General features: G+C 36.4%; 5 protein-coding genes and 2 long non-coding RNA genes across 7 annotated transcripts; 5 read left to right on the forward strand and 2 right to left on the reverse strand.

Annotated features, from left to right (window-relative positions):
- Positions 1 to 12816: 12816 nt before the first annotated feature.
- LOC105388841 (V-type proton ATPase subunit D) lies at positions 12817 to 18303 on the reverse strand. Its single transcript, XM_038113992.2, has 6 exons — positions 18143 to 18303; positions 17926 to 18043; positions 17417 to 17564; positions 15506 to 15721; positions 14795 to 14925; positions 12817 to 13746 (listed from the first exon to the last, which is right to left on the reverse strand). The coding sequence occupies exons 1-6, from the start codon at positions 18181 to 18183 to the stop codon at positions 13660 to 13662; spliced, it is 741 nt and encodes a 246-aa protein (XP_037969920.1). The 5' UTR covers positions 18184 to 18303; the 3' UTR covers positions 12817 to 13659.
- Positions 18304 to 18609: 306 nt separating this feature from the next.
- LOC105388842 (zinc finger protein 28) lies at positions 18610 to 20764 on the forward strand. Its single transcript, XM_011559851.3, has 4 exons — positions 18610 to 18820; positions 18956 to 19386; positions 19483 to 19946; positions 20244 to 20764. Exons 1-4 carry the CDS (start codon positions 18704 to 18706, stop codon positions 20477 to 20479), a joined length of 1248 nt encoding a protein of 415 aa, XP_011558153.3. The 5' UTR covers positions 18610 to 18703; the 3' UTR covers positions 20480 to 20764.
- A 338-nt stretch (positions 20765 to 21102) lies between these two features.
- On the forward strand, positions 21103 to 22745 carry LOC105388844 (heme transporter hrg1-A). Its single transcript, XM_011559852.3, has 3 exons — positions 21103 to 21344; positions 21639 to 21812; positions 22117 to 22745. The coding sequence occupies exons 1-3, from the start codon at positions 21221 to 21223 to the stop codon at positions 22272 to 22274; spliced, it is 456 nt and encodes a 151-aa protein (XP_011558154.2). The 5' UTR covers positions 21103 to 21220; the 3' UTR covers positions 22275 to 22745.
- Positions 22746 to 26165: 3420 nt separating this feature from the next.
- Positions 26166 to 86914, forward strand: LOC105388845. The gene is made up of 7 exons (XM_038114331.2): positions 26166 to 26463; positions 81978 to 82181; positions 82614 to 82794; positions 83651 to 83755; positions 84359 to 84507; positions 84973 to 85500; positions 85759 to 86914. The coding sequence occupies exons 2-7, from the start codon at positions 81989 to 81991 to the stop codon at positions 86109 to 86111; spliced, it is 1509 nt and encodes a 502-aa protein (XP_037970259.2). The 5' UTR covers positions 26166 to 26463; positions 81978 to 81988; the 3' UTR covers positions 86112 to 86914.
- On the forward strand, positions 50065 to 52457 carry LOC119694882. The gene is made up of 5 exons (XM_048627488.1): positions 50065 to 50078; positions 50627 to 50719; positions 50881 to 50958; positions 51159 to 51233; positions 51406 to 52457. Exons 1-5 carry the CDS (start codon positions 50065 to 50067, stop codon positions 51806 to 51808), a joined length of 663 nt encoding a protein of 220 aa, XP_048483445.1. The 3' UTR covers positions 51809 to 52457.
- Positions 86915 to 88574: 1660 nt separating the features above from the next.
- On the forward strand, positions 88575 to 90175 carry LOC125489897. Its single transcript, XR_007267333.1, has 2 exons — positions 88575 to 88614; positions 90039 to 90175. It is a non-coding gene; the product is annotated as an uncharacterized LOC125489897 (long non-coding RNA).
- A 544-nt stretch (positions 90176 to 90719) lies between these two features.
- Positions 90720 to 91401, reverse strand: LOC125489896. Its single transcript, XR_007267332.1, has 2 exons — positions 91185 to 91401; positions 90720 to 90958 (listed from the first exon to the last, which is right to left on the reverse strand). It is a non-coding gene; the product is annotated as an uncharacterized LOC125489896 (long non-coding RNA).
- Positions 91402 to 107391: the final 15990 nt, after the last annotated feature.

Consider the following 107391-nt stretch of genomic DNA (forward strand, 5'->3'; position numbering starts at 1 on the left):
AGAAGCAAAACCCTGGCATGAAATTCGCAATACAACCGAAGCCCAGAACCTTGGAAGGCGTAAAAAGCCGTAAAATTCAAACAAATGAAAGAATAACACACTCTGTTTATGAACACAACCCGACCTAATCCCTGTCTTATATTACTTAAAATATTTCCTGATGGAATGTCACTCATTATTAAAAAAACAAACATCTGTGTTAAAATTTAATTAACAAGAATCACTGTTGGACTGTTAAAGGAAACCCATAATAAAATTTAATGATGGAATCCATTAAGTACTTATTAGAAATAACAGTACTTAATAACAATATTTAATTAGGCAAGTACCTACTTGCCAAAAAAATATGCAATAATTTTTCCCGCCAAAATACTTAACAACAAAAAATAAGGCAAAGGACTTAACGCTATAATGCCAACGAAAATTTAAATAGAGAGAGGGCCTAATTCATATCGTATGTCCGCCCTACGGCGAGCTATCGATCCCGCCCCCGCCCCCCCGCGCCCCGCGGAGGTGCCGTGACGCCGCTTGATGGGGATACCAGCTTTAACTTTTCCCCGTTTTCCGGGAATAATTCTCCCCGTTTTCCGGGAAAAAACTAGCAAATAATTATTTGTGTTACTTACTATAAAAAATCAATCAAACCTTGTTGAATGGGTGTTTAAATGAAAAAATACGCTTTTATTAGGCGTTTGACAGCCAATTGACTGCGTTTAGCATATGTTTTGTATATGTCTGAAAATGCCCATTCCGATGAAACACAGTAAGTAAGCTTACCAAAGCAATACTTATCAAAGCAAGGCTTTGTCTGCCATTTGACCTTAAAAAAAATGTAAACAAAGTAAACATGTCTCGTGAGGCTGGCTACATTAAGCGTCAGTCACCTCAATAGAGAGAGGATTTCGATTGAAAACGGAGTTACACACTTTTGCCCTCATGCTACAACTTTTGTTTACTTGAGTGCTTTGCTTACGACAAGTCGACAGGGCGAGAATGTGTCTACTTTGTTAAGAAGATAATTATTCATTGTTTTGTGGAATTTAGACCACATTTTAATTGATACTACCTATAAAGACTAGATTTTCTTATCCTTTAGTCAGTGATTATCTACGCTATGAAAAATGAATGAATGATAGAGTAGAATAAAAAAGCTTTTAATATAAAAGTTCTTTGAGCTTTGCACATTCCTACGGCAGTCGTACAAAAATAAATAGATAGATAGAATATTCTTTATTTGTACACACACATAAAATAAACTTACATAACTTAAATACTAACACATATGTACAAAATGGCGGTCTTATCGCTTAAAGCAATTTTTTCAAGACAACCTTAGGGTGAAGGATATTTATGATAAAAATACTGGTATTCTTACTTTAACAAATAAACTAAAGAAGGATGATTAAAATAGCCAACAATTATCGGAGAGCAGTTTGAAAAAAAAAATGTTTTTCATATTTTTATGTTTTACACGATGAATAAAATCTTTTGACTTTTATTTTATTTAAGTAATGATTTTATCAAAAGCTGAAAAGTTGCGCAAAATTAGTTCTATTTAAATAAATAATAAAAAGTCATAATAAAAAATATATATTAGCTTATATTATAACACAGTTACAACCAAACCGACACTTCAAAAGCCATATTCCATACTATATTAGGGAGTTAGGAGAAAAAGTTGTTCACTTGAAGAGGGAGTTTAAACGGTCGAGAACGATTCGCGAACGAAACTTGTTTGAGTGAGGAGTTCCCTCGTTTTTCAACAAAAAGTCTGGACGTTTGGCTCATCCTCTTTTTTACGTTTCTAAAAACTGACTGGCAGTTTATGAAAAACTCATAGCTTTGTCTGCGCAGTCATTTGCACTCCTACGCTTGTAATTTTACCCATTTTACCCCATTCTCCTGCTCTGCTGGACTTTTTATGTACTCAGTAAACTCAGTAACTGAGCAATTTTTATATGACTTACCTTTTATTATTTTTTAAACACAAAGCAGATACAAACGTACTTACCTGCATTGTTTCATGTTATGGTCACTGCTAGAACTCTTTTCAATTCATTCAAGTAGCTACAGAAAAAATGTCAATGTTCTACATATTACGTTGGTAATGTTGGTAACTTGGTCTGCCTCTGTGGTCTAGTGGTAGAAGCTTCGCTTCATGGCCCAGAGGTCCCGGGTTCGATTCCCGGGTGGGACCATCAATTTGTGTTTCTAAATTGTGGTTCTAAGTTTGGTTAGGACATAGAAGGCTGATCACCTGATGTCCGAAACAGTGAAACGATCCATGCTGTCGGATGGGCATGTAAAGCAGTCGGTCCTGCGCCTAGCTCTCTCCAGTCGTGTCGGTCAATCCGTCCCATTGGGCTATGAGAGTGATGGAACAGAGAGTGCTCCTGTGTACTGCGCACACACTTGGGCACTATAATCTACTCCTGCGTAGATGGCTGATCTCAAATGAGATTGGCCGCCGTAGTCGAAATTCGGCTAGGAGGACATTATTATTATTAACTTGGTCTTCTATACGTTGGTAATGTTGGTATGCGTTTTCCTTGCGACACAGAGGTCAAATATGGTGATGACTTGATGACTCACTAAACTGATACAGTTCCCCCGAATTACATGCAACAGAAAAAACTCATATTTCCAACCTTCCGTCTATCGACATACAGTCTTTTTAGGATTGACATAGTTAAACACAAGAAAGATGCCAGAGGTACCTAACTATTCACAAATGAAATGAGTCTCTAGTGGTGATGGATTACGGTGTATTTTGGTGTGTAAAAGGCGAAGAGTCAGTCACTACGGTCACATTCCAAGTTGCATTCATAATCTAGAGACGGTTTTTTTTCTTAGTTAGTTTATTTTTCTTTATGTTATGTGCCTTTGGCTTCTATTTGCTGCTTTTTGAATTCAGTGTGTTTTAATTGGTATTTTTTTAATTAGCTGTAATAAGGAAAAAAAGTAGGTAGTACTATTGAATGTTTCTATCGGATATTATTAGAACATAATCAATATGAACATTAATAAGTTATAAATAAATACCTTAGTGCCAATTTCTCAATAATGGGTTAGAGTTAGATTAGAGCATAACACATCTGTCAAGAATTTCATATGGAGATGACGTAGAATTGATCAACCTTTTCCTGGTTACGATCTAACCGACTATGGAAAAATTTGAGCTTATTGTATAATAAATAAACCATTGCAATACTACTTACACTCAAAAGTCAGAAATGAAAAATTTCCACTCACGAACAAAACTCAAAGCGACCTCAATTTTTTAAACAATTTTAAAATATGAACAAAATATTTGCGTTTCTTGTTGGTAGATTGGTAGTATTCTGATGGGCTGTTAAATCGTACTTCAATATTTCAATAAAATAGTCGCTGGTACTTTTTCATTGCTCGTGAGTGTATTTTGCAATCTGTTGTTTTACTATAATATGCTGTAAGGAGTAGGTACGGACGTCTTGGTATTCCATGTAGCTTCCCAACAAACATTTTACCCTCAGTTACAGCTATTTTTATAACTTTAACCTGTATAACTGTGTTATAATTATCTCAGTTCTAACATAAAGCGATAAAGATGAGTTAACAAATGAAATTAGTGTTAACAGCAGGTTTAGGTGTTAAAATGGTATTAGTCAAAGCAATTATAATTAAGATGTTATAGGTTTAAACTGTTTCTAGAACCTAAAGCTATACAAGAGTGCTCACTGACACCTGGTAACACTTATGATTGTTCAGTGGTTTCCTTTAATACTCATATAAATCTTTAGGTGTCATATTAAATTTAGGCTGCAGGAATTGGTTATTAAAGAGATTTTGTCAAGAGTGCAGTAAGACAAGATTCATACAGTGTTGGAAAACTCAACAATGCAGTTTTAATCTTTAAGGTTAACTTAACTTACGCTTATTGCGTTAGGCAAGTAGACTGTAAAAGTAACGGTGTTAAGCAAGACTGTGCGGATCGACTAAGACTGCATAATACCCTTGGCTAAGGGTGTTCTATTTCAAAAAGTGTAATAGATGACTTAGGTGAGTATATTTGTCTTAAATGTAAGTTCGCCATTTGCATTGGCGACCTAACCTATAAATTGCTGGGATTAACAATATTTTGCTTTAAAATACTTACTTATTTATGTGAATTTTGTCATTCCAGTCATGCCAATCGATTTATGAAACTAATGAACATACAGCAAGGATACAAAAAAATACAAAATTGAGTCGTCTATTTTATATTTACTTATGTTTCATTTGAAATCCTTAATTAATTCGGAGCGCATTAAAATTGAGGTGGGAAATATGGTATACATTACAGTAAAATTACAATGGCATATTATTTTCAATTCACAAAACATATTAAGTCAAGGTAATATATTATATTTACTGTTATTTAGTAATGATCAATACTGTCACTCTAATACTGTCGCGTATGATTGCTGTTGACACTATTATTTTCAAAGACATACAACTTGTATGGTAAAAGTGTATTCGAAAAACGGTAACATACTCACTTAACCCTTTTTTACCAAACAAATAAGAGTCAGGGAGTCAAATAACCATTCTACAACTACAACTATACCGGTAAAAGTTCTAGCTGAGAGTGATTAAACGCTCTTCTATAGTAACTTTAGCACTTCAATGACACCGTACTACAGGCTTTCTATAACTTAAACACTTCAATGACACCGTTTTACAGGCTTTCTAAAGCCTTTACTCTCAAAATCGTGGGCCTCTTTCGTGGTTATAAGTGAGTTAGAGCACTCTCCTACACTCTTATACAGCTATGTCTTAACACTTTAATTTTTGAATGGAACCATTATACAAGTTATATGAGAGTTTTTTTAACGCTACGGTGTTAGTTGGGTTGGCTTCTGAGTTCTGAGTCCAAAATAGCCATATTTATTAAAGCTAAGTGCCAATTTCTCCATTGTCGGTTATCTAACCGACAGGGCTTGATTTATCAATTAAACGTCATCTCCATATAAAATTCATGACAGATGTGTCAAAAGTTAACCACTACTCCCTGGTTTGCTCTAACCGATAATGGAGAAATTGGCACTTAGCTTTAATAAATATGGCTATTTTGGACTCAGAACTCAGTGCACTAAGTGCCAATTTCTCCATTGTCGGTTATCTAACCGACAGGGATTGATTTATAAATTAAACGTCATCTCCATATTAATTGGCACTAAATGTGATAAATTTACGTACAATTCCAGCTCACAAAATATTCTCATTTATAATTATTATTACATACCTACCTAGTATTACCTACTGTTCTTTCTTACATTATAGTTTTTATACCTAACACTTTTTTTTTTGTTAAATAGGTATATGTAGAGACTTTTTCCCTTTTTATGTACTTAAGTATTTACCTACTTACTTACCAGCAGCAGCCTACCACTGAGTGATCGATGAAAGCCATCCGTCTCTAGAAACTCTATTTACCTATGGAAATACTGATTCCTGATTATAGTTCACATACTACTAACATAAATAAGACATATAAATATACGTAGTATCCTAACTAATATTATAAATGCGAAAGTAACTGTGTCTGTCTGTCTGTCTGTCTGTCTGTCTGTCTGTCTGTCTGTCTGTTACTCTTTCACGCCAAAACTACTGAACGGATTTGAATGAAATTTGGTATACATACGGTCTAGACCCTGGGAAAGAACATAGGCTACTTTTTATCACGGAATTCCCACGGGAAAACTTTTTAGGGCGAAGCGAAGCGCGCGGGAACAGCTATGTTAAATAATGTAAGCTTATAGATACCTATATGTATAGAGAGTACTTACTTATCTACTTACTTTAGGGTGTTTTAAAAATGTTATAACAACTACATAAGTAGATAATCACAAAGTAAGATATTTTCATAATAATTATCTAATTCTGAAGGTAAAGAAATACTGAAAACATTAACTTACTATACTTCACAATCTGAACTCAATCCGGCGTGAAGCCAAATGATTTCCTTACGTAACTTGTTTTCTTCTGCAATAACTTATTATTATTACATTACCTACACCAGCTTAACTTTAAATATTATGGACTTACGACTTTCTCACTATTTATATTCAGAAACTATTTATGCTAAAGCTCTATATAAATACATGTTTATCAGGTTCAGGTAAGACTTTAGGCAAGATAATATAATAAATAATTTACTCTACCTATCACATTAACAAGTAGAGTGGTAGACGTAAGAAACCTATAATATAATGTATTCCTAAACGAATGAACCGATTTTTATAACTACTACGTCTAGAGTCTAGATCGAGTCGTGGGTAGCGCCATAGACTAATACAACGCTGTTAGAATTTTGTTTTTCGGAAGCTTCGGAACGATCGTTTTTTGTTCGTTCGTTCTTCGATGTAGAGAGCATAGAATAACATAAGCACAATGGTAGAGAATGACCCCCCAATACTCACGGAAGTAGATATAGAGGTAGGGACTAGGGCTAGGGCCTCTCCCATTTCACTCAACAGTCAATAACAACCATTTAGGGCGCCTTCAAATTAGTCGCTAATTGTCGCGCGGAAGCAGCGCTGCTGCAGCGCTGCAGCCGCGCTGCTGTCAAAATCCATATAAATTTTGTAATTTAAAAGATGCGCGGTCGCAGCGCCGCAGCAGCGCTGCAGTCGCGCGTCAATAATTTATATGGAATTTAGACAGCAGCGCGGCTGCAGCGCTGCAGCAGCGCTGCTTCCGCGCGACAATTAGCGACTAATTTGAAGGCGCCCTTAGACATTATATGATCTAATCGTGTCGGTGACAATAAACAACAAAAATGAACTAGGATTTGTCACAATTGTCACCGTACCACATCATTCATGTTTAATTAAATAATTTTAAGATGCGTCAACGTGTGTCTCGTGTTGGGTTCTATAGGTAAGTACGTTTTTAAGTTCCTACGCACATTTTTCGATAGACATTTCAATTGTATCGTTAATCGTAATTTATCTATCGTTCAGACGCCCCTCCCCTCTATTGAGACCCCTGTTTCATTACAGCTCTGAGATATATTCCTGTAGGGTGGTTTGACAACGTCGCTTTCTCTTTCACACTTTGTACACAGAAAGAGATGCATTTTATTGCAATCCATACGATAATTAGAACGGCACATGTCACCATTTTCGGAAATAACAATGGGTAAATAACTTTAGTACTTATACCTACCTACGTACTAACCTCTTACTTACTTAAAAACCCCCTTTTTAATTATTCGTTTGAAAATTATCTAAGTATATTCCTATTTATTTATGTTCCGTACCTATGAGAAAGTCTGAAACTTAAAGATAATAGTTACCTACCAAGATCTAGTAGGAACATTAACTGTTTTTGATAGGATGCGTAAACTGTGAAAGTTCACTCTGAAGCCGGTAACCACCATGAAACTTTTGACAAGAAATGTATGCAGGTGGCAGATAAATTTTTCACATAAGTAATTAGTAATTACTTTAAAATTTTGATTTTTTCCGCTTATACTGTTCTCGGAAACTTGTTAACGCGTCGGTCAGTCACAGTTTGTCACCGTGGGGGGTGATAGGATTAGCCACCCAGAACTTTTCTCATACATAGAGAAACGCACCAGTGCAGTTTTTATTTTCTTTTTCATAAAATATTCCATGAAACAAAAACATACTCTTTGTTCCAATTTCGTATTGCTCTCCTCATTCGCCCGCCCTAAGAGCGTTCACAGAGTAGCCGGAAGTCGGTAATTCCCAAACTCATTTAGTTTTCACAGACTGAGATAAATTAGCAACCGCTTCCGGTCTGTCTAATATGTTTTTCTTGCCTTTGTTTCTCGTTAACTTTATTAATACAAGGCTTGTTGAATTAAATTGAGAAGGGCGGCTGATAACGTAAAATTTTATTTTAACTAAAATTATTTAGGAAAAAAGCTATAAGTAGCCTATTGCGTCTATCCGTGGCTCTGCCATCTAAGTATCCCATCCCTGTCAATGGCCTCCTCGTACAAAAGGCATGCAGGTCATACCGCCATCTTCTTCTGAGTCTGCCCCTACACCCGCCGGCGCGGCGGCCGTTATCGGGTATCCATTCGGTGGCATTTTAGCCCACCCGGCTGAAATATAATACTTCAATAATATAAATATAATAATACGTGACCCCCCCCCCCTGAATTAAATTAATAATACTTAAACTAAAATGGGAAAATTAATCATGTAGTGACTGCAAATTTATATAGATGAAATTTGGTATGGAGTTAGCTGACACCCTGGATTAACACATAGGCTTAAAGGCGACGCGAAGCTCGCGGGAACAGCAAGTATTATAATATGTTAGCCTAGGCCTAGTCGACAGGTAGAGTCCGACAGCGATATCTTTGCAAAAGAAACCAATACCGAAAAAGTTTATAAGGGCAACAATTATAAAATAAATCTCGGTGTTGTATCGATACAATATTCTTTGATTCATCTAATATCTTTATCTACCACCTATATGAGTCTCTGAGTTTACCAGTTTTCAGGGGGAGCATAATTATTATTTGTTGTTGACTCTGGCGAAAAGTGGGTGCAGCAATGCACCTCTGCCTACCCCGTAAGGGAGTACATTAGTACAAGGCGTGAGTGCGTGTTTTTTTTTTTTTTTTTGTTGACTGTACGGTGGCCTGCGCCTATAAGTATATAGGCGGAGTTTTTAAAATAGCGATTTCAAGCTCACATGCTGCTCAAGCACATCCACAGAAACACCACTGCTACACACATCACACACAACACGTCCCCCGAATTATAACAGATGTAGCTGGTCCCTTCATCATCAGGGAACGCTATTTTTAAAACTCCGCCTGTATACTTTTAGGCGCAGGCCACCGTACTTAACCCTTTGACAGAATCTAGTCCCCGTCGGATTTAAAAGTGTTAAGTCAGCCAATCACAGTGCTGCATGTCATACTTAAGTCATCCTTAACTCAACGTTCTAAGTTGTGAAACCCTCAGTAATTGCACCACATTTCCCTACACGTTTGAGCTCAGAGCAAAACAATAACTCATAACAATTAGGTACAATTTCAGACCAACGCGGACTCCATTCAATACTGAACCTAATGCTATTGAGTTTTAAATTGGATTTCGTGAGGTGTTCATCTCTCATCATATAAGCTTGGGAGAAGCTCGCACAAAGATGTAATCTCTTATTTTATTACTACCTGCGTAGAAAGGGACAGGGTTTGTGTCACAAAGGAAAACATACTGTATACTAAAAGCAGCAGAGTTGGTTTTGTGTTAATGAAGAAACGGATTCGGACGCGGCGTTTTTAAAGGCGCTAAAACTGTTAGCCGGGTCATGTTGTAATGACAGACTGTGGTTGTTTAATTTTAATAGAATGTGTCAATGATTTTTATAGATTAATTTAATCTTAGTAGTTAACTAATTTCTACTAAAGGCAGTTAATTAAATAATCATAATATACAAAATTAAATAGATAGTATACAGATGCATTTTATAGTTCAAGTAATTAGTAAATCCACCCACACTGCAGAATATTTATTTTTATAGCATTTTACAGATACATAGTTACTGACTGAAAAATATCCTAAAGTTATATTAATAAGTAGAGGCAATGGGAATTAAGCAAGTATAATAGTTTCTTTTCTCATCTGATGTTGGGTTTGATGTTGTACAACTAAAAGTATACCTATGCGTGTATAATAGTTAGTGTACTTATTACTACTTATAGTAGATAAGTAAATTGCTGTGAATACATTGTTAAACAATTAAATTATTAACATAGCATATTTACTTACTAGCAAACAAAAACTCGATCAGAAATAGCAACTATGCATATACTCGAATGATGAAGTCTAGTCTAGACTTCTAGAGTAATCTAGAGTCTCTAGACAAAAGTAATTCAGTTATGTTGAATAGGTACGCGGAGTATGCGGTTTTACTTGTTAGACCAGCAACGCCATCTAGTTTGAGACTTGTGAAACTGTGCAGTATGCGGTTTTACTTGTTAGACCAGCAACGCCATCTAGTTTGAGACTTGTGAAACTGTGCAGTATGCGGTTTTACTTGTTAGACCAGCAACGCCATCTAGTTTGAGACTTGTGAAACAGAGAGGTGTGAAGTTAGCCACAAGTTATTTAGGTTTCAAATTTTCAATGACGCTCGGGGATGTTACTTATATCCACTTATATCTATTTTGCGAACTCAACCCCAAAACAGAAATGAGGTTACTCCTTTAAAGTTTCAGTTACAATAGTATTTTGTACTGGTATTTATAAATATGTACTTAATAATATAGGACTACCCTGTAGACATAAGTATAGTTCTTAGTAAGGGCCAGGCCCATGGGCGTACCCAGGTAGGGGCAGGGGGGGGCAGCTGCCCCCCCCTAGCCCTTTCGATCCTGAGTTTTTTTTCTACCATATTTTTAAAACAATTTCATATTATCGCCTTATATGCCTAAAAGTGCTAGGGAATAACAAAAAAAACGTACATTTTCCGTATTCCCGGAAAAGTCATAGCACATTCGTGATATCTGGGTTTCAACACCACTAACCCACATTTGTGCATTACTATATTTTACTTAGGATACTTACTTCATTGACTGACATAAATAACAGAAAATATGAATTACTTAATCACTTTCTTAAATCAATTTATTGCAACTATATCATTAAAACAAAAATATAATTCAGAAAACTTCTATTCTATTCTCTGTGGGGGTTTAAGTACCTGCACCTGGCTCTCTCGAGTGGAACTTTAGTGCATATCCCCAAGGTCTAAACTACCTTCCTAAGCTTGGACCATTTCCCACCACGCTGGTCCAGGTGCGGGTTGGTGGGATCATATATCTAGATGTGCTAAATCTAGATATATATGCATTTTTTCTCACGATGTTTTCCTTCACCGTAGGAGCGATGGTATACCTACATTGGACTTAAATTCAAAGAACTCATTGGTACGTCAGCGCCGGGATTCGAACCCGCATCTCTGGCGTGAGAAGCGGGCGCTTACCCGACTGAGCTACCACCGCTCCTCCGGTATATACCTATTGAAAATAATAATAATGATAATGATAAAGGGGCAGGGCAGCTTCTGGCCAGCTGTTGAGCATTAGGGACATCAGATTCCAGAGGGAGGACCCCTGTTCCACATCTTTGGATTGCCTTTACTTTGCTGTCCTGAACACTGAAGAGGAACAGGATCTCCAACCTTTTGCTTGGCTAGCTTGAGTTAAGCTAACATGAATTATTTTGTCAAACGGGTCCCTACATAATAATTCGGCACACCCTCCACGTGCCTGGGACCCTACTACTGCAATTTTGTGCATTTGAACCTGAACTGCATATTTGTGCGTAGCTGTTTTGTCGAACAAATATTATCATACAGTCATTGTGTTTTGCAAACATTACTATGCTTACAACAAAGATAAGAATGTAATATAACAATGTAGCATAAAATATGTAAAGAAAATTCGCTAAAACTGCAAAATAACATTTCAGGATCAATGTACGGCATTTTCGTCGCCTGTCACAGGCAAACTGACTTCAAATATCAACCACTTTTTTTTAGGCATTAACAACAATATGCACAAACGATGCGTTTCGGTTCGAAGCCTCAAAATATTCGCGCACATTCGTATCACTCAGGTTCGAAAGAGCTAGATATTAAAAATACATGTATAATAGATAACTAATTATTTCTTGTCAACTAAATTACATTCGGGGATTTGTATTTTCGGAATATTAAAACTTCGGGGTTCGTAATTTTAACAATTCGATATAATACAAAATCGTACATTTGAAATATTGAAATTATAATATTCGGAAATTTGACTTTCGTCATTTTAATAAATCTGTTGTTTGAAATTTCGTTTTATCAACTATTCGTGATTTTCATTATTCGGAAACTTGAAATTCGGGATTGTGAATTATTCGAACTTTGAAATTCGTAATTATAAAAATCGTTATTTCCATATTCGTAAAAAAGTAATTCGGAATTATGTAGTGTACCCACATACATATTATGATATCGAAAGGGTCAAGGGGGTCGCGAAATATTTTTTATACCAGGGGGGTCGCATCGTGAAAAATGTTGAAAAACACTGAGCTAGAGCATAAAATAAACGTAAATTTTCCTGCCAAGTGGGAATTAAAAACGTGTTACCTACTCTGCGCAAAATTAAACAGGTATGAGCTGCCCCTCCCTAGCTGAAATCCTGGGTACGCCCTTGGCCAGGCCACAACACTGCGTTGCGACTTGCGACGTCGAATCGCAAAAATCTGCGACAATAAATCAAGCATTTGTACGGGAAAACTTCCAAAACAGCCCGGCCCATAGGGCCCAGCCACAACACTGCGTAAAACTTTACTAAAACTACCCTAAGAATATTAGTATTAAAAAAAAATTGGTAAGAATTTCTTACCTAATTTTTTTAAGACTAATATTTTAGTTTAGTTTTAGTAAAGTTTTTTTTTTATTGATTGAATTTGACAGAAACTTTTTACCTATCTATGTTTTGTGATCGATAAAGCGTTACTTGTCTTTTTTAAACCCATCTCAGTGTTGGCTTCTCTGAAGCAGCAAAGGTAGAGAGGGAAAGAATCGAAAGAACTTGGCTTCGAAGATTTTTTTCAATGAAATTTTAATATAAGTATACTTACATCCACATACTAGATCATACTGCTTGAGATGTGAGTTTCCCATATACCTAGTATGAATATGTTCTCAATAATCATCCTATTTTCTTTTGCACCGACACTCCATAATGTGAGTATTGTTTCTCTAATTTCTATTTAGAAGAAAAAAACCGTTGTCCTATGAAAAAAAAACCGCATGTTCAATAATAATTAGATTTAATATTTCTTTCACAAACTTGTATTTACATGATTGCTTACTTAAATTATTTAATATATCATTGAACAACATTTCAAAAAAAACAATTAAATACTTCATTGGATGTACTTATACTGTGCCGGCATAAAAGCTTACTCTAGAACCTTTAAATTATCTATTGAAAACCTGGTGGAATGCTTACAAAATACGTAGCCAGTAGCCAGACCAATATATACGCATTTACTCTTAAACAAACCGTATGCCTGCTATTTAAACTACAGGGGAACAAACCTAAGAATATTTTACACTTGTGCATGCAATTTCCGATATTAGTATAGTATGATAACATAGATTTCTCTTAGTGATATCAAATATGTAGTTTCTTAGATTTGTTACTCTGCACAATTCTTACTTTGGGTAAATGTTGAGAGATCGTTTAAAACCCTACAATTTTTAAACGGAACTCCCAATAATTGCAAGAATTGCGAGCAATATACTGCAGGACTTAACAATTTATGTACATTGAACACCGTTAGTAACTACTACGAATTACGAACATTTAAATTTGCATACGCTTATAATTTGTATTACATATAGGGCTTAGAGACCATAATATCATGAATTTTATAGGTATAACAATATTCTTTCCGTCTATAAAGAAACCCAAGACTTCGATCTTGTCGGTAAATTAGTATTCTCGTTTAGATTTTTTCAGATATTGTAGTCAGAACAGAAGTTAAGTAGGTATATATTATTCGGAGCTTCTACAACCACCCTTGTTATACTATAACAGTGTATCTACTCGCAGCTAGGTAGGCAAAAGTAACGGTTTACTGCACACACAGTCTAGAACAGCAGGTCTTCGTCCCCCTCGTCGAGTAGATTGGCGGAGTCGCGCAGGTCCGTGCCTTGGGCGCGCTTCTCTTTCTTTATCTGTAAAGTGATAGTGATAATGTTTAGAAACCATCTCGTTGTGCTTAGCAAAAACCCAAATTAACCCCGTTATTCATAAAAAAGTTATAAGACGTTTTATCTATTGAACTGTGACAAACTGTGTTTTACGGCTTGTTTTTGTGTAAGTTGGAACCTGATCTCTCACGATACAGGTGTTACCTAGTGTGAGGATCACAGTGTGTTGTAATTTAAGTTAAACTTTTAAATTTTAATAGAGATTTTTTCATTTTTTTTTTTCATTTTTTTTCAACTGCTTTGTCCCTCTCTGTCTAACAAATTGTTCTTTGACAGAGAGGGATAAAACAGTTCAATTGCTAAAACCTCCTATAACTTTTCTATGAATAAGGGGGAAAGTGTTTATACATAAATAAATGTTTATGACCCCAGAAGTCGTTTACGTTACCCAATGAAATAATATTAATATGGGGGACATCTCACTCACGGCCATCCGACCCCAAGCTAGCCAGAGCCTGTATTATGGTTATCGGACCACAGCTGATATATGTACACAAATAAATAGATACATATTGATTATAAATATCAACACCCAAGACCCGATTGCAAATATCTGTCTTTAAACAAATTTTTGCCCCAGCCGGGAACTGGGAATCGAACCCGGGACTTTCGGCTTTGCAGTCAGCAATACTTTTCAATATTTTTTAATTAGCACTTGTTTTTGTTGCTAAGTTAGCTTTGTCGGACTCTTATTATGAAACTCATTTATACAATAAAAATAAGGTAGGCTACAAAAGGCACGGTCGACGGTCGAATGGCGTAGTTGTTAGTGACCCTGACTGCTATGCCGAAGGTCCCGGGTTCGATTCCCGGCTGGGGCAGATATTTGTACTCGGGTCTATGTCTCTGTGTATCTATGTATTTGTGTAGATATATCAGCTGTCCGATACCCATAACTCAGGCTCTGCCTAGCTTGGGGTCGGACGGGAGATGTCCCCACACATTAAACATATTATTAAACATCTTGACACGCGAGTCACCCATGCTAGGCCAGCCTAATCTCAACACATACCGCCTCGGCCTTGTCCTTGATGATCTTCTTCTTGTCCTGGATCTTCTTGAGGCGGTAGAACTCCTCGCGCTCCACCTCGTCCAGCTCCGAGATGATGTACTGCAGCGTGCGCTCCAGGCGGGGGATTATCACTGGAAGATTAAAGTGAAAGTGAAAGTCAAAACAAAATTTGGTGTAAGGCTAAGCGCGCACTACGGTTTTTAATAACGTGCTATTATTGTGGCAGATTTATCGATCTGTACCGGTACTTATAAGCGATAAAAAATTACTGAGTTTTATAATATAGATTTTTTTGTTTTGCCTAATTAATGCCGGATGCAAGGCATGTGGCAGTGAACGCTTATATGAATAACTACTCCTTCTCCTAAAATATCTCATAAGATAGGTAGCGGGTAGAAATTGAATGAAGAAGACCCAGAGGCCCATGTCCAGCTGTGAATGATTAGATGATTACATCACAGGCTGATGATGGTCTAAGGGCTTGGATTACCTACCTCTTTCGATTTCACGGTAGAGCTCAATAACTGCCTATGAAATAATTCTACCAAATTCTACTTAAGAAATAGTTTAAGGGTGAGGCCAGATTTTGGTGCAAGTAACATCCCCGCCCCCTCGTCCCCGCGGAGCAGAATACGCGACTCACAACTCACAAAATTACGCTCGTCTGGCCTCACCCTAAAAGTACTGTGAAAATAATCACATAACACATACCATGCTCAATAGCGTTCACACGCCTGTTAGTGATCTTAATCACTTCGTCCAGCGTCACAAACGAGGTCTGCAGCGAAGCCAGCTCCACGAGCAGCTTGACCGCACTCTGGAAGTTCTTCTTGAGCTTAGCGAGCTGTTGTCCACCTCGGGCCAGACCGGCCAGCTCGTACGTGTCTGTGCCGTCCGTGTACGACTCGAATATTGGCAGGGTCACACCTGGAAGGAGGTTGGAGGTGGGTGTTTCGAGAGGTGGTAGAAGAGGTAGAATACTACCAGATTCATGTTCTAAATTCCTATTAACTGACCTTTAGTAATTTAGGGCTGATTTGTCAGTGGTCAGATAAATGTTATCTGAAGAATAAAATTGTTGCTGCCAATGACAAACATTCAGATGTGACAGCAACAATTTTATTCCTCAGATAGCTCTTAGCTGACTATTGAAAAATCAGCCCTAAAGTCATTAGATTATAATTATGATTGCTTATTGATTTTTTTATTTTAATGTTGTCATTTATTACAAACGTCCTGTACACTGTACACCTACAATAGGCTTTTACAACGAAATATAGTTTTACTAGCAGTTGAAAAGTTTTCCCATGGGAATAACGCAATAAAAAGTTGCCTATGTTCTTTCTCAGGGTCTAGACCATAGGTATACCAATTTCATTCAAATCCGTCCAGTAGTTTTGGCGTGAAAGAGTAACAGACAGACACAGTTACTTTCGCATTTATAATATTAGTTAGGATTAGGATATTGGTCGTCATTCAGAAGACAGCCTGGTGTATCGGTTAGTGACCCGGACTCTTAAGCCAAAGATCTCGGATTTGATTCCCGTCTGTGGCAAACATTTGTTTAAGACAGATATTTTTACTTGGGTCTTGGGTGTTGATATTTATAATCAATATGTATCTATCTATGTATTTGTGTAGATATATCAGCTGTCCGATAACCATAATACAGGCTCTGACTAGCTTGGCTTATTATTATTGATGTTAGTGGTTTAAACTGTAATAGTGTTGTTCCAGTTTTTATGAATCCTAAATTATGTTCTGCAAAATTTTAGAGGTTGAATAAGTACAAGTGTATAAGTGTAAGAATGACATGGCAACAATCTTAATTTTTCTTAGTTTATACTTAATCTGTATTGTTATACCAGTATCATGGTGTAGAAGTTTGTTTTTAAGGATTCATAATTCTTCAGAACTGCTTTGGGAAAGTTGATGTCAGGCTTTGAATAATTATGATGATTTCCTTTTATTATCCTGTTAAACAGATTATAAAATGATAAGGCTCATGAATGTGTATCTAAATAAAAGTATTTATGTCCTAATTCGTGGAGAGTGACTAAGGGATTGATGAACAAACTACAAGTGTTCGTCAACAAATCCCTGAGGTCGATCCTCCGCATCTTCTGGCCGAACACAATCCGGAACGTTGACCTGTGGAACGTGTGTAAGCAGACCTCCATCGAACAAGAAATCGCATTGCGAAAATGGAGATGGATTGGCCACACAATCAGAAAAGGAGCCGAGAGCAAAGCGAGCATTGCCTTCGAATGGAAACCGCCTGGCGGCCACCGCAGACGCGGTCGCCCCGTGCACACATGGCGGCGCACAGTGGACGGCGAGCTGCGAGCGCAAGGCCTGAGCTGGACGGAAGCCAGAGCGGTTGCTGAGGACAGAACGGCGTGGCGCACGCTTGTAAAGGCCCTCTGTACCACCGGGGTACCATAGGACAGCAACATGTCCTAATTATCACAGTACATGCTGAGCTGGTTTCTTTTTGATGTTCTGGACCTCACCTGTTTTTTTTATTCTACATTCTGTATTGTACCTACTGTTTGCTGTACATAATGATGTCAGAGCATCAAATATTAATGTTTACAAAAGCATGTTTTGAATGTAAATTACCAGCAACATTGTCTTTCTTGGAGCGGATCTTGATCTGTGCTTTAGTGACGTTCTGCAGGACCACTTGGTTGAAGTCTCCAGTGGTGAACTTGGCTTCGGCGAGGGAGAACGCAGCCTCCTTCATCACTTCTCCCATCAGAGTCTTAGTCTGAAATTGTAGGAGAAAAGGCCTTGTTTATATATTGGTGTTTTGTTTATGTTAAAGTTAAAATATTAAATTATATTTGTTGTAATTATCGTAACTTTCTATAATTTATAGTAAGTATATACTATAATAAGTAAGTATATACTATAATTTTGTTCATAACAAGTTGTGATAAAATTATTATTAAGTATGTTTGCAATATCTTTCTACATCATTTTATTGAAATAAATAATGCTCTAAATTTTATTGTTGTTTATTTTTCCCTTAAACGCGACAAGGATCAATAAAAAACAGCTGGAGAGTTATCTAATGATAATCTTCTAAAAGTAGGAGTGGTTCACACTGAAAATCAAAGTAGACTCACCTCGATAATTTTGCCGAGAATCATACGGAACCTCACTTGCAAGGCATCAGCCTTCTTCTTGAGGAGACCATGGCCCTTCTGCGCACCAGCCAGACGGGCTTTTATCAACATCTGAGCACTGAAACCGAAGAAAAACGTATTAGGACCTCGAATGATAATATCCACTAAGAATAGCAGATTTCACAAACCAGACCCAACTGTTTGAACTGAAACTCACCCCCGAGACGGGAAAATCGCTAATCTATCTTTCCCCGACATGGTGAACTATAAAATTTTAGGCGATTTTACTATTTTTCGAGGATTTTGCTCACGATCACCTGATGACAGAAGACAAATGGATGATACAGAAAATTGTCTATGGTTGGTCTTGTGATTTCTGTCAAATCAATGTTGTAATCTTCCAATAAAAATATTTTTTAAATACAACCAAGGGAAGGAAAATTATTACAACTTTTATTTTATTCGCTTTATTTATAGTAGCTTGGCCTCCTATTTTGTTATTAATTTATACAACAAAATATTCTACATTTGACCAACATTGCTCATCGTTTGACCAACATTGTGGATATTTTATAAGTAAAAATTGATTCTAATTTCAGAAAGATCACTAAACTATTATAGTTAGATTTGTTTTTTCTGTGAGTTTAAAAATGTCGTGACAGAAAATCTGTCAGTCAATGTCAAATGAAATACCTGTGGTGTGGTGTAAAATGTAAATAAATATTTTCTCAAGATTTAATCATACATTTAAGTGCAAAACTAAAATACCTCTGAAAATATGGGACCCTTCTCTCTATGTAGAATTTGTCTTGAAGAAGGTGCCAACCACCCAATATTTAAAGAAGGCACAAGTACTGAAATTTATGAAAAACTTACAAAATGTTTATTGGATAAGGTATTTTTAACTTTACTGACATCAAATTCGTGTTAGATTCTTGATGGAATATATTTTAAACTACTTTTATAATAAGTTAATTTATAATAACCTACATTCTTACTAATTAAATTGGTCAAATTTCTTACATTTCAGATTGAAGATATTGAAGGATATCCTCGTAACATTTGTGCCACTTGTAACAAAACTATCTCAGTAGTATATGATTTCGTAAACAAATTCCGGGAAACCTGCAAAATTCTTGAAAGTGGTTTACTTTATGTTAAACAGGAGAAAAATGAATGCAACAATAGTCATAGTTACACTGAAATGTATGCTGATGAATTTTTGGAGACAGACAGTGAAGCTGAAGATTCTAAACAGGAGTGTAAAGCTGAACCTTTTAGTGAATCTCTTATTGAATTCATTCAACCACTGAAATTGAAAATCAGACCAATTTTCAAACCCAAAGCCTGTGCGGATAAAAAGAAACGAAAAACGGTAACAAGAAGAGTTTGCAAAAAAACAAAGCCAATTGCTTCTTCCATACTTGAAGGAATTTTTACATGGACTGGAGAAATATGGTGGTATGTATTGAAAAAAGTTATAACTTGACTTTCTTTTGTAAAGAAAAAAATACTTATTAAGTAATTACTTATTGAAATCAATGGATTTTATTTCAGCAAATCATCAGAGAGTGATAACAATGGAAAAGCAATTAAAGAAGTAATAAAAACAAGAAGACAGCCAATAATTAAAATAGAGAAACCTCCTAAAGAAAAGAAGCTACAGGCAAAGGAAGGTAAACTTTGTGACCTCTGCGGGAGCATATTCAAGACCCAAGATAAATTGCAGCGCCATAGAAAAAAAGTACACTTTCCAAAAAAGCTAAAATGTCCAAACTGCCCTAAAATATGCCAATCCACATTTTACCTTAACAAACATATCAGACGGCAACATGGAGAGAAAAATTTCATGTGTAGTGCATGTGGTAAAAATTACGCTTTCCAAAATGAACTCAACAATCACATTAAAAATGTACACAATAAAGCTAAATATCCTAAAAAGGTGTTTGCGTGCACAATGTGTGATAAAACTTATGCCTGCCAGAAGTCTGTGATTATTCATGAAAGATCTGTACACACAGGTATGCTTTTTAATTAGTTTATACCTTTATACCAATAAACCTACAGTAAAATTAGTTATCAATATTATTTCATCTGTATGGCTGTACCTTACATTAAAGAACCATACTAAATCTGCATATCGGATTCAAACAAGCTTCCATCATGCATGTCACACTCTCTCCTATGGAATACCAAGAGAGAGTCAGCTATTATGTGTTGTGACATGGCATTATAGTGATGATGATGATGATGATGATGATCATTGATCACAGTTCTATGTTCAACCCCTTAGTCACATGTTATTGTATTACTTCCAGGTCTGCGACCATCCATATGTAGTATATGTGACAGTGCGTTCTACCACGAAGATTACTTAAAGGAGCACATGAGACTGCACACTGGTGAGACTCCGTTCAAGTGTCCAGTCTGTGGTCGCGGATACGCACAACGGTGCAACATGAAAAGCCATATTCGAATACACAGGGTTTCTGAACTTGATGAGGAGACTAGGAGTAAAATCAAGCCAAATTATCTCAGGTTAATGAAGGCATAGTGCAATATTATAGTGTAAAGTTTACAGTGTAAGGTGCAAATCTTTTTTTATAGTTAATGTTAATAAAGTTAAAGGTTTATTTAAATGTTACTCTTGTAATGTAGATAAGTATACTATGCTGGGTATAAACCGTATAAAAGAGTTGTTTTTATACTTATTCAAAATTTTAATTAAAATATATGTTTGGTTTACTTATGTTACTGTAATATTAAATTTGTGCTATACAGTACATTTGATTGTTTCTGTATGTTTTATTAAAAAATAATAATATTTATGTGATTGTGAGTGACTGTGTTCTGTTATTTCTTTCAAGTAGGTATGAACAGCGCGAAAGCTTAAAACACCCACAGTTTGGTTGAGTTTTTGGACCCTAACCCTGAATCGGCCCTTGTTGGTTTGACCCGCCCGACCGATACCACCACCACTATTCAGTCCAACTATTCGCAGTACCAAACGCGGGTATTCGTCGGTAGAGCAAGGGTAGAGCTGGCTCTGCGCCAGCCCTTACGTCGTATCGCAAAATATCTACCAGTATCAACATCCTTATTCTGAGTGCGATTTTCTTTTAATCTGCGTATCATGGAAATGGAGTGCCTGTCAATGTCACCACATGACCCAATGACATGACCACAGAAAATCTGTCAACAAGATACAAATAAAAAGTCGTCATCATAATATCCTTTCTTTGTTTTGAAACGAAGAAAACTACAAATAATCTTATATTCTTTGCATTAAACAACCATGCTACGCACTAAAATACACATAGCATTAAGTGCTCTGGGCATCTTCCTAGGGTTTTCCGCGTTCATTTGTATCGGCATTATTTACGCCAATGTGGAAGCCGGAATGTGGGCGTTATTATCTGGTAAGTTCTTTAACAGCCCAACATCGGGGATAGAACCACAACACTCAGCCATCGGTCGGCTTTCCTCAATCGGCAGTTCGGCTAGTTGACTTTCGCGCTGCATGTCCTTAAGATGTCGGTTGTAAAATGAAAACAATACCTGTGTTTGAACCGGTTATCGTACGATATCTTTTCATTAAGTCCTATTCGAAGGAAGCACATCAACTTACTGCCCACATGAACTGTTATGCAACAATATGCACCTATAATAATAAACAAGATTATAGGTTCTTTATAGAAAATCTTATTTTCCAGGCATCAAAGCGGGCCTAGCACTGATGCTGCATTGCCACTACCTGAAGGAGTCTCTCCATGCCAATTTCTCCAGGAAGGCTCTCCAGTACATCGGAGACTTTGGCATGTTTGGCTTTGTGTCCGGAACAGCTCTCACCATCTTCTATGCATTCATGCAGATCTATTATCAGGCTGGTGAGTTGAATGTTAAACAATGTTAACCAATCAAACAACCAAATGCTTATGGTTATATTATATTTTATATCAGACTAATCACATGTTAGTTAGCTACATATTTATAATAAATAAAGAAAATGTTTTGTTTACAATGTGGTACTTAGTAAAACAACAAAAATGATAAAACTTTTGTAAAATTCAAAGAGACAGATTTCAATTACACAGTTGAAAAGATGATGATCTCCTAAAAAACAAATTAACACCTGGTCCACTAGCTTGATTCTGATTCATTCACACTGTATCCAAAGCACTATTTCCGCAGATCTGATGCCAGTACAAACAAGCATAGTGATCCGGCTGGTGTGGTCGTTCATGATGACCAAGTGGGGCCTCCTGCTCTACCTCACCACCAAGAGGTATCTCCGCACCTACAATGACCATCAGCTGTTCTCCGAGAACCCCAACATTGAGGAGACGTAAACTAAAACAAATGTGAATAGTTTATTTACGTAATCATAGTCATCATTTTCATTTGGTATGTATGTATTTTGCATTTATTTATTAGGAATTGTGTTGCATGTTTACCAAAGATGTGCACTTGCAGTGGCAAATTATTGTAGGTTTAAGTACTTGCCTATATTGCAATAGTTTTATCTTTTACTCACTGCTTAAAGCTGCAGATTTTCACAACACAGTTGAATCAATCCTCTAGATGGCAATTCTGCTAGGATGCAGTTACCAAGTAGCCTTGTGGCTTGATGAAGCAATTTGTGAAGCCAGAATCGCTTGTAATTGGAAATAAAAGTCATAAGATTCCAAATTAATTGATTGGTGCACTGTCACGATTGAATCAGCCACTGGACATACAAGAGTATCAAAAGAAATATTTGTTGTCCTTTCATACTCTTTGCTCCAATTTCCTTTGCTTATCTTTGGTGGAAATGTGATCTTCATCTGCCCCCGTATTATGTAACTCCGAGTGGGGTTGGTTGGTATAAAATGGCTGACAACTTAGAGCATTATTAATTAATAACTTTTTACTGACTTATCTGATTTCACAAACGTTTATGTTGAATGTAAGGATATATTGGCAGGCTTCTTGCATATTTCTTTCACTAAGATTTTTGGTGTTTTCGGTTAATAAGTCTCTAAGTTTATACCAATTATCACCGGTTGCTAACTCTCAAAAAGTTACAAAATACGGGGGCTGGTGGCACGAGACCAGTTATAATGGCAGCCATTGCTGGGGATTATTTTGCTTGACGAATTATAAATACGAAGTTTTGCGGGTTTTATTTATATAATGTATAGAGTGTTATTTATTATATTGAAAATTATCTAATATCTATTAGATACCTAATTGGAAATTGAAAGAATCAGTCTCATATTTAAAATTTCGTATTTCGTGAAGCAAACCTACCCCCCTGGCTGAGTCGCTTATGTTCACGTTATGTATGCTGTCACACTAGGAGTTTTTTTAGTGTTATTTTTCTGGGAAATGCATAATATTTATTTGCTAACATACCTCCACTCTTTAGTCTTTTAATAGTGGAAGCATTGGGAACATTGTAAATAATATTTAAAAAACTGGGTAATTCTTTGGAGCTCATGTTAAATGATGGGTGTTCCCAGTGGCGGATTTACAAATTTGCCGCCCGTAGGCCATTAAAATTTTGCCGCCCCTACTGACTTCTGAAATTCAATACGTTAGTTTAATTCCGTTATTAGTACGATAGTGAACTTAATGATATTTCTGTCTTAAATGACAGACTACTAGATAATTTTTGCAACCCGCTATGTACATACTAAAGAGTTTAATGTTGACATAACAAGTTTAATTTATCAGGCAAATAAAAAACCCCCCACTTTAAAGCGTAAAACATCTGTAACTTTTAAACGGCTCAATCGATTATCAGCAAACATATTGTCTAAGAACACTCTCCCGTAGAACACATGTGATGATGTGACACAAAAGAATATTGAAATCGGTTCTTTCGTTCAGGTGCTATGATGCCAGAGACAGACACGTCAAACTTATAACACTATCTTTTTGCGTAGAAGGTTTAAAACAGCAGCATGTACTAATCATACGATGGGGAAAGGCATAACTTAAAAATAATGAGTGGTCAATAAAAATGGCTTTTGTTAAAAAAAAATATTGCACTTCACAGTTTAAAAACAATACAAAAAAGACAATGAGATCAAATAAGTTTTACATTATTTTCTTTCGAGATTTTAAATTTGCATAGCTAATCATCAATTAACTAGGTATATTTTCGTATGAAATATCTTTCATAAGTTCTGACTCTATGCACAAAAGAAGAAGAAGCATTAAGCTTTTCTTAACTTGAAGTAGATCGTAGGTAGTTTTAACCCGTTTTAAGCAATAAAAGCTTGTCTCACCTGAACAATTTGTCACCAGTGCAGCGGTGTGCTATGCGAAGTGCTATCCAAGTTTGGATAAATAATAATATGCTCCAAATTCTGTTTTCGCAGAAGCAAAGATAGATATGTTATGATCCAGAATCTTTTTTAATCGAAATATTACAAAGCGTTTATTAATCGTTTTCGTATTTTATAATCGTAATTTATACATGGATTGTGTACACGTATAATTATTTATAAAAAAAAAACTAAAAAAAGCTATCCCACCAAAACATTAAATGTAAAAAAAGCCAAGTCTCTCGATGCAGTCTTTCCATCGTAAAAAGTTATGAGATCTCATAGAAGCCAAGTCCTATTCAAATTATTTTGTAGTTATAAATCAACATTTAGTAATTTTATCGAATTGTTTTCTTTATATTATAATTACAGTGCCTTGGCAATGAAACAAATAAAACGGCATTTTAGGTTACGCAAACCGCATACGTAAACATTAGTAGGTATTCTTAAGTACTGTATTAGAGCATGTGTAGTCGGTAAGTCGGTAGCTCGGTAGTGACCATCATGATAAACACTATAATTGTAATATAAAGAAAACTAATAATAAAATTACTAAATTTTGATTTATAACTACAAAATAATTTGAATAGGACTTGGCTTCTATGAGGTCCCATAACTTTTTGTCAGTTGGTCAGTGAGTCAGTGAGTGACAAAATGGAGTAACTTTGATCGACCGTAACTCCTAAACTATAAAACTATCAATTCAATTGGCATGTAATTTCGAAATTAAGCTTCTTATAATGCCTACTATTTTTCACCGAAAACCTAAACTAGCTTTGTCCACATCGAAGATATAGGTGCGAAACTGCCGCGAATCGCTTCTAGAAAAGATGGTACGGCCCTGCCCGTTTTGCTCGAGACTTGGCTGGGGCACTGCCGTGCCCCAGATTTGCCAAATTTGCCGCCCCTCTCAATCTGCCGCCCTAGGCACTGGCCTTTTTGGCCTATAGGTAAATCCGCCACTGGGTGTTCCTGTCATATTTTGATAAAATACTAAATAATTATTGTTTTTGCTGGACACTAGATCACACTAAATCTAAACATAATACATAATGGCTGAACTCTGGACCTGAAAAAAGGCTGCAAGGCACTTAGTGTGACAGAATCATAATATTTTTATAGTTTTATTTCATGAATACAGGAATATATTTTAGTTGATCAAATTAGAATAATTATTTTGTAAAAGAATGAACTGTAAAAATAAGGCCAGATAAACGCGATGTCTTGTTAATAATAATGTTGTTTATTGTATGATTTAAAAAATGAAAAGTATGCTCTAGCTTCGTTTGGAGTCTATTTAAAGAATTACGGAATAGATTCGTTAGTTTCTTTCAAAGTAAAGTTTTCCACTTTTTTTCTTTAGCTTCCATTCCATCATTTTTTTATAAAAATATTTTTTTTCCTTTCGGCGATTTAATATATATGATTGACATATATAGACCAAAATATTTTTAACAGGTTTTGAATCTTCATGATTATAATTCTTATATCGGTCTTTATATTTCCACTTTACTGTATATCTACGTATACAACTCTACTTTAACCATGTTACTAGTATTTAGTTATAGTATATAAATCTCCATAAACCTAAAGCATGAAAATGTATAAGGCCACACTGGTCTCTTACAATAAAATAAGAAAGATTATCTTGCATTCCTACAATGATTTTAAATATCGAATAGCATGATCTGAGTTAAAGAATCGGATAAAAGATTTATGCATGGACTGATCGATAAGAAAATGTTTGTAATTTATTAAGATAGTTTATTACTTTTATTAGTCATAGTTCATAGTCATTTATCTAGCGTTAATGATACTAAGACTAACTATAGACTGTAGATATACATAGAAAAGTTGATAATATAAATATATGATTGCGACAATAAAGTTATTTATTTTTACAACAATAAAGTTAGTTTTTTTTTTTTCTTAATCCCAAGTCTAATCGTAGGTTTGAATCTCTAGCACGTCGCCCGTCCCGTTAGCACTGGCAGGTGGGCTTTACCGCCAAGAGTGGGGTTAGAAAAAGAACACAATCTTGCAGTCAGACCATAGAGCAGCGGGCCTACCCACGCGCGCACGCCGCGCCGCGATCCAAACTTAAAAACACGCGCGAAAATCATTCCAAAAAAAGTGCGAAAGTTTGTTTTTCTAAAACAGTGCTGTCTGTGACAAAATAAAAGTCGATGCAAAGACGGGATTTTTTCGGCAACTAAATCGAGCGGTGGTAAGTAAAAATATAAGAATGTTATGTTAGCGACTTTGCCGCGGAAAAACGTGTTTGCTATTTGAACCCTTCATTCCTAGGTTAATATGTAGTTAATATGTATGCAACTATGCGAGTAAGAGCGTTCCGATAAAAAGAAGAAAAGCAAATCCGGTCCGCATTTTGCCGAGAGTAAATTGGCTAAGCTATAAATAGTGAAGCTGACTTTGAACTTGATGGAAATGATAGCTAAAAGACACTTTTCTTCTCGTTACTTTTGTTTTTTGTTAGCGAACATTATTTAGGTTCAGGGCAATAATTTTATTTGAACTTATTTCTTAGGGAATGTGGTTTACAAGGCAACAACTTCGTTAGAACTTTTTTCTTTTGCGCGCGCGTTGATGTCTTTTGTATGCAGAAAATTTGTTTGTAATAGAATGGAGTTTTAAAATTAGATTGTACTGTCGTATTTTCCTATGTACTCGTACCATTTATAATCATGATAAAACTTTCCAAAATATGCAGTTGAAGAACTGTTTAGTAAAAGAAAAATATAGTTTTCTATATTTTTTGTGTTTTTACATAAGTAAACTTGACTGCTACGCAACACTCGTGACTCGTGGTGTTGATCGTTGAAATTCCAAAATAAAAGAAACGAAAAGAATCGAACTGAAAAAAGTTCAAGATCAATTTCATTCACACTGGGTTAGTTTTTGCAGGTTATCGAAAGTATTGCGTTATTGTGTGCGGTGATAGAAAAGTTTTCAGTTTCTTTTGTTGGTTAAAAGAAATCATAACATGTCGTAATGATGGAAATAATACCTCGTAATACTGAATGTATCTTTGTTGCACTGTGTTATTGTTAAGAGTAGAGATGATGAGCCGTTGCAATTCTGGTTAATAGCATTGTGTTCCATAAACTCAGCACCTTATGACAAACTTAGTACCTACCTAACACAGGTAAGTACTTATCATTATAGCAATAAATATCTTTATCTCTGGAATCTGCAATGGAAGCGATACGGTCCATTCCTGCAAATACCTGAGCCTCTTCTGGATGCGATTTGAACCTTTTAACATGCGATACCTGTAGTAAACAACTTTAGCAAATTCCATTAAGCGCATAAAGGCCGGTTTACACGATAACACACGGATCGACTGCACACTCTTATCGTGTAAACGCCGCTTACGCATAATGATCTAACACTCTAGTAAAATTAAACCCTCTTATTAATATAAAAGTTACAGAACGTTTTGGCTATAGAATTGTTTTGTCCCTCTTTTCCAAAGAACAAGGGGGTCATCTCCATTGCTGGATGTTTGCCGATTACTTGAATTTGATTATAAATAATTTAACTTTTTACAAGACCCATCCTATTTTACTACATTTTCTACTGCATAATTCGTTTCTTCTCACAAGTTAGTCCTTATTGCCGACAGTCGCATAGCAATATGTCGCTGTAAAAGAAAATAATTACTGGTTATTATCATGATCCTTCAATACGGCCACATTCTGAGCGGCGGCGCCACAAACCCTCAATCGATGGCTAATCGTCCTTACCAGTGTTTTTGCAACTGCAGAATAAGATACTTATTGAATTTGTACTAAGTAAAATGCAGTCACACACACAGCAGATCAATAGTCAACTGTAGATCATGGACCACCTCAAATATTGGAGGTCTATAATAGCTAAAATGGGAGTTGGACTTAATTATCTCACAAAGTCACACACATGACACAACCCTGTTATACTAGAATATGCCTGGATACTAGAATTGACCACGGAAGATAACGAATTTTATTTATATGGGCTTGATAGATTGGGAGTAGAGTATCATATAACATATAACACCTACGGAAAGTTATAGTTTAGTTTATAGTTAGCATTTGCAACTCAGCAGACTCTTTCATAGACTTCAGGAGTCTTCAGTTTTTACGAAGTACCGAAGTACAGTAAAAAGTTTTTACTGTACTTCGGTACTTACTTAACCACAAAGGAATAATGATCGATAAATGATTTATTTCCTGTCCCGGTGGATCGAATTGTGGAGCACGGAGTATAGTTTTATTTTACCAAGTAAGAAGGATGGTTTTGTTTTTGTTAGCATTCCATCAAAGTTCCATAGGCGTAGATAGAATTTTTTTAAGTTTAGTTGCCAGATTCTTACTATTGCGATGTAAGATTTGAAGCCTTATTTAGTCTTACCCGCATGTAGATTAAAGAGACTTAGGTAATAGTAGTGTTTGTGATATTTTCATTCTAAAAACGTTTTGCTTGATAAGATCAAGCTCACCTTTTTAATTAACAAACTGAAGTAAACTACATACGTCAGTAACTATAGCTAGTTACCGTAAAACATATAATTCTGTATTCCGCTCACCTCTTATCCAGGAAGAGGAAACGGCTTATAATTTTTAATTCTAGTTTTTATTATTATCTCACTTCTTACGCGGGAACAATAAAACAGCCGGTGAATGTTTAGCCATTGTGGAGGCGAAGTGCATGGAAGTTGTTGTAGAAAGTGTTATAAATATTCACAAAAAACTGAAAGAAGTTCGTATCATAATATTCCGACAAATAAATGTACAAACGTATTTCGAATGCCTGGTCCCAACCCCGTCCTACTTAAACATCTGAGTCAATTTAGCCTATATTTTGTCTGCTTACAACATTGGTTAACTACGTAAATAATAATAATGGTTTTGACTTTTTGAGTATGAGGTATTCAATACATCGGACAGGGATTAGGTACGGGTTCAGTAGCATTGCTCAGTAACTACATATTATAACAACCGTAGCACACACTTTCCCATTCTATTTAATCGCTAATAGCAATCTCTCATATTCAACCTTCGGTTTAGATACAAAGTTTTGTAGATAGCTTTAGCTTGAGATAAAGCTCAAATTTCTATGGCCTATTTAAATAGGCATTTCATCATATCTATCTATTAAAGACTAAGCTCTTAGCTTAATAAATCGAACCCTTTTAACTGATACAATATGTGTGACTGAACATTTGTTTACCTTTGTTTAATATGCACGAACTCTATTTAAAAGCAATCAAAAGAATACACACTAACCTGTATTTCGTAACATGTGAACAATACCACATAAGATTGGTAAGGTTCTGCGGACGACATCACTTTGTTGATTATACCTTTTCTTATTTTGTGCGGCGTTAGACTTAATTTTGAACTGGACAAGCTTATTTAGGCCTATGCGTTCACTGTACAATGGTAAGTGGTATAGGTACGTACTATTGGTCTAATGGCCTAACTATTGTAGCTCACACACAATGGCCGACCAGCGGATCTTTTGCAAGGCACATCGGACGATTGACCCGATTACCGAAGACTGCATTTCAGTAATGAATGTTGAAAAATATCAGGTAAATGTGTGGGTACACACAGGCCTCACTGTTGGCATACCTAGTTTTATACAGAACAGAACAGTATAAAACAAAGATCTTTGTACCGATATCGATATAAGCTATGAATTTTCATAACTCCTATTGTAGGTTCTTTACGGTAAATAGATTACGGTACCTATATGCGATTATCTTCTGACATAGGTAGTTATGTATTTTATTTTTGCTTATATCACTTAGCAAGATGATAAACAATTTATAATCTTGCTTCTATAATGGCTCTATCGAAAATATTCTAATATAATAACTACACATCTTGACCACACTTGTATCACGTAACGCGGCGATTAGTTGTAATCCACTTTCGCCTGTCGATGTGAATTTTAAGCGAAATTCCGCTTTTTTGCGTTTAGAAAGGAAATGCTATCTTCTAATCATGTAACACTTGTGTAATGTATTGCAACTATGTAGGTGCATATACTTATGCAGCTCACTATTGCATTTTTTTGCTAACCTGTTTTGTCTCACTCATTGTATCTTCCACGTAACTATACCTGTCGTGAGCCTCCTTGGTCGTTGCTAAGGGCGTTCAAGTCCAGCTACCTTACCACCACCGACGTATAGTTAGCGAGTGACCAGACAAACGAAGCGTGGGACGCCCTCGACGGCCTCGGGCAGGTAGCCGGTAGTAGATGGATGTGGAAAGCCGCTGACGGGTTGTTGTAGCTGCTGCTCTATAAGGTCTATTATCCATGAATGGACTTGTGTTGACTAATGTCCATGTCGCAGGCAACTGGTTTAATCTCCTGTTTGATTGAACCACTAGCCCGTTCATTGGATGGCGCTGTTCAGTTGTATGACTAGGCCGAACGTTGATTGTACAAGTGTCACAAAACGTCCAACTAGTTAGCTGACTTAAAATCAGTCAGGTGGTGAATAAAACAAATATGGCGTCTAACAGCTAACAGCTGACACAAAAAGCACCTATGTTGTTAGTTTTTTGCAAATAAATTAGCTTTAAAGTGCGTTATTTGTGTTAAAATAGTGTGACAACATGGATTTACCTATTATTACGCCGCGGGCGGATAGTTTCAAAGAAAAAAAGTGGCGAAACTGGATAATTATGAACAACAATATGAAGGTACGTTTATTGTTATTGTTTAGTTAATTTGTGAGATAAGAGCTTTGTAACATAGTCTTTTTGTTGACTCTTGCCTGGTGATGTTCACCCTAACCAGACATTACAAAGTTGCTATACTATATCCCATTCAACGACTTCGCTGAATGACGTTCAGTCAAGACGTCGAACGTTACAATCAACGACTTGACGAGTTGTCTTTTAGTCATACAACTGAATAGCGCCATCCAATGAACGGGCTAGTGGTTCAATCAAACAGAAGATTAAACCAGTTGCCTGCGACATCCATAACACGTCTGCACAGTTGTTTTTATTTGTATAGCTCTTTGTGGGCCTAGAACTAGGAACATGATCACGATGGTCAAAGGAAGTATACGATCAACAGATATACCAGACTTCTTATGGCAAGAAAATAGTAAATCTCGCCTCTAATTTTATGCCTTGGTAATCTATCTAAACTTTGCAGGAACATCGTGGATTTCAATACGATAAACTGTTTCTGAGTAACGATGAAAGTCCATTAATGATAGTACGCAGTAACTAGGAACACAAATTACTTGATAAGCGATAGACACACGCTATTTACTCCCACATCCAAACGGCAAACCAAATTAGTTTCTAATAGAGAAGGTAACACGACTCAAACTTCAGGAAACCAGTTTTGCGGCTTAAAGACCGGCAATTTATTAAAATCTTGTAGCCAATGAGCGTAAAGAAGATTGATAACCCAACATTAGAGCAATACAAAAAGGGTTTCGCCATGTTTCGTAGTTCTTTATACATTAGCTAGTGTTTTTTTGAACCTATACATCTGTACAAGTGGGACCATAATTTACGGAATGCGTAGAGGAGGAAATAAATATTGACTTCATGTCAGCTAATGGGCGACTTCTACTCCATACACATGCTAACGCATTTGTTTCCCGAAGCTGTATTCAGAGGTGACATGCAAGCGAGTCACCCACTTTTCGCAGTACGGCCAGAAGTGGCTGTCTAAACAAAGACGCCGCTGGAGAATATCAAACATTTAAATATGTACATCTTTTTCACAAGTTACATTGAGTGTAGATAGATAGAATACTTACACTTTATGTGTCCACCAAAGTAATAAAATTGACAAGTTGTAACTTAATTAGGGTACATTTCATTTTCATTTCAATAGGCGGCCTTATCACTAAAGTCGATCTCTGCCAGACAACCTTTGGATGAAGGGGAATAAGAGACACACTAACTAAAATAGATAGATATGAATAGTGGAACTACCTGTACCAGTGCATCGTATTGCATGGATGCAGTCATTCAGTCATTGCATTACCGTAGTGTTGTGCTCGGTTGGACGCCGTCTTACATGAGTATTGCATAATACAGAGAACACATTGTATATTCATTACAGTTCCACTGTTTTTGCGAAGCGAGATTGAACAGCTTTTTTCCTTGTTCCCATTTTGTATGTACATATATCTGTGAAGCTTTAGGTTGGCTGAAGAGATGGTAAAAAATTACAATGTACTTATTTACCTGATAAGTAGGTACATTTCAACAACGTTTAATTTGATTCCAGCTGTGTCTAGTGAGATGATTGACTGATGAACTATATTTGATGCCATAGAACAACGCGGATTCGGGTGACCATTCATACTCAATGTTTGATACATATATTTTCATATTTGCCGGTTCATATAAAAGTAAATATATCCTCTGCTGGTCCGATGACAATTAACGGAGGTAGCCGGTAGTGTAGTGGCATGACGAGGAACAGCGAAGACAGAATGTTGTGGCACGTTATCAATATTTACTTTACCTATTGGTAAAAAATAATGATTTAATAATATACAGGGTGTTAAAAGGGTATAGTGTAGCCGAAAGTCAGTGGCTCTGATTATTCCGATCAACTTTTAGTCTACCACTTATGAACATTTTCACACTAAAAGTCTGCAGACGTCCTACTCTCACCCCACCAATGATGCGTGGCATGAATGAAATGCCAATACATCATCAGAACCAGGTTCTAGCACCTTAGTTCCGCGTGCTCATCGCTGCGGCAAAAAGCTGCATACTCAGCAATGGAACAATATAGCTGCAAGAAAATGCCGGGAATGTATAAAGCAGGGTATCCACTATCCGCAGATGCGGAGCGAATCGAGACTGTAAAAAAAATAGCTTACACATTTTCTTCCTTTCTTTGTAGGAGGGTTTAGAATAATGTATTTTATATATTTCTACATATCTATTGTATCAGAAAGAAGCTGACAAAAATCATTTTCTACAGATATAGCGATTTCTGTTAAGGATAGGTAGGTTAACTATTGTGCTGTAGTATATAAGTGGAATGGGGGTGACCCTAGAGCTCATCCTGGTCAACTTTGCGACTATTTAGTGCAATTTACTGCTTACTTTGTGTATATTTTAAGTAAAGTTTCGCTATACTTCGGTGGAGACTCAGCCTAACACCGGAGTTCTAAGAAACCCATAGACAACTGTGTTCCCGTTCCTAGGCTTTGTGAGATTTCGAATTGCTCCCTGACACGCCATCGTAATTTGCCTATTTGTTCTTATTTGCAATCAAGAAACTCAGGGTTGTAAAAGAGTTGTAGGTACTTAATTGAGATCTTGTGGACGCGTAGACGTGGATACTTTCAAACCAGTTGAAAAAAACATCCTCGATTCACTGCATAAATCAAAAGCCCTAGTAATTTTTTGAAACCGTTAACTTCATTCTCACTATGTTCATCTTCATAATGTAAATTGGCACGAATCGTTCATTTAATTACTATCCCAAAATGTAGTCCAACAGCCTTGACACGTCCACAGTCAATGGAACTCATCATAAATCCAGCCAGTAACAGAACATTGGTACAATAACAGCGCAATAAAATGTCGGATTGCCGCAAAATTAACGGTACCACAGTAGAGTAATGTTCACGACTGAACATTAAATCGGAATGACCACAGAATGTAACTCAAGTTTGTTGTGCAGGTTGATAGACCACCTTAGATCAGCTAATGCATTCCTTATTACTGTAATTTTAAACATCGCACTCACGGCAAGAACAGACTTTGAACATAATCATCTCCTCTACATGCCTAAAACATATGATTGCGTATTCCGTTACTTATATGTATGTGTGATTATTAGGTACATATTTCAATAAAATTACATAGACCTCTTAAATCCCCAAAATTTCATATCACGTAATATTATAGGTACTGGTAAGCAATGAAAAAGTTTTTTCCAGTGACATATGGAACGATAATGACAGGTGGAACTTTTGTTGCGGAGTGTATAATGTTCTTTGAGATTAAAACTATGTTATCTGTTATCTCAACAGAGTGCACCGGTACCTGAGTGCATGCAGAATGCACTGTTCCCATTTACTGTAGACTCCGGTGTCTAACGGTGCGCCGCCTACCCGCGTCGTATCTCACGCTTATTCTAGGGCATCTCTCTTAGCTCTAATAGGCGTATTGTAAACTGTACCTTGTAATATTAATCTGTTGTTAAGACGTGGATTTTTCAATCGGTAAAAGCTTCTGCATAGGAACACGCATCTTTGCTGTTATTCTTGTTGTCCATTTTCTAGATGTAACATAAAATGCATCATTGTTGTGTATGGCTAAAAGCACCTTAGCTTATAAATACATTTTCTCTTAAACAAAAACCAATTTGCATTCGCCAAGCTCCGAAGATGCAAAGATACGCCTGACTAAGCTACTTTTAACAAGGCGCCGTACACGCTTCGCTGAAACTAACATTCCGCGCGAACCGATCCGGACCAGAGCTTGAGGCCTCCGGGCGGCGGGTTCCCACGAGGGTAGTGGAGCTGTGCGGCCGGCTGATGGAGACCAGGCTAGGCTGGGGAGGTCCATTGGAGCAGAACAATGTGTAGTTCAAGTCGATCGCGCTTGCCCACGGAGCTATGAATAGGGGGTGGGCCGCAGAGCTCTCCATTTGGTATGCCTTCCGCGATGTAAGATACTACGGCTCCAGGTTGTAAATTGTAATAGGATTCTGTTGTGCTGGCGTTTTGTGTGGTCGTGTTCCTGTTATAAGATATATTGCCGAGAAACAGATAAAATCTAAGCTGTTATTTTTATGGGACTTAAGTTTAAGTTTGCCCTTTGCCGGAAATTGTTGGTCCGATGCCTCGTCGACTTTGCAGTTGGCTTTCTAATTGAATTTTCTAGCTCGTCTAGTTTAATTCCTTTTGGTCTTTTTGCTCGGGGACATTTTAGCCGAGCGAGTAGTCGTGTCCTCCCACTGAGGTTTATCTCCGAAGCAATTAATTTCCCGCAGGACGTCCGTGGCAGTAAACGTATCGCGTTTTATACCTTTTACTTTAATTAGTTGAAGGCTTTAAGAAATGGCTTTCGTTTGATTCATAAGTTTGTTTTGCTACTTACAAACGTAAGTAGATTGTACTTTTGCACTATGTCATTCACCAATAGTAAAGGTATTGTTACGTATTATGTGCCATTAATTATAGTAGGTATAAAGACTTTATAGTAAGTAGTTACTCGTAGTATTTATAACGTTAATTTTCACAGGATGCACGCACAGTGACATAACATAAACATAACATTGAACGAACTTTTAGCGAAAGAAAGGTCTTTCTATTGAACGGTAAACTAACCAGCCATTTCGCTTAGCAATCTTTTATTACGAACACTGCGTATAAGTACCTTGTATCTACGCGATATAAAATATCGTCTTCATTAAAGCTAGCAATCAAAGAATCCATAAAAAACCCACCGGTCAAGTAAACAGCATCCAGTGAACTGTAAACGCGGCACCGGTATAGTTCGCTGTGCGCCTGGTACCGAATCGCCGAGCGTGATCCCAGGCCGAGTAACGGTAGACGCCCTTTGACTTCTGTCGCCCTGGTACACGGAGGCGCGTTTCATCGATTGATTATTGATTTTACTGATTAATCCTATTTATTATTTGTGTAACTTTGATATCCCATTAATTTGGCTTTTATTTAGGAATACTTTTAAATTAAGCCCATTATTTTTCTGTTAGACAAAAATTTTATTACAAATAAATAAAGATAAGTACCTAATATACTATTTCTGTTCTATAAGCATTGACATACAGTTTATTCATGTGTGTTGATTCTTATGTCTACAATCTACATAAGATATAGGGGAAGATGAAAAATCTAAATCATTTACATAATAAACTTTTCTATATGGTATCTACTTATATAGTTTTCATTTTCAGCACTTATAGGTCATGAATAGTCATGATCATAAGAAAAAACACACCACTACTCTAATGTTCACGAGTCGGAGTCACGACCACCAAAATAAGGCGCTAGTCCAATCTAATTATGAAAATGGAATTCCCACTCGCTTCTGAGTGAAGATTAGAAAAAAGATTCATTTTAGTTCATACGCCTCTAGTCATGCCGGTCAATTTAGTTGACGATACAAAAAATAAAATTTCTGACGCTCTTGAAATTACTTTTAATATAATTAGTCCCTCGGTGCGTGTTTTGAAACTATACAAGGCCAGAACGCAGAGGTTGGGACTGCTCGCGTATATTTTCAAATTAAAATGGTGCCATGATTTACTTGAAAGTATACAAGGCCATTACGCACTAATCGCGTATATTTTCAAGTAAGTTGGGCCAAAATTATAGCTTGAAAATATACTGCAGCAGTTACCACTGCGTACAAATCGTGTATATTTTCAAGCGCCAAGCGGCAATGCGAGCACTTGAAACTATACGTGATTAGTTACCAGGTAGCCCTTTTGAATTGTGGCTCTCTCTTTCTTTCATGCGAAATAGTAATAAGTCTATTGCTTTCTAAACATTGCATCATCATTCCGCACTTGGCATTAATTTCGTAACGTGTTTTTTGTTTACACCGTAAGTTAAAAAGTAAATTGTTATAAAACTGTAGAACTGTTGTTAATAGTAAAAATGATCAAATAAGAGGGTGTAGAAACTGTAGAACAATTCATAAAAGACAATTACGGTGAATTCAAAACTTGATGAAAAATATGTCTATAATAGGTCTATACCTACTACACTCACGAGCAATGAATAAGTCCAAGTAGCAAAAAGTCAACACCAAATGACCCTAATTTTTTTAAACCATTAAATTTAAAATTTGATCAAAATTTACTATTTTAGTTGGTTATAATAATATTTTGATGCACTGATAAATGCACTTTAATATTGCCGACGGCGTCATTAAGCTAGTCTTATCCGTTCAGGAGTGTAGTAGGTATTACTCTTAATTCATTTAAATAATAAGATATTAGTAGGTATGCTTACTTGCAAGTATGATTGCTATAAATATCAATTTATCAATCAAATTAGAGCTTGTTCATCTTCATTTATTATCATTTTATAGGTATGACAGGCAGAACAAGTCAATAAATTGTAGTCATTTACATTTACCGAAATAGTTAAGTAAATTAGAATCAGCATGTAGGTATAAATTATAGGTATGCGACAAGTACGCCAATCAAGCAATATGCGTAATAGCAATGTATATTTTCAAGTACGATTCAGTAAATCCCAACTTGAAAGTATACGCGATTAGTACGCACAAATCGTGTATATTTTCAAGTAAAATATTTATTTTTTTCACTTGAAACTATACAGTGCTAGTACACTATGGGTGCGTTCTGGCCTTGTATAGTTTCAAAACACGCTCCCTCGGTGCTTCGGTTACTCAGCAAGTTATTTATTATAAACTCCTTACAATCAACAAGTTGTTTTATTAGTAGAAGGCGTCGGAAATTTAATAATGGGTGCTGAGGTGCTTGCGTTGCTTTATTAAAATTAATCTGTCTTTAATGGGTTCCGCTCATCTGGCATAATCTTTATTGACCAAAACTCATTTCGCATAACTCGTATGGTCTAAACTTTTTTGGCCGAACCATCACTTTGCCAAGACTTATGTGGCATAAGGCTCGTTTCGTCTAAAACTCTTTAGGCACAATCTTTAAACACCTAAGTTTCGTTTGCTCAAATTTATGTTCGTCTATACCTATGTATAATATTGTTTCTCCTAAAGTTATCTTAATAAATAATATATATTAAGTATGTAGTAAATGTACAAATTGTGGTATTTTTCTCCTACATCCCGAAAATCACGATATTATATGATCAAAAAATCGAAAGTTAACGACCAATATAATTATTACAAACCCCATGAGATCGAAACCTAAAAATAGGTGCGACGACGAGCAAAGCGAGGAGGAGCGTGTTAGGTGCACATGTTCATCAAAACCAAAGCGGAGCGCAGCGAAGCGGAGCGGAGCGTTTTCCAAACAGCGGAAACAATACAAGGCACCAGTTTGCGCTATGTAGGGAGACGCTCCGTCAAAGTTAAAGCTAAACGAATATTATTACTTTGTATAAACCTATGCCATAGCATTATTAGGCTATTCAAGATTTGGCCATACCATTATTAGGCTAAACAATGTTATGCGAAACAACTTTTTACTAAACGAGATTTATGCCATACGATTTTCGGCGTAACGAGACTTTGACCAAACGTTACTATGCAATACGAGATTAGGCAAAAAAATCTTATGCCAAAAAAGGTAGAACCGTCTTTAATCAACTCATTTTTTTAATTCATTCTTTCTTGAAAACAATAGAGTACCAATTCTGTAACAAGCATGTTTTATCATTATCAGCATTTGCCGCCAGCATTCTGGGAACGAAACGTTCGTTGTATTGGTTGATATTGGCAAAGCGGGGTTACTCTATATTACTAAAAACGCAGTTTCTGGAGCTCTGCTGCGCTGCGCTAACAACATCTGTATCTCGTTGTGTTAAACATACCGACTTACTGCCAGTTTCTATAACTCTATCTATCCATGACTGCGGTAGTTACTTTCATACGATTTTGACATAATCAAAAGTAACAATCTGTCAAAATCGTATGAAAGTAACTACCAGTTATGGATGGATAGAGTTATAGAAGCTGGCAGTTATTCATGACAGCTCTTGATATATTTTTTGGTCAAGGTAGAGTAGCCCTCCTGTATACTTCATGTGAAGTGGCATCTCCCAAGCTTTTTGCATCTCGATTCTCTTCGAATTCCCATTCTGCACGAACCCTTGTTTACAAATTACTGTGCACCGCTATTCTAACGTTAGATTTGCATTTTCTTGTAAACATTCCGTACGGTAATCATCTTTCTTTCTTTCTCGTATTTACACAATCGTGCCTGACTTTTGTGCATCTGCTTTTCACTTTTGTGATCTTTGACGACGTAATCGTTTTAGGTATTCTGAATTTTTAAGTTGAGTTTGTATAATTTATGTTGCGTGATGTTGTTCTTAAAAAAACTAGGTGTAGGAGCACATATCAGGTGCCTATCGCAACTCCTTATAAGTTTCTTCTACCTTTAGACTATCTATAACATTTTTTTTTACAAATATCCATCATTCGATTCTTTAAAAATAAGTAAGTGTATATATTTAAAATAGGTATAAATCACGTACCTAAACAGCCATAGGTCAGCCAATGCCATTACAATTTGCCTAAAACCATCCGTTACATTACACGCCCATGTGATGAGCGAAAGAAATGTGTCATTGACCGTGAGTCGCGTCGACCTTTCAGCACTTGACCACGCATGTTGCGTCGCCTGACGTAACGCATACCTGCGCAGACGCAGGGGGTTACTCTATACTGACGAGAAACGAAACAACGAGAGCTGTCGTGCAATCGGCAACGATGCAACGAGATAGAGTCGTTGCTCGCACAGAAACGCTCAGCAACTTCGTTTTTTGGTGATATAGAGTGGCCACCCAGCATCTAGCCCTCAACTGGGTCGCCGTACCGTTAGCACCGTAGGATGCAGAACCTGAATCAAGGCTAAACAAGCTTAATCTAGCCTATTTTCCGTAACGGTTGTCGGAGAAAATTGTCCGTACCAGCGTTGCTTACTTGGCTAATAGCATGTTGTCCTACCGGGTGGGTTTATTGAAATTGTGCCGGAAGACCGGGCTAGATACGGGCTACAGTCTAGCTGCTAGACCACCTGTGCTGCACGTTGTTACACGGATCAATCATTGTGTCTTCGAATAGTTCCAGCTAATGGTTAGCTTCGCAGTTTAATGTGGGGCTTGCGTCGGACAACAGCGGCTTAGGCTTGATTTATTTAGTTCAAAGGGATCGTGATCTTCTCTGATTGCGGCCACCAAACTAATTATGTTCATTGTGCACTACCTACTTAATGATTCTGTAATGGTCGCGTAAAACGTGATTCAAGTTGCCCGATGATGCTGTAATTTTTCTTTGATTTCATTAGCTATTCTGTTTTATTTCCACTTTCTTCATTTAGGTTTAGCAAAGCGAAGCGTTACTGTAATCTCATTGATCAACATACTCACGATTAAATACTTACTTTTTTACAATAATCGTCGAAATAATAAAATGCTTATTATTTCGACCGATATTCGCTTCTATTATTCAAACAAAATTCATTTCGGCATATTTTTGTCTGAAAGCAATGAGTAAATTAATTAAAGTCGCGAAAGCCCCGAGAAACACCGTGGCCTTGAATTGTAAATTGAATAAAAATTCCCAAGTCATCTTGACCCCTTTTAATAAATCTATCTATGCGATCAATTTCGGTCTACTTACAAAAATTGCAGAATCATCTACAAATTCAATCAATTGATGTTTAATTGTTTTAACTTTTCTATTTTTTTTATCTATGTATGTTATCTTTCTTTCTGGATGGATTAACTATCTAACCCTATCTCTCCAGTAAAGAGTAGCGGTGCTTTACTTCGGCCCTTTGCTCCCCAGCGAAGATTGGGAATAAGTATCTACAAAGTTTTGTTTCATGTAGAAGCTGTAATCCATTGAATTCCTCCTCGTAAGCTTAAGCTGTAAGGTTTTAGCCCGTCATTGCACGATAGAGCCGAGATACCTACCTTCATCTCTCCTTTCGTATTCTTAGTGACATCTTCTCTTAGATTATATTGAAGTTTTGATTATATCTTCAATATCCTTTATACCCCCTTATTCATATAAAACTTACTGGACGCTTTAGCTATTGAACTGTTCTGTCACTCTCAGTCAAAGAACAAATTGTTCTCCGTCAGAGAGTGACAGAACAGATCAATAGCTAAAGCGTCCAGTAATTTCCACCTTTGAAAGGCATTCTTACCTAGAGTTAAATAAAATTAATGAAAGTCAAACCATATTTCATCTTCTTACAATCTACTTGTATGATTTACGGTAAATTTTGCTTTCTTCAAATCCTATCTTTTGTTTTGCGATGGTATGAGTCCGTTACGTACACGTTTCGCTCTAATTTCGGTATCGTACCGTTTAGCTACTTTCACATACCAAGGGTTCTGTAGGTCTGTGGGACAGGAGGTCAGTTATGCCACGAGGAACCCATACTAATCGATCAATGCCTCCCCCCACATTATCCTATATTTGAAAGCTCCCAACAGCCTTCCGAAATCATATCTTATTTGAAAGACGTAAGGTTTAAATTTCTTCTTAAGGTTTCATGGTGTCGTGAGCCTGTGAGGTTTGTAGACAAAACCTGATGAGAATATTTAATCGGTAAGTTGTGTTTTTAGCGTGACTTATCATAATTTTAATTACGTTTTTCCGACACGATATCTGGCTGGCAGCTATACTATGCGTTCAGTTGCACATTAAGGTTAATAATGAATTAATTGATTGTCACGAAAATGTTGGTACCGTATTTGCTTTGTCGTGTAGGTATTTGATTCCTGTTGTTTTCCTTCGTGCTTCATTAGGTACCTATTATGGAATTTTAAAATGTTCGTATCTACTCTTGTGAATTTTTTGCCTATACCATCTTGTCTAATGCTGTTTGGCTAATATTGGGCGAGCCTTTTCTAATTAACTAAGCTACTTATACTTAAAAAAAACAAACACTCACACCCTGTACTAATGTACTCCATCTACCTTGCGGGGTAGGCAGAGGTGCATTGCTGCACCCACTTTTCGCCAGTGTTATGTTTGTCCCAATGTAATAGGGGGCGGGCCTATTGCCATTTTACGGGCACATCCAAGTATATAAGTACTTAAGTACTATAAAAAGTATTAACCCTAAGCATTCTAGACTATATTATTATATATACAAGACGCTCGCTCTTTTAGTAAGTAAACATACGAGAATAAACGATACTTAAACCTCTCCCGTACAACTTATGTTCCAACAGTTATCTAGTAAGTATACCGCTACACAGAATGTCTCCACAACAGTTAGATAATAATGACGAGAGTGAAAGCGTTCCGGCGGATACACAGCGCAGTGTGTGATCTGTCGAGACTCCCAACACGAAATGTTACGTCAATTGTAACGGTGATGAGACGACAACGTATTTCATTATCGGCAGGCTCCCAATAGTCCCAATCGCGATCTTGTTTTGACAAGGATTTTCTGATTAAAATAGTATTGAATTTGAGTTATACTTCGTAAATGTTTTGACTTCGCGATAGGGCCCCTTTAGTTTAATATCATCAGCCTGTAATCATTTAGGCTCTGAAAACCTATCACCATTGACCTATTTACCACCATCATTGCGGCATTGCTTATATGTCAAATCTGACGTTACTTGTATGGACGTCCACCTATCCTATCGGTATCGTAGGTACGTATCGTACGGTCATACCTAACGGATTGTCATAAATCCTAATCCTATCCTAATCCTAATCCTAATCCTATCCTAACTAATATTATAAATGCGAAAGTAACTGTGTCTGTCTGTCTGTTACTCTTTCACGCCAAAACTACTGAACGGATTTGAATGAAATTTGGTATACATAGGGTCTAGACCCTGAGAAAGAACATAGGCTACTTTTTATCCCGGAATTCCAACGGGAAAACTTTTTAAGGCGAAGCGAAGCTCGCGGGAACAGCTAGTATATAATATATTAAAAAGCGATCATCATCCGAAATACACCGATTCAGTCATTCCCTGGGACCCGTAGCTAAAGAATAATTCTGAATTACGGTTTTTAACAATGTTCCAAGAACAGTGTTGCCACATGAATAGGATTCCAAGAAGTTTTGCTAGTCTGAAGAACGGTTTAACGAGTACCGCTGTGTTATTACGATTGTGACTGTCGACGGGTATTTACTACTAATGTTATTTTAAATTATGTTTTTGTTTTACCATTTTTGTTGCTGATGGTCATTATAGTTCATTCATTAAGTATTTACTGTAAAGTATTTTGTTTTAGTTAAAACGATGACCGCATGTTTTAATTATTTAGGACGACAAGTATAGGTCAGTATAGTATACTCTATGAGTATAGAGGTATGTTTATAATGTATGTATAGAAATCGGTTTTATCTCCAGAATACATCTACCAAATTTCAAATAAAAAGTACTGTACTTGTAGACGCAATTTTCCCTGTTATTCTAGCATTTCTACTATGTATACGACATTCTTGAATTATAATTCTTTATCCAACTAATGTAAGAACATTCCATTGCCCGCGTTCCCGCAACGTTGGATAACGGGATGGATGCAATAACTGCTGCGTTGCTCATTGCTCTACAACTACTTACCTATACCAACATAAATAGTTAAATTAAATTAACAGATTAAATTTGGAGATTTTTAAGTGATATTTAAATGTCCCATTAAAATATCACTGCCATCCCGCCTCAAACGGCGGTTTTTTTTGGGTGTTATACTTACACAAATTTCTAGGTTCTCGGCACAGGAACGAAGTAGATTAAAAAAATGGAATAACCATGAACATGGCGTAAAAGTGTCAGTTTTGGGAAAAACGCTTTCAAATTACTTAAGTTTTTTTTTCGGCTCTAGTTTGGCCTTACAATTTACCTCAAAGCGTCTTTAATTTCCTACTGTAGATTGCACGGTTATTGTGAATTAACGTAGATGATACCAATTAATTATAGGTGGTTGAGTAAATTAATAGAAAAAAACTAAACGACTTCCGTTACTAATTAAGTACTCGATTATACAGTAGTTCGTGCATCGAGACACAGATATATCGTACTCAAAAAAATCAAACGTTTTCATTACTAAATTAGTCCAGTTCAAATAGTTGCGGTTTATCGGTACGTTAAAAATACTTAAGTATTCAATAATTCAAATTATTTCGATTAGTATACTTTGTTACTTATACCTAATTAATTAGTACGTCGTATACTGTACATCCTTTTAAATAGGCATACGTACAGTACAGATGATGATGATGATAAAGAGTGCAAGGTATTCCTTAACTCCACTCCACTTTAGCGAAAAAAAACCGTGAACCATTTTGTTGTTTGCATTTTTCCGCGCGCACTTTTTCCCGACAAGATTCCCACCCCTACCAAGACTACTCACTTCAACAGTTAGGGTTGTCACAAACATGATATTCATTATAATTGCAATAATTTGCATACATTGATGTGCGTTTTGTATATCAATGGTCACATGCTTATCTATTGCTTACGAGATATTTCAAAGAATTGGTTGGTCAATAGAAAATTTTGTCTAATCTAAGCAAGAATAAAAAATATTTTATAAGCTCGTTAATTGTAACCAAATCCCTGTACGTATGTCGGTATAGACAAGAAGGCATTTATAATACAGGTTCAACCAAGGAACATATTATTGTCGAGGTTCTGACAATGGGGAGTAACGCGTGTGAATTTGCCGCTAGGGGCGCTGGTGTCGACTGAGGTTAAGTGACATTTTACTTTTCATATAATTTGTTTGGCGGGCTTCGTGATAAATTATATTTTCGTTCATTTCCCTGTTGAAAAGTGATCTCTTTTCGCGAAATTATCGCAAATATGGATTATTTATCGATGAATGTGCACGCTTTGAAAGCTGAATTAAGGAAAAGAGGCGCGTAAATAAGCGGTCTCAAAGAGCAGCTAATTCAGAGGTTAGTTTGTTTACTGTTTACAAACTTATTTTTTACGAAATGTATGCTTGTTTGCTTTAGGTAACAGCTATGTTTTTGCTTTTTACAGACACCAAGACTATGACCGTAACAGTAACTTGGTTGTTAACGTAGAGGACAGCATCATACAACAAAATGATTCAGTGTATACTGTTGAGTGGCCTTAAGAAACTTTGTATAGCAGTGTAAACACTAAAAATGAAACTCCAGATCTAGATATTGTCACCAATGAGTAACTACTTTGGAATTTATGTACAGTGTACGTACGTACATACCATCGCTCTTACGGTGAATGAAAACATCGTGATAAAATCTGCATATCTAGATTTTCGAACCCACCAACCTGCAGAGGACCAGTGTGGTAGGAAATGGTCCAAGCTTAGGAGTTGAGTTTAGACCTTAAGGCGATATGGACAAAGGCTCCATTCGAGTGAGCCAGGTGCAGGTACTGACACCCCCACAAATAATAGAATACTTAGTATACTATACTACCATTATTAAGTTTCAACTAACAACTCAACCAGCATTCATTGTGTGGATTACTAATGTGTTAAGTATATTTTTTGTATAGCAGTGTGTTTAAACGGAAAGGATAAATAAAAGTTAAATCAGTGTGTAATTCTTTTATTTTTAGTGTATTTATTAAATGCCTAATCCTTATTTACATTATGTTATTTCTGAAATTGGTTATAATGATTTTCACAAACACGAGATTATCGGATAATAATTATTTCACAAGCCACTGTTTTAGAACAGTTTTATCACTTGGTAACATATGTCCTCCTTTTCTTTCCCAATATAACGGATCTGAACAACATTGCGGCATAGTAACTCGATATGATGATAGTTATTTTATAATTAATAAGCTTATAAGATTCAAGATTTAAAACTTTATTTGGCGTCAATTTGATAAAGTCGCCTTTGATAAATTTGACAGCTATGGTACCTCTTAACCTCAGTCGACAGTGGCGCCAACTGGTGAGCAAAAAAACGGTAGTCCCCATTCTGGTTATTTTTCTGTCTAAATCGTAGTTTACCCTTATGTTGGCACACCCCTATCTACCATAGACATAATAGACGAACAAGTGTGTGAACTGCATTGTATGGAGTGGTTCGCTTCAGTCACTATTCCGATTAATCGATGAGTTTCACCTTTTTGCTCGCACTGGCAGGAAGATATAGCAGGATGGAAGAAAGGAAACAATAAGTGATTATTGATTGGCAGGTTGTTGCTGCAATTTAGGTATGTAGCTACCTACATACCAACTTTTGTATCTATTTGTAGTGAAGGTATACAGGGTGTTGCAAAAAGGGTATATTAATCTTCTAAATAGGAAGGTATATAAATTCAGAATTCAGATTTGGGCTTAGATATAACATGCTGCACATGCTGGTTTCGTCTTAGTTTACTCTTTTTGTAACACCTGTATAGGTTTGTGCCTCTTTGCAGTTTTATCAAAAACATATCTCAGGAGGTATGGTGACCTCTATCGAAGCATAGGTACTTGCCGTTAGAGCTACAAGAAATATATATTATATATATATATATATATATATGTCCAGGAAACTTAAATCATAAATGGGGCTATATAATGTCTGGAATACTGCAATCGAAGATGGTGCTATAAATAATCAATAAGCAGATTAGATAAGTCACGACCCAAGGCGTTGGAATTTACAAGGTTTCAACCAAGTCTGTGATTTTATAGTTAGCGCACCTATCTAGTTAGTATACCTAGAAAGATAGATCCTACATATACCCTCTACTTAACAGATGAGAGCTCGTTTAGCTAAGCCTTGGGCAGTAAGCATTGCGTAGGACGATATATGGAGAGTACCATGAGAGTACATACCTACATCGCGATAGCACTCGGATATACCCTGTGTGATAATAATAATGGTATAAATAAACGCTTAACATGTAACCCAAAGGGGTTTCTAACTTGGTTTATGCCGATACCGACTACTTACGTTAAGATTAACAGTCAGTTAAAATTTGATGTTCCCTTCGATTGGCTCTTTATAACGGTTCCGAGAGCTTCGCATTAAAAGATTTATCGTGAGAATTCAGGGTTCAGTCGTAAACCTAGTAAAGTTACGTGGTTTCCAATACATTTTACGATTCACGAGGTAGTAGTCCAGTGGCTTTGTCCTGTATTATGACACTAGCATGCTTCATTAAAAAGTAGTAAGAGTAAGTATCTATACTATCTCATCTATGTAATAAGTATATAAGTACCTAACTAAAATTTCAACTCTTTAATTATTACACTTCCTGTTCCTGCAATCAACTAAACATTGATTTTACAAGATAAAAACACAAATGCAGCAGGAATAAAAAAGACAAGCCACAGCTGGATCCAGTGATCCAATCAGAAGTGTGGCCAAGCGCATCACAGTTAATGAGGATCAGAGAAGCAGTGATCTGCCGTCATCGTCACGGCATCACGATCGCTAGATGTGGCTGAAGGTTACTCTATATTGAAGAAAAACGAACGAACGAGAGCTGTCGTGCCATCGGCACGTTTGATACAACTACACTTGTCCAAAATTAATAATGCACATGCAGATCTTCACACCCGAATCATTAAATCGTAAGAGCCTTAAAAAAATACTTGCATTTTGAACCTTATTCGAAAGAAATAGGAGTCAATATCAGTAGGTAGTTATTGGGCATTCTGGATCACTTTTGTTCATTCTCGTTCACGGCTCCGCCGCCGTTCTCTCGATGTCAAAAAGCGATCCAACATGCCCAATAACTATATCGATTGAAAAAAACCCAAAGTACTATTTTATGCACCGTCCGTCCGATGCCGTTGGCAATGAAAGATGATCGCTGTCGTTGACGCCGTAATTATGCGAGGTTAATTAATGTCCGTACTAACTATTTATTTTACTTACACTTTTGTTAATAACATATTGTTCACGGCTCCGTAGCCGTTCACTCGATGCTAAAATGCGATATGCGAATGGGCTGACGGGTTACCATCACCTTTATTCGCAGATACTCAACAACTAAAATCACGCACACCGCCACCGGGACAATCACTACACGGACCATTTAACAAATATACTTCACGAACTTGCAACTGGCTACTTACCTTACCACAATATTATTATCATCAAATAATCGACCGTAATACTAATAAGACAACGCATACATTTACAACATTATTAACTCGAAAGACAATTCGTTAACTTAAATTCTACCACTAACATATTAGTACTTACCTACCTACCTTAGATGTTTCAATACTCATAAATGAGATGAGAATTTTTTTATTAGTATTTCGTACGAAAGGGTCATACCCACCTATATACACTTTTATTGTGTTATCCTTACAAATGTATTTAATTTGCATTAATTAACAAACGATCGATGTAATCGATCGAGTATTAAACCTATAGGTAGGAAATATAACAAAATGTATCAATGTTAGCACCTTATAAAACAATTACCGATGTGATGCCGATAAGTGCTATGATAATGTATTATATACATTTAAGTACCTAATTGTTCGTAACGAGTAAAAAACCTGGCTACCCATAGTACAGGGTATCCTATTTTTGGAGCTAGGACACTATGTGTACGTACCTACTTTCTTATAATAAATATATTTTCATTTCAAGCGATGACCTCACCTGCTCGTGGTGCGCCCTGGTGAAAACAGTACGGCTGATGGCAGTGCAACCATCTAATTAGTTCTCTAAATCCCACTGTCCGGTGATGGGCAGCATCACCGAACGGCAGCATCATCGGCAAATAGGTACATCCCATGGAGAATGAACTCTATGGGCTGACGATGATGATGATTATATTAAATAATTTAAACAGCACTCAATACGAGTCGTAACCTAGATTAAGCCGGACACGTGCACACACAAGTAAAAAAATAATGCTAGCCTAAGCCACGCACGTGCACACACACAAGTAAAAAAAATATGCCAAAAATATTCATATGAATAAACAATTGACAATAAAGCAAAAGTTGCTTAACCCTTTAGCGGCCAAGCCTGAGTATAGGTACTCCGAGTTACCGCTACTTACCATACATAAAATTTCTTGAACCACTTTGTGAGGGTCTGTAAAACCTCTAAAAAGGTTAGGTTCAAAAAATTGTGTATATATTTGGGAACAAACTTTTACAGGCCCTCAAAAAAGTGGACCGAGACATTTTATGTTTGGCATGTAGCGTTGGGAGATACCTAATACTCAGGCTTGGCCGCTAAAGGGTTAAGCAACTTTTCGGTAATGCAACAAATTTATTGAATATGAGTTCATGCTAACATAATGTGGATACACCATTTTTAATCGAGTGTGGTCCGAAGGAATGCAAGTATCATGCAAAAGAATGTGCTAAACCGATTACAACCTAGTCGTTTCAATCAATGTATCCTAATAGAGAGGCTGTTTTTTGAATTTGGGGAAAGTCGTTCAGTTAGACCAGTAAATGATGCTATTCCATTTTTTCGGTAGAGGGTCATACAACTCATACAACCTGTACACGAGTAATGTTCAATTCTCAAAATTTCACATATATGATAATATAATTGATAATTATTTTTTATGAAATCAATAAGAAATACAATGAAATGCATATCCATATTACATTACCTAGATTTAAATGAAAAAGTACCTAACTAAAGTACCTAGCTGACTAAGCAGTTCTATGGAGGTTGCACACACTTGAATTACATTTTTCCACCAAGTTAAATGCGCTTGCAATATAACACTAGCGTTGGCCTGCGGCTTCGCTCGGGGCTATGATTTATTATTGATAAAGTAATAGGTTTTTTCAGGTAACCACCAGCTTTTCTTGTGCATCGAAAACATTAGGAGTATTACATTGTAATATGAAATAAAATAGGTTCTTAATATGGTTTAGTTTAGTAAGTACACACATACATACATAAACACAAGCCCATATCCTTGAGGGGTAGGCGGAGGCACTTGCCAGGATTAGTAATTATATTAATTTATTTCCTATTTATTTTCAGTTTAAAATATATACATTATAAATCACTTGATTATAATATTAGACGATATTCGATTATAGTCATAGCCTTAGATAGATTTTAGATAGAGTTAATTGTACAATTACTTTGTGTATTAAATGACTCTATGTAGGTATATTTTTAATTGCATTTTAGTCATTGTCCAAATCGTAGGCTATATTTATTCATATATCACAGCTGATGATGATGACGATGACAAATGGACAGACAAACGTACAATATTTTATAGACGTAGTTATTTACGACAAACTCTAATACACACGCACACATATGCGCTCATAAACCTCGTCCGACACACCGGTGCATTGTCATCAATAATTTTCCAATAAAAACGCCTGAAATTAAAAAAAAAACTATCAGTTCTCTTCGTGCTTCGACGACCGTCCGAACGTTCCGACCTACTTGTGAAACCAGTGCTGAAGCTCTGCTGTCCTGCTGCTAAGTTCTGCTGCATTGCTTTGCTACTACACCTACTAAAATAATGTTCGTAAGTTTACTCATTATTTTTCTTTATTTTCTCCATCTACTACCGGCTACCTGTCTAAGGTTGTCGGTCGGGCTGGAGGGCGAACCATGCTACGTTTGCTTGTTCAATTTAATATTTCATTATTTTTCAGTTCCACTCTAAATTTTTGGTACTTACCTAATTTAAAACTTTGTTTTGCAACTTCATCCCAGTGTTATCAGACAAAAGCACACCTATCTAGGTTTCCATATTAATATTTGTATCATAACATTATACTAATTTATTGTTGTTTTAGGTCTGACTTCGAATACGACGACGCCGCCGCCCGCAAGTCGCACGCGCGGTCATCGAAAAAGGCCTTCGAGTCGGAAGACGACTACTTTGAAAGGTTTTTATTTTCTTATTTTTTACACTTCAGTGGCCCGGCTTTTGTTCTTTAGACTTCGTCAGTGGTAGTGCGTGTAGAGTGTTTTAGTATTTTTTTTTATAGCACTTAGATCACTCGAAATGTATGAATAATACAACAATACTATATGTTTTTGTTTTCAGTAACCCCAAGAGGATCGCAAAGCCGACTAAGCGCGCGTCGCAGCTTGCCGAATCAGACGCAGAATCGACTGTAGCAAGGTAATACAATCTAGTTTCATACGTACATTTGTTATTTATACGATGGTGTGTTGTCCCTTCAGTTATTAACTATAATAATATGTGTTTTTACCATCTTTTTAAATTATACCCTGAGTATATTTATTCCTTCTGTAAAGATTTTGTATTATTTTTCCAGCTTTACGTATTAGATAAATAACAGTTATTCCTTTCTATTTCAGAAACAAAAAGAAAGCACCGTCGAAGTCAGCTGCCGGCAAGCGTCATTGCGATTCGGACGACGAGTCGGTGCCTAGGTAAATATTATTGAGTTTTTCATTTCTTATTTTTTTCATTATAATTTTTTTATAATAATTTTATTATTATAATTTTTTTCATGTCTTATGTACGTACTTATCCGTGTTCCCCACAGTTGACCTTATGCACTGTTTCATATTTTAAATATTAATGTATGTTGTGGTTTTTCAGACGCAAAAGCAAGGAGGTCAAACCCAAGGAGACCAAGCGCAAGGCACCGCCGCCGTCGAAGTCAAAGAGGCCCAACTGGCGAGTCTTCGATTCCGATAGCGAGGAGGAGTCTGCTACCAGGGCGCCGCAGCAGCTGCGGTCGAGCTACACCAAGCGGGTCGCTGACGGAGTCGTACGCCGCTCTGCCCAGCTTGAGGGAGGGCTGTTCTTAGACCTCAAGCTATACCAGGTCGACGATATTAAGAACGTCCACCCACGCAAGCGGCACGAAAAGGCGGTGTTGGCGCTGCGATACCAAGCGGACCCCGACTCGCCCGAGTTAACTGCACTGCAGCAGCTGTTGCATCGCTGTAAATCCCGCTTTGTAGAGGAGGGGTATTTTTTCCCTGATAAGTTAGATTAAGTTTTTAGGCAATAAAATATAACATAGCTATTTGTATTTTCTATTTTTTTTTAACTAGGCCTCACGAAATATTAGGTAAATCTCACACCCCACTGCTAGGCATTTACATGTTATAAGAGTCTTGTCCACTGTAGTTATTAGGAACACCCAAATTTACAGGCATTTAGATAGGTATAGGTTTTACTGAGCATTAGGTACTATTAATTATTTCTATTTACTCTAACCATTTAATGCAATAAAAGATAGTTCACACAAATTATTTGAATTTGAGTTAATTAAATTTATAAATATCATATCTAATCCAATATGCCTAGCAATAAAATGATATATTGTTCTGTTTGTGATGTCTCAGTAAAAAGTAGATCTTTTTCCTCTCATTTGCGAAGCACTGTACATAAAAACAATAGTGCTGTAATGAAATGTGATGGAATTGAGAAAGTGTCATCCGCGTTTCGTAACCGCATTGCAACTTACAGGGTGAGGCCGAGCTCGGACTGCGACGACGCGCGCGGGTCGAGCCCGCCGGCCGTGTTTATTCGCTCGCTACGTAGCCGTGTTCGCCATCTAATTGATGCACGACTTGACTCTTTTGACAGCGTAAAAGCCAATTTTGAACTGTTTGCAGAGTTTTCTCTCCCAAAAAATGATAATCGTGAACTTAAATCATTTGCTACCGGGAATATTGTCATTCATAAAAACTATGATTTTAATGAAATATTTAAAAAGGTTGTCGAACAAATTGTTGCTAGTATTGATGAATTCCAGGAAAGAGATAGCGGTTGGGCCTTTGTTGCCAATTCTTATCTAGAGGTTAATATTAACAAATATAATCCTCTGCGGGCATCAGGGTTTATCGACCTACCGAGAGCTATTAAATTAAAGCATGCATGTGTCAACATCCAAAATGCTGACCATTTTTGCTTTTTGTGGTGCATTATGGCAGCTTTATTTCCAGTCCAGCAAAATTCGAATAGAACGTCATCATATCCTCACTTTGATACTTTATTAAATACTAAACACATGACTTTTCCAGTAGGCTTCAGGGATGTAAGGATGTTTGAAAAGAATAATAAAAATATTAGTGTAAATATTTACGGTCTAAAAAATAACAAAACAATTGTTGGACCATTATACAAGTCCATTCAAAAAAAGAAACATCACGTTAATTTGTTGTTCTTGGAAAATGGTAAAAACACACATTACTGTCTCATAAAAAATTTAAGCCGTCTTGTGAGGAATCAGGTCACAAAACATCATAGCAAAATATCTTTTTGTGATGATTGCATGATATTTTTTTCCAGTCATACTAAACTCAATAACCATAAATGCAGTGGTGTTAAAACTAATCTGCCAGAAAAGGGTACATTGATACAGTTTAAGCATTTCGAGCGTATGCAAGATATGCCATTCGTAATCTACGCTGATTTCGAATCAATGTTAGAACCCACTTCAGGTGAACAAAACTCGAAACACACAGCAAACCTGCAAAAACACATTCCAATTGCATTTGGTTATTACATAGTATGCTCTTATGATACATCCCTCAATAGGTACGTGTCTTATCGCGGCCTTGATTGTGTTCAAGTTTTTTTGAAAAATCTGGGCGCTGACGTTATGAGACTAAGTAGAGTATTAAAAAATCAGATTAATATGTTACCCCTTACTGAAGCTGAGCTAAAAAGTTTTTCTGCATCTCAATTTTGTTATCTTTGTAGTAAGTTACTGTTCGAAGATAAAGTAAAAGATCATTGCCATTTAACTGGAAATTACCGTGGTGCAGCTCATTCTTACTGCAACCTTCGGTTTAAACTTCCAAATTTTTTGCCTGTTTTCTTCCACAATTTGTCGGGCTATGACGCTCATTTATTTATAAGAGAGTTAGGTGAATTGCCCGGCAACATAAATGTTATCGCAAAAACAAAAGAAAACTACGTATCATTTACTAAATTTTTTCCAATTAATAAAAAAGAGTTTATGGCAGTGCGCTTTGTAGATTCCTTAAAGTTTTTAGGTACAAGTTTAGAAAAAGTTGCGGAAAATCTAACAGTTCAGGATTTTATTTATTTATCACGTTTTTACCCCAATAAACAGCAATTTGATTTGTTAAGACGTAAAGGAATTTATCCGTATGAGTACATGAGTAATTGGGATTGTTATAAAGAAAAAGCAATACCTCCTCGCGAATGTTTTTACAGCAGTTTAACTGACGAAACTATATCAAAATCTGACTATGAACACGCTAAGCAGGTTTGGCGGACATTTAGTTTGTCAAACCTCGGTGAATACACCGATTTATACTTAAAATCTGACGTGTTATTGTTGACTGACATTTTTGAAAGTTTCAGACGAACGTGCAAAAAAAATTATAGATTAGATCCTGCTTTTTATGTTACAGCACCCAGCTTAAGTTGGGATGCTATGCTATTAAAAACCGGAGTCAAATTAGAACTAATCGAAGACTTGGAAATAATACGAATGATACAACGCGGTATTCGCGGAGGCGTTTGCTTATGTTCTACTCGCTATGCTTGTGCGAATAATAAGTATCTGTCTAACCACGACGTCACAAGTCCAGATAATTATTTACTCTATATAGACTGTAATAATTTATATGGTTATGCTATGTGCAGTTATCTACCCCACTCTAATTTTGAATTGATTGAGAACCCTCTGTTCCAAGTGTCAGATATTTTGTGTTTAAAAGATGATTCTGAAGTGGGTTACATTTTTGAGGTCGATTTAGAATACCCAGAAACTTTGCATAATTTACATAATGATTTGCCATTCTGCCCCCAAAAATTTGCGCCGCCCGGATCAAAAACCTGTAAATTAATACCGAACTTATATGACAAGTATAACTACACCATACATTACATTCATCTTAAAACATGCTTAAAACATGGGCTGAAACTGAAAAAAATTCATAGAGCTATAAAATTCAATCAAGGTCCTTATTTGAAACAGTATATAGATTTGAACACTGAATTACGACAAAAAGCTAAGTCACAATTTGAACAAGACTTTTTTAAGTTATTAAATAATAGTATTTTCGGAAAAACGTTAGAGGATACAGAAAAAAGACTAAATGTAAAGTTAGTAAACCAGTGGGCTGAAATTGGGAATAAAACTAAAAAACGGTTTTGCGCCGAACAACTTATAGCCAGACCCAATTTTCATAGCTCATCTATATTTACAGAAAACTTTGTGGCAATTCAATTAAGACCTGAAAAAATTACCCTCGATAAACCAATTTATATTGGCTTTTCAGTCCTAGAAATATCAAAAAGTCATATGTACGATTTCCACTACTCGATAATGAAACCTTTTTATGGAGATAATATAAAAATGTGCTATACGGACACTGACAGTTTTCTTTACTCAATACAAACACACGATGTCTATAAGGATATAAAACATCATTTTAAACAATATTTTGACACCAGCAATTACTCTGAAAACAACATTCATGGTATAACTAAACAAAATAAGAAAGTTCCAGGATTATTCAAAGATGAGTTAGGAGGGCAGCTTCTAGTTGAATTCGTAGGACTGAGGTCCAAATTATACTGCATCAAAACTGAAAATATGGAACTCAAAAAAGCTAAGGGCACAAAAAAGTCGGTCGTAAAAAAAATTAGTTTTAGGGATTATAAAACAGTCCTAGATGACAGCAGCTTACTCAGAAAAAAAAATATGATTTTTAAATCCTTGAAACATGAGATATTTACTCAGTCACTTAATAAAGTGGCTCTTTCGTATAATGACGATAAACGCATTATACTTAATAATAAAATAGATACTATTTCGTGGGGCCATAAATCTTCTTTACTTTAATTGTTATTTCAGTTACTGATTGTTTAGGTAGAAATAAATAAATAATATAATTAAACGGACCGCTGTAGGGCAAAGCGATGTCTACAATCATATTAATTATCATAAAATGTAGGTAAAATAATGTGGCACATAAGTTTAGTAGTTTAATAACAATAGGTATTTGAAATGTATATTTAGCGCTTAAGTAAAAGTTATTATTTTTTGTATTAAGTACAATAAATGGTTTCAAAACTATTGTTACATTTCATTTTTACCCAATCATCACACAATCACAGCGATGTCAATGTACAGCAGATGCAAGTTAGCATTTTCATGTTGTAGTTGCAACATTGCGCTTGCAATCACGTTGTAGTGACGCGCACGCGCACGCTATGTCAGCGTTTTAAATCTCTGGTGAATGAACTTAATTAATAAAAGTAGGTCTTTATGTTTACTTATAAAGAGCTGACTAGAAAATATCGTAATGAATGTTACATCGCATAGGTATCTATGCACATTATTAATTATTGTCACACTCTTTTCGTTATTAGAGCGTTAAGCCGGGTGCAGGACAGTTTACTCTCAAAGCCGATCCAATGTAAGTTGTTGTGTTTTTTTTTCCCTAAGTTTTTTAAAAATTCCGAATGTACCTAGTTACATATAATAAATATTATAATATTTACTTTACAGATAATGAACTCTTCAGACATATGGCTCCAGAATGCTCAGTCATTTGAAGACTATGAAGACGTTGTGGAATTTCCGATTTCCACTGGACAAGATGGCAAGGAAAAAGTTAGAAAAAAGACACAAAAAAACAAAATGGAACAGCAAAAAAAATTACAAGCATCCTCCTCTTACGTTATCACGAAAGCGCCGAGAAGGGCCCTAAAAAGGATTAAAATAGAGATTTTTGATATCAGCGGGGGACAAACGTCATCGTCTTCGACCTCGGAAGATAGTGTGGTTAGTGCGCAGTATATAGTGTCAGAAGTAGTGGATGAAATATTGGATAAATCTGAAAAGTTGGTGAATGAAATTTGTAAAAAACTTAGCAGTGATTCATATTATAATCTTTAAAACTGTATGCTATGTGTATGTATTGGTACTATATTTAATAAACTAACTACCTACTTAGTATTTCTATGTTTTATTTGAATATATTTTTGGAAAGGTTAAGTAAAAGAAATTTATTAACTGTACACATTTATTTACGCCTCATATTAAATATAACTTAATTTAGGTAATTAAATTACAAAAAAATTAATTAAACTTCGATGCGTTATCTATACACCATTTTTTTACACATAAAACAGTCCTTAATGCACAATTATTATTTTTATGATCTAAACAACTAAAATCATTTTTATTATATTCTTTAAACAGCTCTTGCAAATTAGGACACCCCTTTTCTTCCACATTTAATACAACTGTAATGTTATCACAAAATTCTTTGATCCATTTAGTTTTTTCTAAACCTTTCACTAGCACCTGTTTATTTTTTAAATATGTTTTGATTATTTTCTGGAACTGTAGATAATCTATATGCCCATCAGACCATCGATATCCAAAGTTACGTTCGATCCAGTTTACATGTTTCTTTTCAAAATCAGTTAAATATCTATACGGATACGGAGGTTTTATAAGAAATACTTGAGTGTTTTCAGCAGTAGCTAATGCAAGTTCTTTAATTATAAAGTTGTTTCTTTCATTTTTAAATCCCTGCACATCAATAATTAAAGTATTCGAATTCATGATATTTTTCTAACAATATTACTTAATGGTTTATATTCTATTAAACACTCATTCAGTATTAGACAATACGCAGATGTTTGGTCAGGTATTTCTGTTTCACTTTCGAATTCTAGTCGTACATTAACAACTGGCCCAGATTTCAGGTTATCGCTCTGTCTTGAACAGTCAATCACAAATAGAGGTGCATACTCTTTGAATTCTTTCACACTAAGCAAAGGTTCAGTTCGTCGTCCGTAATAAGACTGTTGAAATCTTACGTATTGCTCGTATAATATAGCTATATTATTATTACTGAAACTCACATTCATGCTATCGTATGGAAAGTAAGAAGAATTCAGGTAAACTTTGATATCGCGCAAGTTACAATGGTCAAATTGTGACATGTCTGTAGATGCATTATTCTTACGATTGGTTTGTAATCCTACAATAACATATCTAGGTTTTTCAATCTGAGATGATGTTTTAATTGACCATGCGTGCTTTGTAGTTCTAGGCAACAAAGGATATTCATACAAATCCCAATTCCTGAAAGCTACTTGAATGGCTCTGTCTTTTTCTAACAAGCGAAGCAGATTTATCTTTTCTACATCGGAAACTTTAACATGCGGAACACGCCATACAATTTTATGAATTACTACGTCTTCCACAATTTCTCCTGTACTTAATTGTAAAGCATTAAGGTTTGTATTACTACGGAGCAGAACAAGTTCATGTTTACAATTGATTATGACTTTTTTGTAGTCTTCTGCAAATCCTAATATGTTACTAAGAGGTATAGATGCAGAAAACTTCCCTGAGTGTATATTTTTAGTACCGTTAATATCCCAACCCCAAACCTTAGACATTTTGGATTCGCTCTCGTTCATAGATAACAATGATTTCATAGTAGTAGTTATACCTGCATTTTTAATTTTATCAATTTCAACTCCATTCAATTCATATCGTATATCTTGAAAAAAGAAGAGCAATGGATTATTTGTAAAATTAACACTAGTAGCCTTCTCCTTTGCTTCTTTCTTAAACACGTTGACAGCGCCTTCCAAATACAACGTGCTGGCTGATGGCAGTACGTACAAATCTTGTTGGTTAATCGGTATACGAATTTCATCGTTCCTATTGAAACTAGTCACGTAAGGTTTATATGAATGAATTTCAATTCCATCAATACTGTTATCATACACAGGTGCACTAGAAATATCTAATATACTCATTTTAATAATCCAATTAATTTGAGATATTCCTTATTTTTTGATGATATCTTCTTTTTAGTCAGAGTTCTTTCCTTGGGAGTGATTGATATGTGACTAATGTTTTTAGGTTGTGGTGGTGAGGTTTTATTAAAATCAATCATTTTCTCTTCAAATGTAAATACAATTGCACTTCTTCGCCACGTAAGTTTATTAAGTTATTATTTATGTCCAGTATCCTTATATTTATACTACTGATATTGTTTTGATTAATAGGAAAATAAATAACGTTCTTTGGAATTTCTATTATTCTGTAACCTGGTGGAACGTTAGGTGCAAACTCATGAATAATGTGACTGCTTGTACCGTTTATATACGATCCACTTACTACGTCACATTCTATCCGCACCACAGTTGTCGAAAGAATGTTGACTGGATGCTGTGATTCATGTAATTTATTAGCTTCAAGAGTGTGTTCACCAAAACCTAGTAAGTTTCCAAGTCCATTTTCTTTCTCAAAATGAATATTTTTTGAGCTAATTAAATAGGTTTTTAAAGTATTATTATTGCAATATAGATTAAAAGTGCTATCATTTACTTTTTCTCTAAGATAATCTTTTATATCTTGCAATTCATATGCTCCTTCTGGTATTTCAATAACATCTTTGTCACCGTGGTAGAATTTATTGTTTCTATTATCAATGTTTGGAATTGAATTAAATGTGGACATGTATAATAGAGCACACTCATATTCACCCTCTAATTGCAACGGTGGCGAATAGTTTGTAGTTAAAAGTGACTCATTACCGGTAATTGATAGGGTGAACGACATTTTATGAATGATGAAAATAAAAGATTACAATATGATTTTATACGTTTATTCCAGAAATCTTGTAAGTATTTTAAGCACAAATGTCCACAGTTTACAGTATCAAATGTTTGATATTTGGTGTAATTATAATACAGATCAGGATAATTAAGATATTTTAAAATTTCAGCTGGCGGTTTCAAATCTCCGAAGCTATCGAAGTATTCGCAATATTCTTTTAGTTTGATATAGGCTACCCAGTGTGTCCCTTCGTTAGCAGAATCATCCAAATTGACTACACCACATTCTATACTCCTTGGTCTGCTGGGCAGTGCGTCTTTCATGTAAACTCCTCGAAAATATGGTATTTCTCGTGCGTGTTCTAAAATATCCACATTTGTAAGAGCACGCTTAGGCAGCCTCTTAACTAGTTTTTTGAAGACTTGATAAATAAACCATTCCCTTTCTTGTAAGGTTTAATATATAGACCTTTTCCCAACGAAATTGATTCCATTTTGTTATTGTGACGTCTAGATTCTTGTAAGTTGTGTTGTGCTGTTTTGTATTCGTTATAAGTTTTTACTATTCCAGCAACACCTCCAGCTAGACTTCCTAGTGCTGAGAGCCCAGCAAAAATTGGTATAAGTGGTAGAATCCCTCCAGTTTTTGGTATAGGAATGATTCGTGGTACCTTAACGTTTTTATTGTTACCTATCAACTTTTTCGCAACTGAGTAAGCAAATTCAATAGCACTTTTGTTATTATTCAGTTTTTGTTTCTTGAGGTGACTTTTAATTTTTGAAACTATTGATCTAAAAGGTTTCACACCAGCACCGGATTTTAATTTCGTCTTCATGACTTTACTAACTAACCATGATGCAATTTTTTCACCTCTCTGCGTATCTTTAGCTTGAAGCCTTTTTTTAGCCATGTTTAACAATTGCAAGTCAGCTTTATGTCTATTTTCTATATCTTTATATTTTGTATATGCAATATCGTGGTGCATACAAGCATCGTCTAGTTGGTTTACACCTTTATCTCCTCGTGCTAATCGTTTTTCTAGCTTTGTTCCAGGTCCACAATAGTTGTATCCTGGTAAATGTAACTCAAACGGTAAGTTGTTTATTAAACTGTTAACTAGTCCTCCACCTTGCATAACTAATATCGAACTAAGATCAAATTCTAAATTATTGCTTTTTTATCGATCCAACTATTTTCATTCAATCCTAACCATTTAACGAATAACTTATTTCCTTTTTTCCTAATGACTTTTTCTATTAGGTAAACATCATGATATTTGGTTTTTTGAAGTTCTTGCTCGTAAAAGCAGCCTAATATTGGTTGCTGTTTAAGATCTTCAATGGTGTACGTGACAGGAATAGTGTTATTCACCTTTTTTATAGTAAATATTTCAGTGGACCAGTTGGGAGTATATCCTTTGTGAAATAAACATTTGTACTTGCTTATTCTAACGTGGTCACCGATTTTAAACTTAGGCTTCTTGTTATTTCTTGCATTTGCTTGATGTTTATGAATATTAATCATTACGATATTTTCGTTCTCTTTATTGACATTTGCAGGTTTTTCTTGTATAACACGATGTTTTGTGTTATTGTAACCTTTAACAACATTTTGTAATGGATTACCTACCCATTTATAACTGCCTTGGAGATTAAAAGACTTAAACAATATTGTTTTCAATGTTCGGATTAATCTCTCGACTATGGAAGCTTTCTTTACTGAATATGTGGAATAGTGGTTTATTTTGTAGGACTCCATTATATTTTTAAATATGTCATTATAGAATTCAGTTCCTTTATCTGTTTGTAAGTTATTTGGTCGCCTCTGACTCTTCTTTAAAACACTTTCAAATGCTAGAGATACTTCTGATTTAGTTTTAGTTTTAAGAGGTACAGTCCACGCATACTTAGAAAAACAATCTATTATAACCAAGATGTATTTAAAACCCTTGTTATAAGTTTGGTATGATATTAAATCAATTAAATCAGCTTGCCACAAATCATCAATACCCTTAAGCATAACAGAACGTCGTAGGAAATTTTTTCTTGCATTTTTATGAATTTCGTTTACTACTTGTTGCTTCATCTTTAGTCACTGATTTTATGATTTTATCTAATTCATGTTTCGTATAGACATCATTTATAAAGACATTCATCACCCTCTCTGTTTCTTTCAAAACTTCGTTCAGTATAAATCTAACTTCATCTTTAGTGCACAAATCTTTTATGATCGTATCGACGTACTCCTTATTAACAGCTTCACTTAATTCTTGAGGAGCTTGTAAGCCTTTGAGGCGTGATGACTGAAGATCATAATACCCGTTTTCTTTTTTAAGCAAGGCATTATCAGCAATACCCAATAAATCAGAAAAACGTAGACGTTTATGAACATGGTGCCCAAATTTGTCAATATTCATTGTAATCATAGAATTATAATCAACTTAATCGTAAGGAGGTGAAATAAGAAATACATTAAAGTTACAACGTTAGTTTATTTTATGTTAATTTAGTAAGCCATTTTCATTCAGTTCTTCTATGATTGACAATATTTCATTATCAAGACCAGTGTTACCAGCATCTCGCGACGCAATTAATAATTTCAACCTCTCTACTAACTCATTTGGATCATCCCAATACACATAGTCGACATTTCTCTTCCATTTTTTCAGTATTGGCAATCCAGAACCTTGAACATAACTGTCCTGAGTTTTTTTATCATTAGCAAAGAGAGGTTTTATAAATTCCAAGTATTTTTTCCCCTTATTGCTTTTTATTGGTTTATTACGATCATAATCTCTCCTATGCACATTCGTCTCTAACAGCATTGACTTGTAGCTCATAATATCGTCCTTGGTTATAACTGATGAGTTAGGTATTCGTTTAGTTAATAATTCCATTAAACCAGGAGTTTTATCGTAGTTATGTTCTCCTACTAAAATTTTTCTATCATTGATAGTAACAGCTGCTGACCCTAGCATTAGCTTGCCTCGAACATGTCTGATCCCAAAAGGAATGTCTTTTATGTTTTCTGATGATAGTGACCATGAAGAACCATCCGGATGTATGCTGCTCATACTTGACTCGTCTTTACCATCATCTTCATCTTCGTATTCATTTTCCGAAATTGCATTATCTGATTCCACTGATGTATTAATGCTATTGGAAGGAGTCATAAAACTATCAGATCTTCTATTTTTTTTAATGGTTTCATCCAAAGTACTCCAACCATTAGGTTCATCTATTTTCATTTCTTCATACACATTATTTACTTCATTAGATATGTTTTTATGTTTAAGCTCATTAGTAATTTGGTTAAGAGGATTAAGAACTGGTTTAAAAATACTTTCTAGAGATTTTTCATTTTCAGATTCACAATTGCGCAGTTTTTTAAATTTTTTCTTTACAGCTTCAGCGGCGTTTACAATTTGTTTTAAATTTTTATCCATATTTTCCTTGCTTCTATTGTCAACAAGTTTACTGATGTGAATGCAAACTATCATCGACTTATGGTCTTATATAATATAATTCATTCAGGAAGTAAAAACGACAAATGTATCAAATTGCTTGCGATAGTAGCCTTTATTTTTTTCGCAATCTTTGTTTATGACTAAATAGCTGTAAGGTTCACTCCATATTTTTGTACACATTTCTATAAATTTATGCCAACTCATGTCTGTATTAACATGTTCGTCATATACATGACGCAAATTAATATTATCTTGTTTGAAGAGTACTATGAGGTTTGCATTGTCTCTAATAAGTTGTTTTGGTATTTTGCTATATGTCTGGTTCAGATAAAAACTATCAATATTTTTATGTCTGCCCATTGCAAAGTAATCACGCATGTTATTTTGATTTTCACACGCTACATCATCAAATATTATTATAGAATTAGGTTTTGCTTCTTCTGTGCTAAGGACTTGCTGGTTTGCATGAAATTTTGTAAAAGATATGCTAGGTACTAATCTTAAAACCTTATCCAGAAAAATATATTTCGGTTGATGTAACGTCTTTGAATACACGTATACATTTTGATAGCGTAACCCATTTTCATGCAATAGAAGTCCAATCATAAGATTAGTTTTCCCGCAATTAGACGGTCCACAAATTACACATCTTATTGTATTTGGTAAAAGAGTCCCATGGCGAAATGTTTTGTTTGTAGAGTCCAAAGTAGATAAATTATCAAAATGTAATGTACTTTTCTGTTTTAAAAATTTCATTTCTAGGTATAGGTATCACGCATTTGAGATTCGGTGTCAAACTAAAAAGTATCTGCATCCCAATTAATTTATATGATACCTAACATGAACTGACATGAATGAGATTCTGAAAAATATTTGTTGAATATCATCGCATCAACGTTGACTACGATTCATCTGTAACTATTTTCTGACAGATCGATCAGTTATTGGGCAAGTTGGATCGCTTTTTTGACATCGAGTGAACGGCGGCGGAGCCGTGAACGAGATGTAACAAAAGTGATCCAGAATGCCCAATAACTACCTACTAATATCATGTGTCACATAATCGAAATCAACCATTTTCTATGCGCATTATCAATTTTGGAGCACTGTACATAGTGTTTCGTCATATAGAGTGACCTCCTGGATGCAGCCGCGTGATCAAGCGTGACCGAATGATGGTGACGATCCGTGTACGTATAGGATTGTTACTCTGACTAGGGGTCAGTGATGCCACTCTTGAAAGGCAATGTATTGCGTCTCTCTTGCGTACCGAACATTGAAAAAATCATAACTTCTCTTTAAAATCGATTTAACAAAAAGTAAAAATACATAAGTAAATTTTCATCAAGATAAGACCTTTTTTAGAACCAAGTACCCAGAACGTAGAATTTATTTTAGATTTTGTCCGTTATGTTTGTCTGATCCCTAAATTTAGTTTTATTTTAATTGGCAACCCGTTAGATAAAACGCTAAGTGCCTGTTTCACAATGTCTGGGTAAGGGCTACCTGCAGGATAAAAGACATCCTGTCACTGTCTAAAACATAATTACAGAGAGTGACAGCATGTATTTTATCCGACAGGTAGCCATTATCCAGACATTGTGAAACAGGGCCTAAGTATAAGTATTTTTTAGGAATTCTATAAATAAACTAGGTCGATGCCAGTGACGGACAACCTGTTACAAACTAGAGCACTGGTGCGGCGGACGTTCATAAAATGTCGTAAAATTAGTAACAACCGTAACATAACAGATTTGGTCATAAATTTAAATGATAAAAGGATAATTTTATGGAGAAGTTTACGTGCTCATAATTAAGCTGGTTTGGCTTAATTACAAGCATACCTACCTAATTCATAAAACCTCATTCATCTTTGTTGTATTGTATTAACTAGAGGTACTTACGTACTATTATGTTAAAACCTCAGTACCTATACCTTATATCTAGCATAACCACCAATAAACCAACCAACCACCACACCACTACCATATCTAGCATAAAAACTGTGTGCGATAGTTGCTCACGATACTAAATGATTAATTTTTTCATTAACTATACCTTTTTTCACGAGGAAAGACATCTGACAGGACCCTTATTTACATTGGAATAAGGGTAGTTTTAGTTTGTATCAGATGTCTTTCCCCGTGAAATGAAATATAGGTATACATTTTAATGTTAAGTATAATTTATAATGTATTCGAAAAAAAGTGACTTACTCAATACCTAATTAACTTTACTTTATACGCGGTAGTGGGGAGCACATCTGACGGTCTCCCTATCGACGACCTATAGTTATGACGAGATAATAAATTTTAATCCTTATAAAAATAAAGGTTGGTAAGTACTTTTCATTACCACTTTGTAACGAGTTTAAACAATCATGTCAGTGTTCCTGAGCATTTTATCCTACCAAGTTTTTTTAAATATTATAATGAAAGTAATTAAATAGAGAATGGTCATTTTCTCATTATTTCTTCTCAGGTTTATCTTCTAATAATAAAAAGAGGAGGAACTTGTTTCTAATTCCTTCTGTAATTCACTTTAACAGACTAGATGCTCAGCAGTTTTACTATCTAGCTAGATAATTGAACGGTTAATGTGCCTACTACAGTGTATTAGTCTATGCTACTATTAAACTGATTCCCATCATAACTATTGAAGGTACTGTCGGAGAAATCTATTCTGGCCCAATTTTGAAACAATATCCCGGCTGCTTCTCGTCTTCGTGTGATTTTGTTATGCACTTCACAACATTTCATCATTATGTACAAGTAGCTTCGATCGATCATAATTATATACCCAAGATACACCAACAACGCACGAAAAACGGCCCGGCAAAACAGCGCTTATATTTTTGATAAGCGCTGTTTCACTGTGTAGGTGAAAATCGAAGACAAGTAGGTATATTTTTTCAAGTGATGGTGGCTGTTCCATCAAAAATAAGTATCACATTTTCTATCTTTTTCAGCAATCTACGGTCGAATGGCGTAGTGGTTAGTGGTCCTGACTGCTATGCCGAAGATCTCGGGTTCGATTCCCGGCTGGGGCAGATATTTGTTTAAAGACAGATATTTGTAGGGGAGACCGGGGACAAAAGTAACAGCGGGTAGAAAGTAACAAAGACTCTGTGGACTTCCCCAATAACCTTAACGTCCCAAGCGAGAGCTGGTAGTCAGCATGCGATGCCCCCCGCGCATGATATCATTTTCCGCGCCCGTGCCGCGGTGCAAGGTTGTTTTAGTGAGCATTTCGTGATTTTACACACCAAAAGTAAGTTTTTTGGTGTTTATTCATTTAGTGTTTACGTATAATTAAGATGCCAAGAACCATATGACTATTTGTTCATTGATTAATTATAATATTGTCTGTAGCATGTCATACATTGTTTTCGAATAACACGTGCTGTTTTAAAGTTATGTCACCTGATATTTCAAAAATGGGGATGGGTACAAAAGTAACAGCTCGCGGCAGGACAAAAGTAACGAATTACTTATATAAGTTTGCCATGTCACATTATAAATTTTTATTTTTTGTTGTTTTGATTAGATATTTGTGTCATAATATTGTATATTATGGTACAAATAAAACAACTTCTCATCAGTTAGTCAGTTTAAATGATGGATGTCATTTACAGTTTATATTAAGAAGTTTTTTTTTGTTTTGTCAATAAGTCATAAGTTTTTTTTAGTTTCGATAGTTTCTTAAGAAGTTTTCTTAACTAAATAATTTGATTGTTTTTTTTGTTCTTTCTTTTGAATCGTTATAATAACATTGGGCAGAATTTATGGGTTGTTACTTTCGACCCATGCCTTGTTACTTTCGTCCTGACCATGGGGTCGAAAGTAACGATTTCCCTTTTTTTTTGAGGCTTTAAAAATCCTAAAATTCGACATGTATTAAGTAAAGTAATGATGCACATGTGTAGACTATATACGAAAGTTTTATGTGACTATATTTATTTTATCGTAAATATTATTAATAAAGAGAAATCAGACAGAATCTACAAACTGTTACTTTTGTCCCCGGTCTCCCCTACTCGGGTCTTGGGTGTTCATATTTATATGTAATATCTATCTATCTATGTATTTGTGTAGATATAATAATGTCCTCCTAGCCGAATTTCGACTACGGCGGCCAATCTCATTTGAGATCAGCCATCTACGCAGGAGTAGATTATAGTGCCCAAGTGTGTGCGCAGTACACAGGAGCACTCTCTGTTCCATCACTCTCATAACCCAATGGGACGGATTGACCGACACGACTGGAGAGAGCTAGGCGCAGGACCGACTGCTTTACATGCCCATCCGACAGCATGGATCGTTTCACTGTTTCGGACATCAGGTGATCAGCCTTCTGTTAGCGTTTAAATTTACCAATGCTATTCTTTACTAATATCAAGCTACTTATTTCATCATAGGTCCGGCCGGATTACTAGATGTAGCTAGGAGTTGTTCTTTAGTTCATTTAGTTTCTATATTGTCTGTGATTCGCATTGACTGGCCGGTCACTGGATTCATGTGGATTCATTCAATTCAAGATGGCAGAAAAAACAAGAATAACTTTTAAAAGACTTCTGTTTGTTATTAGATTCCTTTTTGAATAGTTTGTGTTCCTTATAAAAGTATTTTACTTCAAACTTCCTGAGTGTCTTATTTTCAGCATCTTCTATAGTACCAAGCTAACATTTCAGAATTGAGATGAGTAAGTCTACGCCCACCGGTAAGTGAATTTATTTCTGTGCTTAGTTATGAAAATTGTTATGGATATAACAATATGCAGTTTCTATGATTACTGAAAAGAAATTTACGTATTATTAACCACTATCTTAAGAAATTAATATCACGTAAAGTCCAAATAAGGTTATAAAAGGTAAAAACGCGATCATCACGCTATATTTGGCGAAAATTTTATCATTGTGATTAATTTCATTATCGAAAAGTGCAAAACACAGCTTTATAAGGTAGATTTGTATTAAAACTGTTGTCTTGCAAACAGCAACAGTGAATGCAAAGTACTTTACTTTACTTTATTTGAAATATCGCGTGCGTATTAGGCCTAAATGCAAAATGGAGAATTCGCAATTCCTCCCATTATTGTGAATTAGCAGTAGCAACTGTAGCAAGTCAATAATTAATAATCATAAAGTTTATTTCTCTTTGATTTAATTGATCAAGTAATAACTGAATTTTTAGCATGAACTGACGATGTAATATCCTACAGAAAAAAATCTTAATACCGCGATGTAATATCCACCATGGAATGCCAACCCTACTTTAGAGTATTGTACTCTATATCATTTAAGCGTGATCTATAATCTATAACACTAATAGAGTACGCTAAAATAGCCTTTTTTTTACACATTTTTACTAGTCATATAATATTACGCAAAAACACATAATCAAAACCAAAAAAGTCTACTATTTACTTTGGACGATCTTGAACGCAGCCACTTATGTCAAACGTCAAATGTCACATGTGACAAGTTATTTTGAGAAGTTTTTGAGGTTTGTTTTGTTTTGTTTGTGACTTTGGTTTTGTTTGTTTGGAATACTTTTATCCATTCGTTATAACGTGATTGATGAACATTGATAACGCCGATCAAGCATCCTGTACTGATAATAATAACGCAAGTACCCCATCTAAAAATCGAAAAGTTTTGACGAAGAAAAAAAAGGACACAGAAGTACACACAACTTTGGGAAAATGAGTTTTCATGGCTAAGAAAAGACTCAGAAAGTGATACAAATGCAAAATCCATAATCTGTGGCGAAGTTTTCTCTCTATTCCATCAGCTGGAGTTGTACACGTACGTAAGAGTGTTTGATTTTTCTTCTGTATGCTATCTGTTGACGAAAATGTTTTGTGTGTGTGTATGCTTTAGTGAAGGTGCATGCATCATCTATTTAAAATCTTTTCAGATATATCATTTCATTATACCCGCATGCTTACATTATTTTCTGTCATTTTGTTTTCTTATTTTCGAATCAATTATAAAAAAAAAAATACAACATATGAATTAAAACTATACATTGAATGCCTCACCATTGAGACAATAGATAAACAATACTCCAATATACCTATTAGTTATCATACCACCCAGGCGGTTCAACCTGGCTCACAAACTGTAAAATTTTGTTGAACTTCTTTCTTTAGGAAAAACTTTTAATAGGAAAGATAAAGATGTCCTAATAATATAAGTTATCTATATGAAAGTCAAATACAGAGATTAGTCGAGAACATTAAATTACCATTTAGTACCTATTTAATCATGACCTGTAACAGCTGTATTGCATTTTAACGTTACATTCATTTATTATTGTAAAGGTTTAGCATTACATTACTAACTTTCTTGCTTCCGAATATTATTGTGGATAGTAAGTACCTACCTGTATTTTAAACAAGTCAGGATATAAACAATGTCCAAAAGGATCAAATAGCACAGTCTATTCTGTGTAATTCATAGATATTCACATCGCAACAGGCAGGTCAAATCAGAAGTATTAATTAATACTATTAGTAATATCTGCAAAATCCAAGACGTATAATGTATTTTTTCTTGCTTGGCGCGGATCTTGAGCGGCCTTGGAGTGTCTCTTTATTTGAATTAATTTCAAAACAAATTTATGAAATGAAACATAAATACACATGAAATGCATAGAATGATTGATTTCGTAATTAAACCATTTATTCAATTCTTCATTTGTGAACATAGGTAATGTATGAATAACAGGTGTTCAGCAGAATATTGAGATCTGAGAGTACAAATCATGCACACATGCTATTTCCATAAAACATTAGGTACAATAAATAATGACTTAACGAATTGTGTTAATACAAGTACAATAATGCCTCAATTAATAAATATCAATGTTGAATAACATTATTAATTTTATAATGTCATAGTGTATCATCAGTCAAATATTTATGTATAATAATGAGCATTTTCCTACTAGTAACTCATATAATTCCTTTTGAAACAAATCATAACTTAAACTGTGGACCTCCACAGTACCTAATTGGGAATTTCATTAAAACAAATTTTGGTCTCATACACAATATGTTATTTCTTCATCAATGCTGTTTTTACGACGGAAAACTTACGTTATTAATATATTGTGAACTACCTTATTAATCTGTTAAGAGTCTGGGAGACTTTGACAAACAAACATTTGTTTTACAAAAACCGCAACTTCATATATGTATAAAGATGGAAAAGTAAGTATTTTGGCTGTAGTTAATTTGTTTAATTGTATTTTTATTAAAAAGGACACACAAAGATTGTTTACCTTTTGTGCTGAGTGAGAGTGAATGTACATGCAATCACCCATTTTATGACATATTATTATCCGTATTAGTTTCAATATGGGTCTTTTCCAACACCTTTAAGAAGGCTGGACGTCTCAGACAACTTTTAAATCTGATAACATTATTTCCGTAGTTTAAAAACATTAAGTATAAATACATGTTATTATTCTGTTAGTAAATACCACTAGGTCCCTAAGTTTTGAATACTTTATTCATGATCTGCTAAATAAATATAAATTACCATAGGTATATTACAACTTTAATGTTTATGAAGTGTTATATTTTGTATTTTTAAGTACCTACTGCTTTGTTGAGTTTTAAGGAAAAGTCGTTATATCGTATAGGAGACTATGATAATGGAAATTATATGTATTTACTTAGAATTAAAACTAATGTAACACCAACATAGTTGCAATGATAATAATTTATATTATGATTATAAGCAATTTTAGAAAACAATATTTGTATTCCTAGACTTAGCAAAAGCCTTCATCTTTATTAGATAAACTTAAACGGGATTATATCCCATGCATTATCATGATACTATCTTACAAATGTCTAACAACAAACAAATTGCGGAACCTGGAATATTCTCTCTCTTCTTTATTGGTTTTCCATGACTTGTTAATACTAAATATAAATAAAACTAACTATTGACCAGTTTCCATACATAACAATGCTCAGCCTCACATTGATTTCAATCTAAAAATGCTTACATTTTGTGAACTTTAAAACTCAAACTACAGTGTGAAAATATCAATTATGCTCTGTCCATTATATTATTGGTTTTGGACAGTTGAAATCCCATACATTTTTGACGACTAAAAGGAAAACCAACTTTACTTACCAGACATAAGGAAGCGTCATAAAAAAAAACAAAAACATACTGGAAGCTATATAAGTCTCTCGAGTTGATAATCACCTTGGTGTGAATCACATAACGTCAACAACACAGATATAATTAAAAACTATACCATAGGTACTATTTGTTTATTTATTTATTAATTTATTTAAATAAGGAACACAACTACTGACCACATATACAGTCTAACTATAGTCATGGAAGTAAAGAGTGCGAATTTGTGGAGACTTTATGTCATTGCCTGTTGAATACTTACAGTTACAGTTAATTATATTAGGAAATAAAATAGCAATTGACTATATCGTTTAACGGATTGGTGCTTAGATGAAGGTAATAGATCAATTTAATACGGTATTTTACAATTAGTTCGGATCAATTTCAGTTCTGGACTTTATAAATAGACTGTAAAGCTTTTGCACAGTCAGTCATCACATCAGTTACTTTAAATATCCCTGTAGGAACTGCCAAGAACCCATCTCATACTATTTGGGCATAGAGCAGTAATTAAAACAAAATATTTCAAATCTATTTTATTTCCTACATTTCAAATATATATTTTATTTGTGACGCCGCTGGCTTGCTGACGTAGAGGTTCAGAATTAATTATACATGATCTTACTTTGCTGGCTTTATTTACAAAAGGAGAAGTCAAACAAAGTGACATTATCCTATATATAATCAAATATTCTATATTCAAAACTCGTAATAAGCCCACGTCCTCATAATATGGCGAGGTTGACATAGTACCTACATACAAATTTCATTCCATTGGGCCTATCATATATAAAGATAAAAATTCAATAAAACAAAATTAAAAAATAAACACCCTTTACATAAAAACGTAGAAATGATTTGATGAAACCTACTTTCAAATACAATTAACCTAACAGTCCTCCACTATTCATAACAAGGTGAATGAAATACTCTAGATCAATCTGAAGGCAATGACGGAAACAATAAAAAAAAAAAAAAAACGAAGTACTTATAAAGAAATGTTTTTAAGAGTCTTTATTGTACTTATCTACAAATAAAAATAGTAGGTTAAATTAATGCACTGTACTTTCTTTGAATATGCTGACATTGATGAAATTTATAATGAGATAGGATATTTAATCAATATTTTGCACATATTAAAAAAAAATTAAGTATACAGTAGCGATAGCGGTCACCAAACTAAGCTTGATCTGTATCTTGAGGTACCATTGGTATCTAAGTATTTTCTAGTTTTAATTATGCCGACACTGAAAAGGCTGTTAATTAAAGGTAGCTATAAGCACCTACTTGTATTTACCTCTACATATTTTTATTTTATTTAATCCTTTATTGCACAAATATAAAAATAAGTGTACAAAGGGTGGACTTAATGCTACAAGCATTTTCTACCAGTCAACCCACAGGAGGTGTTTTTACCTACTTATATGTGTTTACCTACTTGCTGAATGCTTGATTGTAAATTCTTATCATGGCATGCTAATTATTACCATGCACCATGTAATATGCACAAATATTGTCATGTTATGTAATGATACTCTCAAATATTTATACTCTTGATTTTGCAACTCATATGCATACTAACTCTAATTATATTATATTCATTTGATAGAAAACTTAATACTTGAGATACGGTCAATTTAAAATAATTAATATAAAATTCCACGAAACTTTAACTAATTATAATATAATCATGTTACAATATAATAGGAATGCCATTACATCAACTAATTTATATATGAATAATTCATAATTAATTCGTGGCAACTGTAACACTTAACTTTTATCCGTGTCTCAAGCAATTAAAAACTTGTAATGGCTATCATTATTTCAAAATTCTTATAATAAATTATTCGTTAATTTTCCTGTAAATAGATAAAGGTAATAAGAACTATTTATGATAAAAGTACATAATATAATATTATACCTTACTTAACTAGGTTCATTATTAAGCTGTGGATGTAACTTATTACTTGCGACTAATATGCAATTTATTTCTCACTTTTCTATTCTAATTCCTGTTCTTGTTTTAGGATAGGAATACTTACATATTGTATGATGAATATGATGATGATAAAGAAAACGATGATTTAAATATGAAGATATAATTGGAATAATCATAAAATGAGAATATGCATATAAAAATCTACATAATGAGAATGGCTGAGGGTCAGCATTGATCTATTAAATCAAGATCGTTAAAACACTTTAATATAATTACAAAGAAAAGGCCGATTTAATATGGAGACACAAGAATATAAGACATAAAATGAAAGGATTGGAATACCTACATTATGAGAATATGGAAAGAAAATACTTACATTTTATACACATAATACAAGAATGTATTGGAAATATTGGAATATTAAGAGAATGGCTGTCTAAAGCTCTATTAAATCAAGATGGTTAACACACTTTAATAAAATTACAAAGAAAATGTTGATTTAATATGAAGACACAAGAATATTAGAATTAAAATATAATAATTTGAATACATTATGAGAACATGGAAAGAAACTTACATTTTATATACATATATTATGAGAATGGCTGTCTGAACAGTATTGTCCTAATAAATCAAAATGTTTAACACACTGTTGTTATTATAATAAATGATGATTTAAATATAAAAATACAAGAATATTATATATAAAATAGAAGAATTGGAATATATTTTGATACTAAGATACCTGCATTATAAATATATTATGAGAATGGATGACCGAACAGTATTGTTCCGATAAATGAAGTTGAATGGTATGCTGAAGTGCAAGCGGTGCTCACACAAGGATGTGATTGGTATGCCGAAGCACAAGCGGTACTCACTGAATGATAATACACACACTTTAATATTGTTATAATAAAAGGTGAATGGTATGCCGAAGTGCAAGCGGTGCTCACACAGGGTTGTGAATGGTATGCCGAAGCACAAGCGGTGCTCACCTAATGATAATTAGTATATAGTGGCTGGTATGCCGAAGTGCAAGCGGTGCTCACACTGGGTTGTGAATGGTATGCCGAAGCACAAGCGGTACCCACTATACTATTTATCTGATAAAGAGTAAGTATGTTGTCCGAGTATATGTGGCTGGTATGCCGATGTGCAAGCGGTACTCACACTGGGTTGTGACTGGTATGCCGAAGCACAAGCGGTACCCACAATACTAGTGACATTTTATATGTAAACTAAGCCTATATTTCTTATAATACTCTTATTAAGTATAATAATACTTTCTTTCACTTTAATGTTACTCAAAATAAATAAAGATTATGTTTAAATTTTAAAAATTATATCAGAAACAAAATCATATCAATATTCAAATAATCACTATTTAATTTACCTACTCGTACGAATTAATTTGATTTATTCTGCTACGAGGCCATTGTCCAGCAGTAGAAGACTAATAAGGAGGCCATTGTCCAGCAGTAGAACACTTATAAGAAGGCCATTGTCCAGCAGTAGAACAACAATAAGGAGGCCATTGTCCAGCAGTAGAACACTAATAAGGAGGCCACTGTCCAGCAGTAGAACAATAAACAAAAAAAAAAAAAAAACAACTAATTAATATATAATTTGTGTACCTATTTCAGATTCTGAGGAACAATGAACATACAGTGTAGCCGACCAAAAATTCACCTAGCAACGTTGCAGCGTAGCAGACCAGCGTCAGACCAGCATTAAGTACATCAATAAGAACAGCCGGAATATGGTTTACTAATTACTTATAGTCTCTTTGAGTTTTGTTTTAATTATGATTGCTAAGTGCATTTAATATCACCGCATAGATATAATAACTTTATTAATTTTGCTAATTCATTCAGTTTGTTAACATAAATTTAGAACTTGTTAGTTAGCGTTCGAATGGCCGACAGGGAATGGGGACATTCCCAATAACAGGACGGCCGACTGTTAGCGTTTAAATTTACCAATGCTATTCTTTACTAATATCAAGCTACTTATTTCATCATAGGTCCGGCCGGATTACTAGATGTAGCTAGGAGTTGTTCTTTAGTTCATTTAGTTTCTATATTGTCTGTGATTCGCATTGACTGGCCGGTCACTGGATTCATGTGGATTCATTCAATTCAAGATGGCAGAAAAAACAAGAATAACTTTTAAAAGACTTCTGTTTGTTATTAGATTCCTTTTTGAATAGTTTGTGTTCCTTATAAAAGTATTTTACTTCAAACTTCCTGAGTGTCTTATTTTCAGCATCTTCTATAGTACCAAGCTAACACTTCTATGTCCTAACCAAACTTAGAACCACAATTTAGAAACACAAATTGATGGTCCCACCCGGGAATCGAACCCGGGACCTCTGGGCCATGAAGCGAAGCTTCTACCACTAGACCACTGAGGCAGTTTTTTTGTGTAGATATATCATCTGTCCGATACCCATAACACAGGCTCTGCCTAGCTTGGGGTCGGATGGTCGTGTGTGAGATGTCCCCACATACTTACTTACTTATTAATCTCATTAGAGATTGTTTTGAAAATTGACGACTATACTCCTTTTCTCTGTCAATCAGCAATATTGACATTGCATTATTATTTACTCAAGTAACTTATCTAATCCCGCAAACTATTTCTACACTTACTTTAAACGCATTTTTATATTGCCTACCCATGTCTACAATTTGTCAAATACTTAGTTCTAGAAACTTGTTAAGTAGTTTATTCCTACCATAAAACTGAACGTAACTTGGTCGTAACCCGTAGGTATGGCCATTTATTCACTCGTAAGTCGTTACTATTTACAACCTTAGGTTCTAACGTATCTTGATTTAATTTAATCATATTCTGATTCTGATGGGAACCTCTATTTTATCAATGCAATAATTCCCAGGGGATTATATGTACTTATATGGTTTACTATGACTGAATTTAAACTTTAACTCTAATTAGGTATACTTATAGTGTTTGCTCGTTTGCCATTAACTATTTATTATCGAAGTATTTTATATCAATTCGCGGATGAGTGAAACAACTCGGACCCTAGAGCGAGCCCTGCGGTACGCCTGAAGGTATTTGCCACTCAAATTATCTCTACGTCAAACTATCGGAAACGAATTAAGAGTCTACTTATGTGCCTGTCTCTGTTGCGGTTGAATTATCTATCTCCATAAAATATTTATGCATAAGCACCTATAGAAACTCTCACGCCGGTTTTATCTTATCTATTTAAACTCTTACGACTGTTATGCCTAACAGACAGGTGATGAAGATTTTTTCTAATTATTATTGCAGTCAAAAATATATGGTTGTATCTATATTAATTGGCATCATTTGGAGATAGTAGGTAATTCATAACTCTAGATCTAGAGTTCTAATAGAGAACTAGAGATCTAGACTACTTACTGGACCCGGGGATCCGAACGGGGATTCAAACCCGAGACCACGGTATCTTCTTACCACGTAACTATACTAGGTAGACGTAATCAAAAATATAAATAATAAGTATTTTTAATCAATTTTGATCCTATAATAATTAGCGTAATTTTGATAGCATTTACAAAATAAATACCTAACAGCTGTGATTGAATGAATTCCTCTCAGATCATGCTGCGATAGCATTCAAGTGACCGTGGAGGAGGATAACATCGGCAGCGTAAATTACATATCTGACATTTAAATCCAAGAAATACCACACTGATTGCAAAATTGCTTTCACCTATATCTATAGGTCAACTAAATATATACATAAATAGAGTCAACTAAAAGTAAGTAAGAAATGAAATGCACAATTTTGCGACTTCAATTGCCATTTTCAAGCAAAATCCACCGTTGAATATATCCGTTTTGGACGCTACGTATAACCCTATACTTACTACACACATGTAGGTTAGGTACACTGACAAAGGTATAAAACTCTGGTTTTAAACAAGAGATTAAGAACAGGACTGTAATGCGGAAAGCCCTCTCTGACATCAACAAACAGTGTCTACTGGGGATTCCGCACGCATTCTAACTGTTCCTAATGGGGAGTAACGCGTGTGAATTTGCCGCTAGGGGCGCTGGTGTCGACTGAGGTTACGTGACATTTTACTTTTCATATAATTTGTTTGGCGGGCTTCGTGATAAATTATATTTTCGTTCATTTCCCTGTTGAAAAGTGATCTCTTTTCGCGAAATTATCGCAAATATGGATTATTTATCGATGAATGTGCACGCTTTGAAAGCTGAATTAAGGAAAAGAGGCGCATAAATAAGCGGTCTCAAAGAGCAGCTAATTCAGAGGTTAGTTTGTTTACTGTTTACAAACTTATTTTTTACGAAATGTATGCTTGTTTGCTTTAGGTAACAGCTATGTTTTTGCTTTTTACAGACACCAAGACTATGACCGTAACAGTAACTTGGTTGTTAACGTAGAGGACAGCATCATACAACAAAATGGTTCAGTGTATACTGTTGAGTGGCCTTAAGAAACTTTGTATAGCAGTGTAAACACTAAAAATGAAACTCCAGATCTAGATATTGTCACCAATGAGTAACTACTTTGGAATTTATGTACAGTGTACGGTGGCCTGTGCCTAAAAGTATACAGGCGGAGTTTTTAAAATAGCGATCCCTGATGATGAAGGGACCAGCTACATCTGTTATAAATCCGGGGATGTGTTGTGTGTGATGTGTGTAGCAGTGGTGTTTATGTGGATGTGCTTGAGCAGCATGTGAGCTTGAGATCGCTATTTTAAAATCGCCGCCTGTATACTTTTAGGCGCAGGCCACCGTACATATCATCGCTCTTACGGTGAATGAAAACATCGTGATAAAATCTGCATATCTAGATTTTCGAACCCACCAACCTGCAGAGGACCAGTGGTAGGAAATGGTCCAAGCTTAGGAGTTGAGTTTAGACCTTAAGGCGATATGGACAAAGGCTCCATTCGAGTGAGCCAGGTGCAGGTACTGACACCCCCACAAATAATAGAATACTTAGTATACTATACTACCATTATTAAGTTTCAACTAACAACTCAACCAGCATTCATTGTGTGGATTACTAATGTGTTATATTTTTTGTATAGCAGTGTGTTTAAACGGAAAGGATAAGTAAAAGTTAAATCAGTGTGTAATTCTTTTATTTTTAGTGTATTTATTAAATGCCTAATCCTTATTTACATTATGTTCTTTCTGAAATTGGTTATAATGATTTTCACAAACACGAGATTATCGGATAATAATTATTTCACAAGCCACTGTTTTAGAACAGTTTTATCACTTGGTAACATATGTCCTCCTTTTCTTTCCCAATATAACGGATCTGAACAACATTGCGGCATAGTAACTCGATATGATGATAGTTATTTTATAATTAATAAGCTTATAAGATTCAAGATTTAAAACTTTATTTGGCGCCAATTTGATAAAGTCGCCTTTGATAAATTTGACAGCTATGGTACCTCTTAACCTCAGTCGACAGTGGCGCCAACTGGTGAGCAAAAAAACGGTAGTCCCCATTACATCAAACGACATCATAACTGTTTACATAATGCTGGTTCAAATGATGCAATTAAGAGTGAGCTTGAGACCCTTCTGTGTACAGTGGACCAACATAAACACAAGCACAATCACGAGTGACTTCGTCTTACTATCATCTCATGTCCCTTTCTGGTCCAACAGAGCTGTATGAATCTGTCTCGACCTTCGTTGTATATGAAACGCGTCTTGAAGACACACTAAAACAATAGTTGTGAGAGCCACCGGAGGCTCTAATTATTTTATAATTCACATTTCCTTCTTAGTAATGTTGTTGAGGTAATGGGTACAGTTATTTCCTGGTCGGTACTCACTATTGTGTTTGTTAGAATGTTACCTGAATGAGCTTTGATTATGATCTGCAACACCTTGAGTGATTTTGGTTGTAACGTAGGATTTACCGTATGGTTCTTTACTTAATTATTATTGTTTAGCAAAGTAATGATGGCTTTTATATTACGTGTAAGTGATTGAAGATATTTCTTGGTGTTACGGCATGAAAAGTCGTGAGACTCTGCCTCAATTTATTGTCTAGTTCAGGTTCAAATTTATAACATTCCTAAAGTGTTGTCAACATTTCTGCTTTAACAGTAATGTTGAATGTATAGTAGAGGCATCCTAATGCAACACCTGCAGTTGCAATAGTAATTTTAGCTCCTGCGTTATAAATTTTGCGTGAAAACGCTAAATGTCGCAAAATTTATTTCTTACAGCAGAGAGCCCTATTGGTTCACCACAGTGGACCAATGGTGCTTTCATTCTTGCGAGAGTTGCAACCAAAGGCTTAAAATATAACTGGCTCGCCACAAAGGGCATCTCCAGAGACTATCTGATTTTTTTAGGTGTGCTAGTAAATCTTGATCTTCGGTTTCAGATGCAGATAGTCTCTCACTAGATATGTAGACGTAGACGTAGTGGCCTTCGATGTTCCATTTGCGTCAAACTCGGCAAAGAGATAGGAGATAGTTACTCCAACTCTAATCCAATGTAATAATAATTCCTGAACGGTTCAATAAACACAAATTGGCCACAGATCTCTTAATCGACAACAAAATGGTTGCCAATTTGATACACAGATTACCGTCGAGAAATGGCCGTGGCGGAGCTAATCGCAGTGGACTATCACAGATTAGTGGGAGGCCGCTAGCGGTACCGACACTCGCAGATATGTGATACTGTGGCGAACAGTCGACGATACAGTACATTCGAACTGCCTGTGCCATGTAAGCCTCGTTCATATTTTGTATCATTTCTTCGTACCCGTATCTTAGCTTCGCCAGTTTTCTTAAAAGTACCAGAAGTCGGCTTTTCTTTTAATAACTTCCTTTGTAAGACCTAGTTGTTTGTTCCACTAACATTTAATACTTAGTAGGTAGGTACAATACATAGAATTCATAGGTAGTATTCAAACATTAACTCAATGGTATACAGTATAACTGAATTCCTTCCGTAAACTGTAATCATACAATTGGAAATGGTTATGTATGAGGTGCAAAACAGATCATATCGTTGTTTTAAGATAATAGCTCTGTATTTAAATATAATCCGTGGCTCGTGGTCCGGTAATCAGATGATATCATAGCGACTACATTTGCATATAAGTAACTAATATCTACACAATCTCTTAGCCAACAACCGTTAGCTTTAAAGCATTGAACCTTAAAATTTTGTATGCGGTTTTATTTTTTCAGGGTCTCTATTGTAGTAGGTATATTAGTAGTAGTAGTAGGATTAAATATAAGTAGGGGAGACCGGGGACAAAAGTAACAGTTTGTAGTTTCTGTCTGATTTCTCGTTATTAATAACATTTACGATAAAATAAATATAGTCACATAAAACTTTCGTCTATAGTCTACAAATATCCTTAATTACTTTACTTAATGCATCCCGAATTTTAGCAATTTTAAAGCCTCAAAAAAAAAAGGGAAATCGTTACTTTCGACCCCATGGTCAGGACGAAAGTAACAAGGCATGGGTCGAAAGTAACAACCCATAAATTCTGCCCAATGTTATAGATACGATTCAAAATAAAGAACAAAAAAATCAATCAAATTATTTAGTTAAGAAAACTTCTTAAAAAAGTATCAAAACTGAAAAAAACTTATAACTTATTGACAAAACTAAAAAAAACTTCCTAAGACAAACTGTAAATGAGATCCATCATTTAAACTGACTAACTGATAAGAAGATGTTTTATTTGTGCTATAATAAACAATATTATGGCACAAATATCTAATCAAAACAACAAAAAATTAAAATTTACAATTTGACATGGCAAACTAATTAAAGTAACATGTTACTTTTGTCCTGCCGCGAGCTGTTACTTTTGTACCCATCCCCATTTTTGAATTATCAGGCGACATAACTTTAAAAAAGTACGTGTTATTCGAAAACAATTTATAACATGCTAAAGACAACCTTATAATGAATCAATGAGCAAATAGTCGTATGGTTCTTGGCATCTTAATTCTACGTAAACACTAAATGAATAAACACCAAAAAACTTACTTTTGGTGTGTAAAATCACGAAATGCTCACTAACACAAACATGCACCGCGGCTCAGGCGCGGAAAATGATAGCATGCGTGGGGGGCAGTGCAAGCTGACAACCAGCGGTCGCGAGCGACGTTTCGGCTATTGGGGAAGTCTACAGAGTCTTTGTTACTTTCGACCCGCTGTTACTTTTGTCCCCGGTCTCCCCTATATTTCAGCTAGGTAATCATTCCAATCTCACTTCGCTATGAACCATTATAAAACACCCTGTACAAATTAATCAAACCTTGCAGATTTGTTAAAGTAGACCAAGATCTTTGTGTGCACTCTTTCCTTCAGTTTCAAGAGTTTCCACCGCAGTCATTGACCGAAGCATTAGCCAGTAACGATCAATAGTTCCCAACTCCTAATGCAGTTGTAGAAGATTGCCTGTCAGTAATTGGCATCAATATCCGCTGATGACCGCAGGGGCCGGGCCGGCTGTGGTGCTGCCTTCCGGTAATGGCAGACTGTAGCCAATAATTGTAATCGCGAATTATAATTATGAGCTAGCCATTGTAGCCCTGGTCGTTCTGTGTTAGTTAAAACATCTGCCCAATGTGCAGGCATATGCAAGAAGTCTAGATACATAGTTAGGTATCTAATGGTAGTTAATTGTATAGTTATGCATGTCAATACTATCACTTATCTTACTTTAATTGAAGGTTGTAGTTTTCCAAACTACTTATTTATGGACGATTCAGAATCTTCTAGCTTCTATAATAGGGTCTGTACACAAAATTTACAGGCGACGGTTTGGACCGTTTTTCAGGGAAAATGCTTGATTAGGTACTTTCGTAGTTTTCTGCGATCGACGTCGCATCGCAGTTTTGTGTAGGTACCTAGGTAGAAGCCCTATAAATAGTTAAACATAACATAACCCTCCCTTTACATATAGATTGGCGCGTCCAATACTTACCTCACTCAGCATACCCCCTTTCTTATCTTCCAGGGGTCCCCACCATGCTCCAACCCTGGCTGCTCGCCTGCCTCTGGGCGACCGGCCTGGCGCAGATGAGGCCGGGGCAGGGCAACCGGGTCGTTGACGTTAAAACCACCTGCAATAAGGAGTCTTTTAGCGTGCAGCTCGAGATGGAGCGCCCGTTCAAAGGACTGATCTTTAGCAAGGACTTTTCGAGGGAGTGTCGCGCTCAAGGTTGGTATGCATGCTTTTGTGTAAAAGTTCAGAATGCACGGCTATCTAGCTATTATTAGAAACCCGTTAGGAATCATAGGTCACAGCGCTTTTAATTAAGTTAGGGAACTAAATAATGATTATGTTAGTAGGTAGTTCCGAAACTTAATAAACAAAACTGTAACTTTAAGATGGTGTTCCACAAGGAGCTGTATTCAGCCCGTTTCTTTTTATTTTATAATTAATAATCTTCTTCAAACCAACATCTTCCCCGTTTTCCTAAATGCTACTGAACACGGCTCTCTTCAAAAGCGTTACATTCGATAAGGTCTAAAGGTTATTACATCCCTGACCAGCCCGCTTTTATCTATACAGAGCATTTATTTACTAGGTACTTACTTATAAACTATATCTAACCTGAATAAAAAAGTTACTTATACTTCTAAATTCCAGGCAACCAACAGTCTCAAGTTACAATCCACATCCCGTCGAACGCGTGCGGCGTGCGCACCTCGGCGCTGAACTCCTCGCTGGTGGACCCTGATGATGAGGAGCATCTGTACTACTCCGTGGAGCTGGTCGTGCAGATGGACCGCCAGCTGCAGCAGTCCACTGACCAGGAGATTTTCGTCAGGTGAGAGAATACAAACATCACAGACATTTATGACACTAGATGCCCCACAAGTACAATAGAGGATACAATGATTGAATTCACAATTACATATAGGTACTACCTTTATCTATCCTCTGAAGAACATGTGACTGTGCTTCCTGGTTCAAAACTATCAAATGCAATATAAACACTAAAAAGACTTTTCGACACAAAGATTGGTCTGTCTGGTCTCTCCTGTACAATTTTCCAAATTCATATACTTACCTACTACCTATCGGCCGTGGTTCTAAGATGTGTTTGACACTACGAACACCTACCTAAAACCCTGTTTATTTGCATCTTCAGTACCATATCAGATGTGTATTCAATGAATAAGTGAAAACGATATTCCCATGGGTAAGAATACTAAGAACTGAGACCAAAGTCTCGATGGCCCCTGCGATAGTCGCAGAGAAACCGTTCACATAACAGCTGAGGGGTTAAATGTAGAAACACAATACAGAATGTCACATGTTAATAATACGAAGTGCTTAATCATCAGTTATACTAGCAATATTTTGTCGTATTCTTATAAATTCTTGGGTCAGGCTGTATGGAAATGAATGAATTGTCAGTAAATTAACGCAGTAGTAAAAGCTGAATGTTTAATATCTGACTTTTGAAAATTCAGAAATAATATATTATGTAGTTAGCTTCTCCAACTCCATAGAAACTTTGTTGGTCAAGTGACTTTTTACATATTTTTTATTCGCAAATTTAAGTAAGTATACAACGGAATTTTACAAAATGATGCTCGAAGTCACTTTCTTTTGGCTTACTACAGCATTTTTGCAACCTAATTAATTAATTAAAGTTATGCATATATAATGACTTCCAGATGCAAGCTCCAGCCGCGCGCGGTCCGCATCAACAGCCCCGCGCTGGACGGCGTCATCCAGAACAAGCTCCAGGAGATGATCGGACAAGACGCCAAGAAGACCAGGTGAGGAATTACATATAATGATTATCGTATGTTATACCTATGAAAGTCGTCCAGAAGAGAGATGATCGGACAAGACGCCAAGAAAACCAGGTGAGTGAATTAGATATATCGTCTGTGATATGGAAACATCCGAACCCTGCGGCCACTGCAGGTTGGCGTTGATCATAGACTTAGTATATACTAGCGTATATACTACGCCAGTATATACTTAAGTCTATGGCGTTGATAAACTCGTTCAATGCGCGTTCCACCAATCACAGCGTCGTAATTTGTGACGTTTATCAACGTCGATAATGAACCCGTGTAGCGGCAGGGTCGGTCAAAGTATGGGCAATATTGCTCACTTCGGAGTTGCTTCTGTGGAGATACACAATAATTAATGGTCCATCACATCATGCCCTATGTGTCCTTTGGTACACCTGCACGCAAACTTGCCCTACCTTGGACGTATTATATTTAGCGACTTCGTTCGTTGTTACCTATCGAGATATCCGGTCATAAAAAGTTAGCTTTACGGTAGACCAGCCTATACACCCATACACCCTATTTTTGATTTATGTTACCATTTAAATCTACCAACACCACCATCCATCTCCCCCACAGAACCGGGCGCACTCGCCAGGGCTTCTCAACCTGGGCGACGGAGGCGGCCCGCGCGTGGATGTCGCTGGCGGGGGCCGCGGGCGCCGCCGAGCCCGCCGCCGTGGAGGTTGGCCAGCCCACCGCGCTGCTGATACAGTGCACGCTGCCTGGTTAGTTTATTAACTGTACTTACTATAGGAAATATGGATTGATTGGGGTGCACGAAAGGGTCTCCTCGAGTGACGTATCACATTTGCGTCCATTTCAAGTTGCATAAGTATATAGCTATCTAATGGTCAACGCACATAGGTACTATAAGCGTAACGTAATCGGGATCGCCTCTTTTTCTTCTGTCAACCAGTAGAACGCGAGCTCGCGAGCACCTGATTAACAGAAGAAAAAAAGGCGATCCCTTTATGCTAAGACCCTCATCGAGCGAACCGCTATAAGCATTGCCATCACGACATCATCTTTGCCGAGAAGTAAATTAAGTATACATAAAACAAAAGGCGATTGCCACGAGTACACTCTTTTTTCTACGATTTCCCCATTAGGTACCTACTCTATGTCACTATCGTCATGTCTAAAACTACCAATCACAATAAAATAAAACAGAAAACCTTAACCCTTTCCAGTGGGCGTCGGCCTGCGGGTGACCAACTGCCTCGCACACGATGGCCTCGGCGAGGCATCACAGAAGCTTCTAGACGACGTCGGCTGCCCCATCGACGAGTCCATATTCTCCAAGCCCACCATCCACCACCACAAGGCGAAAAGACCAGAAATAGACTTGGCAGACCTCGAACCAGTCGACGTCAAAAAGAATGAAAGAGAAAGCGCTAGTTTGAAACAAGCGAGAAACGAACCTGAGTTCGCTTATAGAAACATGATGCAGTACCAACATGCTGTGACAACTTTTGCGGCATTTAAGTTTCCTGATAGAGCGAAGTTGCATTTGACGTGTGCCTTAGAGCTGTGTAAAGGGGATTGTCCAGAGGTGGATTGCAAGGCGTTGTATAAGCAGCAGACCAGGGATGGTCTAGTGAGGAAGGCGAGGCTGGATAAGGAAGCGAAAGGCGTGGTGATAGATCGCTTGGAAGTGTACAACAGTATTGAGGTGTTAGCCCCCAATATAGAGCTGGAAGATGAAGCTTCTATTAGAGGTGAATATTTGATTATTCCTTATGTTTCAAAAGGCATTGAATAGCGATAGGAAAAAGTTTTTTTCAATGAATTCCAAATAATAGGTCATGCAATCATTCTCCTGTGCTTGCCTGAAAGAGGGGTAGTAAGACTACCAGTAGAAATGTAGCGTATTACCATGTATTACTAACTGCTTAGCAGACGAAAAGCGATAGTGGCGCCCTCTGTAATCAGATTAACTGGGATTAAATTAATCCTACATATTTCTTTATTTGCAGGATCAAGAAGAATCGAGAGCGAAGAAGAAGAGTTCGTGCGTGGATTCTCACCAGGCGATAAGACCATCTGCCTGTCTCCAGGGAAAATGGCTCTCGCCTTCTGTATTTTAGGTGTCATTTTCCTCTGCGCAATCGCCGTGGCTTTCGTGTCATTAGTGCGAGCGAGACGGCGAATGGGCCGAGATCCACTACACACGTCTCTCTCTTTCTACACTGGTAGTAAGAGTCTGTTTTCTTCCTCTGAGAGTTCTAGTTCTGGCCTCAGCGGTAGTAAAATGCTGTTAACTGACAGTCCGTATTTGGACCACCATTCGTCTTCGAGCAACAACTGGCCTTATTCTAGAGCTTATTGATAAATTCACAACTCACTTGTACTTAACGAAGCGTATAGATGCAAAACAGGTACCTAGCTACGGTCGTAGGTACTACTGATCACAAATCACAACAAAATATTGTACAGTAAAAAATAGTTACATATTTTTTGTCATGCACAAGATCATTCATAAAGGCGATTGCCAGGTTTTGGCAGCTCTAAATTAATCATTTCTTGATAGTTACATCTGCCGACCGATGATGGATCGATTTTTACGGTAAACATATCGAATACTTATTATAATAGATAGGTAAGAACATAAGTGAAACACATTCCTGTTCAACCAACTTTCGGAGTTCCTTGGTTTTTTTGCTCTACTTATCTAAAATACAAGACAGTTCTCTTGCAATGTTTTAAATGTAAGTAATGTTAAAGCAAAAATTTCTACCTATGACGCAAGAGGACTCTTTATCCTTCCAAAGCTTAGAAAATATTTATCTTTTTATTTATTCTTAGGAGTAAGAAAGCCACTTTGAGGAGGTGCTTTTGAAACGAATTTCGATCATTGTGATCGGAAGTCATAATTTTAGGGTGTAAGGGTATATTTTTAGTATTTTACTAAACAGTTGCATCATTAGCGCTTCCTCGACACATACTTAACTATAAGATTTATACATAATAGGAATATACTTTAGTTTATATGCTATGGAAAAATACAATACAGTTGAATCTATTGTGATACTGAAATTGTAATTAAATTGTACTAATTTCGGAGAAATGTAGTGCGATTGATACAAAAATTATACCTATTATTTTTTTATGAATATAAAGAATGCTATGAGACGTTGTGTTTTATTTTCAAGAGTCCAGGCTGGTTTCTAAGTAAGTACCTACAGTACCTAGTAAGTACATAAAAAACCTTCTGTGTCAAGCAAGAGTAAGAGTCGTTTAAGTAAACGACATCGAGAAAAATAAAGATTTCCCCGATGAACTGCTAAAATTCTATTCTATTCTATTCTCTGTGGGGGTGTAGGTAAGTACCTGCACCTGGCTCTCTCGAGTGGAACCTTTGTGCATATCCCCAAGGTCTAAACTGCCTTCCTAAGCTTGGACCATTTCCCACCACGCTGGTCCACTGCGGGTTGGTGGGTTCACATATCTAGTCTAGATGTGCTAGATTTAGATGATGATGATGATGTCCTCTTCGTCGTATCCGTCAACAGCGACTCTTGCTACACTCTGTTATGTGGCTGGCAAGTCCGAACTTCGTCTTGGACACCCTGTCACACTGAGCACAGTAGAGCTGTCCCATTCTGTTGTATGTAGGTATAGTTGTAGGAGGGCTTAGGGCGTGTCTTCCGAGAGTGGCGTTTAACGTCAAGCGTTCCGTTTCCCGGGACTGAGCTCTGATATGCAAGTTTCCTCACGATGTTTTCCTTCACCGTAAGAGTGATGGTATACATTGTACTTAAGTTAAAAGAACTCATTGGTAAGTACATGTCAGCGCCGGGATTCGAACCCGCATCTATGGCGTGAGAAGCGGGCGCTTACCCGACTGAGCTACCACCGCTCCTAAAAGATTATGGTAGATTATTTTCGGCAAGATAGAAGCCACAGTGGTGGAGAGAGGAAGATAGAAGAAGAAGAAGGAGAGAAGAAGATAGAAGCGCTCATCATTCGGAGTGTTGAACGTTCGAGCAGAATTAACGCCACCTAGCGGACAACGTGATACACTGCCTCAGCGAGATGCACTTTGCGCTTCTTTTTTTTTGTACATACACTGCTATTAGAAAAAGTTGTTTAAATCCGCTACTTGCTCGCTAATTACCATAGAATATTGCGTTTAAGTATTCTTCAAGAAAATGTCTTCAAAAAGTGCGGCACTGCTACTCTTCTTGTCTAGAGCTTGTTCGGAAGACTTATTTCTGCGCTTTGATTACACTATAACACATAAACGATCGATTATAAAAAGATACCTTCTTCTGAGCTAAGACGTAAAGTACAATCATAATCGACATTACTTGTACATCACTAGTACTTTTTACCGAAGCCGGTGCATGACATCATTCTGATCAAAGATTAAGAAAAATACAGATTGGACCGTTGGACAACGCAAGGAGCATCCAACCTTATAAAATACATTTTTATTATTATTATTTTAGTGATAAAGGTGGTGTTTTGATCATAAACAAGCGTAAATAAACAGTGCTTCAGGTTTTAAAAAACAGTTTCATTAAGTATAGGTGCAAATTTTTTTCAGCTTTCTTATTCAAAAAAAATAAATAAAAAAAATAATCTTTCTAATCCTTCATTTAAAAAGGCAAAGACAAAGACAGAAGGCAATCGCCATTTTGAATTTCATTCACGATTCCAAGTTTCAGTCAGTAAGTATAGTGCCACAAACTTATCTGTTCCGGTGAGAGCGAACTAAATATTGGTCCATATAATCTATGTCAATATGAAATTCATTAGTACAGTAAGTAATGAGGTATGGACCAATTTAGTTCGCTCTCACCGGAACAGATAAGTTTGTGGCACTATAAGTCAGTTTTATGTCGATTCTACAGTTCAGGTTAAAAAAGTTAGTCTATGATCGGGCGGCGGTGGAACCGCGGGTGTGTGTCCGCGTCTCTCTCGTCTTCTTTTGCCACAGTTTTCGACTCCGTGCAAGTGCTCGTATCACGGATGATATTCAGACGATTTGTGTATGAATAACTATTCAACAACAACCATACAGTCGATAAGTTTTGAACGATCAAAGAGTGGTGACCAGTTTTTGTGAGTGCCTGTGAAGACCTACTTGGTACGCCTTGAATGTCGAAAGTGTGATATTTTGTGAGTGTTGAGTGCTGTGGAATCGTGCTGGAGGTTGAGTTATTCAACTAATTGACACAGGTAAATACCATGGATGCTATTTCTTATTGGGATTTTGAATTTAATGTTCGACATATTTCGTAATCAGTAGGTAGGTATTATAGGTATGTCGCCGGTGTTTCTCGTAAGAACGCCGGCCGATTAGACAAGAATCCGTAGAATCGTGTAATTCGACACCTATGCAGCCCCATTAGTGGCACTGACTGGGTCCATGGTGTCATGAAAGTTCATTTCCCGCCTTGGCCTCTGGGTGACCTCCTAAATTACTTTCAATTGCCTTAATTTCTCTAGGTAGGTAGTGAAGTCGTCATGTATTGAAGTAGCGCTCTATCTTTCACAAAGTTACTCTCACCATAGAATACTTGCTTGTGCAAATTTATAAACCCCTTACTTTTTAAATGTAGGTAGGTACCCTAAAATATTTATATCTCAGTACACATAGCACAAGTAGGGCCGACATGAACCAAGCCGATTATGCCCAAGCTTATATGAGCTACCACAAGAAATTCAATGATTTGGATTGGACACTGTAAAATGTTTAGCTAGACTGTTGATCTTTGGAAGCAAAGCAAAGCAAAGGACAGTGTTGTAGCTCTTGTCAAGATAGGTCTATAAGTCTATGTGCAGCAGTTGATTTATACCTATTTGTTTGTTGATCATGATTAATAAAATATAACTCACTTAATTTAATTAAACCCACTTACCACACTGAGAAGCAATTCATGCATCCATGGTGAGCATTTATTACTCAAAGTACAACATGAGGTATTTTGTTAAAATATCCTGCCAACTGGCTTCCTAGGCCGCACATTGAACTGCTCAGAATAAATAAATTGAAATTAAATTGAAAAAAATTGAAATGCCGCATCCTTTCAACTGTTTGACATATACCCGGCTTAGGGTGGGTTGCATCAACATCCCGGTTATCGTAATAGTTAAGGTTAAACTTAGCAATGACAGAGTGGTTACAGTTAACATTTTACTGCCACGCGTTGCACCATCACTTCGTTCGTCATTGTTAATGTTATTAGGGTTGCTAATCGTTTGAGACATAATTATCCCCAAAGTTATTGTGGGAAACGTTTTTATGTAGGGCAATACCAAATCTAGCTGTCAGACTGAAGCCGTCACAGAGTACATTGTAGCCGTCATTCTCTGTCAAAGCACTCAAAGTCAACATGTCATAGGACCTAAGTCTGTTATTCCTCCAAATATTGACCAAAAGATTATCATCAATAAAACCTGCGACAAAGTAGACTCAGGTTTATTATTAATTAATTCTTAACAAGTTGAAACGAGCAGGTAAACGCAGCGTGGGACGCCCTCCTGCCCGCTGGACTGATGACCTTAGGCGGGTGGCGGGTAGTGGTTGGATGAGGAAGGCCGAGGACCGAGTGTTGTGGCGCTCCTTGGGAGAGGCCTATGTCCAGCAGTGGATGATTATTGGCTGATGATGATGATGATGAAAAAACACACACACACTCACGCCTTGTACTAATGTACTCCCTTGCGGGGTAGGCAGAGGTGCATTGCTGCACCTACTTTTCGCCAGAGTGTTATGTTAGTCCCAATGTAATAGGGGGCGGGCCTATTGCCATTTTACGGGCACATCCAAGACCCGAGAACAAATATCTGTGTTTAAAAAAATATCTGCCCCAGCCGGGAATCGAACCCGGGACCTTCGGCTCAGTAGACAGGGTCACTAACCACTACGCCATTCGGTCGTCGATGATGATGATGAAGTTGAAATTAAACAAAATTAAAACTAACGATGTAATCTATTGAAATATTTTATTTTTATTAACATTCCTGTTAACTGCATAGACAGGTTCCTCTTCATCAGATGATGAATCATCATAAAAAAAACCTAGCTGGTGGTACAGGGTCTCTCATTTTGTTACATAATATATGTATTATGCAGCTATGGCGTAGCCACTATAATGGGCTGCACTCTTCTTAGTTCTGTCCTTATTTTCATTGATAAATTGCTGTATTTGAGTGATTGCAAAATTTCTGAAAACAAGGTTATTCAATTAAAGAGTTACGTAGGTTACTTTGATATTAGATTGCTGCGCTGGACCGTCAACCGGCAGGTAGCTGGTAGTGGCTGGATAAGGAAGGCCGAGGGCACAGTGTTGTTTCGCTCCTTGGGAGAGCCCATGGCTAGAAATGGACGCTTATTTGGTGGTGAAGATGATCATTACACCTACAACATAATAATAGGTGCATTGGTACTTACTTCGTCGTTGGAGGCAGTAAGAAAGGTTCTAGTTTTAAAGCCAACACACGAGCCACATTTTTGAGACCTGGAACCTATCCAAGAACGAGTTCTCATCCCAAGTTGCGAATCTATCAGTTCTCTGAAAGTACACCTTTCTCTTAATATTTCGTAAGTTCCGTACTTACTCCACCTCAATCTCAATTTCTGAGGAACTTGTTTCAAGCTCTATTTCACGTAGAAGAGACATGATAAGAATTATTTAATATTAATATTTGTACGTAATACTGTTACTTTGAGGCAACTTTGAGGTTATACAATGCGTTTGACAGCTACCTGACTTTAACAAAAGCAGTAACCGGCCAACATTGGGTGGTTATGGTTATCGTTAAAGTTATGACGTCATTTTAACCATAGTTGAATGGTGCAACCAATTTTTCGCTTAACCGATGCTTTTACAGACGATGTGACGTTTGTAATAGTTAAAGTTAAATGGTGCAACGCACCCTTAGTGCCAATTTCTCCATTTTCGGTTAGAGCATAACCAGGGAGTAGTGGTTAACTTTTACACATCTGTCATGAATTTTATATGGAGATGATGTTTATTTATAAATCAATCGATAACCGACAATGGAGAATTTGGCACTTATTATTTTAAGCCAACATTCATTGTGCCTTGAAGGGTTACCAAAACAGGAAAAGTTAAATACAATAATAGTAAAGAAATAGATTACAGTTAATGAATCAACTAGTTAACTACCTGCAGGTATGTTATCAAGCATCCATTATCAGCAGAGTTGTCTCTTGAGTGTGAACAAGTGGGCGATAATGTTTCCAACTCACTATTTTCAATATTGTGTGTTTGGTTTAAAGTGTACTCAAATAATATGTTTTGCTAGCTACATAACTTTGCATTGCTTAGAATTAGTATAATAGAAGACAAAGTTATACACCTGTTTTTGTCATTACTTTGTAGCCAGTTTTGTAAGTATGGTGATTCAGGCAAACATAATATTATCAGATGTTTTTTATTTATTCTGTTAATAGGATTTAGCTTACTTTAGAAATTAGTACCAGTGCAACCAGCAGTTTGATCCTGCGAGTCATACTATTGAGCATCACATCAAACCACTTGATGAGCATAACCTTTGTTCAGAAATTCTCTTTTATCTGCAAGACCTGTGTTTACCTTGAGGTATCATACTCTGAGGAAATAAGAACCTCGCTGACTACCCCGGGGCCAGTCCCACACCCTCCTCTGAATCTACAAACACAGTCTCAATGTTTTGCCTAAGCTATTGAACATAATGCCTTATGTTGCAAGAAAAGGTGTGTATTAAGTTTTAAACCTCTGTGCACTATAAGAAAATGATTTATTTATTGTTGCCATGTGAGTTCCAGTGTGGGTAAAACCTGAATTGGTTTTTGTCACACTCCTAGTTTTTGAGTGTTGTAATATTTTGATGACCAGCATCTGTATGTGCCCAAAAAAAGTTTATACAACTAGTGACTAAAAATGCTTAAATAATTGTTCCTGAGCACAGCATAACATCAATTTAATTTACCAGATAAATTACAGTTACATAAGTACCTATACATTTATTTACAGCTAGTATTCAGCAGTTCCTGCTAAAATAATAGCTAGCTGTTGAGTTATAATTTCCATAAGCTTACATGTCGTTAGCTTTTCGTGTCTACGCGCCACCACGCTTTTCAGTTAAAATCACGACATCATACTCAAACGCAACCATATAAAACAAAATCATGATGTTTCAAATGTAATGCCTTCCAGACCTACCTAGTTCCCGTAATAATATAATTATGTATAGTGCTGGTTTCTAGCTATAGATGGAAGGAGCCATAACGTGCCATAACTTTTAAAAACATTTAATTTTACACATAAAGCAACTAAACTTTAACATTTAGGGGATAATAGGTCAGGTTTTATGGACATACCTATCACATATAATTTTTTTTTATATCTGTACTTAATATTATGAGAGGTACTGGTACTTCGAAAACCTACGTCTCATCGGAGGTGGGCTTTCATAGTCTGGTATTGGCAGGGCTGCGGGCTGCGATGGCAGTGTGAAAATCCAGTGTTGCCCACAACGAATATGAATTTTCCCGAAATTATTCTCCATGACAAAGTTACGAATATCAGCACGTTAAACCAACAATCCCGAGAGTTCAAATCTTAATTCATGTTTTGCGGTAAAGACACGTTCACCTTTGATTAGACTAAATTTGGCAGATAAACCGGCGAATTCCAAATCCGACTTTATGAAACGATTGCCTAATATAAGGGCGAGTTTACAGAGGGGTGGCAATCGCGAGGGTGGGGAGGCGCGCGGCCCGCCGGCGCCGGCCCTGGATCGATAGCGCCGCAAACATCAAACCGACGGCACCGCCACGCGAGCCGAACGCGTCCTACCCTCGCGAATGTTACTCCTTCACCCCTAATCAGGACAGTGTGTGATGAACTGATGACATAGTCTCCAACCAGCCACTACTGGTACGTTTACCACTCGTGCTTCAGTGTGAATGTAGCTTTACAAGGGAGGTGTTTTGATCCGTGCGCTAATGATCGATTTACTTGTGGATTGTGCGGGGTTTTTATACGAAATCGATGTGCTTGACGGGTTTCCCGGAATCCAGTGTCACGTATAGCCGTGTTGATACAGCCCTGTTGGGCTGGGAAGGTTTTAAGTTATAAAATGGATAACTGTGTCGTGTTTTAGTTGATTTGCTGGACAGGAAGAGACCTTTTAATCTGTAAGACTTCCCTATCTCGTATACATTTTGCTTCCAGAGGTTCAGGTTTGCCTGTCAGACAAATAGACAGTTCTAGACACCTATTTGAACAAATATCGTTGAACTAGTTCAACATATCCGCAAGGAAACGACTTGGAAACCTCTGCCACCCTACTATTCCTATCAGACTATCAGAAATCAAATAAACCCCGTAATGATACCATGGAGCTGGTTCCAGACTAGTTCCCTGTAGGAAGTGCGTAGAGTACGCTCACATCGACCCGCCCCGCCCCCGCCGATTTGAGGTCACCTGCCCAGACTAGACAGATTTATCGAGGCTTAGGTAATATGCTGTAAGACCTGGATTTATGGTTGTCGCAACTAAATGCTGAATTACAGCTCTGATTAGCTTTTGTGCGAAGTTTCTTCAGTGATCTGGAAGTAAATCTAAGTCGTCGTTTCGATTAATATTGCTTCAACTATTTTAGTAAGTAAATACCAAGTCATGGTTAGAACCAAGTCTTGTCTACTGTAGATTGTGAACTTATTTGGGTTATCTCTTGTTCGGCATACCTAGCAATGTAACGAATGACCGATACAGGCACCGGTATAGGCAGTGTGTATCATTATTGCAAGAAACTTTACTGTTATCTACTTGTATTATCTATCTCTTTGCGAATTATCCAGTATGTCTAACGTGACCATTTATTTTTTTTGTCAGAGCGGGACACCTGTGGATTTATGTTGCAAAAAAAATTTATTGGTACTTATTCATTTTTTTTGTTTAAGTACATTGAAATTATTTAATAAATTAATTAAAATACAAAATTTCTAAAACATACGATGCACCCTCGCTTCGTCAAAAATAAAATACAAAAGAAATAAAACAAACAATACACAACTTACTTAGCTATTCATTACATTTTTTATGTAGTCTATGTAGAGAATGAAATCTCGTACGATATTTCCACGTAGCGAGATCTCGCGAGACCTGGCAAATTACGGGATCTCGCAAGATTGGAAGAATCGCTATTAAAACATAAATGCAAATGCTTTTTAGTAGGTACTAGTAACTGACATAATGTTGCTTAGTTATAAAAATAAAGTGACTTTTATTAAAAAAATGAATAAAAATATTTTTTGTCTCTAACTCCAAAAAAAATTATGTATATGTCTATAATACACCTATTACGGCTAATCAGTTAAAATTTATGCAATATTGGTGAAAAAAAACATTATCTATATTTAGTTTATTTAGTATTTTGTAAATTTATTACTTTACTTTCAACAATCAGCAGTAATAGGAACATTAGTTATTGTAAATAAAACAAAAACTTAACTTCACAAGTTCTTAAATAAATGATGTGAGATCGTATTAATCAAATAAAAGAAGTTCAAAAGAGAAGTCAGATCAAGTTATCAAGGTACGGAAAGGCAAGTGATTTTTTGTGAAAATTATATCGATTCTGAAGATATAACTAAATTCTAATTTTAGAGCTGTCAAAACCTTATTGTATTTGTTTAAAATTCGACTCTATGTGTGTTTCCGTAATTGTCATTTTTCTGCTTTTTAGTAAAATTTATAGCTTGACAGCGTTAAAATTAGAATTTTTGCCTTTGGAATCATTGGCTTCTCAAAAAACTCATCATGTCGAGAGAATGTTCTGATAGAGGACTTCTGATTTTGCATGAAATACACGTCGTCACGCTGCATTTGTCGATCTCGTTATCTCGCGAGATCTCGTACGAAATTTAATGAGTTTCAATCTCGTTAAATATGGCTGGGATCTCGCGAGTTCGGGATCTCGGCGGGACGAGTTTGCATTCCCTAAGTCTATGTGAGAGATAAGAAGATATATAGCTGTCTCAAGTGATTAATGCAAAATGTAGGTAATTTAAATTCGTTTGGCCTGTTTATGAAAGCGGGACATTTTTGCCCTCGCGGGGGACAGCGGGACGGACAGCTTGAAAGCGGGACTGTCCCGCCGAAAGCGGGACGTATGGTCACCTTAAGTATGTCTGATAATAATATTTGCTTCGTATCATTGTACTACTTTGATTTACATCTGATGTTACTATGTCAGCTTAGTATTTTCTTTCTTAGAAGCCTAATTTATGAAACGGGTGATACAGAAAGTCGTTTTCCATACCTATTGAAACTCTTTTTTACTTTCTTACATAATACAAAGAACGAAAATGGAATTAAAGCTGTAAAAAATGTAAGCATGTTACCTCTGTTGGCATCGCCTTTGCCTGGTCTAGTAACACACTCAACTGACAGAGTGCTGCAAAAAGATGATATCATGCAACATTGAATTCATTTCGACTGTTTACTATGTGTTAAAGGATGATGTCATTAATTTGTAATTCTAAATTAAGTACTTACCTAGTGTTCTCTGCAAGTAGCCAGCCACGTTGATTGATGATTAGTTTTATTTATAAATCGATATAATGATGACCTTTTAAGGTATCAAGATCATTACCTAATTAGCTTAGGTACTAAGTAAAAAGTGTACTCTTGTTTGGAATCATGATTTGGATATGTCTGACGTTTGCAAAGCTATTCCAAAAGTATATCTGCCACCCCAGTTTATAGCTAAGAAGAATGGTGTTTGATTCGTTTCCATTGGTGGTTCGTAGAACTTGTTACTATGTATGTAAACAAAGAAGTCATAATAATCATAAGCACACAACATAACATAACATTTGTTACCAAGAGTTACCGAGCAAACTAAACCCTGTTATGTAATATAATATCGGCCTGTTTCTGCTCTGTTTTATGATGTATGATACTACACAAAGTACTGTGTGAACAATGAGTCAGCCAGTCTGTCGATCTGTGTTATGCTAATGGCTAAAAAATCACGTGATGTCATCAACGCCCGGGGCGGCCTGACCACAGCCCAAAACCGACCACAGATTATACTCTAACTTTATGATGTAGTGTTTTGAGGTTAATGTAGCTAACGAAGAATGAAGTTTCCGAGCGCTGCTTCTCTAACTAGGACTCCTTTGTTCGTGGTGTTTTGTTATGGTAGAGTAACCCATATGGTACTTACTGTATTTTTCAAGAGACGATTTGCGTTGGTTTGTTAGTCTGTGCAAATGGTTATTTATATAAACGTTAGGCGGTCATGGTAACGCATTAGCATATTATGTTAGTTGGATGGTAGTAAAAAGTGAATTAATTTCGTAACACCTACCGAACGCGATGGCTTATCACTAACTTTAGTATTGTTTTACTGTATAATGTGGATTTTATGGAAAGCAGGCGAAGGTAGTTTGAAGATAATGTACCATATATTACTCTCCATGTATAGTTACGTATAATATTGTTTTACTATACATACAATTTTAATCATGAGTACTTTAACTGTATAATAAAAAAAACCTATAAGTAACTTTTAAAAAGTAATCTAACAAGGACATAGCTCAACAAATTTTATTTTGATTATTCAATTTTATTTATAGTCTTACCTTAAGATAATCGTAATCTAATGCTAGATTCTCATTTAGTGTTCAAACTACGAACTCCCAATGGCTGGAACTTGCAACATGTGTGTAGGTGAACTGCGAACTCAACCTTGGCATATTGTAAACACTATACCTCTGACCGACTCCTATAACACATAGTACCTATGTATGTACATACATGTTTTGACGTTTTACTAATTATAATCAAGGCAAAAGCGAAAAGCTGTGGAAGTTTAACGCCGTTGTGAACCAGCGGTTTAGCCAGAATATTCTAGGTCCATTAGGATACTGGCATACCATAACAATATTAGAAAAGAGTCTTCAAATTACAGAAAACCGTCTTGTCTTGTCAAATCGCTCCTTGAATGATATTTAAGATGTCCAAGTCCTGCCGAAGTTAATTAAATCCAGAATGAGTGTCTCCAGACTTATCTTCACTTTAGTCATGCCTATGACCCTTCAATTGACCCCTGCGATCTCATGTACATGTACAACTTGTGACTTAATCGGATAATGTACAGTCTCGATGTTGATTTGAAAGTTTACTGGTATTCTTCAGTATCTGTATATTCACACGGTCCTTTTTGAGTTCACTGATTGCTAGAAATGGCTAGAAAGCTGCTTTATTTTGAAAATCATGATATGATTAATGAGTTTTTGACAAACTAAACTACTCTCTTATCATCTTTGTGTTTAGAATACACGTCAAGTGGCTATTCTAATAGGAATCGTTAAAGTATGTATCAAGTACTTACAATACATTTTTTGTTTCACAAGCAATACATTCATTGAATCATCGAAACACCGCGGGCGCCTCAGCTACCTCACGGAATTCAAACTATTCTTTTTATAGCATTCTATTTTTAAATTCATCGGCCAGTAACATTACCGCACCACTATCCTCTACAATGAGGTACTACGATATCTTTCTCTATCAAAGAGGTACACAGATCATTATAGTATTTCGAGAATCCGGAAAAGGCGTGTAACATTCCTCATTATTTCTGAAACAGTAGCAGTTATATTTGGTTTAGTAGCGCCGTCCTTTTCTCTCTCATTAAAACTAAAATTCGCTTCCCTGTCCTTGTTACTGGATGCTACTTCTCGTTCGTTTTTTAGCAAAAGGGTTCTCGCCCTGCAGTTGTTGAGCATCATAACTTGAACAGCGGCTCTTTCAGGCCTTTTCACGGTTGAGTAACAGAGGAGTTAATTGTACTAACAATTAGAAAGGTGCCTACGATTTTCGAGAGCCTCTCTAGTTAACAATGAGGGCCCTGTTTCTTTTATTTCCACAGCCGCAGTGTGTTTGTTTTGTAAAGCCTTGTAATTGGGAGTTTCATTTGTATGCGATAAAGAATGTTGATGATAAATTGCTTATCTAACCTCAATATTGAGGAATCGCTTTTTAATGTTCAATATCTTTGTTTTTATTGCAAGTTGCTCTTTTGCTTTTATACTCCCGAAAACCCGGTTTCGGTCTGTCTCCGATCTCGTTTATTATTCCTATCATGCAGTCCTGTGCGACGTGGGGTCGTCGACCTCCAATCCAGTCGGTCTTATGCACTCTCCTTCTTATACAACAACTGCTTGTACTACGCATGCGAGTATATCCCCTACGGTGCACAATATGGGCGCTAATTTTGAAAGAACTTCTTCAAGGGTCAATTGAAACGAACTCGTCTGCCTGGACTTGTCTCTGAATTTATAAATAAGTAAGTTTCTTATAAATAAGTTTCTGGATTTGGAATCAGCGTCTTTACTTTGATCTCGCATTCCTTTTCGAATTAACCATTACGGTAGTTTTGCCTTCGCATTTACAAAATATTTATATATATATTTTTACTTATAAATATTAAAACCGCTAGATGATTTCATAGTTCTGTATCAACGTCGGATTCGCAACAATTTGCCGGTAGCTGCGGTTTGTAGTTGGCGTTGCCGGGCAATTTGCGCCAATCAGTCAACCATTCACGACCCCCTCCATTCCACTTCCTAAATTATGTCACTGTTTGTTGTTTTCGCTCTAGCCGGCACAGCATTCAGTGGCCTTCTTTAGAATAGAATAGAATAGATATTCTTTATTTTTGTACACAAAAACAAAAACAAAAAACTTAATCTAACACATATTATGTACAAATGGCGGCCTTATCGCTTAAAGCGATTTCTTCCAGGCTACCTTCTTTAGATGAAAATGTCCACATACTATTCATACTTACTACCACTACCAGCCAGTGGAACCACCTTTATTTGATCAATGCGTTGGTCAATTCAATGATGTCACCGTTTACGTTCTCAATGACATTGTCTTGTGCATTCGCCGCACTAACAGTGGAAGTTTATCGTCTTCTGCTCGCGAGGTCACGCTACAAGCTCAATTTGAGGCGAACAATGACTGCATTTATCTTTTCAGCTGCAGCAAGCCCCTTCGTAGAATAGTCTGAGTTCATTTTCTCTCACTGACCCAGTTGCGCGTAAACACAGCGTATAAAGACTCTTTAAATATCTCGTCATAAAATTTGTTATCAGCTCGTGATGATCAGAATGCACTTAAAAATTTAACGATCGCTATCGGCTTTGTCAGAAGAGAAACACTATCTGGCAAGGAATGGTGCGATAAGTGCTAATTTTGAAAGTGATAACACGCTTGCTTGATTGGATGGAAACTTTCGACTGAGAATATTGCATATATGATGCTGTCCTATCGTCGTTTGTGGGGCTTTAAACTTTCATGCAAGCTAAGGCCAAGGCATTCGGGTGAATAGTAAATGGTACAGTTGGCAGTGCAACGGTGGACACGTTTTTTGGAATGTTTTGTCAAGTTTTCCGACCGCAAAGGTCACGAGGTATGTGTCGCAATGCGTCGGAATCGCCAGCCAGACAATTCTCAATGCTAAAACTTGAAGTACTCCCCGCAATGAAGGAATTTCAACTTTCACCGCAAAACTCCACCGAGAGATTCTATTATTGATGTATGGAAAGTGCGCACGCGTCGATGTTTGCAATGAGAATCTCATTGTGAGGCGAACTAGTGAATAATGCATGTCGAGTTATTAGCAGTAAAGCGGCTGCAATCGGCGTAACCCATTTACTGTACCGAAGATTGTCGATGCAATTTACTTCTCCGTGATAAGACTACTAGAGAGGGTGTTCAAAATGCTGATTAAAAAAAATACCTTTAAGTGACTCACTGTAGCATTACATTTACATTCCGTTTACCTTATACGATTCATATTTTGCATGTGGACTACCTTGTTAGCGAGGATATTTTTTATACGTTACAAGTACAAGGGTTGAATATTGTTTGGCTACGTTGCATGCTATTGCAGTAAGTATCTGCTTTGTGTTTGTTTTCTTACTAGTTTCCCGTTAGTAACCCGATACATTTTCTATTAACCGCTCCCTGTGTGGTCCTAATTCCATTAGAAGCAATATTGATGTGCTCAGATTTCCTTCGTTATTTTTTTCTACATTAATTGCTACTTAGGTAATAGAGTTTTAAAAAAAGTTTCCGTAGGTACTTACTCGTAATAACTGTTGGCTACTAAAAAAATGCTTTTGTGTCTTTAAATACCGTGAGTAACCAAACAGTCTGGTTCACATCATCGTCGCAACAATAAACAATAGTTAAGATGATCGCTTTTATAATGGGCGACGCTACTTATGTTGACCTTAATATGATGATAACGTCATCATGTGAAGTTAGCCGTGGGCGTTGCCAATGCAAATTGAAGCATCATCCGCACTTTGTAATTTGAAGGCACTATTTTGTAATATCGTACCTTGGAAATCCCTGTGGAGAAGATCTAAGGCATTCATGATTGTCTCGGGGGGAATAAATCGAATTATCGAAGGGTAAAAGAAATTGGTTCGGTCCTCTGTATGCAGTTTGCTAAATGGGCTAGGGGAAATGCAATTCCAGTTAGTGCCTGCCTGTGACGCAGAATTGCATTATAAAAATAAAGTTAGGGAGTACCTAATAAACCCATCAATTATCAATAACATCGTATGAGCTTCAAAGGTTATTTGAAGACCAAAGTTGAAAGTCCAAACCAAGCTAACCAACCAAGTTAATGGGAAATTAGGACTTGTAGAAGATGCATTATCTTTTCAGATAGATGAAAATCCTCTTCGCAAATGCTATTTCTTGCGCTTGGTTCTGTGTAACGTGCAGTGCATGTGTGTAGTCTGTGCGGTGATAAAACCGGTCAGCGCGAGCACCGGCCTTCGTTCCGCCGACGCCCGCCGGTGACGTCACCGCGCCGCCGCCGCTTATGTCACACCACAACACACCAACCAGCGTTCACCGAAACCAACTCTTAACACCACACAATGAAGCACGATTCTGTTTGTCATGCAAACCCAGATTTTGAAGTACACGAACCTCACGACGGTACTCAGAATGGCAACAGAATAGCTCACAGTAGTCGTGACGAAAAGCGTGCCTTTTGTATTGAACCTGTGCCGGTGAAATGTGGCTAGTTTTATGCCAGCAGAAATCCATTTGGTGCCTGGCGGCGTTCATTTGTTATGGTCCCACGTTGAGGTTTTCTTGTGATGATATTAAAGAGAACAATAGGCAGCTGTAATGTCGGTCGGCGACACTTCTTACATACAAATAAGTGCTCCACTGCAGCAGGTGTGTCTGTATGCATGATTTAATTTCACAGTCTTAAAAGTAAATTGATTCAGTTTATGATATAAAATCATTCGTTAGGGAAACTATTGGAGGATCCTTCATAGTAACAGTCATAAAAATAAACTAGAACCAAAAGTAAGTATCAAATTAGAAATACAGTAATAATCGGTGTCATAAATACGATTGTTCAAATGAGACGCATCCTCAAAATGGACATTAACTACGCCTACGCGGATGTCTAGTTCATTTTGTCACCACCTAAGGAACTGGATGGTGCAACCGAACAGTATGACGTGATCTTTATTTAGATACATGATCAAACACAAGCGGGCGGGCAAATTGAAAAATTGGAAGGGCCATCAGCCAAAATCATAGCACTCAACCCATTCGCTATCGCAAAGCTCGCCAAAAAACTATGCCGCAATAAAATAGCAAGATTCCATTAAGTCACATCTATGTATACATACAACATTCACACCAACCGATTCCAAGCGGCATTAGTTAAAATATTTGCAGCTTAGACTGATCCAAATAAACTTTCTTTTCCTGTATATTGTTACAGTAAGTTCCTGTTTACCTTTTATTTATTACTTAGTTAACTAATGAGCCGATGAAAGCTTCCACCGTGAGTGATTATCAGTTAGTAGGGCAAATAGCTCGACAGCGTTTGTGGCGCTGGTATTTCCTATGTCCGGTCAGTGGCCGATTGAGCAAACACCCCTCCGATAGTGGTGTGGGGACCTCGCCCGCAGGGTGGTGGTGGTGGCGGCTCAGGTTTCTAATCTCTTTATGAGTCAGACCTGCCCTATTTCAACATCAACGACTACCTGGACTAATCAGTTGGAGCATTTAGCTGATGTAGTGAATCGGGACAGAATTTGTTTCGGCCGGCATCGCGAAGCGTCGCCGTGAGTGCGCGTTTCGGAGAGTTTTATTTTGGTTCTCGCCGAATCATTATAACCCTGATTCATTCCCACGATCGCCGCTTGCTCGGCTTTGCTCAGCTACTTCCGATGTTTCGATATCGCTCTCGATTCGATTTCATTATTTACGGAATCAGCCCGTTTTCTCTTTTAGTCGTGTTTCGTGTCAACGGCTTTTAGTTTTTTTTTGTTTTGTTTGTAGGGGGGAATTAATTACCCATGTGGGAGCACAGGGCAGGTGGCGTTACTAATGTTAAGAGCCCACTTTTCGTTGGCTACCTTGATCCACGCCAGTTTATTTTTGAACAATGTTTATTAGCACCTCTTCTTTGGCTTGAATTTTTACGGCGCTGTTTTCATTTTCATATGATTCATCATAAAGATCTTCACAGCGAGTGGGCACGGCACGTATGATATAATTTCTTATGATCATTCACTATCTTATAAATATGGATGAGTTTAATTTCATGGTGGTTTGTATCTCATTCAATCTTTTGAAAATCCCAAGTCATGCTTGAGTATACGAGTGTGGTGACGCTTCTGTTAGATAAAATTAGATATACTTAGTGTTTGAGGCATATCGTGAGGCGATTGCTGACTGAATTCGTGAAGCTTGTGAATGAAAATTTGCTCTACAGCAGATTCAGATATCATCATCAGCCTATAGCAGTCCACTGCTGGACGAAGGCCAGAGCCCTCCACTAGATGCGATCTATAGCTTTCTGATCTAATAATTATAAATTAATTTAGAAGCATTGAATATAAAGTAATAGGGTGTATTAGATTACGGCGGTGCGTGAGTGGCGCGACGGGCGCGGTGCTATATTTGGGTTAATGGATTCGTCCGCGCGCCGTCGCCAGGATCGGAAGCGTCAGTTAGCTCGTCCGCCCCATCAGCCACCTATTCTAGACCTCCGAGACTCTATTCTCCTTATTCAAAAACTGAATAAACGGCTAATTTTATTAATGTCTGGATAAGCATGCTCACACTCTGAAATGATGTTTTAGACGGTAATGGTATGGATTTTATCATACAGAAGGTATTTTTTCAAAAATAAACTCTAATAATGTTTAATGCTACATTACGAACAGTTGAAGCAATCTCGTGACCTGCTCCACTCAATTGACTCGCTCTAAATTTAGGCACAGGTATGATGTCAGCTTGATAACTGGAATTACGAAAACGTGTGATCCCAACAGTAAAGGTGTTGATAATGAAAACAAATAGAGACTACAATAAATAATGGATGCAGTTGCCAGGCTGGAGGCACCAGCTGTGACGGGCGACCTGCCGGCATCCGCCTGCTATGGAATTACCGTTAGCCTCCCGTTGATAATCATCTTGACTTCCTGCCTGCGTGAATGCTGATAGATGCAATCCGCCAGTCTCTTTGTTGCGAATCGGAACAAGAAGACAGGTCAATGGTTGTCTTTTTGCGGTAGCAAAATCTAGGGCATTGAGCAAAACGATTTCCCTATAGTGTGATGTTATTATTTAACTCCATTTTCGTACGGATGAGTGACTCGTATAGTCGTTGATGTTATTTTTATGAGGTACTTTTCCACGTTCATGCACTGAGCTGAAATGAAATTACGTGTGGTTATTGCTGCAGAGGTACTTTGTTCGTGTTTCTGCTGATTTCCAGTAAATTTAAATATTTATGCTTGTTTATATTACTTTTATATTACTCCCAAGATAAGACAACAAAGTTTCCTTGTGGCAACTAGGAGTTTACTCGTGAATATTCGTCGATTACTGCAAATGTTTCAACTTTCCACTTCACTTATTGTGCTCGAGAACCAATAGAGTTAATTCGACTCATTATTATAATCGTTTACATGAATAAAGATATTTAAAAATATTTTTCGATGTCTTATGGCAGTTTTAACCTACGTAAAAAAGTATAATCCACTTAAAAAACGGCTGACCGGTGACTGCTGAAAAGCTGCTAGTCACCTCGATTACCCCTTCGAGAATAACAGTCGCGGGCATATGCATGTAAAAAACTATAGCAGACGAGCCACTTAACTGCTCTATCGAAGAAAGCTTCAACACACTACGAAGCAGTACTCGAGACGATGCCAGCCTGTTATGTCGTAGGATATCCGCTCCGCAGACGCAATAGACAGGCTGGTTATTATGTATGACGGCACCGCACGCGGGGCCTAATCGCGATATAGAGGAGGTAGAGGCAGAACATTGTAAAACCAAAGAACCTTTAAAAGTTACTCTACAGAGGCCGCCACTGTAATAAACTTTAAAACTACTGTCTACATTGAGCGTCGAAACGGATTTGATGTGGTAGATACTTTTTCTTTGTTTATTACCTCTTCCTGCTGGACGTTTCAAGTTAGTTTTCACAAGATAAATTCATGATTTTAGATATACTATGACCTATATTAATAAGGGCAATGTCTTCCCAAACATCTGATCGGCCATGTCACCGCTTCTTTCTATCATTGGCTATGTTCCAAGGTTTGGGTTTTCTAGTTTATTTTGTGTCCTCTCTGTGCTTCATTTATTGAACTTGACGAATGTCACATTGAGAGAGATCTAGAGGTTTAAAATATTCTTACCCACGATTATTTAATTCAATTTTGATTGGAGTTAAATGACTAGTTCCCCGTTACAGCGACATTATGTCCCCCTAATGGAGATAGCGTGACGATGAGTCGTATCTAAGAGACGGTGGAATAGGGGTGACGCTTTTAATAATACGTCTGGCTTTATGTCCTATCTTCTTTAAAACAAAAACATCTTGGTCCACCAAGTACTGTCGGATTAACTTCATTAAGTTCTCGTCATGTTAATCAATATTTATAGCCTTTCTGCTTTCTAATTCAGATGGCCATCAATCACCTGTCGGTCTTGACTTTGACATCATCGCTGCGTCTGATTGGGTCTAGTTTTATTATAGAACTCTTGTTGCATTGCGTATCAGCGCAGATGCCGTCTTGTGGGACTTGGTTGTTTTTAGATTCTCCTAGCTCTAGAATTCAAACTATCATTATGTATAGTCTGAATTTAAAATCAATCAATAGGTACGTAGTACCTAGTTATTATCTATAACACAGCTCTAATGTCTTCTCGGAATTCGTTTATCGATTCCAGGCGAAGTTTCAAAATGGCTTTTATTCTCGTTGCATTAAAATAGTTAAGTTTCACCAACTTTATTGTTTAGCCTGTACCGTCTAGTAGGCCGCATTGCCTATGTTCTAACAGAAGTGGTGGGAGTGGGTGGCAGAGTCGTGGTGTGGTTTCGACGCCATGTCTGCTACCACGGGGTCATCGCCCTCCCCACTTACCTCGCCGATAGAGAACTTACTCATAGTTCTTGTATTAAAGCCGCGTATAACCCAGTCGTAAGGTTCACTTTTGCCTGAATCAGTTTTGATTAACTCGGTTTTGTAACGCCCGCTGACATTGATTTTTCTATAGCCAAAGACTTAGCGGGCCAATGCCATTTTTTTGTTGTTGCCTCTGTAGATAGCTAATCTATTGTGGTTTGTGGATCGTCAAGTTTATTTATGCGCTGTCTCTGCTCTGGAAACCGGTTCATTTTAAATCGGATAGAGCAGTTTTTGCTGTCCTTTTTTGTTTCGGTTATGAATATTATGTAACTTGTACTTGGCATAGTCATTGGCATTCCGGTAAGTCTTTAACAATAAACATTCACGTGTATTGTTTACCCAAGAAGCTATCTAGTCCAACAACGAAATCCCGCTAGTTACTAAACAATGCACCAGAATTCACCGGAAGTCGTGGCAGTCACTAATTCGTTTGGTTCATTGTCTGCAAGCGAGGTTCTGTTGTTTACGAATCAGAGAACTAACTTGGGGCTTACTACTCCGTGAAGTCACTGGGAACGAGTGAACTGTTATGACGTGTCCAGATATCCTCTGGGTTGCCATGCCAGATTATCAGTACATTTTAAATACTTTTAATATTTAAAGTATATTAATTTGTGGACCACTTTATTGCATTGAATTAGGTTAGGTTAGATCTATTTTTTTAAACGTATAGGAAGGAACTTTGGAGACTGACGTATACCTAGAGCTATTCCTAAGTTTATTCACAACACATAGTCGTGAGGAGTTGTGACTAGAATGAGATGGAATCATCACCATTTGCATAGCCACTCCATGTGTGTCAGTCCTTAAGAACTCCACTTCATCTCATTTGAATTAAGTATTATACATACAGTTTCCTTGGCTCACCTGGCAACATTGTTGGAATGGTGTATTATTAGCATGTATTGGAAATAGGGCGTTTTACGTGACGCATCCGTGAAATGAGATTTGTGTGTTTCCAAGAATTCTGTGTCCGCATTGTTTTGTAGACTGCACTTTTAAGCTTTAAGTTGTAAATCCATTTTGGGATTATCTGTTTAGTAGTGAGAATATGGTTCAAGTGCCTATTGACTTTACTAACTCTGCCTAT

Source organism: Plutella xylostella, chromosome 18, assembly GCF_932276165.1.
Source record: "Plutella xylostella chromosome 18, ilPluXylo3.1, whole genome shotgun sequence".
Taxonomy (NCBI): domain Eukaryota; kingdom Metazoa; phylum Arthropoda; class Insecta; order Lepidoptera; family Plutellidae; genus Plutella; species Plutella xylostella.

Excerpts from the sequence above, each read along its gene's own strand:
- LOC105388842 (XM_011559851.3), top strand. The coding sequence starts at position 18,704 with ATGGGACCCTTCTCTCTATGTAGAATTTGTCTTGAAGAAGGTGCCAAC. Across the intron at positions 18,821-18,955 it reads CAAAATGTTTATTGGATAAG|ATTGAAGATATTGAAGGATA; the intron begins GTATTTTTAACT and ends CTTACATTTCAG. Across the intron at positions 19,387-19,482 it reads TGGACTGGAGAAATATGGTG|CAAATCATCAGAGAGTGATA; the intron begins GTATGTATTGAA and ends ATTTTATTTCAG.
- LOC105388844 (XM_011559852.3), top strand. The coding sequence starts at position 21,221 with ATGCTACGCACTAAAATACACATAGCATTAAGTGCTCTGGGCATCTTC. Across the intron at positions 21,345-21,638 it reads AATGTGGGCGTTATTATCTG|GCATCAAAGCGGGCCTAGCA; the intron begins GTAAGTTCTTTA and ends CTTATTTTCCAG. Across the intron at positions 21,813-22,116 it reads GCAGATCTATTATCAGGCTG|ATCTGATGCCAGTACAAACA; the intron begins GTGAGTTGAATG and ends CTATTTCCGCAG.
- LOC119694882 (XM_048627488.1), top strand. Across the intron at positions 50,720-50,880 it reads GAAGACGACTACTTTGAAAG|TAACCCCAAGAGGATCGCAA; the intron begins GTTTTTATTTTC and ends TTTTGTTTTCAG. Across the intron at positions 51,234-51,405 it reads GACGACGAGTCGGTGCCTAG|ACGCAAAAGCAAGGAGGTCA; the intron begins GTAAATATTATT and ends GTGGTTTTTCAG.
- LOC105388845 (XM_038114331.2), top strand. The coding sequence starts at position 81,989 with ATGCTCCAACCCTGGCTGCTCGCCTGCCTCTGGGCGACCGGCCTGGCG. Across the intron at positions 82,182-82,613 it reads GAGGGAGTGTCGCGCTCAAG|GCAACCAACAGTCTCAAGTT; the intron begins GTTGGTATGCAT and ends TCTAAATTCCAG. Across the intron at positions 84,508-84,972 it reads GATACAGTGCACGCTGCCTG|TGGGCGTCGGCCTGCGGGTG; the intron begins GTTAGTTTATTA and ends AACCCTTTCCAG.
- LOC105388841 (XM_038113992.2), bottom strand. The coding sequence starts at position 18,183 with ATGTCGGGGAAAGATAGATTAGCGATTTTCCCGTCTCGGGG. Across the intron at positions 15,722-17,416 it reads CAAGAAAGACAATGTTGCTG|GTGTGACCCTGCCAATATTC; the intron begins GTAATTTACATT and ends ACCTCCTTCCAG. Across the intron at positions 14,926-15,505 it reads TGTGAACGCTATTGAGCATG|TGATAATCCCCCGCCTGGAG; the intron begins GTATGTGTTATG and ends TTAATCTTCCAG.